Here is a 144,179-nt window from a genome sequence, read left to right on the forward strand (position 1 = left end):
TACAATGCCTTATTTTATCTTCATTCACCTCGAACATGGGTACCACAATTAGGGCCAGATGTAGGTACGTTGCAAATTGCGACTTGCAATTTGCGAGTCCGAGCGACTCGCAAATTGCAACTCGCAATTTGCTATGCAGAAAAGTGTCTCAGACACCTTCTGCGACTCGCAATGGGGTCGCAAAGACCCAGCTCATTAATATTAATGAGGTGGGTCGCAGTTTGCGACCCCATTGCGAGTCTGGGCACTCACGGGGATGGTGGCCTGCTGGAGACAGCAGACCACCATGTCCGTGACTGCTTTTCAATAAAGCAGTTTTTTTTTTCCATCTGCAGCCCGTTTTCCTTAAAGGAAAACGAGCTGCACTTGGAAAAAAATACTGAAACCTTTTGTTTCGGTCTTTTTCAGAGCAGGCAGTGGTACATAGGACCACTACCTGCTCTGATAAAATATTTTTGTGATCATTCACAAAGGGGAAGGGGTCCCATGGGCACCCCTTCCCGTTTGCGAATGAGTTACCATCCACTTCAAGTGGATGGTAACTGCAAGTTGATTTGCGACCGCTTTTGCGGTCGCAAATCAACTTACATCGAGTTGCGTGTCGCAAATAGGAAGGGAACACCCCTTCCTATTTGCGAGTCGGAAACGCATTTTGCGAGTCAGTTCCGACTCGCAAAATGCATTTTTCGCCGTTTGCGAGGCGCAAAAGCCTTGCTACATCTGGCCCTTAATGCACTACTTAGACCAGTTTCAGGAGGTGGGGGCCCTCTGGGTCAACATACTAAAGACCATTCCTTTTCCTCTGGGGAAGCTGGTGCACTCGGAGGCGGACCAGCTACCTGACTTGGGCTTGGGGTAGTAAACTGACTAGTTTCATTATTTAGGCATTCAGGTCATTTTAACAGCAGAGAAACAGTGTGTTTATAATATGGTGGGAGTCATCGAGAGAGTGAAATCATCTGTATGATTCTAGAATGTGTTCCCTCTCTCTATCATGGATAGGGGGAAGATTGCCATATTAGCTTTCGTTCTGCAAAGTCTTTGCAGTATGCAAAATGCTTTGGGGCAGATTTATGAAAAGTGGCGCTGCATCTAGTATAGCACCACCTTTCTTGCACCCTTAGTGCCCACCTAACGCCACTATGTGTGCACCATGTTTAATATACGGTGCACCATGGGGGTAGTTAGAGAACTAGTGGCACAATTTTTGGCGCTAGTTTGGCGCTTTGCAGAATTAGCATAAAAAATATTGATGCTAATCCTTCAAAGCACCCAGAGATCCATTGAAACCAATTGGAGACTCCTTTTAACACCTGCCCTGAGCAGGCGTTAAAAGTGCCGAAATAAATGATGCAAAGAAATCTCTTGGATTTCTTTGGCCCATTTTTGCGCCCCTCCCCCTAATGGGGGAACGTCCCCTTTGCATACATTATGCCTGGCACAGGCACAATGTAGCGCAAAGGGTTATAAAGTGGCACAATGTATGCATTGCCCCAATTTGTAAATATGGCACGGGGAAAAGGCCACCTGAGCGCCGCCTTAGCGTAAAAAAATGACACTAAGGCTGTGCTAAAGTGACGCTAGCCCCTCTCAAATCTGGTCTTTGTCTCTTGAAGCTCGAACTGTTTCAACAACTGAGTGGGCTGCTGCTTCCTCTTATCTGAGTGGGTAAGCATAGTAGAGTCTCCTTGTGGGCCCTGAAACTAGACCAGTAGAAGGGAGTGCTGGGTCTACCAGACATTGATCTTTATTACTATGCAGATTATATTGAAAGTTCTGCAAAGTGGTTCTCATTGGGTGAAAACTGGGGGAAGCTATTACTGAAGGGTACATGTGGCAAGATCTCATTTTCAGAATTGCTCACGACGGGCAGCAGAGTGGCAGCCACATTCTCATATGTAGTGCGGCAAAGAGCCAAAGTTCGTGAATAGTCAGCGGTCTTCAATGACCACCCTTTGTGAGGGATCTAAATTTTGGGATCTGCATCCATTCTGCCGTAACTTGTGGAACATGTTTAGTGGTTTATCCCAGGAAAGAAGTTCATCATGTGTCATGCAGCACAGGACTCACATGGAGTGTGTCCTGGTCACTTTCTGCAGTATGCAAGACTTTCTGGCACAGAGAGAGAGAGATGTTGGCTGCGCTTTCTACATCCATCACACTGGAGGGCATACTGGGACTAAAGGCGGGACAACATCTCATCTCTTTATTTTACAAAACCCTGAAATTGGATAAGACTAAGCCTGCACTAAATTCCAGGGCGGCCTGGTAAAGGGAGCAGATATTGGACAAAAATTGGGGGATCACCTGTGAACTAGTGCAGAAGGTTTTGGGTAATTCCCACTTGAAACTGATTCACCTTAGCTTTATACACCAAACGCACTTCATGCCAATTACTTTGAGTAAAATCTACTCAACCAGGTCTTTGGGATCTGGAGGGCATCATTCTTGCATTTACCCTGGATCTGCATGAAGGTGTCAGACTATTGGACAGAGATCTCAGAGAGAGTGGAGCGACAGGCATATCGGTTTCCCTCATCAAACAACAGTGCCAATTGGGTATCATTGCTTGCTCACATCAAATGAAGATGCAATACAAATTTCTACAACTGGCCCTCCTATTGGCTAGGTGACAGGAGGCTATTGGTTGGAGGGGTAGAAGAAATCCCAGTAAACACCTATGGATTAAGGATAGAGTGGAGGAGGCTCTGGCTGAGGAAGCAAATTTTAAACACACCAGGAGGAATGAAAAGGTGGTGGAGGGCTTGGTGACCTGGCCAGCTGTGATGTCAGAATTATCCAAGGCTTTTGCCTCCCCTTGAACAGGGGGAAGTGGCTCTGATTGATAGACCGTATAGAGACACGTGTACTGTATGAATGTCCCATGTATGGCACAGAGTCCAAAATGAACCAATGGTTTGCGCTCACGGTATGGGGTACACTCATGACATGATTAGCAGACATTAGAAAAATGAAAGAGGTCAACGCTGTGTGACAATGCTTGTAATTTTTCTTTTTGTTATAGTCATAAAGAAATATTGAAAAAAGGTTATAAAAGAAATAATAACACTTAATTCAGCATTTATTGGTAACACTGTTCCTTCCTAGATAATCTTCTGCTGAAGATAAAATGCTTAATTATTAGACAGTGAGTGGTGAATGATATTTTGAAGAGGTGTTTTTGTTGCAGGAGATGTGACAATTCTCTTGGGGTCTTTTGTTTCTCCTGGCAAGTGACCTCAGCCTTCCAGAGCTGTTCCTATTAGGTGCATGAGACAGGTCATTTTGATTGCTGACTATCAAGGTCAGGTCTTTCCTCCTTGGTTCAGGACATAGTGGGGTAGGTGGCTTCTACTTCCAGAGCAGAGGCTCAAAGGATTTGTAGGGTAGTTACCTGACACATCGCGTACACCCACTTTTACTTCTCTCTCTGAGTGGAGGATCCAGCACAGGCTTCAGAATTCTTCATTCACTTCTGGGTTCATTCTTTATCTGATTGGTAATATTGTCATTGGTAAAACAAGTGTTTTGTATATCTGTGTATGTTAGAGTGTTGTACAGACAAATATTATCGGATGTCAACATTATGTCCAAAACATCACTTAGAAAAATATTGTCTCACTGGGTGTAGATTTTCTATTGTTAGGTCGAGTTGGACAACATCTTCACAGCAATATTGACAAACAATATTTAAGATAAATATTATTATAAAACAATATTCTTACAAGATATTATAGTACCATACCACTCTGACTGCCATTACATAGTGGGGTAGGCACTGCCATGTTGACGTTCACCACAGAGATCCTTTGGATGACCTTCATTGTGGTATCTAAGAACTCGCTGACCAAACGTCACTTCCCCCGGATTATCTCACAGGTAGCACAGGCATGTATGATGTGTTGGAGAGCTATCAACAAGTTAGAGCTGAAGAATCCCTCCACCATCCATCCAATCTGTCAGAGCATTTAGGAATCAGCTGGTAGTTAATACCAAGGGATTTTTACATGATGGTTGTTTGGCAGGTCATTGGTGGACATACCACAATACGGTTGACTGTTTTTCTGCCTCCGCCAACACCCAATAATTTGTAGCTAGGAACCAAGAGCCTGTGCATGGTGAAGAGAGGCTTTCCTTTGTCAATGTTTAAATAGGGGTCAAATAGTTAAGAAAAAAGAAGTCAGCGTGGGATAGAGTCACTTATGTGTTATATCTTATTGTGATAATATTGCATACACTTCTTCAACCTACCACTACATCGCAGGGTAAATATAAGGAAGGAAGCTGAAAGTTAGGAAGAGTAAATACATTCAGTTGATGCTCTAATAAAAATAATTAGAGGGTTGATCTGCAGGATCAGGGCTGTCTGTGTCTTAGTAAGACCTAGTGAGTCATTGTCAGACTATGACCTAGTGGCAATTAGGAAAATCTTCATAAGAGAAGAATTAAAGTAAAAACCATAATGCTCTTTTGAAAATCAACGTCATTACAGAAGGCAAAAATATTGTTAGTCAAATCTAGAATTAGCTCAAATCAAATTAGTCATAGTCCTAATCTGCAAGAGGACTGACATAGACTCGATGCCTGAAATAGGCAAACAGTCAGAGCACAAGTGTAGCTTAGCAAGAGGACTGACACAGAGTCTGCCTACAAGGAAAGAGGCAAAAGACTGTCACAATTTGAAAAACATACGCCCTCATTACAACATTGGTGGTAAATGCCGCTTACCGCTGTGTAGAAGACTGCCAACACACCGCCGCGGCCGCAGAATTCCACCACAGCTATTACGACCCACAGCTCAGAATCCGCCAAAATCTAGACACCCACACAAGTCCGCCACACCAAAGGTCAGTGATAAACTGGCGATAACAAAACCTCCACCGTCACGCCAACAGGAATACACCCACACTATTACGACCCGTGAATCCACGCGGTGGTCTTTCAACCGCAGTATTCCATTGGCGGTACACACTGCCGCGCTCAAAATACACACACATTTACAAAACACAACCACATTGGACAAATTGAAGTACACACACCTGATACACATACACACACCACTCCCACACACCCAATACAATATAAAACACACACCCATATTACCAACAAACCCTTACTACCAAAAATTTTGAAGAAGGCCAGGGAGACAGCAAAGTAAGACAACACCTGCATACAGGGGCACACAACACCATCACACATACACATCCACGCACAAAACACCACACACCCCTAAACATCACCCCACACATCACAACACACACCACCTCACACATCACCCACACCACCCCATGGCACCGTAAAGACACCCCAGGTTTTCTGAGGAGGAGCTCAGGGTCATGGTGGAGGAAATCATCCGAGTAGAGCCACAGCTATTCGGATCACAGGTGCAGCACACCACCATAGCTAGGAAGATGGAGCTATGGAGCAGAATCGTGGACATGTTCAACGCAGTGGGACAGCACCCAAGAACACAGGATGACATCAGGAAGAGGTGCAACAGCCTAAGGGGGAAGGTGCGTTCCGGGGTCTCAAGACACCACATTGCGGTTCAGAGGACTGGCGGCGGACCCCCACCTCCTCCCCCAAAACTGACAACATGGGAGGAGCAGGTCTTGGCTATACTGCATTCTGAGGGCCTTGCAGGAGTAGCTGGAGGAATGGACTCTGGTAAGTTAAATCTTAACTATTACATCCCCCACCCTACCTGCATGCTATCACATGCCCCCACCCTCGCCCTCACCCCCATCACTCCAACTCCTCACATATGTCCCACTATCACAAACCACACATCCCAACACCAAGCCCTGCATGCAACAACAAAGCATGGACACCCATCACCAATGCATGTCCACTATACACACCCACACAGACCCCTAAACAATTATCACACAAGGTCCTACACAGGAATGGAAGCACTGGGGTACAGGGTCACCCAACCCATTGCACACCATGGCACACACAGATGCAATAATCGTGCCTTTACACCCCTGCAGGACCCCAACCCAACGTCACCGGACAGGAGGTTCCAGAAATGTCCACTCCACCCACAGAAGAGGCCCACAGTGATGACAGCAGCTCTGTCCAACTGGATCTAGATGACCAGCTCGGCCCATCTGGGACCTCAGGACAGTCGGTTCCCCTGACACAGTCACAGGCCACCACAGAGCCTCCCCCCTCAGCAAACACCAGCACAGCACCCACCCAGCGGGCCCATACCTCTGTCCCCAGGACACTCCAAGCAGCAGTGTGTCCACCACTACAGGGAACCCAGGCTAACCCACCACCCCAAGAACAGCAGGGACCTGGGGGCAGTGGTAGTGGGCACACGGTTCAGGGGACAGAGGCCCAGGAAAACCAGGGAACTGGGAGGGCTGCTGTGCGACAGGGGGAGGACAGGCCCAGGGAACCCCCTCTCCACAAGGCCCTCTCCAACTTCATGGGAGCCTACCATCATTCCCAGGAGACGATGGCAACGGTACTGGCCAAGTTTCAGGAGACCCAGCGGCTGCAGGAGGAACAGTATTTGGGGTTCAGGGAGGAACTCAAATACATCAATACCACCCTGGGCACCATTGCAGGATTTCTGAAGGACCTCGTGAACACCAGGAGGGACTCTGTGGCACAACAAGGGGCCCCTGACACTAGCCTGGACGATGAACTGCCCACCACCTCTGCCGGCCCTAGTGGACAGGAGGCACCGCCACAGGACCACAACTACAGCACCCCACCCCTTGCAGATGGAGAACCACCCGCAAGCAGTCCCTGAGATCCAGGACAAAGACAGAGAACAATGCCAAGACCCCCGCCAAGAAATGAGACCACCCTGAATGTCATACTTCTATCCCACTTTGTCACCCTGTCCATCCTTAAACTGCCCTAGCTCCACTTCCTAAGCCCCTTTGGACAATGCACCTGTGAGACTAATAGACTGGACTCTGACCATTTTACAACCCCCTCCACTATTTAGCACTTAAATAAATCACAAAACAATCTGGAGTCAGTCTGTGCTTTCACAATTGTGTATTTGCAATAACTGAGGGAAATAGCAATGTCCATTGTATTGTCAACATACCTATGTCACACAGCTCTAGTCCATGAGGTAACATAGCAGAGGTCACACAGTGGGAGCCACATCTGTGAAATCGAAAGGGAAAGTGACAAATCTGGGTCCATACACTGGGTGAAAGTGACAGACAGATGAGAGGTCGAACAATTTTATCAGATGTAGGACGCAGTGATGTCTTCTTACCTGTGTCTCACTGGAAGTATTGATGGATCACGGTGTTTCTGTTGTCTATGTCCTCTTCTTCTGCCTCCTCTTCTTCACTGTCCACAGGCTAAACAGCTGCCACAACACCTCCTTCAGGACCATCCTCCTGCAGAAAAGGCACCTGTTGTCGCAAAGCCAAGTTGTGCAGCACACAGCAGGCCACGATGATCTGGCACACTTTCTTTGGTGAGTAGTATAGGGAACCACCTGTCATATGGAGGCACCTGAACCTGGCCTCAGGAGGCTGAAGGTCCTCTCTATAACCCTCCTAGTTCGCCCATGTGCCTCATTGTAGCGTTCCTCTGCCCTTGTCCTGGAATTCCTCACTGGGGTCAGTGGCCATGACAGGTTGGGGTACCCAGAGTCACCTGCAAATGTCGAGGGACAACTGTTAGACACACACTAACCCTAAGGGACAACCCCAGACAACTATTCACACTGTATAGGGTCCATGTCCTCATCTAATAACCACACACGGTGCCTCTGGAGTTGCCCCATCACATAAGGGATGCTGCTATTCCTCAGAATGTAAGCGTCATGCACTGAGCCAGGAAACTTGGCGTTCACATGGGAGATGTACTGGTCGGCCAAACATACCATCTGCACATTCATTGAATGGTAACTCTTCCGGTTTCTGTACACATGTTCGCTCCTGTGGGGGGGACCAAGGCCACATGTGTCCCACCAATGGCACCTATGATGTTGGGGATATGTCCCAGGGCATAGAAGTCACCTTTCACGGTAGGCAAATCCTCCACCTGAGGGAAAATGACGTAGCTGCGCATGTGTTTCAGCAGGGCAGACAAAACTCTGGACAACACATTAGAGAACATTGGCTGGGACATGCCTGATGCAATGGCCCCTGTTGATTGAAAAAACTCACTTGCCAGGAAATGGAGTACTGACAGGACCTGCACTAGAGGGGGGATTCCTGTGGGATGGCGGATAGCTGACATCAGGTCTGGCTCCAACTGGGCACATAGTTCCTGGATTGCGGCACGATCAAGTCTGTAGGTGACTATTACATGTCGCTCTTCCATTGTCGACAGGTCCACCAGCGGTCTGTACACTGGAGAATGCCGCCATCTCCTCACCAGCCCCAGCGGAGGTGCTCTATGGATGAGAACAGCGATCAGAGGGTCAGCCAACATTGAGGTACAAAATAAACAACTTTATTGCACACATTTGTCAATCCGCTATGTGCCTGTCTTAGTGTGTATGCAAGGCCTATATATGTGTGACGCATTTAAAATTAATGCTATGTGGCCCCATGAAATGGCGGCTGCCTGACCTTTAATGTGGGACAAGGGGATATGAGGTAACTGCGCCGGCGTTGTACACTGTCGCGGGAGGCGGTCGAAGACCGCGGCGCAATCCTGCATTGGTTAACATTGGACCCTATGGGTCCCAGGAGCCAATGACGATGTATGCCGGCGGTGACGGTACGCACCGCCGCGGACGTCACCGCCATTTTCTCTCTGTTCACTCACTTGATACCTGATCTTCGACAGGAGAGGACCTACACTGCAAGTGCTGCTGTGACCTCAGTCTGGAAGCGACAATGGCTCAAGTGTCTGGGGAAAGGGCCCCTGCCTTCACATCGTAGGAGTTGGAGAAACTAGTGGATGGGGTCCTCCCCCAGTACACGCTACTCTACGGTCATCAAGACAAACAGGTGAGTACACTGTGAGCATGCTGTATGGGCAATGCCTGTTTGGAGTGGTGTGGATGGGAGATAGGGGGCGGAATGAGGCGTGCATGAAACAACGGTAAGTGGATGTGCGTCAGGGCAAGGGTGGGAACGTGGGCCAATGTCTGTGACGGTCCAGAAGGTTATTGTTTTTCCTTTTCCCCAGTACTATTCCTGTAGGTCAGCACCCACCAGAAGAAGGATATTTGGCGTGCCATCGGCAAGGACGTCCGGGCCCTGGGTGTCCACCACAGACGGAGCACCCACTGCCGGAAAAGATGGGAGGATATTCGCCGCTGGAGCAAGAGGAGGGCGGAGGCCCAGCTGGGGATGGCCTCCCAATGTGGGAGGGGTGCCCGTCGCACCATGACCCCTCTGATGTTCTGGATCCTGGCGGTGGCATATCCGGAGGTGGATGGACGCTTGAGGGCATCACAGCAGCCACAAGGGGGTGAGTACACTCACATCCATCTGATTCAGCGCGCATTGGAGGTGTCTGGGTGGGGGAGGTGGGCTGTGGGTTCCACTTAGGCTAGGGCGAGCCTTGTAGGCATGGACCCTTTGTGAGGCAGGCTCAGTGGCACCCCATCCCCACCAGTGGTAAGAGCCATCTACACCTAGTCAGGCTCCTGTGACTTGCATGTGTGCAGCAATCTGGCATAGGCCTTGTACCCCATGTCCCTGTGATCAATTAGGGAACCCAAAGTGCATGGCGTAGTGCAGAGGGCTGCTGTGTCTGTAGTGTCCGCCAATGGTAGTGGTATTGCATGCACTGAACATGTCTTTCTATTTTCTTTCCCCCCTCTTTGTGGTCTCCCTGTTCTTGTGTGCATTAGCATCATCAGGTGGAGGAGCTGTGCCACCGGAGCAGGAGGGAGCTGCATCCCACATGGCCCTGGAGGGTGAGACTACGGACTCAGAATTCACCAGTGGGACGGAGGGCGAGGGGAGCTCCACGGCGGGGACAGGAGCTGAGACCAGCGACACTGACTCCCCCTCTGATGGGAGCTCCCTTGCGATGGAGGGCCCCTCTGTGCCCACCGCATCTACAGGTACAGCCACCACCCCCCCCTACCAGCACCGCCCTCCCAGCAGCCCCTCAGCGTGTGCCCTGTGGCCGCTCACCCAGGAGGGTGGGCATCTCCTTCGCCCCAGGCACCTCAGGCCCTGCCCCAGTCAGCCCTGCTGCCCTCAATGAGGAGGCCATTGACCTCCTCAGATCCCTCACTGTTGGGCAGTCTACCATTTTGAATGCCATCCAGGGTGTAGAGAGGCAGTTGCAACAGACAAATGCATACCTGGAGGGCATTCATTCTGGCCAGGCAGCCCAACAGAGAGCATTTCAGACTCTGGCCTCAGCACTGATGGCAGCCATTGTCCCTGTGTCCAACCTCCCCCCTCCAACTTCCTTCACCCAGACCCAATCCCCAGTACCTCAGCCTATCCCAAGCACACCATCAGAACAGCATGCACACACCTCTTCCCTTCAGCTACCCCACCCCTTCCATCCCCTAGGGCCCGCCTTTCCAGGTCCCAATCCAGCACCTCAGCCACCACATCACCGGGAACAGTGGTGCCAGCAGTAACCGGCTTCTGGAGTGCGCCAAGCAGCAGGGCAGCCAGTGTCCCAAGGAGCGAGGCCAAGGACATTCCCCCACCTCCAAAACAAAAGAAGTTGCCCACAGCCCGGAGGGAGAAGGCCAAAACACCTGCCACCAAGGGCTCAGCCAGGACAACAGGTGGGAGTGGCAAGACAGCTGTGCCACCATCCACGGTGGAGAAGGGCCAGAGAAATAAAAGTAAGTCGCCGCCAACCTGCCCGGCGGACAAGACCGCCAACGGCACCGCCACATGCACCACCGCCATGGGCACCACAGCCAGCACCCAGGATACTGTGCCCTTCAACTGCACCGCAGACACTGTGCCCTTCAGCAGCAGCAAGCTCAGTGAGCCCCCTACCAGCACCACCGCTCAGGACACCGCCGCCTGCAGCACGCTCAGTGAGCCCCCCCCAGCACTGCCGCCAAGGACACTGCCGCCAGAAGCAAGCTCAGTGAGCCCCCCACCATCACCGCTGCTCAGGACACCGCCGCCAGCAGCACTGAACACCGCCGCCAGCAGCAAGCTCAGTGAGCCCCCCACCAGCACCTCCGCCAAGGACACCGCCACCACAAGCACCGCCGCTCAGAACACCGCCGCCAGCAGCACACTCAGTGAGCCCCCCACCAGCACCGCTGCCCAATGAGCGCCGCAAGCACCGCCGCTACTGAGCCCGCCGCCAGTTCCACCAGCGGCCACACCACATCCTGTGCCAGTGGCACCACCGCAGACATGGCTGCCATCCCCAGTGGTCATTCGTGCGAGGCTGGTGGTCAGTTCCAGGGGCCTGGGCAGCTTCCATGTTGCCCCACCGTCAGTGGAGTGTCAGATTCACTACCTCAGTCCTTGGCAGGATGAAGCACTCTGGGCACAAAGCCCCCTACAGTACCAGTGGAGAAAGGAATCCACTACCTCTGTCCTTGGCAGGATGAAGCACTCTGGGCACAAGGCCCCCTCCAGAACCAGTGGAGACTGTTATCCACTTGAGAGACTGTGGCTTTGCACTCCCCAGGATAAAGCAGTGGGCAAACCACCCACTGGAGAGACTTGAGAGACTGTGGCTTTGCACTCCCCAGGATAAAGCAGTGGGAAAACCACCCACTGGAGAGACTTGTGAGACTGTGGCTTTGCACTCCCCAGGATAAAGCAGTGGGCAAACCACCCACTGGAGAGACTTGTGAGACTGTGGCTTTGCACTCCCCAGGATAAAGTAGTGGGCAAATCACCCACTGTAGAGACTTTTGAGACTGTGGCTTTGCACTCCCTAGGATACATCAATGGGCATGGAGCCCCCTCGTGGGGCTGGCGTCGTGCACTCATCCGGCTGAGGTGCACCCCCTTCCCTTCCCCCTGAGGTGCCTGTTTTATTTCGATCTGATGCCCCTGCAGTGTTCTCTCCGTTTGGATTGGGTATTTTATGTGGGCCTCGCCCATGCATTTTGGGCCCAGTGGTCCACGGACTATGTAGATGCAGTACATGGACTTAAATTCTTGCTGTACATATTTGTTAATAGTGTATATATATTTTTGAGTAATGGATTTGTCATGTTGCAATCGTTCAACTCATTTCCTTTTGTCCTTGCGTTCTTCCAGGGGGGAGAATGTAAAATTTCAGCATGTACTGGTGTGTGTGTTGTGTGTGAGGGTGGGGGTGTTGCGTGTTGCGTGTGTGTGTCACTCTCTTTTCCCTCCCCCCTCCCCTGTGTCGTAGGTGCAGTACTCACCGTGGTCGTCGCCGCCATCGGTCGTGCTCCTGGTAGAGGAGCAGGAAGACTATCGCATGGAGAATTTGGAGTTCCAGCTCCATGACGTCCTGGTTCCTCATGGGGTGTGTAGAGGTGAGAGTTTTCCCTTCCAAGTCCTGTTTCCACCGTGTTTTTGTTTGCATTGAATCCGCCCCGGAAAAGGTGGCGGATTGGCCTCTCATAATGGTGTGGGTGGTACATTGTCTTCCGCCTGTCTGTTGGCAGTGACCGCCATGCTGTTTGTTTGTACCGCTGTGGCTTTTGGAGTGTTAAAGTGGCTGTCTATGTTGGCGGTTTCCACCGCAGTAATAATTCAATTTTTTTTACTGCTGGCCCGTTGGCGGTCATACCGCCACTTTAACACCGACTGCAAGGGTTGTAATGAGGGCCATAATCTTTTATAGGGTTTTAGACAGAAATGCCACACATTCTACATGATGAGATGTGACAAATTAGCGCTGTGCTAACATTGTTACACAGAAAAGCAGCAAATTAAAATGATACCATACATAAGAAACTCATAAGAACCCCTATTTTTCTGCATAGTAATAAAGAAAATATGAATAAAAAGAAAGAGAAGATAACTGCGTATTTCATACTAAATGGATAGAGTAACACGTTCAAGCAATGAAAGGCCCATGCAAGAGTCTCAAGCAAAAGACCTTGAATTGTTACAGAAAGAAGAACGTCCCAGGCATGGCTTCCCCATAAGGAGGCAAATTAATACATTTGTAATTTATTTCACACATTTTCCGAAAACGGAAAAGCAGAGACATCCACATGGTAAGACTTGTTCATGAAAAACTCAAGGTGCACATTTTCCCCTCCAAGCATGAATGGATGTTAATGCAATCTGGTTAAGGCCTAGGTATGCTAAACATGTTTGAATTAAGCATTCATTTCTAATTAATAATTTAATAAAAGCCCTTCAATAATACTAGCATTTTGATGTGGTAGTAGGCAATGGAGTGGATGTGAGATTATTTCAAATTGAGACTGTTGGCCTCAACGTAGTGACTTACAACCATTATAGTTCTCAAAGTGTTTGTTTAAATGTAAAGTATAATTAATTGTGTGTCTTAAGTTATTATTAACCCCTGGAGTGCCCTGGACGAGCTGGTCTCATACTCAGCTACATCGCTGTGCCAAGGGCGAGACCAGCTTCTCCTGAACCCGGCCCACAGGGGTACGCTAGTGGTCCCCCATGGGCTTCCCACCCCACTCCCCTGGTCAGGGATGGCAAGGGAAGTGTTTACCCTGCCACCCCGACCCCCCCCCAGTGATGTCTGAGGATGTCAGCGTGCAATCGCATACTGACCTCTTCAGAGGTCATCCCCATCATGCTGGAAGCTCAGCTTCTAGCACGATCAGAAGAGAAACACTTTTGTTTCTCTTCCTATTGGGAGGTGGTGGAGATCGGAGAGGCATCAAAGGAAAGGAAAGGCTTTTGCCTTGGGCACGGGCCATTCCCCATGGGGGCAAATTACTTTAGGCCATTTCTGTCCTCCTTGTGGGCAGATGGGCCTATTTCTATTAGGCCCATCTGCCCCCAAGGGGGGCCGAAACCACTTAGGCACCAGGGATTGGTGTCTGTGAGTGTTTTGTTTGGGGGGGCAGTCTCTTGGGCAAGGGTAGCTCCCCATGGGGGCACATTACTGTTGACCATTTCTGCCCCCCCTGGGGACAGATCAGCCTATTTTTGTAAGGCCCATCTGCCCCCAAGGGGGGAAGAAAGCCCACTAGACCCCAGGGAAAATGCTTTAAAAAAAAAACAGGGTGGGAGTATGGCCATACCTCCACCCCAAATAAATGGGTCAAAGTTGTTCTGCCCACCGGTGGGCAGATGGGGCAATCACTCCTGAACCACTCCCCGGGAGGGCAGAAATCCTACTAGATTCCAGGGAATTAAAAAAAAAGAAAAAAAAGGTGGGTGGTGGCTACCAACCAGTATGGGCATGGTTATGGCCCCACTCCAACTGAAGGGGGTAACAGTCTTTTAGCTCTCCCCCTGCACACTAAACGATTTGATCCCAACAGCAAGTAAGAGGACATTTGATTATTTTGGGGTTTGATTTTACATTTGGGCCATGAGAGCTTGTCAAACTCTCAAAATCGTCCTGCTTCGAATGGTGAGTGTTGCACTTTTTGGACTTTGGGACGCTGCCATCTAGGAAAATCTATGAGACCTAGACACATCTGAAACCTAAACATCTGGGTGAGTCCAGGGTGGGGTGCTTCACATGCACACCCCGCAGCATTTTCTTACCCACAATGCCCTGCAAACCTCCAACTTTGCTTGATATCACACATTTTCCCCACATTTTTGTGATGGAACTTTCTGAAATCTGCAGGAATCCACAAAATACCTACCACCCAGCATTGTCACATCTATACTGATAAAAATTCTGCCCCACTTCTCTGCCTAACTTTTATTTTTTTTTAAACTGCCCTTTTGGACCTGCTTTGGTTCCCACTCAATTTCAACATGATTTTGGCTATTCCCTGTCACAGGCACTTAGCCTACCTACACAAGTGAGGTATCATTTTTATCAGAAGACTGAGGGGACCATTGGGTGGTAGGTAATTTGTGCTGGTGTGATGATCCCACAGAGAAATGTGGGGAAAATATGATTTTTTTTTAGCTAAATTTGAGGTTGGCTGAGGATTCTGGGTAAGAAAACACTGGGGGATCCACGCAAGTCACCCCTCCCTGGATTCCCTTGGGTATCTAGTTTTCAGAAATATCTGGGTTTGGCAAGTTTCCGTATGCGGCTGCTGAGCCCAGGACCAAAAAGGCAGGTGCCCCACCCTGCAAAAACAGGTAGTTTTGTAATTGATAATTTTGATGTGCCACATAGTTTTTTGGGGCATTTCCTGCTGCGGGCACTAGGCCTACCCACACAAGTGAGGTTCCATTTTTATCGGGAGATGTGGGGGAATGGTGGGTAGAAGGAAGTTTGTGGCTCCCCTCAGATTCCAGAACTTTGCAGCACCAAAATATGAGGAAAAGTGTTTTTTTGCCATATTTTGAGGTTTGCAAAGGATTCTGGGTGAGAGAACCTGGCTAGAGCGCCACAAGTTACCCCATCCTGGGTTCCCCTAGGTGTCTAGTTTTTATAAATGCACAGGTTTGCTAAGCTTCCCTATGTGCCGGATGAGCTAGAGGCCTCAATCCACAGCTAGGCATTTTGCAAAAAACAGGTCTGTTTTTATAAGAAAAATGTGATGTTTCCATGTTGTGTTTTGGACCCTTCCCTGTCGCGGGCTCTATGCCTACCCACACAAATGAGGTACCATTTTTATCGGGAAAATTGGAGGAATGCTGGGTGGAAGGAAATTTGTGGCTCCTCTCAGATTCCAGAAGTTTCTGTCATCGAAATGTGAGGAAAAAGTTGTTTTCTTTGCCAAATTTTGAGGTTTGCAAAGGATTCTGGGCAACAGAACCTGGTGAAAGCACCACAAATTACCCCATCCTGGATTTCCCTAGGTGTCTAGGTTTTAAAAATGCACAGGTTTGCTAGATTTCCCTAGGTGCCGGCTGAACTAGAGACCGAAAATCACAGCTAGGCACTTTCCAAAAAACACGTCAGATTTCAATGTAAAAATGTGATGTGTCCATGTTGCATTTCTTGTTGCGGGCACTAGGGCTACCCACACAAGTGAGGTACCATTTTTATCGGGAGAGTTGGGGGAACACAGAATAGCAGAACAAGTGTTAAGTGCCCCTTGTCTTTCTCTAAATTTTTTCATTCCAAAGGTAAGACAGTGTGTAAAAAAGAAGTCTATTTGAGAAATGCCCTGTAATTCACATGCTAGTATGGGGGCCCTGAAATTCAGAGATGTGCAAATATCCACTGCTTTTTAACACCTTATCTTGTGCCCATTTTGGAAATACAAAGGTTTCCTTGATACCTATTTTTCACTCTTTATATTTCACCAAAATGAATTGTTGTATACCCGGTATACAATGAAAACCCATTTATTTGCTCTGGGTACCTAGGGTTCCTGATGAACCTACAAGCCCTGTATATCCTCACAATCAAAAGAGTCCAGCAGATCTAATGGTATATTGCTTTAAAAAATCTGCCATAGCCGGAAAAAGTTATAGAAGAAAACCTGGACAGAAATGGCTGTTTTTTTTCAACTCAATTTCAATATTTTTTAATTTCAGCTGTTACCTTCTGTAGGAAAACCTTGAAGGATCTACATAAATGACCCCTTGGTGAATTAAGAATGCTGTCTACTTTTCAGAAATACTTAGCTATCCACCATTGGTTTTTTCCACCCATTTCTGTCACTAACTTGAAGGAGGCAGAAAGCACAAAGAATATTAAGAATGGGGTATGTCCCAGTAAAATGCCCTAATTGTGTTGAAAAATTTGTTTTTCTGATTCAAGTCTGCTTGTTCCTGAAAGCTGGAAAGATGGTGATTTTAGCACCGCAAACCCTTTGTTGATGCCATTTTTAGGGAAAAACACATTCTTTCTTCTGCAGGACTTTTTTCGCATTTTTCTGCGAAAAACTAAATTTTAGCTGCATTTTTGATTATTTCTTGGTCTCCTCCAGGGGAACACAAACTCTGGGTACCTTTAGAATCCTTAGGATGTTAGAAAAAAAGGAAGCAATTTTGGCGTGGACAGCTTATGTGGACAAAAAGTTATGAAGGCCTGAGCGCGAGCTACCCCAAGTAGCTTAAAAAAGGCCTGGCACCTGAGGGGGAAAAGGCCTGGCAACAAAGGGATCAAGCAGTGGTCCCAATGGCCTGCACAGTACAAGACTCAACAAGTAGCATGGTACACTTTTCCTGTGGTGGACACATTGCTACCCTACCATACATCCCTCTCTTCCAGTGCTTGTGAAACTGCAGTTGACAACATTTCTTATGTATTATAAAAAAAAGGAGTGAAATTCAGCATGTTTCTACCTGCTGGGCTCCACTGGTTCCTTTGCATTTTCCTGATGGGAAAAAGATGGTGAAAAAAACGATTCCAGTAATACACCGGGTTCTGATTTAAATGTGGTCTCTGTTGAGTCTTGATCACAGATCACCAATGAAGAGATACGAATACAATGCATCCCTGTTCGTGCCACAAGATAAACTTCCCCGCTCTACTTCATGCTCCACAATTTAACATAGAAGCACTTTTTTCCCCTGGAACTGATATTCACACACCTTGAACATCATCCCACTCCCTTTCCCACCTGCTGTGAGTAGATGGTAAATGTATGTAGGGTCCTCTGGGTGGGTGAGGGATTGCAAAAGGAGATTAGGACTAGGGAAGAGAAGGGCAAGGTGATTTCTGGCACAGGGAGCATGCTTCCTGCATGTCATAGTCATTCGGCATCTCACTCGGGTTTCTGTAAATGGGACAGAGGCAGGAAAGGAGTGAGACTATTGGTGTGTGCAATTACAACCCGTGGAAAAATAAGGGCCTGGTTTAGATTTCAGCGGACGGGTTACTCCTTCTTCAAGATCTGAGCAAGAGGAATGTTTGGAGTCTCTGACTTTTGCTGTGCATTATGCATTTATCTCGTCATCCAGGGAGGAAGTCTGAGAGTTTCTTACTTTTGGCTAGTTCAGTAAAGGCAAGAAGTCATCAATATGGCATTAAGCAGTTGGTTTAAGGAACTATTATGTTTGAAAATACAAAGTTTGAAAAGAAAATAAATGACAATCAAGGGTGTATATGCCTTCTCTGCAGAATTGTAAGGTGTGACTTGGTCTTCAGATCTTACCTTTACAAGACATTATCATTCACAAACTGTACACAATGAATAAGGGAATTTTGGGGTAGCTGATCTACATGCAATAGTCTAATCTTTTGTCTTTGATCAAGTTTGCAGAGTTGTCATTATGCAGTTAATATACACTTGTTGAATTTCTTAATCAAATTGTCTTTGTGTGATAATATCTCAAAGGCACTTCCACGATTTGGTATAGCCTGATGTGAGTAAGAATCAATCAATCAATCTATCTTCATGCAATGAATGATGTAATTTTCATTAATCCTAGTTCAACCCTCCCTCATCCCAGGCATCGCAACTCACCTACCCTCTGTGATTCAGGTCTTTGTCGGGGGTTTAAATTTCAGGATTGTACTTAGGGCATGCTGTGATTACACAGCACACAGCTAGGGGTGGACTGGGATTCCTCTAGTGTTTCACTTTTGTTCTCGTCTCCAGAGGTAGGAATTACATTACATGATTACAGGTGGACCATGGATGAGTTGGACTAAGAGTAATAAAGATTATCAGTAAGTTATCAGGCCAGTGGCTCTTCAAGTTCCACAATCCATGGAAGAAAGAAAGAAAGAAAGAAAGAAAGAAAGAAAGAAAGAAAGAAAGAAAGAAAGAAAGAAAGAAAGAAAGGAAGAAAGAAAGACATTTTAAAAAGTGCTACAAATGCTGCAAATTAAACGTGATAAAGAACAGTTTTCTTCCTGGGCCTCCCAGAGCCTCTCGTAATGCTTTGAAGGGCACAGATGGTGCCCTCCTTGCATAATCCAGTCTACACCGGTTCAGGGACACCCAGTCCCTACTCTGGCATGAAACTGGATAAAGGAAAGGGGAGTGACCACTCCCCTGTCCATCACCACCCCAGGGGTGGTGCCCATAGCTCCTCCAGAGTGTTCCTGGGTTTTGCCATCTTGGATTCCAAGGTGGTGGGGGACTCTGGGAGCATCTGAGTGGCCAGTGCCAGCAGGTGACGTCAGAGACCTCTCCTGATAGGTGCCTACCTGTGTAGCTGACCAATCCCCCTTTCAGAGCTATTTAGGGTCTCTCCTCTGGGTGTTTCCTCAGGTTCAGATTGCAAAACTCCTACAGGAATCCTCTGCATCCTCTACTTCACCTTTTACCAAAGAAACTACATCTGGACCCTCCAGGAACTCTATAAATTGCAACAAGGAAGTAAAGACAACTTCTGCAACATTGTATCTTCATCTCCTGCTAGCAACTGCAACTGTTTCCAAGTCGTGCACCCTCAGAGGACTGCCTGTCTTCAGCCTGCACCAGAAGAACAAAGGAATCTCCCTTGAAGTGAAGGAGTCACTTCCCTGCTTCAGCTGGCACCCCTCTGCAGCGATGACTGGTGGCATGGGTCCCCTTTCTGCGGAACTGCGTGGATCCAGAAATACGGGTGGCATATTGAAGTTGCCCGATGGTCCTAAGGTCCAGCTGTCCAACTTTGGTGGAGGTAAGAGCTTGCCTCCCCACGCAAGACAGTACCCCCATGCACCGCATGAGTTGCAGTTGCCAAGGCTTGTGTGCAACCTTCCATTAAGTTCTTCGTGCACAGCACAGCTTCGGCCCCCAGCACTCCTCCCGTGATGCACAGCTTCCAGAGTGGTTCTCCGGCGGCGTGGGATCCCTTTGTGACGTGCTGCATGGGCCTCCATTTGCACCTTCTTTGTGCCCATGCTGTGGGACTCCTGTACACCCTGCCTAGTCTTCTGATGGCTCTCTGAGCCGCTGTGAACCACCTCTGTCTTCCCCTCCTCAGTAGAGGCCACCAGGTCCCTCCTAGTCCCGGGCAGTACCATTTTCCGCTAACTGCGAGCTTTGCGTGTGCCAAGGCTTGTTGGTGGAATCCTGTGATGCAAACCAGACTGCAATCTTCCATCCGGCGTGGGACATCATCTGCACCAACCAGGAACCCGCATCCGTCTTCTTGGGTGCAGGACTGACTGTTCTTCTTCACCGGTGGGTCTTCTTTTGCACCTTCATCCGGGTTAGCAGGGGCTCCTGTTCTCCCTGGACTCTTCAGTGCTTCTTGGACTTGGTCCCCTTCTTCCACAGGTTCTCAGGTCAAGGAATCCATAGTTGGTGTCTTGCAGTCTCTTCTGGTTCTTGCATAACCTTCTATCATGTGTTCCTGTGTATTCTAGGAAGCTTACTGTGATTTACTCCTGCTTTCCTGGGCTCTGGGGTGGGTTCTATCACTTACCTCTGGTGTTTTCTTACACTCCCAGTGCCCCTCTACACACTACACTTGCCTAGGTGGGTAAACGACTTTTGCTTTCCACGATTTTAATGTATGGTTTGTGTTCCCCCAAGGCCCATTGCAACCTATTGTGATTTTCACTATTTGCACTGTTTTCTGTTTTTACAGCTATTGCTGCATTCTAGTGTATATACTGTGTGCATTACTTACCTTCTAAGAGAGTCACTAAAATTAAAGTACCTTCATTTTTGTAACACTGAGTATTTTCTTTCATGTGTGTGAGTACTGTGTGACTACAGTGGTATTGCATGAGCTTTTCATGTCTCCTAGTTCAGCCTTGGCTGCTCAGCTCCAGCTACTCCTAGACAGCCTGGCTTCTAGATACTGACTACATTTCACTAATAAGTGCTAACTGGACCTGGTATAAGGTGCAAGTACTTTTGGTACTCACTACAAACCAGGCCAGCCTCCTACACTTGTGTACCGCGTGCAGAGTAAAAAAGAGGACAACCTGACACAGGACAGTGTCAAATGGACAACAATCTGTTATCATGGGAAAAGTAGCAGTCCGCCAAACAAAGTACACTCCAAAGGGAATTTACAACAGTACTGACAGGACGCAGGAACTGATAAAGATGGAATCTGGCTTGCTTTCACCTTAAACTCTAAAGACAAAGTTAACATTAAAGTTAAAGTAATTATTGAAGTAAAAACAACAACAAAAACGCTGGCTTTAAAGGGAACTCCCTTGAGTGCGGATGTGCTCATTGAGAGAGAGCATAATGAAGGCATTTAAAGTGAAGCTAACCAGTGGCTTTAGAGGGCCGACCCATTGCCCCGTGCTGCATGCAGTAGGGGGCGGGAGCAAAATGCGAATGACAGCAGCAGTCCAATGGATGGAGAGAGGTGGCTGAAAGTCCCTTTAGGTAAGTACATTATACATACAATTTTAGAAAAAATCAAAAGGTTTTGGCTAATGCCAGACCTAAAAAGAGCTGATGAGGATTGATGCTAATGAGAACGTCTTTTTTAATAGCACTTTGACCTCACTTTTGTCGTTTATAGTGACTGTATGTAATACGTCATTCTTACCCAATTTCACAGTAGCCACTTTATTAACCTTGGGAAGATGGGAACTGGGTTAAAATTCCCAGCAAGTCCTATACGAAGCAATGTGATGTTGAATTATGTACAGAAGCTGACCAAATGCGTGGAGAAGGAGTGATGGGGAGATACCAGTGTTCGGAGTAGGAGTAATGTAAAGGATGGTGGTTGCTCTGGGGAAAGGCAGACCCTAGAAGGGAGGGGAAGAGAGCGAGAGGATGCTAATTGGATGTTCTAGCCTACTGGCTGCATTGAGCTAGAAGTGATAACAGGAACCTCGCAGGGCCGCCTCCGTAACCATGGCAACGTTACCCTTTCTCCAGATGTGATAGAACCATGAGGAGCTCAGTTATTTATGCATCAGGAGTGGAGCGAAGCCATCTGATTGGTAATACGGTGGTCCGGCTAAGTATGTACTTAGAGATCATCTTTTGTACACCTACTGGTTATACTTTTTCAACATAGGCTTACAACTGTTTCCATTCATTTAAAATTCCAGTTCCAAACAGTCCTCTTTCCTTCAGTCAGGAAATAAGAAAAGGCTACATCTGCCAAGTTTCCCAGGTCCATGCGTGGTGTTGACGCAGCCCAGGTTTTTCTTTGAAATCTTGGACGTGTATGCGTTTTTATTCCCATATAAAACAGGACTACAAGTCCCAGAATTCAAAGAAAAAAAACACTGGCCTGGTGTTGCACATCAGCATGGACCTGGGAAATTTGGCAGCTATAAAAAGGCGAGGTTGATTTCACTGTGAGCAGCCGAGATCTTCACCTATTGAGCTATGTTTTGATCCGGAAGTGGGGGCTCTGTCACAAAGCCAAGTACAACGGTCTCTGTTTGCACAGTGAGCTATTTTCACGAGTCTTACCTTAGACTGGCCAAGAGGCGCTTGGAGCGGAGGGGCATTTCCTCTCAACTTGGAATCTGCGGGGCACCGGGTCGGGCGAAATGGGCAGACATGGCACAGTGGCCTAACGAAACTTGGGGGCCCCCTTCAAACAACCTCAGGAGGTCTCAGGTCAGGGCACTGTGCTGAGGGGGGGGGGGTCGCAGCCACTGGCATGACAGGCACCCACGTTTTGTTTGTACGTCCGACGCTTGGGGGCAGTAATGTTCCAGACAGTCTTCGCGCGCACTAGTGAAAAACACCCCCTTGGGCACTACAAAAAAGTGTTTCCACCTCGCACATATCGATTAGACTTAGGGGCGCATTGCTGAAGAAGGACAAGCAAATGGGGTTGGAATAAAATTTAAAATAGGTTGTCAAAGTTGACACAAAGTTGAGAAGTGGCCATAATACTGCCCAAGAACATAAACCTGGTAAAGATGGCCTTTGGTGTACATTGGCTGGGGGTCTAGAGCTTAGAGGACGCACTTTGGAGATGTGGCCGTCCTGGGCTGCGGGAGGACAGCCTTGTCAGTGGATTGATGGGTGCAGTCCTGGGTGGTACCACTGGGTCACACAGAAGCGAAGGCTGGAAAAGCGATGCTGGGTACTGAACGACTGAAAAACACTGTTGCTCTGAAATAAAGGCTGTTGAGAAATAATACGCTTGGACCCCTAAGAGTGAGTGCTGGTGGCTCCCACCTGCGAGCACCGGCTCAAAGCAAGCACTTCCTAAGAGTGAGGTCGGTATGCCAGTTCTTGGGAAAGGCGTGCTGCTGATATTATCCGTTTCATCTATCAGTGGCGTAACAAAGGCCCCCGCTGCCCCCGCGGTGAGAGGTGGGCCGAGTCAGCACAGGGCACTGTGCACGGGCGACAGGCCCCTGACTGAGTCCAGGGGGGAGCCCCTCTTCCCCCCACATGCTACTTTGCAGGGGGATCCCCTGAAGTTTCTTTACGCCACTCTTCATCATGGTAATTTCAGAATGCGGAGTGCATAATGGGAGTCTAAAATATTGACCAACGTTTGATGTATTCACATTCCTCCCATCCATTTTAAGATCTGAAGCTCACATGTAACTTGTATTGCTTTTTTGATCCTTTTACCTAGTGATAATATTTTAAAGTGCTGAATTTCACCAGTTTTTAAATAAATTGGAGCGTTTTGGCTTAATATCTTTTGAGAGCAATATACAACAAGCATTTGCAATGCAATGAGTCTTGCAGTTGCTTGAGTTAGAGCTACTAGCGTTGGAAATTCCTAACTGGACTTTTCCACATAAATTGAAAATGAAAAGTAATACAGTTTCACATAAGCGAGCTGATTCAAAGCGCCACGACATCAGCGTGAAGCAGCACACAAAAGGAAAAAGAAGTTCGCTGACAGTCAAACGAATCGCCAAAAGTGCAATTAGCCATTTACCAGGGGCGATGCGCAAGACGGTAACTAAGCCGCCCCAAGGAGGGACAAACATAAAGCATTTCCCAATGATGATGAAGGATTTTTGAAGGGCAAGCCCATGAATGAGTGATAGTGAGGGCGTGCGGTAGGCGTGGTTAAAAGCCCAGATAGATACCAACACGATGGAAAAGCAGCGCTTGTGTGCTGCTATGCTCAACCTAAAAAAAAAATAGGTGCATGTGGGTGGTTCAGCCCACTGATGGGTAATTAATAGGGATTTGCATTATGATGCCTATGTGCCATTTTTCATGGCTAGGTGTATGCGAAATGTGTCACACCATTGTCACTGATGATGCTTTGTGTACAAATAGACCAAACCATTTGCAACAGGAATCGAGTTTAGAATTCTGGACTGCCCTGGAGGTCCCTAAAAGGGCTCATTTAATATATCCCCACAGCCAAAGCACCATGATGTCAGATACTCTGCATAGAAGCCCTCCTTTGTCACCCCAGGTGACATGATACCAAGTCAGTTCCCCCAGGAAAGCTATTGGTGGTAAAACGAGGGACTGACACACAAACCAGATACTTCTTCCAAATTGAGAGGCTCTCACCACACCACTTCTCTTTGCTTCACCATGGACACAAATTCGAAACACGTTCCCTCCTTTTGAGTAATTTGATGGGACTTACTTCTGTAATGGTATGTGGTGTTATGTGATACCACCACTATCTTTCTCTCTAAAAATCCTTCCTTTTACTTCCAAAATTCTGTGCCCACACAACTCCATCCCTCAAAACCTTATTAAACCTCTCTACTTGACCATTCCCTCGAGGGTTATACTATGCTGTAGTAACATGCGTAATACTGCAGTGTTTAAGAAAGCTCTCCATTTCCCATGATTTGAGTTGGGACCGTTATCCGACACTAAAAGCTTTGGAAAAACCTTCTATGGCAAACACCTCCTTAAAAAACTCTATGTCCGCCCTGGTGGTTGCCTGTGGTACAAACTTTACCTCCGGCCACTTGGAGTGGTAAAATTACACCAACACAACCTGGCATCCTGTGGTAATGAATACAATGGGCAAAATATGTCAAAAGCCAACTTCTCCCATGGAAACTCAGGAAAGGGAACAGGTTTTAAAGGCACCACGCCAACATTTTCTCGCCATTAGCACATGCCTCGTACTCCCTAACAGCTCTGTCTGCCATCCTTTTCATATTGGGCCACCAAAAACATTACCCAATTGAGGAGCATCCAGGGTGTCCTACATGTGCCAAATTTAAAATGACTTCCGACTACCAACATGAGGAACACACTTCCCTTCCTTAAACAACAATCTTCCTTCTACCTCTAGTTCTTCAAATACCTTCCAAAAAGACAACTGCTCTGGAGCAACCAACTCTTTCCTTGGCCATCGTCCCATGGCAAATCTACTCACTGTCCTCCACAAATCGTCCTTACTCTCAATCTCCAACCACTTCTCTTCACTTATCCCTTCAAACTTACCAGGCACGATGTCTCTCATCCCCGTTTCCATTTCCTTCCCAAGTGACACTGCACAGTAACCTAGACAAACAGCTTGCTGGGACGTTCCTTTCCCCAGGTACAAACTCCATCTTAAAGCTATATTCCTACAGCCTTGGGGTGAATGTAGCTGTATTTGAAGCAGCATTCAACCCTCCACCAGGTGACAAAATAGTAACTAAAGGCCTGTGATCTATCCTCATGATAAATCGATTTCCCCTCACATAGTTATGGAAATGCTCAAAAGCCCATACACAGGCAACCAACTCCTTTCAATCACTGCATACCTCCTTTCGGTATCATTTAATGTCCTGGCTGCAAATGGCACATCCATTTATTCCTTACCACTCCTCTGTGATAACCCTCCACCTACACCATACTGAGTAGCATCCGCTGTGATGGCACATTGTTGTTCATACAGAAAGGCTTTAGGGTGGCAGCTTCCACAAGATCATTCATTTCTTCAAAAGCCTTCCCTTGTCTTTCAGACCACACACACTCAGTGCTCTTCATTGTTAGCTCCCTTAAAGGTTCCATTTTTGTAGCAACAACCTTAATAAACTGATTGTAATACTAACATAATCCAGCAAAGGAAAGAAGTTTCTCCCTGTTATCTGGAGCTCGTTCTTTAACAATAACATCCGCTAAAGATTTTTTCGGTACCACCCCTCACCAGCCAATATGTGTCCCAGATATTCCACTGAACTACCAAACAATTTACACTTGGATTCCTTTAAGGTCAGACCATGATTCTCCAGTTTCTCATACAACATCCGTAGCTGTTCTAAATGTTCTTCTTTGTTCCTGGAAAATATAAGAATGTCATCCTCAAGGCATTTCTCAAACCTTTCTATATCTTTGAAGATGTGAAACATAGCTCTTTGAAACACAGACGCTGCAGAAGCTAGCTCAAATGGCAACATTTTGAACTGAATCCCTGTGGAGTAACAAGTGCAGTCAAATGCTTCAACTCATCAGATAGTTCATTCTGATGATACACAGATCGTAAGTATAGCCTTGTCAACACATTACCTCCTCTAACACACGTACACCTTTATAAATATTGGGAAGAGGATGAGACTCTAAGACAAAATTAGCATTCAATGCTCTCAAATCAACACATGATCTTAGTTGTCTGCGTTGAGGGCTGAAACTATGGTAGAAACCCACTCTGAGGACTCAATTTCCTCAATTATCCCTTCTTGTACCATTGTATCCAGCATGTCTTTCAATTTCTGCCTTATATTTATCGGCACACCTCTCAAAATTCGTTTCACAGGGACACTGTAGGAAATGCCACTGTTGGCATATACCCTAACGTTTTGCCTTTTGTTGATGGTAGTTATGATTGAAAGTGTGCTGGGACCTTGCTAACTAGGCTCCAGCACCAGTGTTCTTTCCCTAAACTGTACCTTTGTCTCCACAATTGGCACAGCTCTGGCACACAGATTAGTCCCTTGTAGATGGTACCCGTGGTACCAAGGGCCCTGTGGCTAGGGAAGGTCTCTAAGGGCTGCAGCATGTATTATGCCACCCTGGGGACCCCTCATTCAGCGCATGCACACTGCCTCACAGCTTGTGTGTGCCGGTGGGGAGGAAAAAGACTAAGTCGACATGGCACTCCCCTTAGAGTGCCATGCCTATAACCCACTGCCTGTGGCATAGGTAAGTCACCCCTCTAGCAGGCCTGACAGCCCTAAGACAGGGTGCACTATACCACAGGTGAGGGCATAGCTGCATGAGCACTATGCGCCTACAGTGTCCAAGCCAATTCCTAGACATTGTAAGTGCAGGGTAGCCATAAAGAGTATATGGTCTGAAGGGTTGTCAAACACAAACTCCACGGTTCCATAATGGCGACACTGAATACTGGGAAGTTTGGTATCAAATGTCTCAGCACAATAAATCCACACTGATGCCAGTGTGGGATTTATTGAGAAATGCACACAGCTGGCATCGTAGAAATGCCCCCTGTATGCCAGCCCATCTACTAGTGCTAGGCTGACCAGTTTCTGCCAGCCTGCCACATCCAGACGGGTTTCTGGCCACATGGGGTGAGTGCCTTTGTGCACTCTGTGACTAGGAACAAAGCCTGTACTGGGTGGAGGTGCTTCACACCTCCCCCTGCAGGAACTGTAACACCTGGTGGTGAGCCTATAAGGGTCAAGCCTGGTGTAACAGCCACCCAGGGCACGCCAGCTAGTGGAGATGCCCGCCCCCGGACACAGCCCCCACTTTTGGCGGCAAGTCCGGAGGAGATAATGAGAAAAACAAGGAGGAGTCACCCTCCAGTCAGGACAGCCCCTAATTTGTCCTGAGCTGAGGTGAGCCCTGCCTTAGGAAATCCTCCATCTTGTTTTGGAAGATTCCTCCCAATAGGATTAGGGATGCACCCCCCCCCCCCCACACACAGGGAGGAGGCACAAAAGGGTGTAGCCACCCTCAAAGACAGTAGACATTGGCTACTGTCCCCCACACCTAGCAGTGAGCTTCAAAGGCCCAGGCCTGGTGTTACAGTGGCTCATGGTACTCCAGCTAGTGGATATGCCCACCCCCCCCAAGGACACAACCCCTCACTTTTTGTGGCAAGTCCAGAGGAGATAATGAGAAAAACAAGGAGGAGTCACCCTCAAGCCAGCACAGCCCCTAAGGTGTCCTGAGCTGAGGTGACCCCTGCCTTAGAAAATCCTCCATCTTGCTTTGGAGGATTTCCCCCACTAGGATTAGGGATGTGCGCCCTCCCCACAAGGAGGGTGTAGCCACCCTCAGGGACAGTAGCCATTGGCTACTGCCCTCCATCCTGAAACACACCCCTAAATTGAGTATTTAGGGGCAACCCTGAACCAGGAAAACAGATTTGTGATGGCCTGAAACAAGAAGGACTGCTGACCTGAAAGCCCTGCAGAGACGACAGAGACAACAACTGACTTGGCCCCAGACCTTCCGGCCTGTCTCCAGACTCAAAGAACCAGCAACAGCGATAAATCTAGCGGGACCAGCGACCTCTGCCAACTCAGAAGACTGCCCTGCAATCCAAAGGACCAAGAAACTCCAGAGGACAGCGGCTCAGTCCAAAGAACCATGAAGAAACCATGAAGAAACCAACTTTAAAGGGACTCCAGCCTCACTCCGGAATCCCAAACACTATGCACCCGACGCCCCCGGCTCATGTCCAGAAGACCCAACACTGCAAAGAGGACCCCCAGGAGACTCCAATGACGTGGACACCCTGAGACAGCCCCCCTGCACCTCCACAGCGACGCCTGCACAGAGAATCCAGAGACTTCCCCTGACCGCAACTGCCCTGTGACAAAGAACCCGACGCTTAGAAGAAGCACTGCACCCGCAGCCCCCAGGCCCGAGAGAAACCAACTACCAGTGCAGGAGTGACCAGCAGGCAGCCCTCATCATTGCCCAGTTGGTGGCTGGCCCAAGAAGCCCCCCTGTGCCCTGCTTGCATCGCCAGAGTGACCCCCCGGGTCTCTCCATTGTTTCCTATCTAAAACCCAACACCTACTTTGCACACTGCACCCGGCCGTCCCTGTGCCGGTAAGGGTGTATTTTGTGTGCCTGTTTGTGACCTCCCCCCAGTGCTCCACAAGACTTACCTGCTAGCAGACTAGAACCGGAGTGCCCCTTGTCTCCATAGGCGCCTATGTTGTTTGGGCCCTACTTTGACCTCTGAACCTAACCGGCCCTGTGTTGCTGGGTGTTTGGGGTTGACTTGAACCCCCAACGGTGGACTGCCTATGCCAAGAGACTGAACTGGTAAGTGCTATACTTACCTGCTAAACTAACTTGTACTTACCTCCCCAGGAACTGATGATTTTTGCACGGTGTCCACTTTTAAAATAGTTCTTGCCATTTTTGCCAAAACTGTGTACATTACTGTTTTAATTCAAAGTTCCATATTTACCTATGCAAAAGTACCTTACAATTTATGTATTTACTTGAATTCTAAATCTTGGGGTTCTTAAATAAATTAAGAAAATTATATTTTTCTATATAAAAACCTATTGGCCTGGATTTAAATCTTTGAATGTGTATTTCTCATTTATTGCCTGTGTGTGTACAACAAATGCTTAACGTTACCCTCTGATAAGCCTACTGCTGGACCAGACTACCACAAAATAGAGCATTAGTATTATCTAATTTTGCCACTATCAACCTCCAAGGGAAATCCCTGGACTCTGTGCACGCTGTCTCTCACTTTGAGATAGTATATGCAGAGCCAACTTCCTACAGACACCACTCACTTTTATTTTAATCCTGTGCAAATACCTACTCAGTGTGCCCAACTTGTCAGTGAAAACACTTCAAAATTGCTCATTCCCTCTTGTTCCGTCCTGAAGTTGAGCCACCAACAACACATTATTTTTGCTTCTGGGATTTCAAATTATGCCCAGCTCCCACTTGTCTCTCCAACCCAACACATTTACTCCTTTCACTGCCACATAAAATTTAATGAGTACTTTCCATCCCTTGAATTCAAGTTGAACGGTTTCAAATACAATCATATTACTAACCTACCCATCAAAACGTTGTGCTATAATGTCAGTTTCTTTTAATTCATCAAGTTCCAATAAACTTTCAAACTTCTCTATAAAACATTCTCTAGTAATTATTGTCCATGGAGAAACACCAAGTCACCAATAAGTTCTAGTTTCACACAAAAACCACAAATATGCACTTAGGTGGCGCTCTCACTTCCTGTGCTTCTTCAGTCACACCATAATCCCTAACAGACAGAACCACACCCCCACTCTTTCCATTCCTATTGCTACATTTGCATGCATGAAGTTTCGCTGTACCTTCCTTTACACAAAGCATTTTAACTTTAAAAGAAATGTTTTTTTTTTTTAACATCTCTATGTACTTGTGCAAAATGTCCAATGCAACCACACTTTTTGCACTCATTTTCCATAGCAGTGCACTGGAAAAAAGATACAATATTCTCGCCACGTTTTTACCAATGGTAGTTTTACCAAAATGCAAATTTTTCCCACTCACACTACATACATTTTCAGAATTGACACAATTATTATCTTTTCCATACTGACTGCATCAATGTTTCAGATTCCTCTAAAGCTTTTGCATTGCAATAGTAATGGCAGTCTGCAGTGTAGGATCTCCCATGACCCACAACTGTTCTTGAATTTCTTGTTCCTCACATGTACTATAATTAGATCCCTTATCATTACATAAGTAATCGTTCCAAAGTTGCAACTCAGGGAGAGTGCTCCAAACGAAGCTGATAATTCAATAAATGACTCTGCATTTCTATGTGCTCTGGTGCTATATTTAAATATATTTAAGACAATGATCAAAGAAGGTTTAAAGCGATACTCCATCCTCAATAAAGCCTCCTCAAAAACGTTAATTTCTCCCTGCCCATCCTGAGGTACTACTGTGGTAAAGTCCTGAAGTCAACTTGTCCTTCCGATCCTAAGCAATGTAACAGAATGTTTCTCTTCCAATCAACATTCATTCTTCATCCATCAATTACCTTTCTGTACATTATTAATTCTTCCTTCCATCATACCCAGGGAAAGGGAGCTTCTCCTTTACACTGCAAAAATGTCACTGGTGGGTCAAATGGCATTGTGAGGTTAACTGAAAGGAAGGTACAACAAGATGACGTTTCCCTCAAGTAAATAGTTCTGGTTATAACACATACTCACAGAGTTTTATCAAACTATATCATGCTGCTTTCACAGTAGAATTGAACAGAAAATGCACAGAGAAATCCAATGATATAAAGAAGTACTGAAGGTGTCACCCATAACAGCGAGAGTTGATAGGTAACCACACGTAGACACAAAGGGTGAGCGCGCCACGTCAAAGGCGTCCAGTTGCACTGACCATAGAAACCTGAGTAAGCCATGAGAGTATTTTCCACTGCACTTCCCTCTCTGTTCATTCATGCAGAAAATAAATATCTTCAAAGCACGGATTCTTACAAAAGTACCACTCCTTTGCTGCTTCATAGGCAGGTACTTCTTAAATGCTTGTCGCCTCTTGTTGAGATCAGCAATCCAGAAAAGTACAGGTTTAAAATTCTTTAAAGAGCAATACAACACTTACACATCTGCTGTGATTTTGAGCTCAATCCCACCTGACCATAAAGCATTCAACATTCCAAGTCCTAGAATCCTTGTGAAAATTCTACTTATAGAGTTGTCTCTGTGTTGCCTTTTCATTAAACCTCTCTCCCTGTTGGACAAAGGTTTGGTGATTTATGGAAGGATTTATATACATATTTATATTGCCATAAGGTATTGTTACTGTGAAATTTGCACAATTTGCCATGAATTAAAATACCTGTGGGGTACGAGGGGTATCCCGGCACCAAGGCTAAGGGTTAGGGTTAACGTGCTCTGCCCCTTTTTCTTTTTTTCATCTTTTTTGTTTTGAGATTCAGCTGAAGCCGAGGCTGCCAACACTTCCTAGATGAAGTGTTGGTGGCCAATCAGATCTCTGCACGAGATCTGAAGGATTTGCAAAGCCTTCGCACCAATAGATATAGAAATTTGGTTTTCCTTTAATTTCTCTTAAACTACTGAACAGATTTACACCAAAACAAAAATCATAATCTGCGGACTAAAACCTACCTTTCTGACAAATTTGGTGTATTTACGAGCAGAGGTTCAGAATGTAGTCATATTCAAAACGCCTATGGGAATTAACATGGGAAAATATTGGGTTATTAAAGAAAAAAATATAGATGTCTAGGGATGTGGATCCTTCTTGGATCTACCCGCTGGCACCTGAAGATCCTGGCAATAATCAAGGACCTGATTGGCTGGCCACAACCTGGAAGGAAAGTTGCGTCTGCTGTTTTGTTTCTTGGCTGGAACCCCAGAAAGAAAACACAATTAAAAACACACATAAGGGTTTAGGATAGAGATATCCTGACCCCATAGGACAGATGGGGGGGGGTTCTCTGAGGGATTCCCCCATGGGCATAGAATTGCCCTTTTTTTTACTGATCTGTGGTTCTGCGGCCCACCACAACGCAAGAGGGACTCCCAGTGTCAATCCGATTGATCTGCAAATCCAAAGCCCAGTGGAATTAAAACCTCACCCACTCACACACCATACCCCTACCACACATGGCCAAAGGCCGTGATCAGCATACAATTGGATGCATGCAGCCAACGTGCACGGCGGTAGTGGTATCATATTCACTAAAAGCACCAAAGATTACAGTGACGTTATAGTTATAGTTACGTTCAGATTTACAAACACAAAACTGTAGAAATTCAGAAATTCTAGTTATACTAAGCTCAATAAACTTTAACTCAGCCCTAGTTTCAATAAAAATTGCACCCCCACTATCCACAGTTTTTTCATCAATAGTATCACTGCAAATTTTGCAGTGATATTATCAATGATGTCATATAAGCTGCCATGAGTGAAGTAGTATGTGGGTAATTAGCAGTACATGGCGAGAGTTTGAGTTATAGTTTCCTTAGGGCACAAGCTATAGTTCATTAAGATAAGTATAACTACTACGGCTGAATTTCCATGGTTTTGTGTGCATTAAATCTGAACCTAACTATAACGTCCCTGTAACCTTTGTTTTTTTAGTCAACTTCTACGTTTTAAAAAATTATATTTCCTAACTATAATGCACATGTAACCTTTGTGTTTTGGCAGTGAATTTGTGGTTTTTTTTAAACGCAAAGTAATAATTAATTACCATACGTTAATCCAACTACTGCTGCGCATGGCCTTTGGCCATGTGTGCAATTCCCCGCATTCAACCTACTGCACGCCAAGCATAGCCTTTGGCCCTGCGCGGCAGGGATTGCCCTCATGCATCTATCAAAAGTAGGAGTGAGCACTGCTGTGCTGATGCACTCTGGGATGTACATGTGCTCCTGTGTGCTGGGAGTGCTATTAAACCTGAGAACACTGTGAGCAGCAATGGAAGCACCCTCAAATTTCACTGGTTATTTTCTATAGAAGACAACAATGCTGAAGAGAACTGGCTGCACCAGTAATGGTGAATACTGAAGACTTTCAACTGAAGTGAGTGCTATCTTGCATTGTATTTTTCACAGTGCATCTGGGCTAATTGTGTGCCAGGCATTGGAACTCCCAGCTCTGAGATGCCCTGTTGACAGGTGGGTGAAGCCCGAATGGATGCCTAGGCTTCTTGTGGCCGTCTGGCCAATCAACTTCATAAAAACCCAGGAAGAGGTGGGTGAAGCCTGCACAAATGGCTGGGACACTGGTCCCCAGGGCAAGGTACCAGACACCAGCCAGAGCCAGCTGGCCTATCAAGGGCTGTTATGCACTAGACTGGGGAGGAGTCTTGTGCTCCCCTAGGCGAACCATCTCCATGAAGCTCCAATCAGACATGGGTGAAGCTCACGCTTAAGCCTGGTGTGGGACTCTGAGCCAGGGCTCCAGGTATCCAGGCACCACCTAGAGCCATCTTACCTTCCAAGGGTAGGGAAGCACCAGATGACAGATTTACTAAAATTTACTAGCCAAGTTGCTGCAGTCCTCTGCATTGCATGAACCAGAAAGAGCTCAACAGCACAAATTTATAAAAATATAGCATTGTTCAACTCTCTCTGTATTGTGGAAGCCTTGTGGCTACCTGATAACAATGCAGGCATCCTTCCATCATCATTGTGATCAGGATTTTTTATGTGCAGGAAGTGATGCCTTCTGCACAAAAACAATCCTCAGGGGCTAATTCCTCTTTGTATGAGAGGAAAGAGGACATACCAAGGACAAATGAAGATATTTCAACTTCTCTCAGGTATATGCACCAATTTGGGGCAAACCCAGGTTTACTGCCTTTAGTAAATCTGAGTTTGCATCACAATACATGGGTGGGTGCATGGGAAGGCCCATGCTTCACCCATGGAACCCTTTCCTGATGCAGTGCTCTGCAATGTATCTTCAGGTGCTGTGTTGAGTTAACTTTTTGTTTACCATGCCATGCAAGGTACTGCAAATCTGCTCTTGCGTTGCTGTGTAACTCTTGACTAGCATTCTGTTCTGTTGCTGTGCCAAAAAGGTGGTAATCACAACTCAAAATGTTAGTAAATCTGGGCCCATATGAGGGAGGAAGCTTGTGCTTTGCTGGGGTGACCAGATCCAAGCAGACCCTCCAATAGGTTAGTAAACCTTGTTCATATGCCAGGAGCCCAGCCCCTATGCCAGGGCTCCAGACCCCAGGCAAAGCATCCTTCTCTACCCAGGAAGAAACTTGTCTTTCCCACTCATTTGCAAAGTTTAAAGCCATCCGCCTGTGAAAGATTGCAAGCTTTGAAAACAAATTTTGCCCCATAAGCCACCACTGACATTTATTTCTCAAGTCATCCAATAAACAATTATGACCATGCCAACTTTGAGTCCTCCAAATGAAACAAGTGTTCTTTTTGCACACAAAACACCACCATTCAAGCAGATGTAATTAATTTAGCATACCCCTATTCATTATAAGGGTCATACAACTCACTAACTGAGAGAATGACTATGCTCCTATCACATCACACAGTGCTTAGGTTACATAGTCCTTAACAGAAGGTGTCGGTCATTTAAGCTTTCTGGTTAGATGTGGGGCAAATAGTCTTAGGCTTTATTCACAAGAGTTCAGGTATAGTACAGCACAGTAAACCAACCAACAATGAAGTAGCAGTGCCCAGCCAAGTCAGATACATTATATTACTAGAAAGCACACACAATGCAGCACCAAAGCATAACAAATGCAATACTCAACTTAAACTAATGGTACAATGAGCCAGTGATCTTGCTACAAGAAGGTTAATATTTAAGGATGTCAATGAACACAATCAGCGGAAGCAAAATGCAATGTGATAATAAGAACACAAGCACTGGCTGCATACTATAATATGTTTTGAAAGGTTCTAATAATCATGAATCTCTATTGTGCACAAAGATCTGACCATACCTCAAACATTGTCAATTTAAGCAATATAAATATGGCATGAGTGTTCATAGATGGCTACACCTCATGAGGCCTTAACTACAAAAATTGTTACATAAAAATCAGGATTTTCTACCAAATGGAATACTTTGTATCAGTCGGGTTCTATTAAATCATGTTTGCAAGACTAAGGCCCTCACTACAACCCTGGCGATCGGTGTTAAAGCAGCGTTAATACCGCCAACAGGCTGGCGGGAAAAAAATGGAGTCACGACCATGGCAGAAACCGCCAACACAGACAGCCACTTTAACACTCACCGCAGCGGTAACCGTCAACAGACAGGCAGAATACAATGTACCACCCACTGTATTACAAGGCACCAATCCGCCAGCTTTTCCAGGGCGGTACCAATGCCATCAAAAGCACGGCGGAAACAGTACACAGAAGGGAAACCACTGACCTCTCGACACCCAAAGAGGAACCAGGACGCCATGGAGCCCGAGTTACAGGTGTTACCAATGTTGCTTTACCTCCTCTTCTACCAGGAACATCAAAGACGGTGGCGATGATGACCACGGTGAGTACTGCACCTAGCACACGGGGGGAGGAAAAAGAGAGTGACACACACACGCAACACGCAACACTCCCACCCCCACCCTCGCCCACAACACCAGACACACAAATACATACATCAACGTTACATTTACACCTCGTCACCCCCTGGAAGAACGCAAGGACCAAATGAAATGATTGTAATGAGTGTAATAATTGAAAATCCAGATAGGGCAACAGGTCTGTAAAAGATCAAAATATACAAATATGTACAGCAACTCCACAAGTCCGGATAGTGTTCCATTCATTGTCCGTGGACCAGTGGTCCCAAAATGCATGGGCGAAGCTCACACATGATACCTGCCTCAAAACGGAGATAACATTGCAGGGGCATCAGGTCGAAAATAAACAGGCACCTCAGGGGGAAGGGGACGATGCCACTGCTCCACCAGGGGGCTCCATGCCCACTGATTGGTCTTGGGGAGTGCAAAGCCACAGTCTCACAAGTCTTTCAAGTGGGTGGATTGCCCACTGATTGTCCTGGGGAGTGCAAAGCCACCGTCTCTCTAGTGGATGCTGTCCTCCACTGGTGCTTGAGGGGGCATGGTGCCCAGAGTGCTTCATCCTGCCAAGGACTGCGTGAGTGGATGCTTTTCTCCACTGTTTATGGAGGGGGCATGGTGCCCAGAGTGCTTCACCCTGCCAAGGACTGAGTTAGTGGATGCTTTTCTGCACTGGTTCTGGATGGGGCTTTGTGCCCAGAGTGCTTCATCCTGCCAAGGACTGGTTAGTGGATGTGTTTCTCCCCTGGTTCTGGAGGGGGCTTTGTGCCCAGAGTGCTTCATCCTGCAAAGGACTGGGGTAGTGGATGCTTTTCTCCACTGGTTCTGGAGTGGGCATGGTGCCCAGAGTGCTTCATCCTGCCAAGGACTGGGTGAGTGGATGCTTTTCTCCACTGGTTCTGGAGGGGGCATGGTGTCCAGAGTGCTTCATCCTGCCAAGGACTGGGTTAGTGGATGCTTTTCTCCACTGGTTCTGGTAGGGGCATGGTGCCCAGAGTGCTGCACATGGTATGTGGCAGTTCCCATTCCCTCACCTGGCTGTGTGTGCCACAAGATCTTCTGGGAACAGGTAGCATGGTACTCCATTGAGGCAGAGACACACTCCACCCTGCGGCGACTTTGACTGCCAACTGCTGGTACTAACAGTGCTGTTTGTGGTGCCTCATGTAATCTGTGCAGGGTCCAGGACGTCTCCTGCAGCCTTGGATGGCTGCTCACTGGGAATGATGTTCATGTCGGCTATGGTGGCACTGTCTGTACACGTTGCAGGGCAGGTGGCGGTGGTTGCAGTGGTGTCTGTGGCAGAGATGCTGCGGGTGGTGCATGTGTCAGAACCTGTGGAGGGAGACAGCAGGACGTCTCCTGCAGCCTCGGACGGCTGCCCACTGGGGATGATGCTGGGGACTCTTGCAGAGGCAGCAGACGTGCAGGTGGCGGTACAGGTGGCAGTGCAGGTGGCGGTGGTTGCAGCATTGGCCACCGCCGTACAGGTTGCTGTTCTTTTTAGCAGAAGGGGTGACACCAGTCCCTCACTTCGAGGCTCCGTGCCCTGAGCTGACTTCCCTTTAGCCTTGTGTCCCTTCCCCACCTTGAAAGTCGCTGCTGGGAGCTTGGCACTGTCCTCTTTTGTCTTGGGTGAGGCCGTGCTGGGAGTTTGGTGTAGCTTTTCCGTACGGCATGTGGGCCCCTTCTTCACCTTGGCAGGTGGCAGAATAGGGTGATCCTTGGCCACACTAGGTGGCACAATGGCAGCCCTCATGGGTGCCAAGGCGATGTTACTGGACTTGCAGGGACAACACTGCTTGATGATTTCGTGGCTGAGTTGCTGGGCTGGGATCTGGACAACCTGGCCTTAGGGGAAGGACAGGGCGGGGGAGGTGTAAGGAAGAGGTCAATGTTAGCCAGGAAAAGTTTTTTAGACACACTGGGACAGGAAGATGGAGGGGGTTTGGGAGTGGAGGAAGAGGTAGTGGTTGTAGGAGGTGTACGTCTGCTGAGTTTGGGTGAGGGTGCATGGGCTGGAGGCTGTTGTGAGGTGGATGGCTGTTGAGTGGGTGTGTGCCTGTGTTTGTGTAGTTTGGGAGGAGGGCTCACAAACACACTGGGAGAGGATGCAGGGGACGTGTGAATGGTAGTGGGGTGGTGATTGCACGTGAGGGGTGTGTGTTGATGGGCTTGCTGGTGATGGTGGTAGTGGCTGAGGATGTAGTGCATGCAGATGTGAGTGGCGACGAGACTGGGAGGGAGGAGGGGCACGTGGAGGAGGGGGACACAGTGGAGGCAGTGGATGTTGGCATGTCTGCAAGGGGATGGTGCTTGTATGAGTACCTGTGGGATGTGTGGTGCTTATCTTTGCCATGTCCACTCTTGTGTGTTGATGAGTGTGCATGCTGGTCTGATGGTGTGCTTGGAATAGGCTGAAGTAGAGGGGATTGGGTCTGGGTAGTGGAAGTTGGAGGGGGGAGGCTGGACACAGGGACAATGGCTACCATCAGTGCTGAGGCCAGTGCCTGAAATGCTCGCTGTTGGGCTGCCACGCCAGAATGAATGCCCTCCAGGTATGCATTTGTTTGCTGCAAATGCCTCTCGACACCCTGGATGACATTCAAAATGGTTGATTGCCCCACAGTGAGGGATCTCAGGAGGTCAATAGCTTCCTCACTGAGGGCAGAAGGGCAATAGCCTCATCACTGAGGGCAGAAGGGCTGACTGGGGCTGGGCCTGATGTGTCTGGGGTGAAGGAGATGCCCACCCTCCTGGGTGAGCGGGCACAGGAAACACGCTGAGAGGCTGCTGGGAGGGCGGTGCTGGTAGAGGGGGTGGAGGCTGTACCTGTTGATGCAGTGGGCACAGATGTGCCCGCCACTGGAAGGTAGCTCCCATCAGAGGAGGAGTCGCTGACGCTGGTGTCTCCTCCTGTCCCTGTCTTGGACCTCCCCCCACCCTCCGTCCCACTGCTGCCTTCAGACTCCATACATTCACCCTCCTAATCCATGTGGGTTGCAGCTCCCTCCTGCTCCGGTGCCAATGCTCCTCCGCCAGATGATGCTAATGCACACAAGGACAGGGTGACAAAACAAAAAGGGGAGGAAAGACAGAAGAGACACATGGTCAATGCCTGCAACACCACTACCGTTGGTGGACACATCACACAGGGAGCAGCCCTGTGCACTAGCCCATGCACTAACAGTTCAGGGGAAAAGCACATGGCCATATGGGACTGTGCCTAGACCCATTTGTTGCACACCTGGAACCCACAGGAGCCTGACTAGGTGTAGAGGGCTACTACTACTTTTGGGTTTGGAGTGCCACTGAGCCTGCCAAACAATGGATCTACCCTGGCACGTTTGACCTGGCCTAGGGGAACCCACCTCCCACTTCCCCCACCCAGAAACCTCATAAACGGTGCAGAGTGAGCTGAATGAGACTGTACTCACCCCCTTGTGGCTGCTGTGATGCCCTTAAGCACCCATCCAACTCCGGATATGCCACCGCCAGGATCCGGTACATCAGGGGGGTCATGGTGTGATGGGCACCCCTTCCACGTTGAGGACCCCAGCTGGGCCTCCGCCATCTTCTTGCTCCAGCGGCGCAGGTCCTCCCATCTTTTGCGGCAGTGGGTGCTCCGTCTATGGTAGACCTCCAGTGTCTTCACTTCCTTGGCGATGGCACGCAAAATACCCTTCTTCTGGTGGGCTCTGACCTAGAAGAAAAGTGAAGTAAGAATGGATTTTTTTTCACCGTCCGGTTCTTCTCACTCATTGGCCACAAACCTCCCACCCTGGCCCAGAAAAACATACACCGATCATCGTCATATGCTGGCCTCTGCCCCCTGCCCCTGTATCTTCCATCCACACCACTCATACATTCATTTCCCATCCATCATGCTCACATTGTACTCACCTGTTTGTCTGGAGGACCGTAGAGTAGCGTGTACTGGGGGACGACCCCAGCCACCAGGTTGTCCAACTCCTCTGCAGTGAAAGCAGGGGCCCTTTCCCCAGACACTGTAGCCGTTGTCGCTTCCAGACTCAGGTCACAGCAGCATTTGCAGTGTAGGTCCTCTCCTGTTGAAGGTCAGGTATCAAGTGAGTGAACAGATAGAAAATGGTGGTCATGTCCGTGGCGGTGCGTACCGTCACCACCGGCGTACATCGTCATTGGCTCCTGGAACCCATAGGGCCCAATGATAACCAATGCTGATTTGCACCACGGTCTTTGACCACCTACCACGACACAGCACAACGCCAGCACAGTTACCTCATTTCCCCTTGTCCCTCCTTACAGGTCAGGCAGCCACCATTTCAGGGGGGCACATGGCAGGGCAACTAACTGTGTCACAGCACTTTTGGCCAGGAATATGGACAGACAGTGCCACACACTGATTACATCACGATTGTTCTAAACACCCTTGTGAATTCTATGTGGTGTTAGACTCTCTGCTCACCCTTCTCCTCCATAGGGCACGTCCGCTGGGGCAGGTGATGAGATGGCGTCATCCTATGGTATACAGACCCCTGGTGGACCTGGCGACAATGGAAGACAGACACATCATTATCACCTACAGACTTGATCGTGCCACAATCCATGAACTGTGTGCCTAGTTGAAGACAGACCTGATGTCAGCTATCCGCCATCCCACAGGAATCCACCCTGTAGTGCACGTCCTGTCAGTACTCCATTTTCTGGCCAGTGGTTCCTTTCAAACAATAGTGGCCATGGCATCAGGGATGTCTCAGCCAATGTTCTCTAACTTGTTGTCCAGAGTGTTGTCTGCCCTGCTGAAACATGGAGGATTTGCCCACAGTGAAAGGTGACTTCTATGCCCTGGGACATATCCCCAACATCATTGGTGCCATTGGTACATATGTGGCATTTGTCCCCCCTCTGCAGGAATGAACAGGTGTACAGAAACCGCAAAAGCTACCATTCCATGAAGGTGCAGATGGTGTGTTTGGCAGGCCAGTACATCTCCCATGTGAATGCCAAGTATCCTGGCTCAGTGCATGACGCTTACATTTTGAGGAATAGCAGCATCCCTTATGTGATGGGGCAACTCCAGAGGCACCGTGTGTGGCTAATAGGTGAGTCCAAGGTCCCAACACAGTTGACATAGGTGTCTGGGTATGGGTGAGTCCCTAAGGGTTGGTGTATGTCAAACAGCAGTTGTCCCTCTATATTTGCAGGTGACTCTGGTTACCCCAACCTGTCATTGCTACTGACCCCAGTGAGGAATCCCAGGACAAGGGCAGAGGAACGCTACAATGAGGCACATGGGCGAACTAGGAGGATAATTGAGCGGACTTTCGGCCTCCTGAAGGCCAGATTCTGGTGCCTCCATTTGACAGGTGGCTCCCTATACTACTCACCGAAGAAGGTGTGCCAGATCATCGTGGCATGCTGTATGTTGCACAACCTGGCTTTGCGATGCCAGGGTCCTTTTCTGCAGGAGGATGGGCCTGATGTTGGTCTTGTGGCAGCTGTGGAGCCTGTGAACAGTGAAGAAGAGGAGGCAGAAGAAGAAGATATAGACAACCGAAACAACAACATCATGCAATACTTACAGTGAGACACAGGTAAGAGACTGGCACTGCTCCTCTCATATCAGACTACTGTTGGACATTGCATGAATCTGCCTTTTTACCTCTGTGTTTGGACCCTGACTTGTCACTTTGGCTTTCCAGTTCACAGATCTGGGTCCCACTTTCTGCCTTCTGCTATGTTTACTGATGCCCAACAACTCTCAAACATTGGTATATGAACATGAACATTGACATTGCTATTTTTCCGAGAGGTTGCACTTGCACATTTGTGAAAGTACAGACTGACTCCAGATTGATTTGTGATTCAAGGGTGTTTGTTTCTGTGCTAATAAGTGGAGGGGGCTGTGCAATGGGATGGAGAGATGGTGGAGGAATGTCCATGGTAGAGTCCAGTCTCTTGGTATCACAGGTGCATTGTCCAAGGGGGCATAGGAAGTGGAGTAATGGCAGTTCAAAGTTGTAAGGGTGACATAGTGGGACAAAAGGGTGACAATCAGGAGTGTCTTATTTCTTGGCGGGGTCTTGGCAATGTTCTCTGTCTTGTTCCTGGATCTCAGGACCCGTTTCTGGGGTGGTTCTCCTTCTGCAGGGGGTGGGGTGTTGGTGGCCTGTTGGTCCTGTGGCGGGACCTCCTGTCCACTAGCGCCGGCAGAGATGGAGGGCTGTTCATCATTCAGGCTAGTGTCAGGGGCCCGTTTGTGTGCCACTGTGTCCCTCATGGTGTTGGCCATCTGCCAACACCCATGCAATGGTGACCAGGGTGGTGTTGATGGACTTCAAGTCCTCCCTCATCCCCAGGTAGTGTTCCTCCTGCAGCCCCTGTGTCTCCTGAAACTTGGCCAGTACCGTACCCATGGTCTCCTGGGAATGATGGTATGCTCCCATGATGTTGGAGAGTGCCTCGTGGAGAGTGGGTTCCCTGGGCCTGTCCTCCCCCTGTCGCACAGCAGTCCTCCCAGCTTCCCTGTTATCCTGTGCCTCTGTCCCCTGAACCGTCTGCCCACTGCCACTGACCCTAGGTCCCTGATTGTCTTGGGTTGGTGGGTTTGCCTGGGGTCCCTGTAGTATTGGACACACTGCTGATTGACGTGTCCTGGGGACAGAGGGATGGGCCCGCTGGGTGGGTGCTGTGGTGGTGTTTCCTGAGGGGGGAGTTTCAGTGGTGGTTTGTGACTGTGGCAGGGGAACCAACTGTCCAGAGGTCCCTGATGGGCCGGGCTGGTCATCTTGATCCAGGTGTGCAGAGCTGCTGTCGTCACTGTGGGCCTCTTCTGTGGGGGGACTGGATATGCCTGTCCGGTGACGTTGGGTAGGGGTCCTATTGGGGTGTAAATGCATAGTTATTGTATCTGTGTGTGGCATCTTGTGCAATGGGTGAGTTACCCTCTACTCCTGTGCTTGCATTATTGTGTTTGCCCTTGTGTGATTAGTGATTTTGGGGCCTGGGTGGGTGTCTGTTCTGGACCTGCTTTGGTGATGGGGGTCCATGCAGAGGTGTTGCATGCAGGGCTTGGTATTGGGATGGGTGGGTTGTGATGGTGGGGCATTTGTGAGGTGGTGGAGTGATTGGGGTGAGAGTAGGGGTAGGAGTTTGTGATGGCATGCAGGTAGGGTAGGGGAATGTAGTAGTAAAGATTTGACTTACCAGAGTCCAGTCCTCCTGCTAGACTTGCTCCTCCTATGTTGTTAGTTGTGGGGGAGGAGGTGGGGGTCCACCGCCAGTCCTCTGTACTGCTACCTGGTGTCTGGATACCACGGAACGCACCTTCCCCCGTAGGTCATTCCACCTCTTCCTGATGTCATCCCGTGTTCTGGGGTGCTGTCCCACAGTGTTGACCCTGTCGACATTTCTCCACCATAGCTCCATCTTCCTTGCAGTGCTGCACCTGTGATCCGAAAAGGTGTGGCTCTACCCAGATGATTTCCTCCACCATGACCCTGAGCTCCTCCTCAGTAAACCTGGGGTGTCTTTGAGGTACTATAATGTGGTGTGGGTGATGTGATGTTTGTTGTGCCGTGTGATGTGTTGGAGTGTGTCCTGAGGTGCGTTGATGTTGTATGAGTGATGGTGTTGTGTGCCTGTGGATGCTGGTGTTGTGTTTGCTATTCTCTCTCTCTGTGCGTCTGCAAAAAATTCATTGTAAGGGGTTGTGGGTAATGTGGGTGTGTGTTTTATAGTGGCGTGTGTGTATTTTGAGTGCAGCGGTGTGTACCGCCAATGGATTACCGCGGTTGAAAGACTGCTGCGTTGATTCGTGGGTCGTTATAGTGTGGGTGTATTCCTGTTGGCGTGATGGTGTAGATTTTGGTATCGCCAGTTTATCACTGACCTTTGGTGTGTCGGACTTGTGTGGGTGTCTGTATTGTGGTGGATTACGAGATGTGGGTCGTAATACCTGTAGCGGATTTCCGCAGCGGGCACTGTATCTTGACGGCTGTCAGCACGGCGGTAAGCAGGATTTACCGCCAGGGTTGTAATGAGGGCCTAAATGTCCACTCACACTAAATTAAATAAAAATTCCTGCAACCAGCTGCATGAATACCCACCTGGGTGCTGGATCTCCATGCTCAACAAGAGAGCAAGAGAACAGTGATAAAATAATACTAGTGGCTGTAAAGCCAGATGCACCCTCCATGTTTGCAAAGTGCAGTGTTGATCTCTTTAGCAGCATGACTTCTTTGCAGGTGTGAGGTATAATGGTCTCAACAGATGTTTGTCAATGACAGATTAATCAAGAAGTAACCCTGAGGGCATCATTCTGCATCTTGGGGGGGTGCTAGCTACACATTAAGTAAATACAGCAAATTCTGTATAGTATTCATTGAGATTCATGAAGGATTTCAACTGTTTCTTATCCATAGGAGACGGAGGAAAAATGGAAGCTTTGAACAGATCTTGCTTAGGTCTCATTTTATTTGCAGAAATATTGTAAACAGGATATTAAGTCTCTGTGACAAAAAATTGCACCTGTCTTTTCTTAATGTGAGAGACATTTTTGGTAATCTGTCTGTCACAAATTCCTTTCTGCAAGTATTTAAAGAAGTGTTTATCTCATCACCATGTTTGTACCAATAATGTTCCAATGCTTAAAAAACAAAATATGTCTGTTACTGTAATGTCTTTATTATTATCATTTTGTATGCTTTAGCACTCATGCATGTAATAGGCTTTACTTTGTGATCCATTTGTTTTTGCTGACTTTGATGACTCATTTGTTGTCTCCCTTTAGCAGCAGATGTCTGTACTGGAATATGCTCAAATGACCAGCTGACGGTGATGACTTATTTGTCTGTGTTGATCCTGATGACTTAATTGTTGTTTCCCTTTTGCAGCAAGTGGAAGTTCTGAATCGTGTTTGAGGGCATTGGCTTCTGAGACAGCACCTCTATTTAATGAAGTTGTGTCCTTTCAGCTGAACTTACTATTTATGTTTGGCTTTAAAAAGAGCTGTCACATTGAGGTGCCAAGCACTCCAGCAGTTTCACTTCTGAGGAACCAGGCCTGACACTGTCCAATCTCTGTTTCAGTACACAATTGTGTTCTTCTACTGTTTCTCCAAAAATAAGTATATCATCTTCATCTTGGAAATATATGATGGTAAACACTTCAGAATCATACACTGGAAGATGCTAGCTGCCAATGAGAGACCTGACGGAACCTTTTTACATTGAAACATACCTTCTATGGCAATGAAAGCTATCAAGGGCATAGACTCTTCATGCAAACGTATCTGGTGGTATGTGTTCTTTAAATCAAGCATAGAAAAGAAAATTCTCCCTATTCTACAACTGTACTGCAACATTGAAACCAGGCAAAGTGAAAATATCCATGACTATATATTGATTCACACCCTCCAGGTCCACACAAAATCTCAAGGGGCCATCTGTCTTTTTACTTATGAACACTGGAGAGATCAAACTCGAGGTTTCAACTGGCTCAATAAAACATTCACTCATATTTCTTCTGACATTATCTCAATTTTACTCCTAACTACAATAGGGAATGTTTCTCATTATGTGCACTGCCGGCATGGATCCTGGTTTAACTATGATTTTATGAATGTAAACCATTCTACTGGCCTAGTTCTTCGATGAACACATTGTTGGTTCCATTAATGATATCATCACTCATCTGTTACCAACTTCACTTGAACGGGAGCCTGCAAGTTGATGACAATATATTAATCATACTGATGGTTGACCTTTCCTCCTTCACATATATCTTTCCTTTTATCTCCCTGTCCACAAATGTTATATCTGTAAGAAAATAACCCAGAATACCAATTTCTTCTCCTAAATCTATGTAAATCTGGTGTGGGGAAAAGGCCTCCTTGACACCGCCTTAGTATAAAAAGAAAATGATTCTAGGGGAACGACTGACATGACATGACGATCAACTGGTTACGTTTGAGTTCTTCTTTCGTGTGACTGAACTGATACTATACTAAAAATTCATGGAACCTTTCACAACTTAGTCAGTTGACTCTCCTGGTCTATGAGGTTGCATATACAACTTGCATCTTGTCATAACTACATTCATTTCCTTGGCAAACTTATACACCAGCCTTAATTGTGCCTCTGTACATGCATCCGGTATTGCTTAACCACTTTGATCAAGTGCTTCTAACAAAAAATTTAAAACATGCTACCCTTTCCTAAAGCACTAAGAAGCAATGCTTTCATCCTTTGGTACCTAAGGTTTTGTCCATTTAGAGCTGTCAGGTATTTCTCAAAGATATCTATCCAGCCTTTCTATTGGGTAGCTTGTGGACCTCATTATGCCAAGAAGAGAAGATGAACTATAATAGCATTAGATTGCATAATAAGAGCAATTAAATGGCAATATATATTTCATTAGAAAACATAAATTGCACTGTAAGGTAGAAAGTGTTATCAATGTAAGACTAAAATTATTGAGTCTTTTGTTTATGTCTGGGATTCAGACTGAATTTTTGGATGTTTACAGTACTTTCCTCTAAAATTATTTGTAATGTTACAGGGCTAGAAGAGACTTAGGAAAACTGGAAGAGATATGGAAAAGCAGACAAGAGATAGCAGTGAGTGGAGCTTAAAGATAATGGGCCTGGTTTAGATTTCGGCAGACTGGTTACTCCGTCAAAACAGTGACAAATAGCCGGTCCTCCGAAATATAAATCTCATAGATTATATTGGGATTTATATTTCGACAGACGGACTATCCGTCAATAGGCTATTGTTAGTCTTGGCATCATTTGCATGGTCTCCCCTAACTTTTGCTGTTTTTTTTTGCTGTGGACACCTTACCACTACTGACCAGTGCTAAAGTGTAAGCATTCCCTATATAAATTTAATGTGTACATTGGCTTTTCCATGATTGGCATATTTGATTTACTAGTGAGTCCCTAGTAAAGCACACTAGAGGTGCCCAGGGCCTGTAAATCAAATGCTACTAGTGGGCCGGCAGCACTGGTTGTGCCCCCCACATTAGTAGCCCTGTAAACATGGTTCAGACCTGCCACTTCAGTGTCTGTGTGTGCAGTTTTAAACTGCCAATTTGACTTGGCAAGTGTACCCACTCGCCAGGCCTAATCCTTCCCTTTTTATACATGCAAGGCACCCCTAAGGTAGGCCCTAGGTAGCCCCATGGGCAGGGTGGAGTGTATGTTAAAGGTGGGACATGTACTTATGTGTTTTACATGTCCTGACAGTAAAATACTGCCACATTTGTTTTTCACTGTTGCAAGGCCTATCTCTCTCCTAGATTAACATGGGAGCTGCCTTTAACTATTATTAAAGCGGAGATTCCCTTTGGGAGCAGATAGACATGTGGAGTATGGGGTCCCTGAACTCACAATTGAAAAATACATCTTTTGGTGAAGCTGTTTTTTAGATTGTGTGTTTGAAAATGCCACTTTTAGAAAGTAGGCATTTTCTTGCGGAAACCATTCTGTGACTGTTTGTTTGTGGATTCCCTGTCTGGGTCAGTTTGACAGTTGGGCTGTTTGCACCTCTCCTCTAGACAGTGACACAGAGGGAGATGGGGTGTAGCCTGCATATCCTGATGGGCCACCTGGGCCTTTTCCGACGCACACTCATCCGTGCGGCTTTATTTTGATGCTACTTTTGTACACTAACAACTTTCTCACTGTTTTCTAAAGAACTTTAGGCTCTTCTGCTTTTTCAATTCATAACTCGACTTGTGTATGCTGGATTTTTGTCACTTTGATTTTGTTTTGCTTAGATAAATATTACCTATTTTCCTAAACCTGTGTTGTGTCATTTTGTAATGTTTTTTACTGAGTTACTGTGTGTGTTGGTACAAATACTTTACACATTGCTTCTGAAGTTAAGCCTGCCTGCTCGTGCCAAGCTACCAAGGGGGTGAGTGAGGTTTAACTGAGGGTGATTCTCCTTTTCCCTGACTAGAATGAGGGTCCTTGCTTGGACAGGGGATAACCTGACTGCCAACTAAAGACCCCATTTCTAACAGCTATCCAGCGAAATTGAAATCAGGCCCTATGTTCCTTTATTCTTTCAACATGAACTCGCTTTAGAGACGAGACTCGCTCAAGGAAAATCAGAGGCCTTTGAAGTGCACATGCTGATTCACTCAAGAAAATTGGTATTGGAGGCCCTTCTGCACATTCTCATTTCATGCTGTTTCTTCCTGGCAGGAACAAAACTGTAAATAAGATGTGTGCTGGTTCTCACTTGCAGTAGCAACTGCGGTCACCTTTTCTCTGGAATTAAGTTGCACCGGTTGGGGTTGTACTGCTGCAAATTAGTCCTCTGAAAATATTGCTTCATTGTTCAAAGTGCGACACTCAATTTCTAAAGCGCTGGGGCTTCCGATTTCAAATGAGCTGACTGAATTGCTTAAACTTATCTGTGACAAGCCAGAGAGCAGAACACTGAACACAGATGGGTCCTTTGATCATTTTGCAGGCTTCATAAGCATCCAACTAATAACTCGTCACCAAAAGGTGGTGAAGTAAATCCATCATACTCCAGAATAATAAATGCCTGCCAGCTTATTTGTAGAAGCCTGTCTGAGTGTGGTCCCTTCTTACCAGCCAGAAACCAAATGACTTAGCATGCAGCCTTCACACTTTGACATAAACAATAGAATACCTGGAAAGTAGAAATTCTACAGTATGCATAACACACAGCTTGTGGACAACTTTCATCCTTATAGACTAATTGAGAGACTTTGGGGGTAATTATGAGCTTGGAGGATGGAAAAGGCATCTGCCAAACTCCAGCGGTCAGGTTACTGCCAGTGCGGTCCCCTTCCTGCGGGCGCCATTATGAGTTTCCCACTGGGTCAGTGGGCAGAAACAGAGTTCCCGCCCACTGGCCTGGCAGGAAACAGACCACAACATTGATGCCGGATCATAATTGAGCAGGCGGCAATGCTGCGGTGCGTAGCAAAACAAAGCAGACAGTGAAAAGAGCAACGGGGCTGGCCATGGGGGCCCCTACACTGCCCATGCCAAGTGCAGGGGCCGCCATGGGGCCGCCTGCACCCAATCTCCGCCAGTCTTTACATGACAGGACTACCGCCATGTAATTGCCGGCATGGAAGGGACTCGTTATCCCCAGGGCAGCGTGCTTGCATCGCTGTTCTAGTGGATTAGGACTGCCAGCACTACCAGACTGATGTTCAGTTGTAAACTAGTGGTGCTGGCAGTGTGACCATGGCACGACCACCACCGTGACCCGTTGTAATGATGCCCTTAGACCCTGATTTAGAGTTTGGCGGATGGGGTTACTCCGTCACAGATGGGATGGATATCCCGTCTGCCATTATACGATCTCATTGATTCCTTTGGGAATCATAATACGGCGGGCAGGATATCCGCTGTGTTTGTGATGGAGTAACCTGTCAGTCAAACTTTAAATTAGGCCCTTGGTCAGCTATTCCTAATGGTGATGCCAATGTTGAAGCTGTGCTTTCAAGAGTACTTAAAAGAGGTACAACTACTATGTATGAGACCCTGGGAATCAGAAAAGATGCAGGAGGAAGGGAGAAACCCATGAAGCTGACTTATGCTCCAAAACCTGCTGAGGTCCTATTACACACTTAGGCCCTCATTACAACCCTGGTGGTCGGTGATAAAGCGTCAATACCGCTAACAGGCCGGTGGTAAAAAAAAATGGAATTACGACCATGACGGGAACCGCCAACACAGACAGCCACTTTAACACACCGACCACCACTGCAGTAGAAACAAATGCCTCGGTGGTAACCGCCAACAGACAGCTGGAACTCAGTGTACCGCCCACACTAGTAATACGCACCAATCCGCCAGGTTTTCCGGGGTGGTACCAACGCCTTCAAAAGCACAGTAGAAACAGTCTTTGGAAGGGAAACCACTCACCTCTCAACACCCAACGAAGAACCAGGACGCCATGGAGCCCGAACTACAGGTGTTACCAATGTTGGTCTATCTTCTTATCTCCCAGGAGTAGGAAGGACGGCGGCGACGACCACGGTGAGTACTGCAGCTAGCACACAGGGGAGGGGAGGAGGGAAAAGAGAGTGACACACACACGCAAAACACAACACCCCCAACCCCCACCCACAACAACACACACATTACCAATCACATCACAGATACACCCTGTCACCCCCTGGAATACGAATATTCAAACAAACAGATAGCCCAAGAGAAAAGTAATTAATCAGTATATAGAAATATTTACAGCAAGTACACTGTCCCATTAAATGTCCATGGACCAGTGGTCCCAAAAAGCATGGGCGAAGCCCACATGTGACACCTGCCTCAAAACGGAGAGAACATTGCAGGGGCATCAGGTCGGAAAAAAAACAGGCACCTCAGGGGGAAGGGGAGGGGGAGCACCTCAGCCAGATGATGGGATGACACCTGTGCTCCTCGAGGGGGCTCCATGCCCCCTGTCTGCTCTTGGGGAGTGCAAAGCCACAGTCTCTCAAGTGGGTGGTTTGCCCACTGCCTGCTCCTGGGGAGTGCAAAGCCACAGTCTCTCAAGTGGGTGGGTTGCCCACTGCCTGCTCCTGGGGAGTGCAAAGCCACAGTGTCTCAAGTCGGTGACATGCTCCACTGGTTCTGGAGGGAGCTTGGTGCCCAGAGTGCTTCATCCTGCCAAGGACTGGGTTAGTGGATGCTTTTCTCCACTGGTTCTGGAGGGGGTTTGGTGCCCAGAGTGCTTCATCCTCCCAAGGACTGTGTTAATGGATGCTTTTCTCCACTGGTTATGGAGGAGGCTTGGTGCCCAGAGTGCTTCATCCTGCCAAGGACTGTGTTAGTGGATGCTTTTCTCCACTGGTTCTGAAGGGGGCTTGGGGCCCAGAGTGCCTCATCCTGCCAAGGACTGTGTTAGTGGATACTTTTCTCCACTAGTTCTGGCGGGGGCTTGGTGCCCACTGATGCTGCACATGGAGTGTGGCAGTTCCTAGTCCCTCACCTGGGTGTCTGAGCCACGAGATTTTCAGGGAACAGGTAGCATGATACTCCATTGAGGCAGAGCAACACTCCATCCTGCGGCGACTTAGGCTGCAAACTGCTTGTAGTTCCAGTGCTGGTGGTGGTGCCTCATGTATTGTGTGCAGGGTCCAGGACGTCTCCTGCAGCCTCGGACGGCTGCCCACTAGCGATGCTGCTGATGTCTGCTGTAGTGGCACTGGCTGGGCACGTCGCAGGGCAGGTGGCGGTGGCTGTGGCGGTGTCTGCGGCGGAGATGCAGGCGGTGCTGCCCCTGGTGCAGGTGTCTGTAGTAGTGGAGGGAGACACCAGGCTGTCTCCAGCAGCCTCGGATGGCTGCCCACTGGGGATGATGCTGGTGACTGTAGTCTTGGCAGCTGCTATGCAGGTGGAGGTGCAGAGGGCGGTGCAGGTGGCAGTGCAGATGGTACAGGTTGTTGGCCTGTCTTGAGAAATGGGGGTCACCAGTCCCTCACCAGCAGGCTTCGTGCCCTGAGGTGCCTTTCCTTTGATTTTGTGTCCCTTCCCCACCTTGGTAGTCGCTGCTGGAACCCTGGCACTGTACTCTTTGGTTCTGGAGGGGGCCTTGCTGGGTGGGTGGTGCAGCTTTTCCCTTCTGCATGCTGGCACCTTCTTTACCTTGGCAGGTGGTAGAATCGGGTGGTCCTTAGCTTCAGTAGGTGGCACACTGGCAGCCATGATGGGCGCCCCCTTCGATACTCCCAGACTTTCATGGACCACATTGGAAGACGCTTTGGTGGCTGAGGTGCTTGTCTGGGCTCTAGACATCCTGGCCCTAGGGGAAGGACGGGGGAAGGTGTAGGGAAGAGGTCAATGTTGGATATGAAAAGTTTTTTATACACACTAGGACGGGAAGATGGAGGGGGTTTGGGAGTGGAGGAAGAGGTAGTGGTTGTAGGAGGTGTACATCTGCTGAGTTTTGGTGCAGTTGCATGGGCTGGAGGCTGTTGTGAGGTGGATGGCTGTTGAGTGGGTGTGTGCCGGCAATTGTATAATTTGGGAGGAGGGCTCACAGACACACTGGGAGAGGACACAGGGGACGTGTGCATGGTTGTGGGGGTGGTGATTGCACGTGAGTGGTGTGTTGTGATGGGCATGCTGGTGATGGAGATAGTGGCTGAGGATGTAGTGCATGTAGGTGTGAGTGGAGACGAGACTGGGAGGGAGGTGGAGGACGTGGAGGAGGGGGACACAGTGGAGGCAGTGGATGTTGGTGTTTCTGCATGGGTATGGTGCTTGTGTGAGTGCCTGTAGGATGTGTGGTGCTTATGTTTTCCTGAGCCACTTTTGTGTGTTGATGTGTGTGCATGCTGGTCTGATGGTGTGCTAGGGATAGGCTGAGGTAGAGGGGATTGGGTCTGGGTAGTGGAGGCTGGAGTGGGGAGGATGGCCACAGGGACAATGGCTGCCAACAGTGCTGAGGCCCGAGCCTGAAATGCTCTCTGTTGGGCCGCCATGCCAGAATGAATGCCCTCCAGGAATGCCTCTCTACAACCTGGATGGCATTCAGAATGGTTGACTGCCCAACAGTGAGGGATCTCAGGAGGTCAATAGCCTCCTCAGTGAGGGCAGCAGGGCTGACTGGGGCAGGGCCTGAGGGTCCTGGGGCGAAGGAGATGCCCACCCTCCTGGGTGAGCGGGCACGGGAAACACGCTGAGAGGCTGCTGGGAGGGCAGTGCTGGTAGAGGGGGTGGCGGCTGTACCTGTTGTTAAGGTGGGCACAGAGGTGCCTGCCACCGCCATGGAGCTCCCATCAGAGGAGGAGTTGCTGGCGTCCCCTCCTGTTACCGTTGTGGAGCTCCCCTCGCCCTCCATCCCACTGGTGCCTTCAGACTCCATACATTCACCCTCCTGGGCCATGTGGGATGCAGCCCCCACCGTCTACGGTGCCTCTGCTCCTCCGCCAGATGATGCTAATGCACACAAGGACAGGGTGACAAAACAAGATGGAGGAAAGACAGAGGAGACACATAGTCAATGCCTGCAACACCACTACTGTTGGCAGACACAACGCACAGGGATCAGCCCTATGCACTAGGCCATGCACTAGCAGTTATCAGTAAAACACCAGCCCATGTGGGACTATGCCTAACCCCATTTGCTGCACACCTTGAACCCACAGGAGGATGACTAGTTGTAGATGGCCACTAACACTATTGGGGTTGGAGTGCACAGAGTCTGCCTAACAAGGGACCTACCCTACCAAGTTCGCCCTGGCCTAGGGGAATCCACAGCCCACATCCTCAACCCAGAAACCTTGCAAAGCGCGCAGAATCAGCTGAATGAGACTGTACTCACCCCCTTGTGGCTGCTGTGATGCCCTCAAGCGCCCATCCAACTCCAGATATGCCACTGCCAGGATCCAGAACATCAGGGGGGTCATGATGCGATGGGCACCCCTTCCACATTGGGAGACCAGCCCCAGCTGGGCCTCTGCTGTCTTCTTGCTCCAGCAGCATAGGTCCTCCCATCTCTTGTGGCAGTGGGTGCTCCATCTATGATGGACCCCCAGGGTCCGCACTTCCTTGGCGATGGCATGCCAAACATCCTTCTTCTGGTGGGCGCTGACCTAGAGGAAAGGTATAGCATGATGGGAAATTACTTCCCCGTCCAGTTCGGCATACTCATTGTCCACCACTTCCCACCCATGCCCTGACACACATACACTCAACATCCTCTCATGCAGCCCTCTGCTCCCAATCCCACATGTATCTTTCATCCACACCACTCCTTACATTCATAGCCCACGACTCATGCTCACAATGTACTCACCTGTTTGTCTGGAGGACCGTAGAGCAGCGTGTACTTGGGGAGGATCCCATCCACTAGTCTCTCCAACTTCTCCGAAATGAAGGCAGGGGCCCTTTCCCCAGACACTGTAGCCATTGTCGCTTCCAGGCACAGGACACAGCAGCACTTGCAGTGTAGGACTGCTCCTGTTGAAGGTCAGGTATCAAGTGAGTGAACAGATAGAAAATGGCGGTCACGTCCACGGTGGTGCGTACCGTCACCGCCGGCGTACATCGTCAATGGCTCCTGGAACCAATTGGGCCCAATGATAACCAATGCTGAATTCCGCAGCGGTCTTCAACTGTCTACTGCGACACTGCACAATGCCAGCACAGTTACTTCATTTCCCCTTGTCCCTCCTTACAGGTCAGGCAGCTGCCATTTCAGGGTGGCACATGGCATAGCACCTAACTGCGTCACTGCACATTTGGGCAGAAATACAGACAGACAATGCCACACACAGATTTACTCACATTAGAGCAATAACACTTGTGTAACCTATTTGGTATATGACCCTCTGCTCACCATTCTCCTCCATAGGGCATATCTGCTGGGGCAGATGATGAGATGGCGTCATCCTCCGGTGTACAGACCCCTGTTGGACCTGTCAACAATGGAAGACAGACACATTATTATCACCTACAGACTTGATCGTGCCACAATCCAAGAACTGTGTGCCCAATTGGAGCCAGACTTGATGTCAGCTATCTGCCATCCCACAGGTATCCCCCCTCTAGTGCAGGTCCTGTCAGTGATCCATTTCCTGGCAAGTGGTTCCTTTTAAGCAACAGTGGCCATGGCATCAGGGATGTCTCAGCCAATGTTCTCTAACGTGTTGACGAGAATGTTATCTGCCCTGCTGAAACACATGCGCAGCTACAGAGTTTTCCCCCAAGTGGAGGATTTGGCCACAGTGAAAGCGGCCTTCTGTGCCCTGGGACATATCCCCAACATCGTTGGTGCCATTGATGGTACATATTTGGCATTTGTACCCCCCGCAGAAATGAACAGGTGTACAGAAATCGAAAAAAGCTACCATTCAATGAATGTGCAGATGGTGTGCTTGGCAGACCAGTACAATTCTCCTGTGAATGCCAAGTATCCTGGCTCTGTGCGTGACGCATACATTTTGAGGAATAGCAGCATCCCTTATGTAATGGGCCAACTCCAGGGGCACCGGGTGTGGCTAATAGGTGAGCCCAAGGTTCCGACACAGTATGAATAGGTGTCTGGGTATGGGGTAGTCCCTAAGGGTTGGTGTGTGTCTAACAGATATCCCTCGACAGTTGCAGGTGACTCTGGTTACCCCAGCCTCTCATGGCTACTGAGCCCAGTGAGGAATTCCAGGACAAGGGCAGCGGAACACTACAATGAGGCACATCGGTGAACTAGGCGTATTATTGAGCAAGCTTTTGGCCTCCTGAAGGCCAGATTCCGGTGCCTCCATCTAACAGGTGGCTCCCTATACTACTCACCGAAGAAAGTGTGCCAGATAATCGTGGCATGCTGTATGTTGCACAACCTGACTTTGCGACGCCAGGTGCCTTTTCTGCAGGAGGATGGGCCTGATGATGGTCTTGTGGCAGATGTGGAGCCTGTGGACAGTGAGGAAGAGGAGGCAGAGGAAGAAGATATTGACAACCAAAACAACGTCATCATGCAGTACTTCCAGTGAGACACAGGTAAGAGACTGACACTGCTCATCTCAGATCTGACTACTATAGGACATTGTATAAGTCAGCCTTTTAACCTCTGTGAATGGACTTCCCTGTTGTCCTGTGCCTCCGTCTCCTGAACCGTGTGCCGACTGCCACTGACCCCAGGTCCCTGATCCTCCTGTGTAAGTGATGTTGCCTGGGGTTCCTGTTGTGGTAGACACACTGCTGATTGACGTGTCCTGGGGACAGAGGGATGGGCCCGCTGGGTGGGTGCTGTGGTGGTGTTTCCTGAGAGGGGAGGTCCAGTGGTGGTTTGGAACTGTGGCAGGGGAACCGACTGTCCAGAGGTCCCTGGTGGACCGAGCTGGTCATCTTGATCCAGGCGTGCAGAGCTGCTGTCATCACTGTCAGCCTCTTCTGTGGTGGGACTGGATATGGCTGGCATCTCCTGTCCGGTGACGTTGTGTAGGGGTCCTGTTGGAGTGTAAATGCATTGTTATTGTATCTGTGTGTGGCATCTTGTGCATGGGTGTGTTTACCTGCATGGTTGTGATTTTCCTGTCAGCTTGGCCTTGGGTGAGTGCTGAGTTTGTTGGCTGGGTGAGTGTCTCCACTGGGCATGCTGTGGTGATGGGTGTCCACGCAGGTCTGTTTTGGGGGTCAATGCTTTGGTGTTGCATTCAGGGCTTGGTACTGGGATGTGTGGGTTGTGATAGTGGGATATATGTGAGGTGTTGGGGTGATGGGTGTGAGGGTAGGGGTAGGGGTTTGTGATGGCATGCAGGTTGGGTGGGGAGGATATAATAGTAGAGATATGACATACCAGAGTCCAGTCCTCCTGCTACTCCTGCAAGGCCCTCAGGATGCATAATTGCCAAGACTTGGTGACCCCCCTGATGTTCTGGATCCTGCCAGTCGCATATCCGGAGTTGGATGGGCGCTTGAGGCCATCACAGCAGCCACAAGGGGGTGAGTACAGTGTCATTCAGCTGACTCGGCACGCTTTACGAAGTGTCTGGGTGGGGGATGTGGGCAGTGGGTTCTCCTAGGCCAGGGCGAACTTGGTAGGGCAGGTCCCTTGTTGGGCAGGCTCTGAGGCACACCAACCCCAATAGTGTTAGTGGGCATCTACAACTAGGCAGGCTCCTGTGGGTTCCAGGTGTGCAGCAAATGGTGTTAGACATAGTACCCCATGGGCAGGTGATTTTCCTACTAACTGCTAGTGCATGACATAGTGCATAGGGCTGCTCCCTGTGTGTTGTGTCTGCCAACGGTAGTGGTGTTGCTGGCATTGACCATGTGTGTCCTCTGTCTTTCCCCCCTTCTTGTTTTGTCACCCTGTTCTTGTGTGCATTAGCATCATCTGGCAGAGGAGCAGAGGCACCAGCGACGGAGGGAGCTGCATCTCACATGGCCCATGAGGGTGAATCTGCGGAATTTGAAGGCACCAGTGGGATGGAGGGCAAGGGGAGCTCCACAACGGGGACAGGAGGGGACACCAGCAACTCCTCCTCTGATAGAAGCTCCCTTGCTCTGTGTCCACCACAACAACAGGTACAGCCGCGACCCCCCCTACTAGCACCGCCCTCCCAGCAGCCCCTCAGCGTGTTTCTAGTGCCCGCTCGCCCTGGAGGGTGGGCATCTCCTTCGCCCTAGGCACCTCAGGCCCTGCCCCTGTCAGCCCTGCTGCCCTCAGTGAGGAGGCTATTGACCTCCTGAGATCTCTCACTGTTGGGCAGTCAACCATTCTGAATGCCATCCAGGTTGTCGAGAGGCATTTGCAGCAAACAAATGCATACCTGGAGGGCATTCATTCTGGCATGGCGGCCCAACAGAGAGCATTTCAGGCTCTGGCCTCAGCATTGTTGGCAGCCATTGTCCCTGTGTCCAGCTTCCCCACTTCAACATCCACTACCCAGACCCAATCCCCTCTACCTCAGCCTATCCCAAGCATACCATCAGACCAGCATGCATGCACATCAACACACAAAAGTGGCTCAGGAAAACATAAGCACCACACATCCCACAGGCACTCACACAAGCACCATACCCATGCAGACACACCAACATCCACAGCCTCCACTATGTCCCCCTCCTCCACCTCCATCCCAATCTCATCTCCACTCACACCTGCATGCACTACATCCTCAGCCACTAACTCCATCACCAGCACGCCCATCACTACACACCGCTCATGTGCAGTCACCATCCCCACTACCATTCAAACATCCCCTGTGTTCTCTCCCAGTGTGTCTGTAAGCCCTCCTCCCAAAGTACACAAACGCAGGCCCACACCCACTCAACAGCCATCCACCTCACATCAGCCTCCAACTCATGCACCTTCACCCAAACTCAGCAGACGTACACCTCCTACAACCACTACCTCTTCCTCCACTCCCAACCCCCTCCACCTTCCCATCCCAGTGTGTCTAAAAAACCTTTCCTAGCTAACTTTGACCTCTTCCCTACACCCCCCATCCTTCCTCTAGGGCCAGGATGTCTAGATCTCAGCCCGCACCTCAGCCACCAAATCTGCATCTGCTGTGCTCCCTGCTACTCCAATACGGTCTAAGGGGGCACCTGTCAGAGCTGCCAGTGTGCCACTGACAGAAAAGAAGGACCACCCTATTCCACCACCTGCAAAGGTCAAAAAGGGGCCATCTTCCAGCAGGGGACAGTCACACCACCCACCCAGCAAGGCCTTGCCAAAAACACAGAGTGGACAGTACCAAGGTCCCTGCAGCGACTGTCTAGATGGGGAAGGGCCACAAGCCAAAGAGCACATCACCTCTGGGCACGATGTCACCTGGTGAGGGGCTGGTGATCACCAAATCATCAGGGATGGCAGCCACATGCACCACAGTCACCACCGCCGATCCGACCACCACCTGCACTGCCACTGCCACAACGTCAGTCTGCAGCATCCTCCTCAAGGATCAGCCATCTGAGGCTGCCAGAGACGGTATGGTGTCTCTATCTACCTCAACAGTCACTTGCACCACAGCCAGCACTAGCAGCATCTCCGCCGCAGCCACCGCCACCGCCACCTGCACCACCATCAGCACCATCATGTGCACAGCTGATGCCACTCCGTCCGAAGTCAGCCCCATCCCCAGTGTGCAGTCGTCAGAGTCTGCAGGTGACGTCCTGGACCCTAGACACACCACTTGAGACACCACCTCCAGCACTGACACAAGCCAGCACTTGGCAGCCTAAGTCACCGCAGGATGGAGTGTGGGTCTGCCTCCATGGAGTATCATGCTACCTGTTCCAGGTACATCGCGTGGCTGAGACAGCCAGGTGAGACGAAGTCAACTGCCACACCCCAGGTGCAGCATCACTGGGCACAAAGCCCCCTCCAGAACCAGTAGAGAGATACATCTACTAACCCAGTCCTTGGCAGGATGAAGCACTCTGGGCACAAATCCCCCTCCAGAACCAATGGAGAGGTACATCCACTATCCCAGTCCTTGGCAGAATAAAGCACTCTGGGCACCATGCCCCGTCCAGAACCAGTGGAGAAAAGCATCCACTCAACCAGTCCTTGGCAGGATGAAGCACTCCGGGCACAAAGCCCCCTCCAGAATCAGTGGAGAAAAGCATCCACTAACCCAGTCCTTGGCAGAATGAAGCACTCTGGACACCATGCCCCCTCCAGAACCAGTGGAGAAGGCATCCACTAGAAAAACTGTGGCTTTGCACTCCCCAGGTCCAAGCTGTGGGCAAATCACCCACTGGAGAGACTGTGGCCTTGTACCTTGGCAGGATAAAGCACTCTGGATACCCTGCCCCCTCCAGAACCAGTGGAGAAGGCATCCACTAGAGAAACTGTGGCTTTGCACTCCCCAGGACCAAGCAGTGGGCAAACCACCCACTTGAGAGACTTGAGAGACTGTGGCTTTGCACTCCCCAGGACCAAGCAGTGGGCAAAACACACACTTGAGAGACTTGAGAGACTGTGGCTTTGCACTCCTCAGGACCAAGCAGTGGTCATGAAGCCCCTTCGAGGAGCAGTGGCATCGTACCATCATCCGGCTGAGGTTTCCCCCCTTCCTCCTGAGGTGCCTGGTCCATGGACATTTCATGGGACAGTGTACAGAATTGTGTACTTGCTGTAAATATTTGTGTATACTGATTATTTTCTGTTCTCTTGGGCTATCTGATTGTTCTAATATTACACTAATTAAACTACTTTCGTTTTGTCCTTGCATTCTTCCAGGGGGCGGCGGGGTGTATCTGTGATGTTATTGGATATTTGTGTGTATGTGTTGTTGTGGGTGGGGGGTTGGGGGGTTGCGTTTTACGTATGTGTGTCACTCTCTTTTCACTCCTCCCTCCCCTGTGTGCTAGGTGCAGTACTCACCGTTGTCGTCGCCGCCGCCACCTTCTTTCCACTTCGCAGTGTATTCATAGATACAGCAACATGGGCAGGACCTGTAACTCGGGCTCCATGGCTCCCTGGCTCTTCCTTGAGTGTTGGGTGCGTCCGGTTAGTTGGGTGTGTTTCATACTGGGGACTCCTTCCTTGAATAAATAATTTTCATCCTGGACTGCAAGAATTGTTCTTTTTTTTCTCACACACCACAGCAATATTGGCGAGTGGGGTCAAGGGCACTTCAGGGAACTCCACTGATCTCCTGGTCAGCGTCTGCTGCCCAATCCAGCTCCTTTGGCTACTGCTGCTGCTGCATCTGCCTTTTGCCTGGGACAAACTGACAGCCTCCTGACTCTCAGTTCGAGGCCCTCCTCCACCCGCAGGCTCGTCGCTGCACCTCATCCCTGGTGGTCTAGTGGCCATCACAAGTATTTTCTCCCTGTCGCTCTTTCACTCTTGCTTTTTCTGCCTTTCTCACTCATTTTTACTTTTCTTTTCCATCTCTCCTCCTTTCCTCTACCATCTTTCCTTCTTGCTTTTCTGCCTTTTTTCACTAGTTTTTCTTTTTCTTTTCCATCTCCCCTCCTTTCCTCTGCCCCCTCCTGCGCTGCTCTGGCCCCTGTGGCCCCATCCCCTGCAAAGCACCTTTGCTGCCCTCCCGCCTCCCAGGTGATCGCTCCCCTGCCCTCCTCCCCTTCCTAATGGCACAGCGCGCATTGGGCACGCCACTGGTGCACCAGAGGCGTGCCAAAGACAAGCCCATCTACGCCCATCTGCGCCTGGACCGGACCCAGCGCCAGGGACCCTTGATCTCCATTAAACCACCCTCTGGCCTGCTTCCATTACGATGCCAAGACCCTCCTCCTCCCCAACACCGGATGTCTCAGCAACTGCGGCATCATCTCCCCCAAGAACACCCACAGACTTTTCACCTGCTGGAACTGCAACTTCAGCACCAGCCTCAACCAGCTGAAGGTACTCTCCACACACAATGATACCAACAACCTCCACAACCCCATCAACTGCTTGGTCCTGAACATCCGCTCCCTCCACAAACACGCCACTGAACTTTGGGATTTGATCAACACCGCCGACCTGACATCGCCTTCCTTACCGGGACCTGGACCAATCCCAGCTCAGGATCAGACATCGCTATTCCCGATGGATACAGCATCCTAAGGAGGGACGGGCCCTCCCACCCGGTTGGAGGAGTTGCCATTATACACAAGTCCTCACTACCTGTCAAGGCCATCGCAGAAAAACAATGCACCACCATGGATCTCCTTCACTTCCTGGTCCACTCCAACCAAAACTCCTCCATCTGCGGCACCCTTGTGTATAGTTCACCTGGCCCCTGCCCAGCTTTCATACATGACGTAGTAGACAATGCTACCCCCCAGGCCCTGGAGTCAGATGACTCCACCTCGGCGACCTGAATTTCCACCTCAAGGGCCACGCTGATCCAAACACCACCTCTCTACTCAACAAGCTTGCCACCCTCGGCCTCAGATAGGCGGTCCACGCACCCACATACATCACAGGACACATACTGGACCCCATCTTCACCTCAAGCAACCGGATCACTATCAAGACCATCTCCACCCCAGACTGGACCGACCACCGTTGCATACACTTCACAATCACCATACCCAGTAGCCGCACCCGCACCCCCACAACCCCCCACAGGAAATGGAACGAAATCACCAACAAGCAACTCACCTCATCTCTCTCCAAATCCCCCCCTTTGATGATGCCAACACAACAGTTCACAATCTCAACGCATGGATCACCAAATGCGCCGGCACTCTAGCCCCCCTCCAGCTGACATCAGCCAAATGCGTACCTAAGAAAGCCAGCTGGTTCACCACCAAACTCCAAGATTCAAAGCATCCTGCAGACATTTAGAGACAAAATGGAGGAACAGCCAAACCAGCGAAGACCTCACCTCCTTCAGAGCTGCAACCGCCGCCTACTGCCGAGAAATCAAGAATGCAAGGAAGGTCTCACTCCGGGAGTGCATCAACTCCTCCACACACAACTCTAAGGAACTCTTCTCAGTTATCAACAAGCACACAAATCTCCCCTCCGAAGCCACCAGCATCCCCCATCACAGGACCTCTGTGATAAACTCTCCACCTTTTTCCACTGCAAGTTCCAGGACATCTACGACAGCTTCCTCCTGGAAACTATCAATCAATCAATCAAGAAATTTGTATAGCGCGCTACTCACCCGGAGGGTCTCAAGGCGCTGGGGGAGGGTGGACCGCTACTGCTCGAACAGCCAGGTCTTGAGTTGCTTCCTAAAGGAGAGGTGGTCTTGGGTCAGACGGAGGTGGATGGGGAGGGAGTTCCAAGTCTTCCCTGCCAGGTAGGAGAAGTATCTTCCTCCCAGGGTGGCTTTTCTAATGCGTGGAACCGTGGCGAGGGCGTGGCTGGTCGATCGTAGCTGGCGGGTGGGAGTGTAGAAGGTCAGGCGGTTGTTGAGGTACCTGGGGCCCAGGTCGTGGAGGGCCTTGTGTGTGTGGGTGAGGAGGCGGAACGTGATTTTCTTGCTGACGGGGAGCCAGTGCAAGTCTCTCAGGTGTCCGGAGATGTGGCTGTGTCGGGGGATGTCAAGGATGAGGCATGCAGAGGCGTTCTGGATGCGTTGGAGTCTTTTCTGTAGTTTGGCCGTGGTTCCGGTGTAGAGGGTGTTACAGTAGTCCAGTCGGCTGGTGACGAGTGCCTGGGTGACCGTCTTCCTGGTTTCGGTGGGGATCCATCGGAAGATCTTTCGGAGCATGCGTAGGATGTTGAAGCATGATGATGAGACGGCGTTGACTTGTCTGGTCATCGAGAGGGAGGAGTCCAGGATGAAGCCCAGGTTGCGTGTGTTGTCCGTTGGTTTGGGTGCGCTGCCCAGGGCAGGGGGCCACCAGGAGTCGTCCCAGGCAGAGGGTGATGATCCAAGGATGAGGACTTCCATCTTGTCTGAGTTCAGTTTCAGGCGGCTGTTCATCATCCACTCGGCTACGTCTTTCATCCCTTCGTGCAGGTTGGTTCTGGCGGTGGCTGGGTCGTTGGTGAGGGAGAGGATCAGCTGGGTGTCGTCGGCGTAGGAGATGATGTTGAGGTTGTGATGGCGTGCGATGGCTGCGAGGGGGCTCATGTAGATGTTGAAGAGGGTGGGGCTGAGTGATGATCCTTGTGGTACGCCGCAGATGACTTCGGTGGCCTCGGATCTGAACGGGGGGAGGTGGACTCTCTGGGTTCTTCCGGCGAGGAACGAGATGATCCACTCTAGTGCCTTCTCTTGGATTCCGATGTTGCTGAGGCGCTGCACTAGGGTGCGGTGGCAGACAGTGTCGAACGCTGCGGAGAGGTCCAGGAGGATGAGGGCCGCTGTTTCCCCGTTGTCGAGCAGGGCTCGGATGTCGTCAGTGGCTGCGATGAGGGCGGTCTCGGTGCTGTGGTTGGCTCGGAAGCCGGACTGCGAGTGGTCAAGGGATCCATTAGTCTCGAGGAAGGTGGCTAGCTATCTGTTGACGGTCTTCTCGATGACTTTGGCAGGAAACGGGAGGAGCGAGATGGGGCGGTAGTTCTTGAGGTCGGTGGGGTCTGTTGATGGTTTCTTCAGGAGGGCGCTGAGTTCGGCATGCTTCCAGCTCTCCGGGTAGGTGGCGGTGTTGAAGGAGCAATTGATGATGTCCCGGAGATGGGGTGCGATGATGGAGTCGGCCTTGTTGAAGACGTGGTGGGGGCATGGGTCGGTTGGTGATCCGGAATGGATGGTGTTCATCGTATGGATGGTGTCTTTGGTGCTGACCGGGGTCCAGGCGCAGGGTGGTGTTGGGGGGCGTCGGTTTGGTGGTTGGGTGCGTGGTCTGTGCGCCGAAGCTGTTGTGTATGTCGGCGGTGAAAGAACGAGGCGAGTGAGTCGCAGAGGTCTTGTGAGGGGGTGATGTCGTTGTTTCCGGCGCTGGGGTTGGAGAGCTCTTTGACGATGCTGAAGAGTTCCTTGCTGTTGTGTGCATTGTTGTCTAGTCGTTCTTTGAATGCTGTCTTCTTGGTGGTGTGGATCAGCTGGTGGTGTTTGCGGGAGGCGTGCTTGAGGGCGGTCATGTTGTCTGTAGTCGGGTTTTTTTGCCAGGCTTTTTCGAGGGTGCGGCAGTTCTTCTTGGAGTTCTTGAGGTCGTTGTTGAACCAGGAGGCTTTCTTGCTGTTGGGCCTGATGGGATGGGTTCTCAGAGGTGCGAGGTTGTCAGCGCAGTTGGTGATCCACTGTGTGAGGTTGTTGGCTGCTTGGTTGGGGTCTGCTAGGACTACTGGCACCAGAACCTGTGGCTGAGCCCCAGACCCACCCAGACCATCCATAGCTGGTCCATGCTCACCACAGAGGAAACAGTCAGCATCATGAACAGCACCCACTCAGGAGCCCCCAAGGACCCCTGCTTACACTACATATACATCAGAGCCAGAGCACAATGAACTGCTCCATCAACACTGGCACCTACCTTGAGGACTGGAAACACGCTGGAATACGCCCTCTCCTAAAGATACCTTCGGCCGACCCATCAGAACTAAAGAATTTCAGGCCCATCTTGTTGCTACCCTACCCCACCAAAGTACTGAAGAAAGCAATCAACGCACATCTACGGAATTTCAACAATGCCAACAACTCCCTGGACAGCTCCCACTCAGGCTTCCACAGCAACCACAGCACGGAGACAGCCCTCCTAGCAGCCACCAATGACCTCCTATTACACCTAAACCACGGCCACACTGCAGCGCTCATACTCTTCGACCTCTCAGCAGCCCTCGACACGGTCTCCCACAGCAATCTACGCACCAGACTCCACTACATATGAATCTGCGCAACAGCCCTGGAATGGATCCACTCCTTCCTCTCTGGGAGGACGCAGAGGGTCAGTCTCCCGCCCTACACATCCAGACCCACAGGAGTCAACTGCAGAGCCCCCCAAGGATCCTCACTGAGTCCAACACTGTTCAATGTATACATGGTCCCTCTTGCAGCCATTATAGAAGCCACAGTATGAACATCACACAACTCATCATTTCCCTCACCGAAGACCCCAACACGGCCTAAAGTAAGTTCCACTCAGGAATGGAAACCATCACCACCTGGATGAGAAAAATTTGCCTCCAGCTCAACTCTGACAAGACTGAGCTCATCATCTTCGGAAATGGCACTTCAGCTTAGGATGATTCCTGGTGGCCCACAACCCTCAGTGCCCCCTCTACACCGACTGAGCACGCCCTCAACCTTGTCATCATCCTCGACTCCTCCCTATCCATGACCTGCCAGGTAAACTCAGTTGATTCTTCCTGCTGGTACACACTCCGCAAACTTCAGAAGATCTTCAGATGGATCCCAGAAGACTGTCGCCGGGCAATCACCCATGCCTTAGTCACAAACAAGCTCGACTACAGCAACGCCCTCTATGCCGCACCTTGACTAGAAACATCAAGAAACTACAACTCATCCAGAAAGCTGCCGCCAGACTCATTCTGGACCTCCCACACTGAGAACATATTTCTCAACACCGGAGGACCCTTCCCTGGCTCGAGAAACAAATCACCTTCAAGCTACTCACCAACACGTACAAGGCCATACACAACGCAGGACCAGCCTACCTGAACCACTGTGTCACCTTCCACACCCCCACCAGATTCCTTCGCTCCACCCAGATGGCCCTGACCACCATCCCTTGCATTCCTAAAACCACCGTCAGAGGACGATCCTTCACCTACATTGCAGCTGGAACAACTTCCTCCTGGACCTCAGACAAAGCCCATCACTCACCATCTTCAGGCAGAACCTCAAGATGTGGCTCTTCAGATGAGGCCCCTCCCCTCCACCCCAGTACCTTGAGACCCTCACGGGTGAGTAGCCGTGCTTTACAAAAACGGATTGATTGGTTGATTGATTGAGAGTATGCTAGCTTGAGATGCTTTTCCTCCTAGCATTGACAGTCACCTGCTCTCTTATAGAGATTATTAAGTTTTTAATACTGACCTACAAGAATACTGACTCCAGAGTATAAACTATCCCTATATTGTCAGGGTAGATATATACGGGTAAGCATAGATTTACTATCCTTAACTCCTCATATATGTACCTTGATGATACTAGGGGTGGACAGAACTTGCTGAGTTGAACTCCGCGGAATTCTGCTCAGCTATATAAAAACTCTGTGAGATTCTAGGGAGTTCCGCTCATTATATGCTTGTGCTCTCCTAGACGGCAGGCTGATGATTAACGTCGGGATCCGAAACAATGATGAGTCACATAGCACACTCTCCAGCTTTGATGTGCATAACAGTCATAGTTTCTGAGCAATGAGAGAAAGTCTTTTGTTTATCGGTGACTACATACAAATTCCCGCTCTATGCGAGCGCGATGTGAAAGTGGGTTGAATTATCCAACAGTGCACTGCTGCCCCAGGCCCGGGGCACTGTTTACGGAAATGCTCTCCCTTACTCCAAACAAGTTGTTCTTGCCTGTAATAACTAATAACGGAATATAGTGACATTTGAATCACATCTTAGCCTGCAAACATGTGATAACATGTCAAGGTATATCATTGTGGCTTCAGTTTTCCTGTTTCATGCACCTGTGGAATGCAGGCGTTTGCCCTGCATTTCTCAGAAACAGGCCCACAAGCTAATGGCTCAGCATCAAAATTGCTGTTCATTTTGCAGCAACGTGTACAAAAAAGTTCACAAAATCTCTTGAGGTCACTGCTTAGGTCTATCTTATAGGAAGGTCTCGTATAAAGGACAGCATAGTCCATGGGTGTATCAGAAGATGCTGAGACACAGGAGGTATCAGAAGATGCTGAGACGCAGAAGGTATCAGACGGTGCTGAGACTTCAGGAGGAGGTGATGTTGTGTGGGTTTAGAGAGGTACTGAGACTGCAGGAAATTTAAAGGAGTGTCACATTTTCAGGGGGTTCTGAGGGGCATTGATGCTACTGAGGATCTTGCACCCCCAACACAAAAACCAGTAGCTTCCAATGACAAGGCATTCATAGTGGCTACCAGGGGTGGGAAAACTATTTATAGAGCAGTCTACAATGCTTGATAGGTGTGCAGTGTTAGACCTGACAGCCTTAGGGTGGTCACCCCTAACTTTTTGCCTGCCTCCTTCCACTTTTTGGACACTGTTTTTGCTGGTTTTAGGACTGCTAACCAGTGCTAAAGTGTATATGCTCTCTCCCTTAAAACATGGTGACATTGTCTCATACCCTATTGGCTTATTTAATTTACTTATAACTCCCTAGTATAGTGCACTACATGTGCCCAGGGCTTGTGCATTAAATGCTACTTGTGGGCCTGCAGCACTGGTTGTGCCAACCGCATAAGTAGCCCCTTAACCGTGTCTCGGGCCTGCCATTGCAAGGACTGTGTGTGCAGTTTCGCTGCCAATTTGACTTGGCATTTAAAAGTACTTGCCAAGCCTTAAACTTCTCTTTTTATATATATAAGTCACCCGTAAGGTAGGCCCTAGGTAACCCATAGGGCAGGGTGCTGTGTAGGTAAAAGACAGGACATGTACCTGTGTAGTTTATATGTCCTAGTAGTGTAAACCTCCTAAATTTGTTTTACACTGCTGTGAGGCCATCCTTTCACAGGTTAACAGTAGGGCTACCCTCATATACTGTTTGAGTGGTAGATTCTGATCTGAAGGGAGTTACAAGGTCATATTTAGTATGGCCAGAATGGTAATACAAAATCCTTCTGGCTGGTGAAGTTAGATTTAATATTACTATTTTAGAAATGCCACTTTTAGAAAGTGAGCATTTCTCTGCACTTAAATCCTTCTGTGTCTTACAATCCACATCTGGTTGGGTTAGTTGAGAGCTCCCTTGTGTATTCCACTCAGACAACCCCAAACACAGGATGCTCAGTCACACCTGCACACATCTGCATAATGAATGGGTCTTCCTGGACTGGGAGGGTGGAGGGCCTGACACTTACATGTCAAAGGACAGTAGCCTGCCCTCACACAATGGACTGCCAAACCCCTACTGAGGCCCTGGCAGAAAGGATGGAACTGAAAGGGAACCTTGTGCACTTCTAACCCACTCTTTGAAGTCTCCCCTACTTCAAAGGCACATTTGGCTATTGAAACAGGACCTCTGACCCTACCAACTCAGACACTTCTGGACAAGATACCGCTGGGGAAGAAACTCTGAACCAGAACCTGCCAAGAGGAGCTGCCTGGCTACCCAAAGGACTCACCTGACTGCTTTGCTGTAAAGGACTGCTGCCTTGGTGTTGCCCTGCTGCCTTGCTGCCCTCTGGCTCTGCTGAGGAGTGCTCTCTAAGGGCTTGGATTGAGCTAGCCTCCTGTTTTCTGAAGTCTCAGGGCCAAAAAGACTTCATCTCTGTAAAGAACTCCTTGTGCAGCAAAATTTCGATGCACAGCCTGCCAGAAACTATGCACAGCCTGCATCATGGTGAGAAAATCACTGCACGATGAACCGGAAGGACACAGCCTAGCTCCCCGAGTGAAGATCGACACAGCACCAGCGTTGCGACCGGAACTTAGACGCACGGCCCACTAGATCGAGGCATAGCTGAGCCGGAATGATGCAACCTGACTTCCTACAAGAAGAATCAATGCAGTGCCTGCCATGCGACAGAGGTTTCCCTGCAATGTCCACCGAATAGCACCTGTGACTTTGTCCTGCATGCCCTGGATTTCTCTGCATTGTCCCCGGGGTGTCCAAATTCCCTGCAACCCAAAGAGGATCCAAGTCCGCGAGCCGGAAATTGATGCAAGGCCCTGGCTATGTTAAAAATATCAACGCATCGTCTGTGTGCGCCCGGAGAGACCAACGCACACCTCTCTGTTTTCCATGCATCTCCTCCTCTGCAGCCCCTTATGGATAATTTAGACGCAAACCAGGTACTTTCTGCTTGCAAGAGACACATTGCTTTTGAGAACTTAAGACTCTTTTTATCACTCTCTAAAGTGATATTTCAACAATATTTTATATTTTTCTAAACCTGTGTGGTATATTTTTGTGGTGTTTATACTGTGTTATTGCATGACTTATTGCACACATACTTGACACATTGCCTTCTAAGTTAAGCCTGACTGCTCAGTGCCAAGCAACCAGAGGGTGGGCAGAGGATAATTTAGATTGTGTGTGACTTACCCTGACTAGGGAGAGGGTCCTTGCTTGGACAGGGGGTCACCTGACTGCCAACCAAAGACCCTGTAACCGTGTGGGTGTGGAGGAATCACTCTAGACCGTGTTATAGTCTTGGAAAAAGGAATTTTATTGATGATATTGGATGTGGTATAAATCAGGTGAGTTTACTTCAGTCTTGGGTTGCTGGATTTAGGGTGGTGGGATGTTCTTGAGGTTTGGTCTTCACTCTTCTCTTTCTGTCTCCCTTGTTCACAGGTCGTCCCCTGGGAAGCGCATTTGGAGAGAAGAGAAAAATAGCAGTAAGTGAACGTGATACTTGTATCTATTTTGTTTCCTTATGCTTTCTTTGTTATCCCTGTCTTACTGTTCTTGTCAGGGTTACATTTCTCAAACTGGTTCAGGTTAGTATGTGTTTTCTTCCCTCTGTTTCTTAGTGGTATAATTCCTGTCCTTTCTGTCTTTTTATTTTCCTTTCAGCGCTCAACCGTTCCTGCGCGCGGGTCTTGGCTGGTCTATTTGAGGTGACGGTGCTCTACGGTGCCCAGTGGTAAGTACTTTATCTCTCCCTGTAGGTTCTCTCCCTCGTCCTTGTCTGTTCCTCTTTTCCACCCCTCCTTCCCCAGTGCTCGTGCTTTTATGTTTCCCGGTTTTGTCCTTCCCCCTCCCTTCTCCCGTGTTACCCTTTTTCCCATTCCTCTCACTCCACTCTTTTCTCTCTTTCTCATTCACTCATTCAGGGACGTGGTCCCACGCACCTGAATGGCCACGCTTCTCCTGAAGCGTGGCGGGATGCTGCACTTCGTCCTCCCGGTCGCCTGGAACAGGGTTGTCCGTCACTCGTCTTCCGCCTTCTCCTCTGGTACTCAGACGGTACCGCTGTCTCCAGATCTTGAGTGGGCTCCGCTCCTCGTCTTCCTCGTTCGTCTCTCTCTCGCTGGGTTTCTCCTCCTCCGATGGCTGGTTCACGGCTGTTTTCTTGCCTCCCGCTTTCTCCTCCCAACCTCTGAACGCCGCAAGTGCTGGCAGCAACACTTTTGACCTCCCGGCGTCCCGCCACTGATGATCTTCCGACCAATCACGGGCAGAGAGACCAGGAAGCCTCGGAGTAACAGGGGCAGCGTCAGCACAGTGAGAACTATGTGCGGGCTAACTGGTTCCAGCCCGTCACAGACCCCATTTCTAACAAGTGGTCTATGAAGTCAGCTAGGGAAGCAGTCTGGAAAGCTAGCTAGAGGAGCATCAGTAAAAGATGGGTAGTGGAACAGTCTGTGAAGCAAGTCAGGATAGCAATCTATGAAGTTTGCTAGGAGAGCAGTCTCTGAAGTGGCTAGGGGAGCAGTCTACAAAGCTAGCTAGGGGAGCGGTCTACAAAGCCAGCTAGCGGATTGGTCTACGAAACTAGCTAGGGGGGCATCAGTAAAAGCCAAATGGGGGGGAGTCTATGAAGCCAGGTAGGGAAATATTAATAGAAGCCACCTAGGAGAAGCAGCCTTTGAAGCTAGCAAGAAGAGGAGCAGTCGAAGAAGCTAGCTAGGGGAGTATTCATTGAAGACAGATAGGGGAGGCGTCTATTAAGCTAGCCTGGGGAGCATTCAGAGAAGCCAGCTAGGGCAGCAGCCTACACAGTCAGCTAGGAGCCAGCTAGAGGAGCATTCATAGAAGTCAGCTAGGGGAGCAGTTTACGAAGCCAGCTAGGGGAGCAGTCTCAAAAGCTAACTTGGGGAGTATTCATAGAAGCATCTAAGGGAGCAATCTAAGTAGATAGCTATGGGAGCAGTCTATGAAGTTAGCTAGTGGAGCATTTATAGAAGCTAGATAGGAAAGCAGTCTACAAAGGTAGCTAGGGAAGTAGTCTACAAAGGTAGATAGGTGAGCAGTCTATGAAGGTAGCTAGGGGAGCAGTCTATGAAGGTAGCTAGGGGAACAGTGTACAAAGGTCTCTGGGGAATGGTCTATGAAGGCACAGTGTGTGAACCACTATGTTGCTTTACATGCTTTATGTGCTTATATGGAGATGGGTCTCACGGTAAACCAGATAGCCGTATTTCTGTGGAAATGGTTTGATTTGATATTTTGATATTTTGATACTCGTGGACCCTTCTTAAACATGTCTGGGGCTGATTAGACCTCATTCCACCATTCTGTGCAGACAAGGGAGTTCTTCAAGTGGGAACTAGTTTGGATAATGGCACTCCCAGTCCTTATTACATCTCTACATGGGGAACATGCAAATCCAATAGCTCACCACCAAAAGGTCACCCCAACAAGTAAAGTATCCAAGTCAGGTTCAAGTGGAATGTCGTGAGTGCAAAAAGCTACTAGAGAAGTCACTATGGGCTTCACACCAAAATTCCTGGACTACATCAGGGCATATGCATTCAGATACAAAATTGAATGATCACACAAAGACCACAGCCATAACAAGAACCTCATCCCTGTTACTTAGGTTTCTCCGATGCTGCAGCAGCTGAGCTAATGCAGTCACAGGGTTGTATTTGATGCTTTATCCATCTCTTGCAATGAGGCATCTCCAATCAGAGTTACATTTCCTGTTGTAGATCTCTTGCAATGAGGCATTTTCAATCAGGTTTACATTTCCTGTGCTAAGTCTCCCAAGCACCCCACCCCCCCATCCAGAAGAGACATGGCTATCAGTGCACCAGCGGGATGGGACACCAGCCACCTTAAATCACCTCTGAGTAGTTTATTGAGTTACTTACATTGCTATCAGTGCTCTGCTGGGGTTCCTTCCTTCTTGCGTAGTTCCCTATCTTTTTCAGGCAGCTAGGCTGTGGGTCAGTTTTCTAGGTAACCTCTTGCGTGTTTGGCCAAAATATCCAAAACAAAAATATAGTGCAACAAAAATAGTGTTAGGAATATCACGACTTCACAAGTATAGTGGACAGGCATATCAAAGGTAAAAATATTGCTTTTAGTGTTGTTTTTTATATTGTGTTAAATATCCATGTAGAAAATATTGCTCTATATAATATATTTTTTTTACTGTTAATTAGTATGTAATTTATTACAGTTTGTTTGATTCTTTGTGTTTATTCATTTTTTAATTGTGTATTTAGTATGATTTTTTTAGTGATGAAATTGTTTACAATTGTTTTTATAATTGTGTTGATGTTTATAAAAGATTATTGATTTATTTTTGTAGCTGGATGTTGGGTTTTAAGGGGATAAGGGTGGGGAGATTTTAAAACAAATACGTGTTTTAAATCTGAATTTTAAGTAATTAATCTTACAGAAATGCAAATTAATAGTTTTAAATTCTAAAATGTAAAATGTGTTTTATTATAATAATTTTTAATCTTTTTAAATTTGATTTTAATTGAGATATGTTTTATGGTGATAGCTTTTTAAATTAAAAATTAACTACAACAATTTAAAGTTAATTAAAAAAACATATAATAAAGTAGCATTAGGTTACAAATAAAATATTACATTATTTTTAGGGAAGCATTTTAATTGTATAATAACATTATTCTTACAAAAATTCAAATTTATTTTAAATTAAACTTTAGAAAAAAACCTTCAAATATAAAGTTTTAACAATTATTAAAATTATGATTGATAATTTTGAATTCAGAATTTGATCTAATTTTATTTTTAAAATTTTATGAATGGTATTAAATATTGTGAATAATATATTAATGTTTAATAGTGATTAAATTATTCATAGTAAAACTTAAAGTATAAATGTTTGTATACATGACTGTAGTATATTTTAGTGTATGTTACATAGCCTTTTTGTTACCATTATATTTTAAAAGAATGTGGGATTGTGTATGTATTTTTTTATTTTGGAATATATTCCATAAATTTATAATTTTTAAGTGGATATTGTAAATTTGAACTTTTTAGTGTACAACGTCTTCTTTCAAATTGGTATAGATTGGAATTGGAATAGTAAATGTCACCCCTGTTGTGTCCTTCGCCTTCCCCAAGTTGACTTAGATTCGAAAGGGAATGATAAATGTCACCCCTTTAGTGTCCAGCACCTTTCTCAAGCTGGTTTAGTTATGAGTTAGAAAAGTAAATGTCATCCATTTAGGGCGTCATTACGATGTTGGCGATCGGACGGGCCGACCGCCAAACTTGTGGGGAGGAGACCGCTGCAGACTTGGTGATCTCCCCCTTGAGCCCATTATGACACTTCCGCTGAGCTGACCCACGGCAACCTCCATATTTGAAGGCTTTCACTGGTCAGCCCAGCTGAAACAGTGCTGCAGCATTGGCCTCGGCTCCACGTGGAGCCGAGGCAAATGCGGTCGACAGAGGGGGCCTCCAGCACCCTCGGAATGCGCACTGTCTGCAAAGCAAATAGTGCGCATTCCGAGGGTGCTGGGCAGGGGAGTCCCAATGGGACAATGGGCATGGGCAGTGCAGGGGCACCTCTGCGGCCCCCTGCACTATGTTTTCACCAGCCTTTCCATGTCGGGGTCCCTTCTATGGAAAGGCTGATGAAAAATGGACTTGTGATCAGCAAGGCAGCGTTGAACTCAGCGCCGCCATGGCTGACCATGACTACAACCGATGCCATGCCATATTCCTGGCAGGGATGGTGGTCACCTGGTGCCAGGGTCATAATGTGAAGGTTGGACCACCTGGAGTGCGGCGGTCAACTGCCACTGTGAGGCTGGCAGTCTCAAGACCACCAGCCACATAATGAACCCCTTAGTGTCCAACACATTCCTCATGTTGGCTTGGATTGGACTGAGAAGAGTAAATGTCACCCCTTCAGGGTCCAACACCTTCCCCAAGTTGGTTTACACTGGAGTGGAAATAGTAAGGGGCTGATCATGAGTTTGGCGGTTGGAAACATCTATCCTCCAAACTCCTGAGGGGGAGGTCACCACGATGCTGGCAACCTCCCTGATGGCCTCATTATGACTTTCCCACTTTGCTGACAGGTGGAAACTAAGGATCCATGATCCCAGCTTCCTGGCGGAGATCATAATCCACCAGGGCAGTGCTGCATGCAGCTCTGCCCTGCGAATTACGACCTTGTTCTCCACTAGCCTGTTCATGGTGGTAACACCGCCATGAAAAGGCTGGCGGAGAACAGGTGCAGGGGACCATATGGGGGTCCCTGCACTGCACATGCTGTTGGCATGGACATTGCAGGTGCTCTCCTGTCCAGCACCATCGCAATGTTCACTGTTTGCTTTGCAGTGAACATTGATAGGATGCTGGTGCACCCTGCAGGCTACGGCATTGCTGACAGCTCAATTACGAACCGAAGACAATGCTGTAGCCAGTTTCCCGCTATGCCGGTGGGCAGAAACTGAGGTTTCCGTCCGCCGACCTAGCTAGAAATTCTTAATAACTCCAGCGGGGTGGTTGCCACTCTTATTTAGGCTGTTAGTGTAATAAAGAGAAGTCTAACATTTTTTTTATTTTTTTTTATTTCAAATTTATTGTCTAGTTTTACCTTTTGCAAAATATATACTTTATATATACTTTAAATAAAAATATAAAAAAATATAATAAACTTTTAATTTAAATACATTTCTATGTCCACATTTTCAACTGTTATTTTTCATTGTTATTTTATTACCATTTCATAACTTTTCTAAATTATTTTTTCAATATTATTTCAACATTTGTTTACTAGTAAATATTTAAAAATTATATATATTTCATATTATTATTTAATATATACTTTGATTTTTTTTCAACAAATTAAAACATTGTCAGAGGTGTTAAAAATTTTTACAATTTTTTTATTTTTTTTAAAACATTTAGCAAACACTTTTACAATATTTTATATGAACTTCGATAGGGAGATAGTCTTTTTTTCATTTCATTGAGCAGCCATTTTGTTTCTGCTTCCTTCTATTTTGTGGTCTATTTGTGTTATTATGAGTTTTTTTATTTTACAGGTTTTGATCTTCAGATGTTTTCTATGGACATTTGGTACGGGAATTTGGAGTTTACATTTTCTTTTAGGGAAATTATTTTTGATTTATTATAAACCAATGATTTTCACTATGGGGCTGATTATGAGTTTGGTGGATGAAAACCGTCCACCAAACTCCTGATGGGGAGGTCGCCACGGTGCTGGCGACCTCCCTGATGGCCCCATTACAACTTTCCCTCTGGACTGACCGGTGGAAACCAAGGTTTCTGCCAGTCAGCCCAGTGGGAAAGGTCCAGCATCATTGTCACCGTCTCATAATTGATCCGGCAGCAATGCTGCTGCACGCATGGGGCACCAGCACCCTCTAAATGCACACTGTCTGCACACCAGACAGTGCACATTTCGAGGGTGCTGAGCAGTGGGACCCAAAGGCATGGGCAGTGCAGGGGGCCCCCGTGACTCCCCACACTTATTCTTCGCCAGCCTTTTCATGGCAGTCAGACCACCATGAAAAGGCTGGTGGAGAACATGTTTGTAATCAATCAGTTCACCGACGCCCTGGCTGATTACAACCAAGACTGCAGTCAGCCCGTCAGGATCACTGATCCTGGCAGGGACAGTGGTAGGTTGGTTGGTCTGCCCACCATCCTTATAATGTGTCGGTCAGACCACCACAGCTGCGGTGGTCCCACCGCTGCAGCGAGGCTGGCAGTCTTCAGACTGCCAGCCTCGTAATAAAGCCCTTGAATTCCCTTTTTGGGGGGATTTCCTGGAACACTTTTTGAGGTTTTTTTATGGAGCCTAGAAACTTTGGATTGTTTAAAGGGATTTTGATTGTATTTCCTCTATTTTTGCATTTTCCTTTGTGTTTTTTTAAATTAATTTACTACTTTTTAAAATTACTATTTTTTGTTACGTGGAGATGGTGAGATATTTTGGCTGGGTCCAAACTGGAAGGGCATGGGCAGCAAAAAAACGATGGATTTAGGCCCAGATCTCTGTACTGGGGGTGATTGTTTGGCATTGTTCAGCATTCAGTCCATCACTTGTTCTTTTTGCATTCGCGAGATATTTTCAACAACAGAACAGTACGTTTTTTTCTATCTTTTATTTTGGGTGGGAAATGTGATGATATAGTGTTTATGTTTATGTGACCATTATGTGGAACTGTTTGGATTACGTGCTATATTTATTTAATGTGATGTTTTGAGTTTTATATTTAAGTTTTTTGGTTGGTGATTTTTAATTTTTAAAAAATGTGTGATATATATATATATATTTGTATTACATCAGTGTTTAATAACATTGTGATTTTACACAATGTTTTCACTGATAAAATTAAATTATTACATTTATTATTCAAAATAAAATGATTTAATATGGTGGTTAAGAATTTATTGTAGTTGTGGAGGACTTTGGTGGTTTGACGTTTATTTTATAGTATGGTTTTGGCTATCATTTTCAAGTAGTTAACTCCATTGTTATTTGACTTTAACCCCTTTGCTGCCGGGCCTTTTCCCCCTCAGAAGCCAAGCTTTTTTTTGGCTATTTGGGGCAGTTCGCGCTTAGGCCCTCATAACTTTTTGTCCACATAGGCTACCCACGTCAAATTGTTGTCCTTTTTTTCCAACATCCTAGGGATTCTAGAGGTAGCCAGAGTTTGTGGGTTTCCCCAGAGGAGACCAAGAAATTAGCCAAAATGCTGCAAAAATGTAATTAAAAAAAATAAATGGGAAAAGGGCTGCAGAAGAAGGCTTGTGTTTTTTTCCCTAAAAATGGCATCAACAAAGAGTTTGTGGTGCCAAAATCACCATCTTCCCAGTTTTCAGAAACAGGCAGGCCTGAATCAGAAAACCACATTTTTCAACACAATTGGGGCATTTTACTGGAACATACCCCATTTTAACTATTTTTTGTGCTCTTACCTCCTTCCAGTTAGTGACAGAATGGGTATGAAACCAATGCTGGATTCCAGAAAGCTAAACATTTCTGAAAAGTAGACACAATTCTGAATTCAGCAAAGGGTCATTTGTCATACAAGGTTTTCCTACAGAAAATAACAGCTAAAATAAAAATATATTTAAATTGAGGTGAAAAAAAACAGCCATTTCCCTCCAAGTTTAACTTTTTCCTGCCATGTCAGATTTTCAAAAGCAATATATCATTACATCTGCTGGACTCTTATGGGTGCAGGGATTTATAGGGCTTGTAGGTTTATCAAGACCCCTAAGTACCCAGAGCCAATAAAGCAGCTGCACCTTGCAATGGGTTTTCATTGTATACCGGGTATACAGCAATTTATTTTGTGAAATATAAAGAGTGAAAAATAGGTATCAAGGAAACCTTTGTATTTCCCAAATGGGCACAAGATAACGTGTTGAGAAGCAGTGGTTATTTGCCCATCTCTGAATTCCTGGGTCCCCTTACTAGCATGTGAATTACAGGGTATTTCTAAAATAGATGTCTTTTTTACACACAGTCTTACATTTGGAAGGAAAAAATGTAGAGAAAGACATGGGGCAATAACACTTGCTCTTCTATTCTGTGTTCCCCCAAGTCTCCCGATAAAAATGGTACCTCACTTGCCACTTGCTAGCTTCCCCAATTCCTTCTTTTCCCCTCAGCTTCTGATGTAGGCCCCTTTGCCCAGGGCCACCTCCTTTACAGCAGGCACTTCACCCCTAATAGAAACCACAAAATACAGATAAGTACAATTAGCATTTTTCTGCAATTGCCTGGAATGGGCATACAGCCCAGTCTCCAGCAATGGAATGGTACATGCACAAAGTACTTTTGCACGTGTTATGAAATATGTTTATCTTTTGGTCAAAATGTACACAACTTCATTAACACAAATGTAAAAATATACCTTGAATAGCTGACCGCATCCCCGCTGGTCCAACGCCATCAGGTACACCACTGCTGGGCCAGTGGTAACATTGTAATACAGCAGTTGGGAGACCGTCGACTCAGCAGTCTTTTTGGGATCGCCTCCATGGTGGCCTGGTGGTCGGACCGCCAAACTCATAATCGGCCCCTAAGTTTGTGCTCATTTTGTTGAAAGAAAGGGCTTTCTCTTAGTGGGTTATAGCGGTTGGTTACATCTGTGAGAGAGACATAGACTAATGCTATCATTTGTTTGATTTTAAAGGCAAATTGGCCGCTAGTTGAGTATTCTACACTTAGCGGCTCATTTCAAGTTTGGCGGTTGGAAGAGCCAAAAGCCAAACTCGCGGGAAGGAGACTGCTATGGAGCTGGCAGTCTCCCCCCTGGCCCATTATGACTTTTCCGCTGGGTTTAAGTGATAGTAACAGCCTGGTATGACTGTTTGGGGGTACACATTTTGAATTGTTTAAATCACAGCTTGCTCAGAGCCTATGGTTATGTTTTGGGGTAGTACATATTTGTTTGATGTTTTATGTAGTTTAAAAGATCATAATAAATGCTGCTTTGTTTGTTTGGTAGTAAAGCATATATTAAAGGAATACCTGAGTGAACAGTTTGGGACATAGTTTGAAGGTCCCATCCATCACCCAGGTTTGGCATTGGCCACGTTTTATTAAGTTGTTTAATTCTCATTATTTAAACTGTTATGTAAAAAGAACAGTTCTTCATTATAAGTAAATGTTAAATGGTCTAGAATGTGTATGTCTTGGTATCTATAGGGGCAGGTGGGGTATAGATTGAGGATTTCTAGTTCATGCAATTAGATTGTTTATAGGTGGTAGTTGTCCTGTTATGTCTTTGGGGACTTTCAGTAATATATCTTTCTGGATTTTGCTTGTGGGTTCCTAGGAGCTAGTGCTTGCCTCTCTTGTGTCTTGAAAGATTTCCCTAACTTCTATTTCTGCTACATTTGAGGGGTGGTTGTGGCCTTTTACATGAATAACAACATTATCTTTTGTAGTTGCCCTCCTAAAGCATGTATTCCAAAAATATTTAGTATATTTCCATTTTATGCACTTTCATGTTTGTAGGTGTAGCCTGAGTGATTGTAACTGCTTTCCTTTCTGTGAAATGATATATTTGGTGGCTTTGATAATTTAATCTATAAGTTGTTAAGTACTATAAATATATGTTATATTTTAACCTCTGTATGTTTTTTAGTAACGTACAAAAATGCATTCACTTGTGTTTTATTGACTTACTTGAATGCTTTGTTGATATGTTGTGCACAGTTTTGCAGCTTTTCCGTTGAACTTGTTTTAATGTAGAGCAGGCGCTTTCTTCTCTGATGAAAGAGAAAAAAAAGTTAGTTTAATTATAAATGGTACTTTTGTGGTAGCCTGTTGAGGTTTAAGTTGTTAGGTATATTTTTGCTCACTACTTGGGTGAGTTTGTAATTTACCATTTATGTATACTTACTTTAGTATATCTTTTTGAAGCTTTGCCACTTTGGTATAGTTTATATTTTCTGGCAGTTTGTAGTTTGGAAGTAGTTTTCCTTTCTTTAAGGTAGTCTATGTAAAAAGATAAAGTCACAAAACATGTTAATTTTTATTTGTTGATTTACATTTTTAAGTTTATTAAAAGTTACATTTTAGTTTAAATGTGAGTAATAATTACTTACTTGATCATGTAGTTGTTGAAATGTGTATATTTATTTTATAATTGTTTGCTGAGAGAATCCAACACAGTTTCCTTATCGTGCAATGTTTGTAGTTTTTTAAGGGTTTAGTTGTTTAAATTAGTGTGCATTTTATATTGTTGGTTTTATTGTTTGTGTGGTTGTATTGGTTAAGGTTGTTTATTGTTTTATTTTGTTGGCTGGTTTAGCATAGTTTCAATTATTTTATCAGTTGTGTACTGGTATGGTAAACACTAATTTATGTTTTAGTTCTGATGTATAATGTACAGGTTAGTTATTCTCGATATAAATGTATTTTATATATATATTAATTGATATTTAGGTTTGTGTTGAATTGTTTATAGTTAATGTTAATATTTCAATGGTGTTATAGTATGTATTTTAGGTGTATCATTTTTTGGGGGTGAATGTTTAATATAAAGTTGATATAATAAATTTTATTTTATTTAATATGTGTTGATACAGGTTAATTTCAAGTAACTCTTTTAGGTAAAAACTATTTGTTTGTGATTTTAATAATGGTTATTTAGTTATGTTAGGGTTAATATTGTAGTCAATATTGTTTGAAACAATATTATTTATATCTTATATGTTTATTTATAGGTGAAAATATTTTTTCCCAATATTTTTGTTATCCATATATGGTAAAATTGGCATTTTGTACAATGATATTTGTGTATTTGACATTTGTGATTTTTATAGTTAGGTATACAGAGTCAATATTTATGTTCTTGATATTACATTTCTGATATTTGTGAAGTTTGATATTTGTTGGATTAAAATTATATCAGTGATCGGCTCCTCGCTGTAAGGTTTCTTCCAATACTCCACTATCTTCAGTGATAGCTGGTTCCCTCCAGCCTTCCTCCCAGCACTTCTAGAACAACTGTTGCAAGAAATTAAGGACTTTTTCTTATCAGAGTAGAGAGCTTGTGGCTAAAAAAACAACCCAGCTCTTGACGTTCAGTGATAAATGTCTCAAACACCGACTTGGGAAATTCATCCTATATTTATACTTGGCTAGCAGAGTAAAATGTTGATTCAAGAACATATTTCAGAAGCCTGATGTGGGTTATGTCTGGTTTCAGGAGAGTGGGATTCACTTGACTCAAGCTACTCAGCTACCTGCCTCTCTTCTGTTCTGCCAGGTTTGTAGCCCTGTGCACCTTCACAGGGGCTTGTGAGACTTTACCCAATTGGCTAATATGCAGAAACTGTATTTACACACCTCCCGGAAGGAAGGGAGATGGAAGAAAGCTGAGACTGTTCTTACATTTCGAAGGGGTTTGGGGTTTCCTCCTTCCTCCCAAAGGAGGTTAGTACACATCAAAGAGCTTTCATGAATGTCCAAAGAGCTACCTTAAATACACATACCTCTCTAGTACACTCTCTCCTTTATCCATTTTGTGAACAACTCATACACAGAAGATACAAAATGGATTCCTCTTTCCCTTTAGACGCACACTCTTCACGCTTCACTCTCACTCAGCCACTTAAGGAGCAAGCATACATACATCATCCATGGCTCGCATGGACATACTGAAATACCTTAGTGAGACTGGCACACCCTTTTATAATGGAAGAGCCCCTTACTCCCCTTTCTACATTCAGGTAACAGATGATAGGCCTATTCCTACCTTGAGAATGAACTGCTGCCACCACTACCAGGGTTTAGAAGACAGCAATAGCTCTCAATAAAGGGTGTGTGTGTTTGCTGTGCCACTCTACACCACATCACACCTCTGCAGGTTTCAATTCATCTTACAGGTCCACAGCAAACGCACATGGTACTCTTGTACAGTTAGATGAAAAATCAACAAAGCCGTACAGAACCTTGTTTTATTATGTTCCATGTATTTGTATAGTGCACATCTCACCCAGGGAGGCATCCTGGCTCTCAAGCCTTGTGGAGTTCAAGGACTGAGGAGCTCTGATGTGCAGGGGCAGGTCGCCCCAGTCTTTAGGTGTGAAGTCGGAGAAGGCATGATCACCGGATCTGGTTCTGTGTTTGCGTGGGGAGGGGCATGAGCATAGAGGGCAGGGAAGCATGGTCCATCCAGCCATCCAAGGGATATTCATCTACTAACAGAGAACAGAGAAGGTGAAAGGCACATGCGTTTTTTGGAATTTAGAAAACAATCTAGTATGTCTGCTTGCCTAAATGCAAGCGCGCACTCAGGCTATGGTAAGAGATTACCATTGTGTGTAGTCTCAGAACTAAACTGCAGTTTCCATCCACTTAGGGAATTCTTTACATTTAAAATGCGGGACTGATTGGAGACATTATCTCAGTAAAAGCCCCAGCTCAACCTGATGTATCGATGGATAGAAATGTACATATTGATAATTCTCCCACTGCCCCATGACCCCCACATCAGAACCCTCTGGCTCAGTGGGGCAGCACACTTGCTGCGCCCCTTCCAATGGCTCAAGCTCTTGACGCAGCCTTCAAAGTACAGGCCACTCCATCAAGGCTCTTCATATCTCACTGCCAGGCCTCTTTTCACTCTGACAAGGACACACAAGGGTATCACTATCTGATTGGCTGACAGCGTTGTCCTACAGGAAGTCTCTGGAGCACAGACTCATGTCAGAGGCTTTAAATCATGCGTTTGAGCTGTCCGACAAGGACTTTTATCAGATATTTGAGCTGTGAAGCCAGGGGGATGGACGGATGTCTCTACGCGATAGTCCTGGAGGGCCATCAATTCATAGGACAGCTCTTCCTAAAAGGACCTTTAAATCATAAACACAAGCAGCTGCATCCTTGTTGTGATGCCGGAGGGCAGGTGAGACAGATACTTGTCATTCAGAACAGACCTTGTGCTGTAGCAATATATGAGGCCTTTTTGGCTAGGTTTGTGTTATACATACATACATACATACATACATGCATATATACATACATAAAAACATACGTACATACATACATACATTCAAACATACATACACAGGTATGTGCATACATTGTAAACAAGCTGTGCCATAGTACAGACATTCTTAGCCACAATGAGGACAGGGATGCAGTGGGCACCCTAAATTCTATTCTTAATGCCCCAAAGCATTGTGGCTCACAGCACCAAATTTGCTTTGCTTCCTTCTAGTTCTTTAAAAAAAATGTTTCACCTTCCCCCCCACTGAAAATAATCCTCTCTTTAGGCTGTCAGCTATCTTCAGACCCCTTCTCCTTGCTACAGACTGTTACATTCAGAACCCACTTAGCCCAATCAGCAAATGTTAACTAAGTGGTTACAGTTCAAATTAATAATGTCACCCACTAACATATGATTAAGTAATCTAATTTAGCCAATTACCTCTATTCAAACCTTTCACCAAGCAAATCTATCAACTTCAAATTTCAGCTTGCCCAATTAACTTCCTTCAGAATTTTCCTGTTTGCCCAATCAGCCCCTCTCAACACCCTGCCCTAATCACTCTCTTTAAACTTCCTCTCCAATCAAGTCACTCCAAATATTTTTGCATCAGGACTAGGTGAACCTGTTTAAATTTAGAACTGGTAATATATTTTAGTCAAAAGGCCAACATAGAAATAAATAAATAGTTTGTGAAAAAATATACCTTGAAAGGGACTGATCTTTTTTCATTAATGCTTATTTATGCAATCAAATGATTACCATATCTCTGTTAACAGATAAAAGAATTTATGTGTAAATACTCCATATTCAATCTTTTTTGTGCAGAGGACATACAGAGACTTATTATTTTCTAGTGCTCTTTCACATTGGCGTAGGCCAGGGCCGCTAAAAGACTTGTGGCACTGCCCAATGCCAAACCCTTTAAAATATTCCCCAATGTTTGCTTCAATGTTGTCAAAGTTTGGATCCTGTTCCGCCCCCAGTGCCTGATCACATCTTGTCAGGCTACCATCAACGTAACATTGCAGAACAAAAGTGTACACCAATCTAACATTTTCTGCCACCAAACTTGTAGAGTCACCAGCTGTGGTGTGAGCTCTAGGGTGATGTCAATCAGGTGAAGTCAAGGACCTCCGACATCCAGCCACTTACAGCCCTCCAAAAGCCCTGGATCCTGGGGCAGGCCAAGAGCATGTGAAGTAGGGTACTCCTCTGCCAGCAACGTCTTTGGCAGAGGTCATCATCAGCTCGCCCCATACAAACAGCTGGGTCCTAGTTATGCATGCCCTGCAGGGTAATTTTAACTGAAAGAGCTGAAAACCTGCTGATACTGCCACATCCTGGGGGTATTAGCATGACGTCCCAGTCATCATCCTCCAGTCAACCAAGGTCTCGTTCCCATTTGTCCCTGAGTCGGTCAAGTGAGGGGAGACTCTTGTAGAGACGTTTTGAGTATATTTGGGATACTGACTTGAGGTCCCAGCATCCGACACTCCAATAGTGACTCATCTGGGACCTCAGTGAGAATGGCAGAGTGCTTCCACAGCAAGTGTGTTAGTTGTTGGTATCTAAGATACTGACTCCCTATTAACTTTTATTCCCTTTGTGTATGATAAACAGGATCATACCATTGTCCTGCCACACATCCTCCAGCTTGGACATGCCCATTAGTTCCCTTTTTTAGGATTCCTCATTCCCCCTAGCCCTTTCTGGATGTCGAACTTCCAAAGTGGGGTTTCTAAAGTCAACCTCCCAGCCCAGCGAGTTTTACGAGTTGTCCGATGCCACATGTTGATCACTGTTGCTGTTGGGGCTGGTAGCAACCGCAGTCCCCTTTGGCCATAAAGGTATCTTACATAGCTTTCCGGGTCCATAGCTCATCAGCCAGCCAGCAGGGAGTATTCTTGTGCCTAGAGAAGGCTCACCCGTTTATCACTTGCATTTGTGCTGCACAATTGTAGGGCCGCAAGTCCGAGAGGGTGATGCCTCCCTTGAGGGGCTTCCTGGTCAGAGTAGTCATGGCTGTCCTCTGTACCACCACTCCTGTCCCCATCCTGATGGCAGGAGCCCGCCTTTGCCCTTCCTTGCTATCCAGGCCAAAAGCTTCCCCGCCTTGTTGGCAACCTTGTAGAACGTATTTGACTGATCTCGGAAGTGGACCCTCGCTTCTTGACTGAGCAGAGACCTCAGATTTGCCTTTGTCCGCTCAGCTCTTGGGCCAAGCATGTCCACGTGTTCTCCCTCCAAAGGGACAATTTTGATTCCAGTTCCTTACGCTCTCCATCCCTTCCCCTCTTCTTCCCAATCGCATGTGTGATCAGATGTCCTCAGATAACTGTTTTGTATGCCTCCCATAGGCCTGCCTACGAATCCACTGTGCTTGCATTCTTCTTGAAATAATGACCTATCATCTCCACTATCACCCTCCTAGGGTTTCAATTAGACAGCTCACATGGGTCAAGTTTCTACTTGCCCTGTGTCCTCGGTGTAGGAGTCCAGATATGTGTAATCACTGAAGAGTGGTCAGATCTACCCCCCAGCAGGAGGATGGTGTCCCAAAATCTACCTGGCTGGGGGCGTGGTAACAGGAAGTAGTCTAATCTGGATTGTGAGGGTATATTGTTGGTTGCATCTGAATACTGGTGTGTCTTGGGGTGCTCTACCTGCCAGAGGTCTCAATCAAACAATTAATCAATCAGGTGTTTTTTGTGTAGCATAGCTTGTCACCCAAGTGGGTATCCAGGTGCTTGCTGCAGGTGATTATTTGAAAAGCCAGGTTTTTAGTCCTTTTCAGAAGTGGGTCAGTGAAGGTGTGGTGCAGAGGTGGAGAGGGAGGGAGTTCCAGTCTTTGGCAGCAAGGTGGGAGAATAAGCGTCCTCCGGCACTGCAGAAGCAAATGCGTGGTATTTTTATGAGGGAGATGGGTGCTGAGTAGAGGTTCCTGGTCGGTTGGTGGAGGTGAAGCTGGTGGTTCAGGTAGGTGGGTCCTTGCTTATGGAAGGTTTTGTAGGCATGAGTCAGGAGCTTGAAGTGGCATCTTTTGTGGTATGGGAGCCAGTGGAGGTCTTTCAGGTGCTGGGTGATATGGGTTCTCTTTGGCAGGTTGAGGATCAGTCTGGCAGCTGTGTTCTGGATTGACTGGAGTCTTTGCATGACTTTGATGGTGATGTCTGCATTGAGTGCGTTGCTGTATTCCAGTCGGCTAGTGATGAGGGCCTGCATCACTGTCTTCCTCATGCCCATAGAGAGCCACGTAAAGATCTTGTGGAGCATGCAGAGCATGTGGAAGCAGGGTGAGGAAATGGCGTTGACCTGGCATTTCATGGAGAGTTTGCTGTTGAGAATGATGACGAGGTTGTGGTGTGATGTTTCAGTGTGGGGGTGGGTCTGAGCTCTGCTGGCCACTAGGAGGCGTTCCAGAGGATTGAGTGTCTGCAGAAGATCAGAACCTCTGTTTTGTTCATGTTGAGCTTAAGGCAGTTGTCCTTCATCCAGGCGGATACATTCTTCCTATAGTTGTGGAAGTTGGTCTTCGTCTTGGTGGGGTCTGTCAAGAATAAGAGGACAAAATATGTGTCATCAGCTTAGAAAAGAAGGTGTTGATGTTGTGCAATCTCTCAATGTCTGTGAGTGGTGTCATATAGACGTTGAAGAGTGTTGGGCTTAGGGAGGAGCCTTGGAGGATGCCACAGATGGTGTGTTTGACCTGTGAGGTGAAGGGAGGGAGGCAGACTCTCTGGGTGCGGCCCTTGACGAAGGATGCTATCCATCTGAGTGCATCATCTGTGATCCTAATCTGGATAATCATTTGATCAGTGTGTGGTGGGAGAAGGGTGTCGAAGGCAGCGTAGACAGCGAGCAGGATCAGGTTGGCTGTTTCTTCCCTGCCTAGCAGGACATGGATGTCATCTGTTGCTGAGATATGAGCAGTCTCAGTGTTGGGATTGGTTCTGAAGCCTGATTAGGATGGGTCTAGCATGTTGTTTCTCTCCAGGTGTTCGGTGTGTTGAAGGCTGATGGCCTTCTCCAGGAATTTGGCACGGAATGGGAGGAGGGAGATCAGGCGTAATTCTGGAGCTCGCTGAGTTCTGCAGTGGGCTTCTTGAGAAGGTCTGCCATTCCCATGAAGTAGAGGAAAGAGGCCAGTCACAAGTCTGCCCTAGGCCTGTCTCCCAAAGCTGTGATCCTGTCAAGGCCCCCCTGTGATGTTAAATTAAGGTCTCACCCTATGGTCTCCGGGGCCCCCACAATACAGTTACCTAATTTCTGAAGCACCTTATTGCTAGTATCAGGGCCTCCCCTTTTCCATTTACTGCTGCCTGACACCCCAACTCGTCTGTCCATATGCTGCAGTGGGAGAGACCTGCCTGCAACAACTCTTACCTTTCAGACTGCACTGGAAAATCTTGCATGCACCAGAAGTTTGTATCACCGATGGTCCAGGATCTTGCCAATCCACTAATATTGGGTCATGCCTGGCCAGGTACTTCCACATGACCCCCCTCCTCTTTAGTTTGTTACCCAGACTGTTGACATTTCAGGATAATATCCTAATGGATGTCTTAGGGGTTGCTTCCTGTGTTATATGTACTGCCATGGTGTGTGGCCATGTATGCTACATTCTCACCTGCATCCCTCTCTGGTATGCTTGAAAACTCCCCCTTTCAACCTCCCACCCAACAACCTTGTGCAGTGGATGCAAAACTACCCACCTCTCCAAAGCCTGGGGCCTCTGTTTCCCAAATCCCAAAACTTGATAAAGAATCCTTAGCTGTAGAACAGTATTTGCTTACAGTATATAGCAAAGTAAGAGGCATGGCCCACAAAGGTTTCATGGACTGCCATTGGAGTGACTCCACAGTACACCGTTGGCCCACATATAGAGTATGCCTGTGGGAGACTGCACTTAGATCCGTGGGGCTCTTAACCAATTGTGTCTGCAGTTTTCAGGGTGAACACAGGCATCACCATCTCCTCCGAGTCAGTCTTTGAGGCAACAGAATCACTCACCATGTCCTCGAGCTCCACTGTCAGTGCTGTCCATCTGTTGTGCCCATTCAGGGACCTGGACTGTTAAATTTCTGCCACAACCCTGAACCTTTGAGACTTTGCCTGATCTGTCTTCAGGGCAGCCCATGGCACCCCGTTGGTTTCCACCTGGATCCCTGGTGCTGCCACTCAGGGTGTCTGTCTCTTTCCTGGCCTTAGGGAGTGAGTGGCCCTTAGCATCCAACCAGTTCCACACCTCCACTGCCAAGTCAAAGATGTGAGACTCCCTATCATCCACGCCCCATAGCTTAGCTGGAAAAAGCAGACTGTATTTCAGCGCAGTTGGCGCTTGACTGTAACAAAGGTTTCCCTCTGCCTCCGGACCGCCATGCGCCATGTGTAGCCAAAGTAGATGCTCACCTTTCCACCCTCAATTTCTCAAGGACCATGTGCAGATGCTAAATGCAGAATGTGGTCATGGAATTTCAACAGTCTGGCCATAATTGGCCTGGGCGGTGCCTACGGTTTGCCTGTCACCCTATGCACCCTCTCTATGTAAATATCTTGAAGGCCTTTCAATCCAACTACGTTGAAAACAGTCAGTGTTCCAGAAACAACTCTGGGGCCTTCCATGCATTCCAGGATTCCCACAAGCTGCATATTGTTACACCGGGATAGTCTCTGAGCATTCTCCACTCTCTCCAGCAGCTTGTCGATGATCGTCTGCAAGGCACAGATCTGTTTATCATTGTCCTCCACTGTAGGTGCCAATTGAGAAAGTGGGTATTTGGTTTTGACCACCTGCTCTGCCTGTTTTTTGTGGTCAGTGCACAGATCAAGCACCACTGCATCAATTTTGGTCTCCGGGACAGTCTTGGTATCCATTATTGTACCAAGATTATCGCCGTGTGGGTCTCTACTCCTCGCTCAGACTACGTTGCCCCTTGATTGTGCTGGGCATTCCTGTGGTTGTGGGGGCAACGTGAGACCCATCTGCAGGGTCTTAGAGTGCACCATTGCCCGAGGTAGAGGAGGGGCCAGTAGCTAGCCCTCCTGACAATCCGCAGGACCCGTCCTCGTTCAGAGGGCATCCATTGCACTAGAACTGCTTTGCACAAGGGTGCCTCATCACTCTCCCTGGCACAGTGCCCATCACATCCAGCCCCAACTGAGGGGGCCAGCCACCCAGCCCACCACAGCCTGAGCTGAGCAGGGAGACAGCAATTCCAAGCAGGAAGCCACAGCCACAAGCACCCCCAATGCAGATCTCCCTGTGTCCAGGCCCAAGCCACTCTATTCAGCTCCTGAGGCCTCGGGATGTGGCCCAGATCTACAAAAAAAAAAACCAGTGGTCACCAACTGTTCCAGGTGCACGTCCACCCTGCAACCTCTTCAGATGGCTCCCAAAAGGAGCTCGCGGCTTACACAGTACCGCCCACCCACTCCCTCTCGGTGTCAGGCTCCGCCTCTGGACTCCTGGGGGCTGGGTTGTCAGCAATCTACCTTCGGGGGTTGGGCGACCACAATTCAGCCTCTTCAGGCACACAACTCTGCACTGGAAATGGGCTGCCACTGCCTGATTCGTCAAATTGACATCATGAACAGGGGTTTGCCTGATCCTGTCCACTCTCAGGCTCCGGCAGGTGTTGGCAGCATGTAACTCTCAGCGGCACCACTATTGACAATCTCCACTTCAAGGCCAGCCATTAGGGTTTCTCGCACACAGAGGCTGCTTCAATCTTGCCTGCTTCGCATGCCACTGCGTCATGTTGTTAGAGGTTATGCTGCCCCCTCCACAGGCTTGACTCTCCCCTGAACTCTTCCATGAGACTTGGGACCCTGTGGTAGCTGCTTTCCACTGCCGATTTATGGCCTGGTACAAGAAAAAGGGTCCTCCGTGGGCTAGGTTCTGGAGCTCCGGGCTCAAGCATCCATCTCCATTGACTACAGGTCACTATTTATGTAAACATGAAGATCTATGCCAGATGTACGTAGCTTTGGGATTGCGATTTCCTAATAGCAATTTTTTGTGATTAGCTATTAGAAAATCACAAACAGCTATTTAGAACATCGTGTTTTCCACTGTTTGCGATTCCCAATGGGTCGCAATTGACCTACCTCATTAATATTCATGAGGTAGTTTACGATTTGGGAATTGGGAATTTATAAAAACACAGGGATGGTGGCCTGCTGGGGACAGCAGGCCACCATGTCTGTGTTTGCTTTTAAATAAAGACCATGTTTTTTTTAAATGCAGCCCATTTTCCTTAAGGGATAACGGTATGTGTTTCAAAAACAAAATGGAAAGGTTTTCTTGTAATGTTTTAAGAGTAGACAGGGGTTCCTGGGACAACTGCCTGCTCTTAAAAATATTTGCACCCACATTCATAAAGGGGAAGGGGTCCCTTAGGGACGCCTCCCCATTTGTCAATGAGTTACCACCAACTTGAAGTTGGTGGTAAACATCGAATGCTTTGCAACCGCATTTGCAAGTTGTTATGAAGAAGGGATGCCCTTAACACGCCACTTCCTAATACTGAATCGCAAGCCCTCTTTGCGATTTGTTAAGAGATTACTGAATCGCAAAAAATGTGGGTTGTAGATACAAAAAGGGGTTTTTGTGGTCGCTAATGGCCCAATTCTGCAAATTGGGCCATTGTGAGCACAAAAAAGCTATGTACATATGGCCCATATGGTATGAGACTTTTGCACTTGCGCTCTCAGGCACACACAGGGTAGATCTCACGCCTCCTCCTCCTTTTGTTGTATGCCACTTGAAATGGCACAAACTATGTGCAAGATGAAGTCTTGAGAAATGACAGTAAGGCACAAAAAAGATCTGGTGTGACGTGTATCAGGTCCAAGCTGCCCACAGATCACTTTCGCAACCACAGTAGCATTTGGTGGATGCAAAGCAGGTCTGTTGAGCACTGTTCTTGCTTGTGTATGAACATAGTGAGTCCTCACAGTAGCCATGGTGGCACCCTGCACAGAATAGCATGTTCATAAGGTGGCAGGTGTCTCCATTAGAGGGTCAGAACTACATGAAACCACCCACAAAGGAGAAAAACCTTCTTTGCAATCAGTGTAGTTCTTGATTGAAGATGTAGGCCACTTTCATTGAATCAGAAAGGCATCAAGTTCCCCGGACATCAAAAAAGGGGGAAATAGTCAAGCAAGATACAGGCCCAGAGTCAGAAGATCCAATAAGCTGATCCAAGCTGTTTGAGGAAAGTTACAACACTACCAAAATTTGCTAACCAAGACAATTAAATGAAAGATCATTTTAAAGAAAGATTACAATTGTCTAACAAAAATCATAACAGAAAATGTATGAAAGGGGGACAAAAAGCATGACACAGCTTACGTTTTCAAACACCACCTTTTATGTACTTAAACAGAAACTGACCTCATAGGGTTCCAAAACCTTCCAGTGAAGAGATCACCATCTTGGAATGGCATCTGATATGGTTAAACTGATTCCTTACCCGTGAACTCTTACCATCCATGATTGCAGGACGAAGAAGCCCATGTCCGGCATTATGCTTGTTATGCAGTTTTCTGGAGACCTACCATCTACATTCTGTGCCATCCACTATCCCTGTAAGACCCCTGTAGAACCCTGCAGGTGCAGAGGTGCTGGATCCATCACTTCTAATGATTTGAAAACCAATGCTCTCATCATGATGCTGTATGCTGTAATGGGCTGAAAAGCAGAACATGGGAGACTTCTTTTCCTTCCAAAACCGCATGAACATGGGCAAGCTCTGATCTTCCTGTTGTGTTTTGGTGTATGCAAGTTGTGACTGGGTGAGACAAGTGTGTGATGGGGTGTATGTATGAGGGCATTTGGTGTGAGAGAGGAAAAGGCAGTCACTGGGGGTAAGAGATTCAATTATTTAGTTACTTCGAAGTTCGTTATGTACATTAACATGTAATGTTACTGCAAAATGTTTACATTTTAGTTATGAAATAATGTTGTGTATCATGTACGGCTGTTAATTGATAGGTTGTGTAACTGTTATTGGGAGTTGAAAAATAATAAATAATACATTGTTAGAAGAAGAACTGAAGCTTTCATGTATTTACAATTTATTTGGTTTTGGTAAGACCTTGTGCAGTTACCTTGAATATAGAAGCAATAGAGGCCATGTGGGATATGCTTCGAGTGTAGTATGTAGGTTTCCACTGATCCCAGGCCTCAAATATGGAAAAATGGACGGGCAACATCTAAATACGCCGGGCAGACAGTCATGGCGGCAGCAGGTTTTCAAGATATTGAGATCACCGACATCTAAATCTTTCCAGTAATTTGCTTTGTGGGAATAACAGACTGTTTATAAGTGAGTACACATACCAGTACATCACCCACTAGCACATTCTTTGATCCAATGTAACTGGTGATCAAATCATAAGGTACAAAGAAAACTGACCAGCATGGTTGGTGACTGTTCTGGCATTGAATGTTTCTCAAGCATTCCAAATACTGATGGTCAGTCTGAACTTCAATTGTTTTTTAGATGCTATTAAGAAATATCTCCATTCACTGTAAACTGTAAACTGTCTTCACTGTTTTAAGAGCTCTCGCAACCACTAAATAATTCAGTTCAGATTTTTCCTGTTTCTGAAGAAACACTCTTTCAGAAGCATCTTTCGCCACAGGTAACTTTTTTGCAGTATCTAAATAAAGTTAAATAGGGGGTTCTACAAACATCTGTTTCAGTACTCGGAATCCTCTTTCAGGTAGTTCACCCCAACTACAAAAACATTAAAGATAGGAGCAATAAGACAAGAAATATTTTGTGCATATTCTTTATTAAATTGTTGGTAGAAACACATTTGCCCAAGGAAAAGTTGAGTTTCTTGAATATTTTTAGGAGAATGGCATTCAAAAATAACACATACATCTTACACCTGGCACATTTTTGGTGTGGTTTTCCCCTAACATTTTGTCTAAAACCTCCTGTTTTTGCTGACTTCATTTTTTCTGGCCTTATACCCCCTGTAGTTAGGCTGGAGCCAGGGCCCGGAAGACAGGGCACCTGTGCACTTCAAAGGCCTTCCTCTAGAAGCTTCCTCCCACTTCAAAGGCACAACTGGGAATAAATACTAGCCCTCAAACACCAACCCTTTAGCATACATCTGAACATGTGGATGCTCTGGCAGGAAGGACTGCTGAACAGCTGTGAGGACAGCCACCCTGCTGGACTGCTGATCTGAAGGAACTGCTGCGCTGCAGTGCTGACTTGCTGCCCTCTTGCCTGGATGAGAAGGACTGGACCTGCATCTCTTGAATTCAGAACCCAGAGTGACTGCATGGGCTAGTTGGCTGGCCTCCTGATCTTTAGCACTTTGCAGCTGTACCTGGACTCTTCCATCTATGAGTCTACCATGGCAAGTTGCACCACCCCTGTCCTAGACCCATGGAAGTGGGCATAAGATGCTCTGCCAACCTCAGTCGCTCCAGCGAAACCAACGCATCGCTTCTGCTATGCAGCACAACTCAGAGCAGAACTAATGAATCTCTGCAGGTGTGTGGATCGGACCAGTCACAGAGGCCCACAATGAAGCTGCACCCACATTCTGTTTGGAACCACCTCTGTGTGATGCATCCTTGGCGCAGGCTCTCGTATCTCTCATCAACAGCAGCCTTGATGATGATGATGCCGGACTCCTCATCACAGCTCCTTGGAACCAACGCATCACCCAGAGTGCGCGCTGCGTCCTCAATGTCCGACTTCACATCACAAGCCCTGTCAACGGGATTCTCGATGATGATGCTGGCCATCGAATCACAGTCTCGCTACATCTCAGAATTGACATATCAATTCAGCGGCGCGACTCATCTTCAATGCAGATTCTTGCAAGTCTCTGCAAGCCAGGATTTAAGGTAATCTGTTTAGTGGCCCTAAGTGGGTCCCTGTAGCTGGCACATACTCCTTACCAGTTGGCCTGAACTGGTGACTTTGTCCTGGTCTGGTACAACCAGATATCCACATATACATCTTTGTGTTTTTGATTAAATTTTTTCTCAAATCTTTCAAATTGAATATCTTTGGTTCTACAAATCGGATTTTTGTCATTTTGGTCTTGTTTTATTTATTAAATTTAACTCTATTTTTCTACTTTGCTGTGGGATCCATTTTGAGTGGTGTTCTAACTGTGTTACTGTTTGAATTGTTGCCCAAATACTTTACACATTGCCTCGAACATAAACCTGTCTTCTGTGCCAAGCTACCAGAGGGCTGAGCACAGGTTAATATAGTGTTGGTTTGTACCTCACTCTGAGAAGGATTGTGGTTGCTGCTTGACCAGGGCTTACATCCTAGTTAATCAACAGCCCAATTTCTTATAATACTTTCCTGTGATCCGTAGACAAACAGAGGCATTTATTCAAAATGTATCGTATAGAACATCTTCTTTCAAACCACATTTCTCTGATTTACAATACCAATAGTGTTACTGAGGCATAGACAGTACTTCACCCACATGTTCTTGTTATTCCATAAAGATTTTATAATATACCAGAATAACATCGAGGTACATCAGGGAAAATTGATTCAACGTATATACAAATATTAAATCCACAAAGCACTGAAAAATAGTGCAAGCATTGCACAATCTAAACAACATCACACTATTTTCATAATGCAAAAAAAGAAGAGCAGAAAGCTATTTTCTACTCATCGCTTTCTCTAACATGCAGCAATTATTATGCTCCTAGTAAATGTAGCTTGATAAATATTTAGGCCTCATGATCATATTCCAAAATGTCTTTGATAAGGGGCAAAGGATATCTATCCTCATCCTCTATAATCAAGCAAGGTCTTAATCTTGATTTTTTTCTACTGTACAAAAAGTTGTGATGCCCCAGCAGTAGAGGAAGGTGGATTAATCAACCACTATATTAGATTACCCTGTATATAAGTGTTTACATTTCTTTCTAAGTTAGAGAGCAAGTAGGCCCAAAATTAACATGTTTCTATCATTAAGAAGCCCACTTGTGACATGTAGTGCACCATAGAGTTTTCTGGAGGCCTGGCACCACCCCACACTGAGCCATCTGCTAACTCTGTGAGACCCCCCCTTAATCCCACATGCGCAAAATCACTGGAGGGGCTCTGATGAGCAGAAGGCCACAGGCTCAACATGGCCCGGTGTGCTGCAATACCCTGAACATTAAACTTCATGGCCTCCCAAAATTGCATGCACTTGCGCAAGTGATGATCTTTCACACAGTTCTGCTATGCTATTTTTGTAGCACAATATTTAAACTTTCATATTCTGGTAATTTTCTAAAATCAGTGGTGCGAAGCAAAATATGAAATTCTGGAACACAGTACACATTAGTTAAACAGAAGAGTAGTAGACGTGGGGCAGTGAAGGGTACATTTTTGAGTGACTTCACCCATCCCTACTGTCCCTTTAGAGACAGTGATCTGTTGGAAATTCAACAATTTCCTTAATAACCTGTCACCCTGATTTTCAGTTTTTCTGAAGCAGTAGATGCAATAGATGTGGCAGTAAGGCAGCTGGTCATTCCCTGCAGTGCCCAAACCATATCCTGGGTACTGAAGAGAGGTGGCAGTCATAGAAGATGGCAAGAACAGCAGGGCATGCAGGAGCCAGCAGAAAGGAAAGATTCAGTACACCAGAAACCCTAGAACCCAAAAGAAAATGTCTGCAGCTGGTCTCTCTTTCACTACCTGGTGAGTTATTTATCATAAAATAAATAGAGAAGGCAGCCCTCAGACTTTACAACCAGCATTCCCCGAGTGGGTCATGTGAGCATCCATGTGTCATGGACATAGCAAGCAAATAAGAATAAAGAGAATGATGTCAAGTTTTAAATTAATCCTTGCCATGAGGAAGTCGTTGAGTAGCATTCCATTTCTTCATTCTTTTGATCACCTTGCTATCACAGACAGGGAGCAACCATACGCATATTAGCCTCAGACCATCACCAAAGTGACAGCCCAGTTCTGATCCAGTTTTGAACTACTTGGGTGGGTTCTATTTGGCTATTTTGATACTACGACAATAGGCAACAGCCTCTAGACCGTCTGGGGATGCTGATCCCACCAGCCTTGCTTGCTGGAACTACTCATCCCAGGGTTAGAAGTCCAACCAACTCAAGGCGGTGTGTCTGCTGCTATTTAAATTGAATACAACCACAACTAAGGGTAACACTAATTGAATTTTCATACAAAAATGTAAACACAGCACCTGAATAACAATAGGTTTCAATCACTAATGGAACATCTGTGACCTTTTCCTATTACCAGTTGATACTCTGATCAGCACTGACCAAGAGGACTTCATAGTGATGGGATTGAGGCTTCACTGCATCTTTAAATGTCATAGCACTAATGTGAGAGTCCTGAAAAAGTCTAGGTGAATGAAACACATACTGGCTTTCATTTGTGTAGACCTGTAAGAAGAACCTGAATGAAAACTAAAAATGCAAGAAGAAAAAGATGCAAAGTGTAATTTGCATTGGTCAGTAATTCCAGATGGTTTCTATGTGCATACACATACCGTTATGTACAGCTGTTTTTTAACAATTCCTATTTGGGACAACTGATTAGCCCCAGGGAACACCTGGTATCAGCAAAGTGCTGTCAGCATTAAACTCACAAATGGTGTTGTTAATGTGTATTTTAACCCCTTCTGTGCCGAGGATGTAATGGTTACGTCCTGCGGCACAGTGCTCCCTCTGTGGGGTCCCCCCGCCCCTCCTAAGTCAGGGATGGAAGGGGAAGCCCTTCCCCTTCCACCCCTGACCCCCCCCCCACCGTGACGTCAGCGCGTGCGCTGACAATCACAATGCCTCCTCCTTCGTGCTGGAAGCTCAGCTTCCAGCGCGATGATCGAAAGAGAAATGCAAAGCATTTCTCTTCCGATCACGTGGAGGAGGCAGAGAGGCTTCAAAGGGAAGAAAATGTATTACCTTCCCTTCGAAGTCTCTCTCTGCGTTTTGGCAGCCGTATTGTAAAGCAATCCGGCTGTCAAAACGCCCACTAGACACCAGGGATGTCTTTTTTTATTATGTAACTGACAAAAGGGAGCGATCCCTTGGGCAAGGGTCGCTCCCAGGGGGGCATTTTTTTAAGGCCTTTTCTGCCCCTATTATTAGGCCGATCTGCCCCTACGGGGGGCAGAAACCTCTAGGCACCAGGGATAAAAAAATAAAAATTCTTTTTTGTTTAGTTTTTGTTTTTTGAGCTGGGGAGCGACCCCTTAGGCAAGGGTCGCTCCCCTAGGGGGCAAATTATATTTAGGCCATTTCTGCCCCCCTAAGTTTTTTTTGTTTGTTTGTTTTTCACGTAAAGGGAGCGACCCCTAAGGCAAGGGTCGTTCCCCTGGGGGGCAAATTTATTTTAGGCCATTTCTGCCCCCCATGGGGGCAGATCAGCCTATTGTTATTAGGCCGGCGCCAGGGCAATTTATTTTTTTTGTTTGTTTGTTATTTTTAGAAATGGGGAGTGACCCCTTAGGCAAGGGTCGCTCCCCTGGAGGGGCAAATTGTATTTAGGCCATTTCTGCCCGCTTTGGGGGCAGATCGGCCGATTTTAGTAGGCACCAGGGATCTTTTTTTTGCGCCGTCACGCAAGGGGAGCGACCTTGTAGGCAAGGGTCGCTCCCCAGGGGGGTGGGGGGGCAAATTTATTTTAGGCCATTTCTGCCCCCCCTGGGGGCAGATCGGCCTATTGGTATTAGGCCGATCTGCCCCCAGGGGGGGCAGAACTCTAGGCGCCAGGGCAAATTGTTTTTTTGTGTTTTTTTTGTTTGTTTGTTTGTTTTTTTAGAGATGGGGAGCGACCCATTAGGCAAGGGTCGCTCCCCTGGGGGGCAAATTGTATTTAGACCATTTGGCCCATTGTAGGTCAATCTGCCCCCAAGGGGGGCAGAAACCACTAGGCACCAGGGATCTTTTTTTTGTGCCGTCACGCAAGGGGAGTGACCTTGTAGGCGAGGGTCGCTCCCCGGGGCAGGTGGGGGGGGGAAATTTATTTTAGGCCATTTCTGCCCCCCCTGGGGGCAGATCGGCCTATTGGTATTAGGCCTATCTGCCCCCAGGGGGAGCAGAAACCTCTAGACGCCAGGGCAAATTGTTTTTTTGTGTTTTTTTTTTTTTTGAGATGGAGAGCGACCCATTAGGCAAGGGTTGCTCCCCTGGAGGGCAAATTGTATTTAGACCATTTCTGCCCCACTTGGGGGCAGATTGGCCGATTGTAGGTCAATGTCCCCCAAGGGGTCAGAAACCACTAGGCACCGGGGATTTTCTTTTTGGCGCCAATGTCACGCAGGGGGAGCGACCCCCTAGGCAAGGGTCGCTCCCAGGGGGGGGTATGGGGGGTGGGGGTAAAATTTATTTTAGGCCATTTCTGCCCCCCCTGGGGCCGGCTGAGCTAGAGGCCAAAATACACAGGTAGGCACTGTTTTCTATGAAAAAATGTGATGTGTCCACTTTGTGTTTTGGGCCATTTCCTGTCGCGGGCGCTAGGCCTACCCACACAAGTGAGGTATCATTTTTATCGGGCGACTTGGGGGAACACTGGGTGGAAGGAAATTTGTGGCTTCTCTCAGATTCCAGAACTTTCTGTCACCAAAATTTGAGGAAAATGTGTTTTTTTAGCCAAATTTTGAGGTTTGCAAAGGATTCTGGGTAACAGAACCTGGTCAGAGCCACACAAGTCACCCCATCTTGGATTCCCCTAGGTCTCTAGTTTTAAAAAATGCACTGGTTTGGTAGGTTTCCCTAGGTGCTGGCTGAGCTAGAGGCCAAAATCTACAGGTAGGCACTTTGCAAAAAACACCTCTGTTTTCTTTAAAAAAATGTGATGTGTCCACGTTGCGTTTTGGGGCATTTCCTGTCGCGGGCGCTAGGCCTACCCACACAATTGAGGTATCATTTTTATCCGGAGACTTGGGGGAACGCTGGGTGGAAGGAAATTTGTGGCTCCTCTCTGATTCCAGAACTATCTGTCACCAAAATATGAGGAAAATGTGTTTTTTAGCCAAAGTTTGAGGTTTGCAAAGGATTCTGGGTAACAGAACCTGGTCAGAGCCCCACAGGACACCCCATCTTGGATTCCCCCAGGTCTCTAGTTTTTTAAAATGCACAGGTTTGGTAGGTTTCCCTAGGTGCCGGCTGAGCTAGAGGCCAAAATCTACAGGTAGGCACTTTGCAAAAAACACCTCTGTTTTCTTTAAAAAAATGTGATGTGTCCACGTTGCGTTTTGGGGCGTTTCATGTCGTGGGCGCTAGGCCTACCCACACAAGTGAGGTATTATTTTTATCAGGAGACTTGGGAGAACATAGATTATTAAAACAAGTGTTATTGCCCCTTGTCTTTCTCTACATTTTTTCCTTCCAAATATAAGAGAGTGTGTAAAAAAGACATCTATTTGAGAAATGCCCTGTGATTCACATGCTAGTATGGTCACCCCAGAATTCAGAGATGTGCAAATAACCACTGCTCCTCAACACCTTATCTTGTGCCCTTTTTGGAAATACAAAGGTTTTCTTGATAGCTATTTTTCACTCTTTATATTTTAGCAAATGAATTGCTGTATACCCAGTATAGAATGAAAACGCACTGCAGGGTGCAGCTCATTTATTGGGTCTGGGTACCTAGGGTTCTTGATGAACCTACAAGCCCTATATATCCCCGCAACCAGAGGAGTCCAGCAGACGTAACGGTATATTGCTTTCGAAAATCTGACATTGCAGGAAAAAGTTACAGAGTAAAACGTAGAGAAAAATTTATGTTTTTTTCACCTCAATTTCAATATTTTTCTTTTTCAGTTGTTATTTTCTGTAGGAAACCCTTGTAGGATCTACACAAATTACCCCTTGCTGAATTCAGAATTGTGTCTACTTTTCCGAAATGTTGCGGTTTCTGGGATCCAGCATTGGTTTCATGCCCATTTCTGTCACTGACTGGAAGGAGGCTGAAAGCTCAAAAAATTGTGAAAATGGGGTATGTTCCAGTAAAATGCCAGAATTGTGTTGAAAATTTGGGTTTTCTGATTCAAGTCTGCCTGTTCCTGAAAGCTGGGAAGCTGGTGATTTTAGCACCGCAAACCCTTTGTTGATGCCATTTTCAGGGAAAAAACCACAAGCCTTCTTCTGCAGCCCCTTTTCCCCATTGTTTTGAAAAAAACGAAATTTTCACTGTATTTTGGCTAATTTCTTGGCCTCCTTCTGGTGAACCCACAAAGTCTGGGTACCTCTAGAATCCCTAGGATGTTGGAAAAAAAGGACGCAAATTTGGCATGGGTACCTTAAGTGAACAAAAAGTTATGAGGGCCTAAGCGCGAACTGCACCAAATAGCCAAAAAAAGGCTCGGCACAGGAGGGGGAAAAGGCCTGGCAGCGAAGGGGTTAACACTTTATACTCAAGAGGCATGCAAGTAAAGAAACCACTGTTGCCTAATATTTTCTACTTTTTCTCACCTTGTTCTACTCTGGGTTTGTGGACTCTAATGAAGGAGACCTACTGCCCTATTTAGCATTTGGAGGGAATTGAAAACCCTCTAGTTTTTTGAGGAAACACTAGCTTCAGAGTTCAATCCACTAACTTAATTTCCTCCACAATATTACTCCTATGGTGAAGAAATGTCATACAGAAAAATCAATTCAGTATACAGAGCTTACTCCCCAAATCAGAGGATTTTCAATTCCCTCTAAACTCTAGTGGTGAAGCATTTGTTGTCAGTGAGACCGACCATCTGTCCTCAATGTAAGGCTCCTGAACAAGTTTTGAATTTTTTGGGTGTTTGCTGTTGGACTATTTTGGTATGAGGAATCCACCTGAGACCATCGCTGCTGAAGGTCATCTTGACGTGTTAAGGTTAAAGACTGTTTTGCCACATTTCTGTCCATGGCAGAAAGTAAACTTTGTAGTATTTGACCACAAGTCCACGGCCATTGACAAACCTCCATCCCAGCGAATGGTTTGAAACTGCTACATCTTGCCGTTACATCGCTCAGCCTCCTGCAACCCCCCCCCCTCACTATTTTAAGCTGAGTTACGTACCTGGTGAGGTGCAGTCAGTTGACGTGGTACAGTCTGGCCAGACTAAAGAGAATGGGGTACAATGGAAGTCATCTCCAGTGGTTAGTTGTAGTAGTGAACCAGAGAGATTGAGGGCCATATTTATACTTTGTGACGCAAAACTGCGCTAACGCAGTTTTGCGTCAAAAAAATTAGCGCCGGCTAACGCCATTCTGAAGCGCCATGCGGGCGCCGTATTTAATCAATGACGTTAGCCGGCGTTAGCCGCCGGCGCTGCCTGGTGTGCGTGGAAAAAAACGACGTACACCAGGCAGCGCCGGCGTAGGGGGATATGGAGCTTGGGCGCCAAAAAATGGGGCAAGTCAGGCTGAGGCAAATTTTTCGCCTCAACCCGATTTGCGCCATTTTTTTCGACTCCCAACCCCCATAGAAATGACTCCTGTCTTAGCAAAGACAGGAGTCATGCCCCCTTGCCCAATGGCCATGCCCAGGGGACTTCTGTCCCCTGGGCATGGTCATTGGGCATAGTGGCATGTAGGGGGGCACAAATCAGGCCCCCCATGCCACAAAAAAAAATAATATTAATACTTACCGGAACTTACCTTCATGTCCCTGGGATGGGTCCCTCCAGCCTTGGGTGTCCTCCTGGGGTGGGCAAGGGTGACAGGGGATGTCCCTGGGGGCATGGGAGGGCACCTCTGGGCTCCTTCCGAGCCCACAGGTCCCTTAATGCCTGCCTTGTCCAGGTGCTAAAAAACGGCGCAAAAGCGGCCGTGCGTCATTTTTTTTGACCCGCCCACTCCCGGGCGTGAATTTTGCCCGGGAGTGTAAATACGGCGCACATGCCTCGGAGTCAATTTTTTAGACGGGAACGCCTACCTTGCATATCATTAACGCAAAGTAGGTGTCCACGCTAAAAAATGACGCAAACTCCATGGACTTTGGCGCTAGACGCGTCTAACGCCAAAGTATAAATATGGAGTTAGTTTTGCGTCGGAATTGCGTCAAAAAAAACGACGCAATTCCGGCGCAAACAGAGTATAAATATGGCCCTGAATCTTCTGAATGTCAATTTTTAAAATATTTCTTGCCACTTCTAGGGGTGGCTCCCAAGTTGCTGTGTATTGTAACTGTCAAAAGCATTATTTTTGGCGAGTTTAGGGGCTTCTGGAGTTCTGGAGTTGTATCCCAGCCAGGGAGTGGAATTTACAGCTACCTCTCCCTGTACGCACTTACCCCACATTACTTGCAGGTAGGACCACGAGATAGTATGGGAGGCTGCACACTCATAGTTCATAGGTTTCTTACTCCAGCTTCTTGTCTGTAAACTCATACAGCAGGGCTTGCTAGAAGGGACCTTGGGTTCTAGCTGCTTCACTATGTTAGTCGTCTGCCCACACAGGCCAACACCTCCAAAACACAAAGCTTCACATGGAAGTCACAAATTACCATGTGTATGCACTTTCTATGAAATGTATTAGAAGTTACAAAGTGAAATATCCTGTATCATGTGGTCCACCCTTCTGCGGTGCCTGAACTATACCACCTGCAATAGCATAGGCAGACTGCTTTACCAATCACTACTGCAAACTGTGCAGTACTCCTGTGGGCTGGCCCAAACATGACTGACACTGCAAGCAAGCAAGGGCTGCCCTGGGCCTCAACAGAGTGAGCAATGGGCGAAGGGGGCGAGCCTCAGGCCCTCCTTATGCATTTGAGGAGTGCTGTTAAGAAGAGCTCTGGAAACAGCTAAAGCTCTCTGTAGGCAGACCTAAAAGATAGGCTGCCAGGTCGCTGGGCCAAGTAACACCGAGCCCAAAACTGCTGACCACATCACACCCTGCCGATCCTTATTTGCAAACATCCCACGTGCCCCATAAATCTTGAGAAAGCGTTCACTATAAACCCTGGATTTGAAATTCAATTAAAGGGATGCTCCGAGCGGCGACCAGAGATCACTTTAATGTGACTGCCGAATTTATCGACGTCCAGTCAGATCTGACCTTCAGGGGTGGGGGGAGAGGCGTGGGGGCCGCGGTGAAGCAGAATATGACGTCAGCAGCGCATAATGGGTGAAATAGATCGGAAAAATGCGTGCGTGCGTCTTCTAATTCCTAAACGCTTATTTTAAAACATGCGACTGGCACTTTAAATAGACAATTTGTCTCCTTTTAAAGAAACAACCTTGGAGGCGAACTGCCGCAATTTAAAAAACCGGTACCCTATTCGAATCTTTTTGTGATCAGAACTTTGTTTTACCTAATAAGTCACTACTGTGTTTTTTTCCTGGTGACTGTACGCAATTTTATTTTAAAGTAAAATTAAGTAAAAATGATACGATGTATGTGATCAACTTCCAATTTTCTGTGTGATGCACTTTAAACTTATTGTAAAATTGTGTTTGTGGAAAAGAAAGCACAAATGTCTAATGAAATAATATTGCTTTGATCAATTGGCGTGGCCTCTTCATCTACTTACAAATATTATAAAAAACAGAGAACATGTGATGACCCTTTCTTCACTTTTTAAATTGAGCGCGCACGCGCTCTGGCATGTTGTAATCTCTCTGTGGGCTTTTAACCAGGCCCACCGCGCGCCCATCACTATCACTCATTCGTGGACTTGCCTTTCAAAAATATTTTATCATCATTGGTAAATGCTTTACGTTTGTCCCTCCTTTGGGCGATTTTGGTACCGCCTTGGCCATCCACCCTGTTCAGGGCCCACTTTAGGACTGGTGGCACCCTGTGCAACAGTTTATTGTGGCGCTCCCCACCCCATGACCTCCTCGGTTTCACACTCTACCACCATGCAAATGTGCCCCTCATCTCTCCATCGCTCCCCTTTTACGTACATTCATGTGTTTTAAAGCACTTGTAAAGGCTGTCTTTACTAATCCACTCAGCTAGCCACCTAAAATATAGGGGCATTTTAAAGAGCCCCTAGTGCCATTCTAACGCCACATTAGTCTCATTTTTTAACACTAGTATGACGTTAGAGGGCCATAAACGCTGTGCCATATTTACAAAAGGCTCAAAGCATTAATTGTGCCACTTTGTAACCCTTTGCACTACAGTATGCCTGCGCCAGGCATAATTTATGCAACCGGGGCATCCCCCTGTCAGGGGGGCCAAAAAAATGATGCGTCATGTTTTTTCCAGCACTTTTAACGCCTGCTCAGAGCAGGCATTAAAAGGATGCTTCCACTGGTTACAGTGGGCCTCTGGGTACTTTTTAGGATTAGCATCAACATTCTTAATGTTAATCCTGCAAAGCACCGGACTAGCATAAACAGTTCTGATGCTAGTCCCCTAACTTCCGATATGGTGCGCCGTATTTTAAATATGGCGCACACATGGTGGCGTTTAGGGGGCGCTAGGGGGCACAAGAAAAGTGGTGCAGCACTGTATGCAGAGCCACTTTTCTTAAGTATTCCCCATAGTTCTGTTTTTTGCAGCGGGCATATTAGCCGTCTATGCTACTTTATGTTGATTCAAAGCTGCCCAAAACTCCCATGTCTCTCCATAGCAGGAACATTATTCACAGAGGTATCTTTACATTTTAATCGCTTCTTGAAGGCTAAACGCACAAAGAACTTTTCAGCAGGTGCTTTTAAATCTCAAGTTTCGGAAGTTATTGCTAAACACAGCGGCCCCCTGAGGTCATCACCCCGTGCGTTTGCAGCACTCGCACCGCCCAAAAGCCAGCCCTGACCCTGTTACATGGATAATTGCACTTTTGCTGATACGTTTGACTGCGAGCAAACTTCTTTTTCCTTTTGTGTCTCTCCTTCCCCCTCAGGTTCATGGCGACCGTGGCACTTTGAATTGGCTCGCTTATGTGAGCTGTTTTACTTTTCATTTTAAATTTAAGTAGCAAGAAAAGTCCAGTTAGGAATTTACAATGCTAATAGCTCTAACTTGAGTAAATGAGAGACCCATTGCGTTGCAAATGCTCGTTTTACTTGTAGGTAATGTGGTCCAGCTTACCATGTTATTAAGGAACACTTCCTTCCTTCTCTTTTAAGTAGTGATAATTAATCAGCAATACATGAAGCATGTTTGCTGTGATGGGGAAAAAATGAGAGAGTTCGTTTAACAGAGTGATGTGAATCTAAGAACAAGGGTGACCAGCAGACCATAGAGATTGCCTATGTGACATTATAGAGTACCATCCTAGGCGAAGTTTAGCGGTCTAGAGATTGATGTATCAACACTTTCCACCTGTGCAGTCACCAAAATTCATGCAAACTAGCGCAAGATTTTGAACTTACATTTGCTTTCCAGGGGAAAACGAATTTTGTGTTGATAAGTAGTCATCAAGTAACGCAAAGTAGCACTATACATTGCTGCAAGTCAAGGTGGCATATCATGGGTGGTACATCGCCACTCCCATGCTGCCTCCAATGGGTTTTGAGGCAAAGTCCTGTCATTTAACATTTGTAGACAGGGCTCAGTGCCAAAAATTTACACCTTCTTGAGGCAGGAGTAAATTTGGAGAAGAGTTTTTTTGTGCTCCAAAACTTTCATCCAGAAAACCAGAAGGAAAGTTTTTTGTATTTTCAGTGGCTGTCAAAAAGTAGTAATGTTTTAATCCCACTAATCGATACTGGATCCCAACCTCACTGTAATGTCATTTCTTCTCACCAGGGCTGCCAACCCTACATGGGAGTGATGTCAGAGGGAAGATGCCTGGTACAAACTGTGTTTTAGACCATGGGTGAGAACCACTGCCTGTAGGAAATTGGGTTACTGGTTGAAAGAGGTGAAATCCTACTCAAGCAGCAACCACAGTTCTTGGCAGGGTGAACCAATTTAGACAAATAGAGTAAAGCTTAATACATTATTTTTCACCAAAATGGCAAAAATCCAATCAGCAGAAGCGGAAACATGCAAGTTTGAAAATGTAGGTAAAAAATACTGACTAACAGCACAAAGCACCAACTGTGGTTATCTGGTCGCACCAGACTAGGGCTAAGTCAAAAGTCCAGGCTGACTGTGATAGAGCGTGGGTCGAATACAGGGACCAAGTTAGGCTTTTTAAACAAAGTACCTTAAATCCTGGTTGCAGAGCATTGCAAGATCCTGTGTCAAGGATGTGTTGTACAGTGACAGTCCTGAGGAGCTGCAAAGCTGTAATGCGAGGTGCTGCATCAAGGATGCATGGTGCAGTGGTTCCAAAGAGCCATGAGGTCCTGCATCGTGGATGCATTATGCAGCAGCAGTTCTGCTGTGGAGCTGCAAGGAGATGAGTCTTGCTATGTTGGTTCTGCTCAAAGACCACAGTTGGCTGATAGAGCTACTTCAGGCCCATTTCCAACAGTCCAGAACAGGGGAGGCACCACTTCTAGGTAGAGTCCATGTGCAGGGTTATAGGCGGTTGGAGCCTTTTTTGTCCCTAATGCTCTGATCATGTGTGCAGCCAACTAGACCTTGGAGTCCCTCTGGTGGTCCTGGGTTAAAGGTGCTGGTCCAGCCCTTCTCAATTAAGCAGCAGGTCAGCAAGGCATCAGGGCAGCAGAGTAACAGTCCTTCTTGCAGCAGAGCAGCACAGTAGTTCTTCTGAGTCTTCCATCGGTCCAGAGGTATATTGAAAATTTGGGTCTGAGGGTCCAATATTTATACCTGGTGCCCACTTTGAAGGAGAAGAAGCTTCTGACGTTCTTCCCCTACAGAGGTGTCTTGAATTATTTGTCTTCCTGGCCTGGTCCCAATTTGTCTAGGTGCACACAATACCAGTGCGAAACCCTCTGTGAGTGTGCGCAGTCAGAGTCTTTGTTATGTGCAAGTGTCGCAGGTGACAGATTGGCCTCCTACGACGTCAGAGATGGCTCATCCTGCTATCACCTATTCCCTTGGTGTCTCACTGTCTGGGAGTAATGTACACAGACTAACTACAGACACACCTAGACCCTCATTACGAGTTTGGCAGTCCTAGGACCGCCAGACTCGCTGTGGCGGTTGGACCGCTGTCAATGTGGCAGTCCGGTCTCCACATTAGGACAGTGGCAAACGCACGACGATCGGACATCTGGCACCGCCACTTTTTCACCGGCCGATGGCTTGGCGGTGCCGGTGGTCTTAATCCGGCAGGGCAGCACTGCAAGCAGCACTGCCCTGGGGATTATGAGTCCCCTCTGTGCCAGCTTTTACATGGCGGATGCACCAGTGGACACGTAAAATGGCTTCCCCGCACTCACAAAGTCTGGGAAAATGGTCCTGGACGACGTGGGGGCACCTCTGCTAGTGCAGGGGTGCCCTCACACACAGGTACTCTGCACCCAGCCTTCAGGGTTGGAAGGCCTGGTATATTGGTGACCTATAAGTGACCTGGTGCAGTGTAAATGGCTGTGAAAGGGTGCATGCACCATTTCACACAGGGTGCAATGGCAGTCCTGTAGAAGCCTTTGCATTGGCTTCCTATGGGTGACAAAAGTAATGCTGCAGCCCATAGGGATCCCCTGGAACCCCGATGCCCTGGGTACCAAGGTACCATATACTAGGGACATATAAGGGGGCACCAGTATGCCAATTATGAGTGGAATACTCTGTTAGCAGTATCCAACAACCAAATTTAAAGGGGAGAGAGCGTAAGGACTGGGGTCCTGGTTAGCAGGAACCCAGTGACACAGTCAAACACACTGACAAACAGGCCAAAAACAGGGGTAACCATGCTAGAAATAGGCTACTTTCCCACACACTGCACTAGGCCATATGGGCTGTTTGTGGCCTACCTTACGGGTGACTTATACATATTGAAAAGAAAGGTTTAGGACTGGCAAAAGATTTATTTTGCCAGGTCGAAATGGTAGTTTAAAACTGAAAACACAGGCTGCAATGGCAGGCCTGGAATATGTTTCAAGGGCTACTGAAGTAGGTGGCACAATGATTTCTGCAAGTCCGCTACTACCATTTAATCTACAGGCTCCTGGTACAACTTTACTAGAGATTTTCATTGAAGTTAAATGTTCCATTTGGATGTAAGCCATTTTCACCATGTTTAAAGGAGAGGGAACAACTACTTTAGCACTGGTTAGCAATGTTAAAGTGTGCAATGTCCTAAAATCAGCAGAAAAGAGTTCAGCAAAAACAGGGGGAGTAAAGCAAATGTTTGGGGGGAGACCACACTCAGTCTGACAAGTCTAACACTCCCACTTTATAACAACTGGACACTTATTCCTATTAATTCCAAATGCCCATTCTAAATGATGCGTTATGATTGTACATGAATTAAAACTATATTATACAGTACCACTGCAATGCACCAATTCCTCACTCTAAATGAATCCAATATTTCTATTGTAGGGGCTTATATTTAGCAAATGATTTGTGTTAACAAACATATTGCAGGACTTTGAATGAGTGAGTATAACGTAACAGTGAGCCTTTTGAAGCATAGATTATAGAAATCAACTATTCTAATACTTTTATGCAATTATATGTTACATTCGAAAACCCTTTGGTTTAGGTTTAGGGACCAATGTGATTACAAGGTGCCCATCTCACTGATTCTGCACCTTATTTGTTTTACAGCAATGCAAATTTTGATTTTGCTTTTTCTTGTTTTTTTTTTCCCAAGGACTTGCCGCACTTCAGGTGAGTGGCCCTTCATCTTGGAGACCACTGCATGCCAATATGTCTTGTTTGTGTGAAGAGGATCAGCCCATGCGGGACCCTGCGGGACCACTATTGTCGACTCTGTTGCATCTCTCTTGTGTGAGCCTCGGCTGCATGCTTATTGTGTGCGGTGCCCTGTTCATTGGGTGCGACTCTTGGAGGTGAGAGTGGAACCTGAGTTGTGCTGTACTTGGCCTCGTATGGCATGGCTCAACCTGTGCCTCAGTGTGTGACCGGGGATTCTGGTGCGTCTAAAGTCATTTTGCTCAAGACAGTGTGCCTTATTCCAGAGAAGTACAGAAACCAAGTTCTAAGTGTGAATGGAGGGACTAGTGTGACTCAAGTCATTGCATGCTAGACCTTGTGCTTCCAGAGGGGTGCAGGATTTAAATCCTTTGTGGGAGTCCGGGATTGTCTGGTGCACTTCAAGTAATCACTCACCAGACTAGTGCCTCTTGCCGAAGAGGTACCACATTTGGAATTGTCTTGTGAATGATCATACGATCAGGGTGACCCAGGTCATCGGACCCCTGACGTTTTGTCTCCTTTTTGCTGAGGTAAATCACTGAGCACTTTTCACATGAAATGCTAACTGTCTGAGGTCAATGAAGTCTTTGTGCTCCAGACGTGGCATCTTCTGGTATAGGAGGTGCAGGCCTAGTATCTTGTAGTGTGCAACTTGAAGTGTTGAGGATGGCTCATGTCAACAAGCCCCAGTGGTACCGCTCCATTCTCGAGGTGCTGAAATTGACAACTATTTGGTAATATAGAACTGTCTAGCTTGGTGCCTTAGTGTCTAACAGTGGTCCCAGTGACCCTTCACCTCTGTTATGCACACCTCTGTGTGAATCTCCTGTAGTGAGCCCAAATATCTCCTTCTTAATAGTTTACTGGCTGTTGTCTTTCTGTCCCCCATCTTGACCCTGGAACTATGAGACTGGTGACTAGTCGAGAGCAGCACAGTAACCAGGAAAAGGTTGATGCAATCTTTGATTTGTGGAGGTGTGGAATAGCTGAAGCTGGTTGGTGGGTGAGGGGTTGTTTGGGACCCAGGATGCTCTCAAGCACAGTGGCATCCACTATCTCGGTATACAGGCATTGCATTAGGGTGCTTGGAGTGAGTGTTTATGAGTGAGTGTGTGCCCGCGCTGGCTGATGCCAGTGGCACCATACGGTGGTGCAGAGTGGATGTGTGTGAGTGAGGGTGAATGCAAAGGCAGTACCATGGTGCTGCTGGTCATGGTCATTCTGTCAGGAAGTTTGCAGAGTTGCCATTATATCTTACTAGTGCGGCTGAGGCCGCAGTGCCAATGCAGAAGTGGTGTAAACCTTTTATGTACATTTTGCTGCTAACGTTTGGAACTGGGATGCACCCTGAAGTTGTGTGTTACACTGATTGTGGAGCATTCTAGGGTGGGACTTCTGCTTACAACATTAGGCACCTTATGTGGGATCGGGGAGGGAGTGTATCATTTTCCTCATGTGTACTTACAGTAGTAGTTAAATATACAAACACACTGTGTGAAGTCTTCTTTATGCCGCAAAGTGTGGTTGTGGTGGGGATATGGTGTCTCTTTGCTTTACTCATTGCCTCTGTGATAAGGCTGGCTGCTCTGCGCCAAGCTACCCAAGGGGAAGGACAGGTTATACAGTATGACAGGAGTGGCGGATTCTGTGTGGCTAGGGTCCTGCCTCAGCCAACCAGAACCTGCCACCTCTAACAATAGTATATATATATATATATATATATATATATATATATATATATATATATATATATATATATATACATATATATATATATATGTATATATATATATATATATATATATATATATATATATATATATATATATATATATATATATATGTATATACCCATATACCCACTGGAGGGTTAAAAAATATATAGCACAGCATACCACATGTTTCAGCATGTAACAGTAAACCCACAAGTGTGTCCACTAGGGGGCAAAGACTATAAATTGTTGCTAATTTTTGTGGGTCGACATTGATGTGCCAATTCATCACCTGTGATCAAGGTCTATAAAGACCAAAACGCGTTAGGACGCTCATGAGTACATAAAGAATTATCCTGCCACAGCGCAAATGCGCTCTTCCCTCCTGGATAGAGGAAAATTGGGCTTGAGATATATATAGATTCACTGAAAAAGAAAGGTTAGATGGACGGAATAGTTAAGTTCTGAATTTGCATGCACAAAACCATAGAAATTCAGCTGCTATAGTTAGAGTTATTTCAAGTAAATAGCTACATCATTTTTATTTTCATGGCATATGTTTGCAAAAAATATAAATAAATATGTGATCATCACATCAGCTTTCCAATGCCAGATCTATAGGTATGACAATATTACAATGTTTTTTCTGGACTGATGTTTCTTGCACTTAAAGTCCAACGTTCTGCTTACATCTCACACCAAGCAATAACTGTTGGTTTGTTAAAACAATATCTTTGCTTCCAAAGCCTCACGTCGCACACTCTTGGAATCGTGAATGTTACCTTTTGTGGTTAAAAAATCAATCGCACCTTCCTTTTCGCTCAGACACTAATTGCACATTTCTTTCCGCAGACACTCTTTTTTTCAATCAAAAATTAATTTTCTTTGCAAGGATCACTCTCCTGTCTAATGTTACAGGAAGCAAAAATGAAAAGGAGTAACATTTCAAAGTGCAGCTTGGACAGTTTAATGGCCAAATCAATGAATGTAAACACCTCCCAGGGAAAATCAGGACACTGCAACCATATCTCAAAAACAGATGCAGCGCCTGTCATCCTTCTAATGCTTACTCACATACACATCAATGCCTGCCACTCTTGGCTCACTTGCCTTCTAAAACATACCCAACACCTGCCAACCTTCAAGGGTTTAACCCCAAATCCACCCATGCCTGCCACCCTGTCTCACTTACCCTCTAAAACACACCCAGCATCTGTCACCCTTAGGTTGCTTACTCATAAACACAAGCATGCCTACCAACCTTGCCTTACCTGACATCTAAAACGCACTGAATACCTTTCACCGTTATAGTGATAACCATCAGCAACACCCATGCCTGCCGTCCTTGCCTCACCTGCCCTCTAAAACATACCCAACACCTGCCAACCTTCAAGGGTTTAACCCCAAATCCACCCATGCCTGCCACCCTGTCTCACTTGCCCTCTAAAACACACCCAACATCTGTCACCCTTAGGTTGCTTACTCATAAACACAAGCATGCCTACCAACCTTGCCTTACCTGACATCTAAAACACACTGAATACCTTTCACCGTTATAGTGATTACCATCAGCAACACCCATGCCTGCCGTCCTTGCCTCACCTACCCTCTAAAACATACCCAACATTTGTCACCCCTAGAGTGCTTACCCATAAACATATGCAAGCCTGCCATCCATGATTCTCCTGGCCTCTAAGACACACCCAACAGGTGTCCCCCTTATAGTGCATATCCACAGACACACCCATGTTTAACCACATATACACCCATGCCTGCTACCCTTGCCTGCCTCCGAAAAAAAAAAAAAGACCCAACGCCTGCGACCCTTCATGTGTTTAAACACAAATACACCCATGCTTGCCACTTTTGCCTCACCTACCCTCTAAAAACACCCACCACCTGTCACCCTTACAGTACTTACCAACAAACACATAAATACCTTCCTGCACAAAAACAATCCAAAGAGACATATCGTTGTTGTATGTGTGATACACATTGCATCACGCATAGAAAAAATAAGTCAAAAAGGAGAATTAAGCATTTTCTCCTCGTTGTGCGTCCATGTGGTAGGAACAGAGATTTCACACAATTCCAGGTTTACAAACTGTAGTAAAACACGAATTGTGTGAAATCCACTGGTGGATGCACAGGAACAGCCATGCTTCATCCATGTAACGCCTTTCACTAGGGACCACTCTGCGTTTGCAAATGGGTTACCACTAATTTGAAATTGGTGGTAACAGCGATTTTTTTTGCGAATACAATTGCGGTCACAAAACAACCATACATCCCCATGCGACTCGCAATTAGAAAGGGATGCCCTCGGGATGCCCCTTCCTAATTGAGAGTCGTTAGTCCTATTTTGCAAGTCGGTATTTGTATCCCTGCTCGCAAAATAGGGATGTAACATTAGGAAAGGCGATTATGTGGTCGCAAAAGGCGAAATTGCGACCGCATAATGGTGTTATACATTGGGCCCTATGTATCAACCATTTTCGTTCCATGCCTTTTGTCATTAGTTTGCACCACACTTAACTTACATCACGCTGCTTTCCACCTTTGCATGCTCGCCTATTCTCTTTGCACCTTGGTTTGATTCAGCACTACCTTCTCTGCTGCATGTGACTGGCATACTTAGGAACATGTGTGCGTCCACCATTTTTCTTTGTGTCAATTACCTTACTTTCTAGTCCCTAATATGTCATCATGGATGTGTAAATATTGGGTATGCTCATCAGCCTTTACCATCACTCCGCTATCACGATGGGAAGTACGGGCTCACCTCTATTATGAGATATCCATCTTGGTATTATTGATCTAATGAATTCCTTTTATTCCCCTTTTATTTGTTGTGATCATTTTGGTGACTTCATCTTGACTTCAACATATCCCTCACCCCTTTCACCTGCTGGATCTTCTATGTATTTTTCAATTCATGTATTGTATTATACTACTAGACTGATCTCTGATTTGACATGCACAATCATTGGACTCCAGCTATAAAAATGTTTGTGCATGTATATTAATTATTAATAATGCCAATGTCTGTAATATATGTAAAATAAATTTGATTCTCGTTCTGCTCCTAATATACCTTTCCTAATTTACAAATTGAAAATTCCATACTTTGGGTTGGGTCTGTGGGTACGCATATTTCTTTTGGTTGAATTACTCTATGGTTTCCCTACTCGATATGACTGACCATGCACACACTTTGGTGTCCCTCTCTAAATCCTGTATGATTTCCTTACCTTTTAGCATGCTATATCAGCCTTGAGAAAGCCCCAGTCCTGCGCCCCGGGAAGGGGCGAAACACATGTTGGCTTTTTCTTCTCCTTTTGGTTCACCTCTTGGACCCTCGTTTAATTTAATAAAATATACATTTTCGTTAACCAATTCAAGTGAATGAATTAATGAACATATTTGAACTACAAGTCAATGTATGATACGATCACCTAGTTTTGTCCTTCAACTCTATTTTGACTTTTACTTAAATGAGGAAGGGGTTTCCCATTCCTAAGGACAACTGAATCTACCCATTTACCAAGGACAGGCTACCTCTGGGACATTTACCCCTGTTCATTCCTTATCCACAGGGGCAATGTCTGTCCCCCTTGTGCTGCTGAGGGAGGCCGGCGGGGTGGCCTTTGCTACTGGCTGAAAACCTTGGTGTCTCCAGGAAAGTAATCATCAGGTCTGCAGTTTACAGGCCTGGTAAGTCTGGGCCCAGAGACACTTGTAATTGCAGGTGGTGGAACTTCACCTGAAGTTATCGCTTGGGGTGAAATTCTGCCACTGATAATGAGGGCAGTAGTGTCATGCTCTCTTTAGCATATATCACAGGCACCATTTCTTTTTCCAGGTTGGCTTTAGATGTTTTTTGTTTGCAACAGTATATTATGTGAAATTCAGTATCTAAGCAGCCTGTTTCTGTCATTGTAGGAAAGACACAGTGAGGGAGACTTAGGGGATTCTTTGTAGGCTGATGCATAGTATCAAAATAAGACAGACTCAGGTAACCCTTAGAATTGTAGCTTTTACTGTCCACTGTTCCCAATCACAAATAAAGGCAAAGAACTGTCCTGACGATTTTCACCAATGATTGGCAGAAATCTGATTATTCTGTCCAAGGATTGTTCTTTCTATGTGTGTATATCTCTGGCTAGATAGTGACCTCCGCCTCTGCTGAGTAGAAGAGATGGGATGTGATGGGATATGATGGGTTGGATGGGATGGGATGTGAAGGGATATGATGGGTTGGATGGGATGTGATGGGATGTGATGGGATATGATGGGTTGAATGGGATGGGATGGGAAGGAATATGATGGGTTGGATGGGATGGGATGGGATGTGAAGGGATATGATGGGTTGGATGGGATATGATGGGTTGGATTGGATGGAATGTGGTGGGATATGATGGGTTGGATGGGATGAGATGTGATGGGATATGATTGGTTGGATGGGATGGGAAATGGGACAAGACCAGAGAGGCAGTGAGAATAGTATAATGAGAGAGTTGAAGTAGACAGTGGAGGCTCCTCCGCTATGGCAGAGGAGTGTCACCCCCCGCCAGCAGCAGCATCTGCAAAACTTTTACTATAAAACGTTCATTATCATTTTATAGTAAAAGGGGCAGGGCCATAGGGCTGTGATGAGATGAAGGGGGAGTGCAAATGTATGTTTGGCCGACTGTCTGAGGCCAGCCAAACACACATGCGCACTGGGCTCTCTCCAAACCAGCAACGCAGACACTGCATTGCTGTGTTGGAGAGAGCAGGCACAGACTTGCACTTTGCCTTGGAGCGCCCTGGCTGGGCACTCCGTCCAATCGTAATGCTACTTTCATGCTGTCAGCAGCATGAAAGCAGCGTTAGGATTGGATGCCGGCTGGGAGCCTGTGCCTACAGTCGACAAGCAGATCGGAGCGGTGAGGCACAGCACAAAAGATAAAAAATTTTTAATTTTTTTTTTTGGGGGGGCGTTGTGCGCCCCAAACTCCGCCCACCCCTTTTCCCTACCATGGACTGCCACTGTTCAAATGTCACTTTTATGCATTCCTGTTTACAGTTTGGAGACAGAAATGGTTGTCAGCTAACCACATGACTGACGCAACTGCAGCCTATCAGGATACCACCCTGGCCTCTTTGTTTGACGTCATCATTTTCATAAAATTCTGCTCCACCACCATTTTGAAGAAGCTTCTCTGAACTGACTGCTTACTTGGGAACAGGAGAGTAATGTTAGTTTTTCTTTTAGTTAATTCTCAAAAACTAACAGGAACCATTACTATCCTCTTGACAAAACTCTGCTATGCACAATAAACACAACGAAAGGGCCATACACAATCAATGGCTGGAAATTACACATTTGTGCGAAAAGGGTACTGAAAAGTGCTTTAGTAAGCGCTGTCCAAAGGCTGGTATTTTGTATTGCAATTTGGCTTTTTGGTGGCTGCTGTTGCTATGCAGCCAGAATCTCACGCTGTATCTGCATTTCACACCTGGTCATTATCGTATTTGTGCTGAATCAACATCTTGTGATTCGATTCTCTTACAACTCGGTTTCTGCACGGTTGTTTGTCATAATATAGTTTCAGGAATATCCTGCTTCCAAAATATCATGCACAAAATGTCAAGAGGGCCAGAGCATTGAGAACGTAAGTGCACAATGGAAAGCATACATGTGCTATTTGTAACCTCACTTCTTTGCACCTTGAAGACACGTACATCTTCAAGGGATGTGGGTGTGAAGTTAAAGAAATGGAATAAATACCAATAAAAGTGAAAGCTATACTTATCTATATATGCTTACCTTATGTGAGAAAGATATATATTCTTACTTTACCTGTATTTTGGTCGTCGATACATTGTCCATGATGTTTTGGAAGTACAATATTCTGGAATGTGCATTGTGATCCAATACTACTTGTGCACATGGTGCCCCCACCTCCAAATGTATCCGTTGTCTGGCATCCTGCCACTTAACCACCCTACAAAACCCACCTCACACCTTCGCACTCTAAAATACCCTCACCTGACAAACACTGCCCTACTAAAAAACAACTCACCCAGCTACCCCACTTCAAGAGAAGCTCCTAACGCTTATGAAAATACTTGTATCAATACAGAACTCTGCTCATGAGCACCCCTACCTACCTAGAAGACAAACCAACAATCACTTGTGGAAGTAGGGTGCTTTGATGTGAGTCATTCCTTCACCTGGAACCTGTTCACTTCAAAAACAAGTTCACCCTTAATCACTCATTCTCAGGAGACATTCCAGGGATCAGGCTATCTACAACATTTTGACATTTCATTACATTCCCTTTAATCTGCCTGTGACTTAGTTTTCAGATTCCCTCTGTTCCAACTTTCTCCTCGCTCTTATACTCTGAAACAACCTCTTCCCTCCCTACACAACCAGCCCCTCTGTCAATTTTGCAACTCACTCCTCTTGTTTCTTTATCCCTCTTTCTCCTCATACTTCTTCATTAAAAGTAATCCAGAGACCCGTGCTTTTCACAATGACTTTTTGGTTATTTGTCTTCTCATACTCTGTGGAAAGCTCATCGACAACTTGTTTTAACACTTGGCTCTTTCTATCAATATTTACTATCAATTTGTTGTTCTCTCAATTTCCATTGGCTGCTGACCGCTTGAGCTCATCCTTTTATTACCTAGCTGTTGCTAATAATATATAATTTTGTGTTGTTTTGTAATCACTCAGTTTGATGTTCCCTTCTTTCCATTGATCTCATTGTTTTAAAACCCAACTGAATGCTGCAAGATGATTACTAATACATATTTCAGACTCTGCACACAATTTATGTATAATCTGCCCGTCCCTATTTTTTGATAAAGCTCTTGGTCCGGTCTCTCCCCTCTCTAGTTCACACTACAGATAAATCATTTTCGTAAAAAATAAATAACATGGCATCCTGTGACCTTACATGGCATCCTGTGACCCCATACTCCTACACACCCTGCCCCCTATGAATCCACCCACCCCTAAAATCCATTATACATCACATATATGTGTCTTACATCCCCCACCGTCTAAAAGACAGCCCTCTTGGCACCCTGCTTCCCTTACCCTCCTTTTGGTGTTTTGCCCATGTGCCAAGCTTTCAGATTGCTTATTTGTGACATTTCCATGGTTTTAATATGCTGAAAAAAATCTGACAAGCTCAATATGAGAAAGTACCGCCTTTTGTACAATATGAACCTCTAGAAATGACCTTGAAACTGCCACAGGACCCATGGAGTGCTTATTGTTGCGTTAAAGCACTATTGTGCAATTGTCATCATAGCAAGTATTCAGGTACAAGATCTAATTGCAGGTGTGAAGAGCAGACACAGAGGTTGGGGGGAGGGGGAGGTTAAGAAGCCCAGGGCTGATGCTACTGAAGTTACAGGTTCCAAATACCAAGGCTGTGCAGTCTTCATTCCACCACATGCCTCTTTATTCCACCACCAGACACTTCCTGCATCTTTGTCTCACTCCTGTATGTTCTTTTAAATCATTGCTTTCTATCTATGTCTCTGTTTTGCTGCCTTTCTGTTACTCCTTTTCCCCTGTTATGTTTTTCTCTCTTCCTCTGAATTAAAGTCTTATGAGGACAAATAAGTGCTGCTCCACAAAACTGAGTTTCGGAGGGCCGACCTGCAACCAACGGCTCAATTTGAGCACTGTCTGTGATGTGTTGTCTGGCTCATACTCACTGCAGTCAACTGTGCACTAAACTCTGTGGTGTGGACTCCCTCACACTCACCGAGGCCTACTCTGCACTAAACTCTGTGGTGTAGTCTGCCTCACACTCACCCAAGCCTACTGTGCACTATACTCTGTGGTGTGGACTACCTCACACTCACCAAAGCCTACTGTGCACTACACTCTGTGGTGTGGACTGCCTCACACTCACCAAACCTATTGTGAACTAAACTCTGTGGTGTGGACTGCCTCACACTCACCGAAGCCTACTGTGCACTAAACTCTGTGGTGTGATCTGCCTCACACTCACCCAAGCCTACTGTGCACTAAACTCTGTGGTGTGGACTACCTCACACTCACCAAAGCCTATTGTGAACTAAACTCTGTGGTGTGGACTGCCTCACACTCACCGAAGCCTACTCTGCACTAAACTCTGTGGTGTGGACTGCTTCACACTCAACCAAGCCTACTGTGCACTAAACTCTGTGGTGTGGACTGCCTCACACTCACCGAAGCCTACTCTGCACTAAACTCTGTGGTGTGGACTGCTTCACACTCACCCAAGCCTACTGTGCACTAAACTCTGTGGTGTGGACTGCCTCACACTCACCGAAGCCTACTCTGCACTAAACTCTGTGGTGTGGACTGCTTCACACTCACCCAAGCCTACTGTGCACTAAACTCTGTGGTGTTCACTGCCTCACACTCACCGAAGCCTACTGTGCACTTACCTCTGTGGTGTGGTCTGCCTCACACTCACCAAAGCCTACTGTGCACTAAACTCTGTGGTGTGGACTGCCACACACTCACCAATGCCTACTGTGCACTAAACTCTGTGGTGTGGTCTGCCTCACACTCACCAAAGCCTACTGTGCACTAAACTCTGTGGTGTGGACTGCCACACACTCACCAATGATTACTGTGCACTAAAGACTAAGATGTGCTGTCTACCTCACATTCACTGCAGCCTACTGTGCACTAAAATCTGCAGTCTGTGACCTGCCTTACACTCACTGCACCCTACTGTGCACTAACCTCTGTGGTCTGCCTCACACTTACAGCTGCCTACTGTGCACTAAACTCTGTGATGTGGTCTGCCTCACACTCACCGAAGCCTGTTGTGCACTAAACTCTGTAATGTGGACTGCCTCACATGCACCGACGCTTACTGTGAATTAAACTCTTTGGTGTGGACTGCCTCACACTCACTGAAGCCTACTCTGCACTAACCTCTGTGGTGTGGACTGCCTCACATTCACCCAAGCCTACTGTGCACTAAATTCTGTAGTGTGGACTGCCACGTGCTCCCCGAAGCCTACTGTGCACTAAACTCTGTGGTGTGGACTGCCTCACACTCACCGACTAAGTTGTGCTGTCGGCCTCTCATTCACTCTAGCCTACTGTGCACTAAACCCTGTGGTGTGGACTGCCTCACACTCACCGAAGCCTACTGTGCACTAAACTCTGTGGTGTGGACTGCATCACATTCACCGAAGCCTACTGTGCACTAAACTCTGTGGTGTGGACTGCCTCACACTCACTGAAGCCTACTGTGCACTAAACTCTGTGCTGTGGACAGCCTTACACTCACCAAAGCCTATTGTGCACTAATGACTAAGATGTGCTGTCTGTCACACATTCACTGCAGCCTACTGTGCACTAAACTCTGCAGTGTGTGACCCGCCTTACACTCACTGCAGCCTACTTTGCACTAACCTCTGTGGTCTGCCTCACACTTACTGCTGCCTACTGTGCTCTAAACTCTGTGGTGTGGTCTGCCTCATACTCACCGAAGCCTACTGTGCACTAACCTCTGTGGTGTGGACTGCCTCACACGCACCAAAGCTTACTATGCACTAAACTCTGTGGTGTGGACTGCCTCACACTCACCGAAGCCTGCTGTGCACTAAATATTAAGATGTGCTGTCTGCCTAACATTCACTGCAGCCTACTGTGCACTAAAGACTAAGGTGTGCTGTCTGTCTCGCACTCACTGCAGCCTACTGTGCACTAAACTCTGTGCTGTGGTCTGCCTCATGCTCACTGAATTCAACTGTGCACTAAAGACTAAGGTGTGGTGTCTGCTTCACACTCCTGCAACCTATTGTGCACTAAATTATGCAGTGTGTGGTCTGTCTCACACTCACTGCAGCCTACTGTGCACTAACCTCTGTGGTGTGGTGTGGCGTGGTATGTGCCTCACACTCACTGCAGTATAATGTGCTCTAAACTCTACAGTGTGTGGTCTGCCTTACACGTACTGCAGCCTACTGTGCACTAATCTCTGTAGTTTGTGGTCTGCATATCCTCACTGCAGCGTACTGTGCACTAAACTCTGTGGTGTGTGGTCTGCCTCATATTCACTGCACCGTACTGTGCACTAAACTATGCAGTGTGGTTTGCCTCACACTCACTGCAGTCTACTGTGCACTGAATTCTGTGGTGTGTGCTGAGCTTCACACTCACTGCGGACTACTGTGCTCTAAGCTCTGTGCTGTGGTCTGACTCACACTCACCATAGCTTACTGCACACTGAACTCTGCAGTGTGTGGTCTGCCTCACACTCACCACAGCCTACTGTGCACTACACCCTTAGTTGTGCTGCTTGCCGCAAACTCACTCAAATTCTGCGGTGTGTTGTCTGCATCACATTCAATGCTGCTTAATGAGCTCCAGACTCTGTGATGTGTGGTGTGACTAACACTGAACATAGCCTACTGTGCAGTAAACTCTGAGGGGTGTGTTCTGCCTCATTCTGGACATACCCTAGTGTGCAAATGCAGGACTGCCTCAGTGCATTGTGCTGAGAGAGGCTGTCAGTCATTCTAGAGCTATGGATCAGAGCAGAGACTTCCTGGAATAATTGAAGTTGGGGACAGCCCAGGGCACTGTAATCATCAGTGAACCTACCAGGGTATATGCAGCAAAGGGGATAAAAGTGGGCCTAGGAAAAATGGCACCTGGCCTCACAGCCTCTTACCCTGACCAACTGCTAAACACGTAAGTGCCACTTACCTTTTTTCTCATGTTGACTAAAGTGCACTGAGGCTGAGTGCTGGAACAGGACCAGCGTGTTGCCTTCCCACTGCTAACTGCTTGTTTTCGGGCTCTTCTGTTATTCTACATTGGGCCGCACTCTCTGTGCACCTTGTGGGTGGACGTAACTCACCAAATTCGGTGTAGTGTAATCATGCAGAATTATCTAAGAAATTTGCAAGATTATGCTTAAATTGCATGCAAAGAGTAATTCTGTATTTAGCAACAAGAACACAAATGGCGAATATGCTAAATCTGCTCTTTGGGTATAATGTCCCCCCAAATTGCTACCTGCATTTAGCTCTATTTTCTTAGTGCAAAATGCACCCTCTCATTAAAAATTGACACAAGGATGCATTTTGCAAGTAGAACTAAGGCCTATATTAATCAAAAATGACGCACAACTGTGGTAGCGCAGTTGTGCATTATTTTTCTTAATGTGAGCTAACACTATTCCCTAAAGCCATCTATGCGCCATAATTAAAAAAAGACGCACAATGGTGCTAAAGAATGGTTAGCATCTCAAAAAAGACACTAGCTGGTGATGGATGGCGTTAGGAGAAATGGTGCTAGTAGGTAAAAAATGACGGTAGGCTGATTAGCGGAAAAATATCTGCCGCTAGTCAGCCTAGCGACATATTTTGATGCACAAGAAGCTAAAAAATGACACCTAAGTATAGACAGGAGTCATTACCACAACCCCATTGCCCACCACAGGGGACCATTGTCTCCAGGACAAGCCCAACATACCCAGTTCCTGCCAGGATGCCCCATGTAAGGTGCCCCCAGTGGACCACACACATACACTTACCTGTGATGGGCTCCCTCTCCAGTGGTTTTCCTGTTGTGTGGATGGTGGTGATGCTAGGGGTTGGGGAGGGCCTCTATGTGCACATTCCATGGTGATTCCCCGTGAAAATAGCCCTACGAGCCCTTTAACGCCTCGTCTGACCAGGCGTTAAATAATGAACCTAATCGGTCTTAGCACTATTATTTAGGCCTGCCTCCAAGGTGCGTGATGATTCCGCATCAGGAGTTAAATATGGTGCTGGGGGGGCTAGCCTCATTTTTAGGAAGCAAACACCTTCCTTGCATCTCATTGTCATAATGAGATCCAAGGTGGATTGGCACTTCCTGAAAATGGAGCTAACTCCAATATTTTGACGCTAGTTGGGTGTAGCTTCAAAATATAAATATGGAGTTAAGTTAGCACTGCTTTTGCGTAAAAATAAATGATGCCAAGGCGACGCTAACCTTCCATAAATATGGGCCTAAAGCAGCAGGACATGAATAGCAGGGGCTAAATATGCACGCAATTCCACATTAAGGAGTGATGGGAAAATACCAAAATTACTCTGATTACTCCAACATAATCGACATTCTGCCCATACCTAGCTGTTGCATCTACTGCCCCTTGATTTTTCTGGGCTGGAGGGTGAATGAAAGAGGGTCTACGGTAGCAGTTAGGGGTGACAGGCTGGGGGGCAAGCTCTGCAGAGCAGAGGAGTTATAGGCTATCAGACTTCCGGAGTACTGACCTATTGCTTGTGGTGCCATGCTAAGCCACTAAGTTGTTTTTCAATGACTGTCATTGGATTTTAAGTTATCCCCATCCCCAGCAAGCAAATGTGTACGCAGTGTATGCTGCCCCCACGTGTAACCATAGCAACTATCCATCTCTCCTTAACTCCTAATAAATCTGCCAGGTTGCATTCACTGATAGTAGCTAAATGCTGCCATGGACTTTCTCAGCACACTAAAAAATAATTTGTTTACATTGAGTGACACCCAGTGAACAACTGCTGATGAGCTCAAAGGAGCTCACAAAATTGTATGAAAAAATTGTTCCAGTAGCAGGATTGAAGTAAATATTAACAATTTGTTTTATTCTAGACTGTGATGTGTGACACAAATCAGGGCATGCATGCTCTAAAGGACCCCAAATGTTATCTGCTCATCCCACAACCTCCAAAACACACCCAATGCAGACACACATATACTACTGGCGCAGAAGGTGCAGTGGTATCAGGGATCAGAGCCCTGAGGGACCAAAAAACCCTGATAATTGTTGTATTTTGCTCCTCCAACAGCAGCCAAATGAGCCAATTTCCTTGCTTGCCCTAGGGCCCACCTCATCCTTGCTCCATCACCAACACCATTACTTACTGGTAAACTTCCTTATCCTGATATGGCCCCCCTCGTCTCAGTCGATACGTCATAAGGTGGCCCCACCCACAACAAACCTATACCACATAAAGTCTCACTTTTATGCCTTTGACTAGTATGGACGTAAGGCTTGTCCTTCCCCTGCCCATTCTGTATCAAGAAAGCATGAAAAGAGATGCAGAAAAAATACTCAACTGGAAGGGAGGTAAAGGCTCTGACTGAGAAGAAGGGTCACCTAATATGGGTTAAAAACAGTTTGCCAGTAATTAATGGTTTTATTATCCCCTCATTGGTCCCTTTTCGTCCCAGTCAATACATCATGAAGATTTCACAAGCTTTCAAGAAATTAATCTGAACCAACTGTTGATGCTATCTCCATTTATTATAAATCCAACAATGGTCTCATTGCTGCCTTTAAAACGTTCAGACCAAAATTATCCAATGTCTCTTTTAACACATCCAATCTGTAATGTTTGACAGATGTACAATGGGATGCCCAAGTGGCCACTCTGCATATCTCCTGAATGGACACTCCCCCTAAGTCAGCCGCTGAGGATGAGACAGACCTAGTAGATCAACCCTTAATCTGATACGGATGAGATTCCCCAACTGATGTGTAAGTCTGCACAACTGCCTGCCTGATCTACCGACTTAAAGTGGATATCAATTCTTTCTTGTCCTGTGTTAACACTAGAAAACTTAATTTGAAACTCAAAAATCACAGTTATGATTTAAATAATTTATAGAGAGTTCTTTTAACATCTCCAACCCCTAGAAAGATCCATTAGGAGCGCGAAACAAGGGCACCTTGGCCAGAAAGATGCCACCAGTTTTACCAACACTCTCTCCCACTTCCCCGAACCTTCTAATGCACCCACGGGAGCAGCCAAGAAATTGATAGGGCATATCATGCCTAAGTCTGTGGACAATTGACCACTGTACAAAACACTGGAAGCATTTAGTTCCAAGAAGACCCACATATATCTATCCAGGAGCACCCAAACAGTTGGCATGTTTGTTAGAATTGAGGAGTTGCCATATGGAACAACACTGAAGAGGTTTGATCTGGTAAACAGATGTTTTTGCACCAATGATCTCTGGGAGGATTCCAATTTTCAGGGCTTCATCCACAGTATATGTCTTCCTGACATGGCAGACCACAGATTGTTAAATGTCACATCTGAAAGGAGCTCTAAAATTACTTCCATTTGGCTGCAATTGCAGTAGGATCTGCATTCTCCAAGGGTAGGTCGCTCCCCCTGCCGCTGCAGCTCCTCCAGGTTCCTGAGTTCCTGAGACCCACCTCACAGTAAGAACCCCCCACCTCCCAGCCCCTCGCTCTGCCCTGCGCTACTCACCCTCTCTCCTGCTCCTGCTTCTTTTCTTCTTTTCTTCTTCTCTGTTCTTCTGTTCTTCCTCCTCGCTCCTCGTCTGTAATCTTCTTCTGTACTCTTCTTTCCCCCGTCTTCACTCTACTTCTCTTCTTCCTCATCTTCTTCTGTGGTCTTCTGCCCTCTGTTCTTCGTTTTCTGTATCTTCTTCTGTGTTCTTCTGTGTTCTTCTGTGTTCTTCCGGTCTTCCTTTCTTCTCTCCTTCCGGTCTTCTGATCTTCCTTTCTTCTCTCCTTCCGGTCTTCTGTTCTTCTTGTCTTCTGTTCTTCTTGTCTTCTTGTCTTCTGTTCTTCTTGTCTTCTGACTTCGGCTCTTCTGCCTCCTCCGTCCTCTTCTCCCCGCGCCTGCCCTCCTGCTCCTGCCTCATCCCCCTCCCCCACTCGCATCCCCCTCTCTATCTCCCCTATCTAACCCGTTCACTATCTACCTCCCCCACTCCTCATATCTACCTATCTCTCTATCCCACTATCTAACTCCCTCACTCTCCACCTCCTCCTATCTTCCTATCTCTCTATCTATTTCCCTATCTATCGATTTCCCTATCTATTTTCTCTATCTATTTCTCTATCTCTCCCCCCCTCCCTCACCCCCTCTATTACCTATCTTCCTATCCTCTCACTCTACCTCTCACCCTCACCCACCTCTACAACCCCCCTCCCCTATCTTCTCAACCCTACTCCTATCTTTCTCCCCTATCTCCTAAACCTCCTAACACTCACCCCCCTCCACCCTTAAACCCCCCTCCCCCACCTCTTCTCACTCTACCTGTCCCCCCCTCCCTCGCGCTTTCCCGCCGCGACCTCCTGCACGCCCCCGCCCCCCAGCTCCCATTCGCCCCCACCTGACCCCTCCCCCCCTCCTACCTCATATGGCGGCCGCTGCGCGACAGTGGTAGCGACCCTTGACCCAAGGGTAGGTCGCTCCCCCTGCCGCTGCAGCTCCTCCAGGTTCCTGAGTTCCTGAGACCCACCTCACAGTAAGTACCCCCCACCTCCCAGCCCCTTGCTCTGCCCTGCGCTACTCACCCTCTCTCCTGCTCCTGCTTCTTTTTTTCTTTTCTTCTTCTCTGTTCTTCTGTTCTTCCTCCTCGCTCCTCGTCTGTAATCTTCTTCTGTACTCTTCTTCCTCATCTTCTTCTGTGGTCTTCTGCCCTCTGTTCTTCATTTTCTGTATCTTCTTCTGTGTTCTTCTGTGTTCTTCTGTGTTCTTCTGTGTTCTTCCGGTCTTCCTTTCTTCTCTCCTTCCGGTCTTCTGATCTTCCTTTCTTCACTCCTTCCGGTCTTCTGTTCTTCTTGTCTTCTGTTCTTCTGTTCTTCTTGTCTTCTTGTCTTCTGTTCTTCTTGTCTTCTGACTTCGGCTCTTCTGCCTCCTCCGTCCTCTTCTCCCCGCGCCTGCCCTCCTGCTCCTGCCTCATCCCCCTCCCCCACTCACATCCCCCTCTCTATCTCCCCTATCTAACCCGTTCACTATCTACCTCCCCACTCCTCCTATCTACCTATCTCTCTATCTCTCTATCCCACTATCTAACTCCCTCACTCTCCACCTCCTCCTATCTTCCTATCTCTCTATCTATTTCCCTATCTATCGATTTCCCTATCTATTTTCTCTATCTATTTCTCTATCTTTCCCCCCCTCCCTCACCCCCTCTATTACCTATCTTCCTATCCTCTCACTCTACCTCTCACCCTCACCCACCTCTACAACCCCCCCTCCCCTATCTTCTCAACCCTACTCCTATCTTTCTCCCCTATCTCCTAAACCTCCTAACACTCACCCCCCTCCACCCTTAAAACCCCCTCCCCCAGCTCTTCTCACTCTACCTGTCCCCCCCTCCCTTGCGCTTTCCCGCCGCGACCTCCTGCACGCCCCCGCCCCCCAGCTCCCATTCGCCCCCACCTGACCCCTCCCCCCCTCCTACCTCATATGGCGGCCGCTGCGCGACCGCGCCGCTGGAGCGCCGGAGGCGCGCCAGAGGCAAGCCCGTCTGCGCCCGTCCGCGCCTGTCCCGCGCCCAGCGCCATGACCCCTGGACCCCAGCTCTTTTAAGCCCCGCTGACCCGCTACGACCCCACCACCCTCCACGCCCTCAACCCAGGACGCTCCAACACTTGCTTCCAAGCTCACCCCAAACGCACCCATGGACCCTTCGCCTGCAACTCCTGCAAACGCACCTTCCACCACGCAACAACCATGACCACCAGCCCACGCGCCATCAACCACCTCAAGTGCATCCTAGTCAACGCTCGCTCCGTCCACAAACACGCCGTTGAACTCTGGGACCTCCTGGACTCCATAGCACCGGACTTCGCCTTCATCACGGAGACCTGGATGAACGCCTCCTCGGCCCCTGACATCGCCACTGCCATCCCCGAAGGCTACAAGATCTCCAGAAAAGACCGCACCAACCAGGTAGGAGGAGGTATCGCCATCGTCTTCAAAGACTCCATCAGCGTCACCACCTCCACCGAAGACACCCCTCTCGCCGCTGAACACCTGCATTTTCAGATTCGCACTGATCCGAGGACCACCCTCAGAGGATCCCTCATCTACCGTCCTCCCGGGCCACGTGCCCCTTTCAGCGACGCCATCGCCGACTTCATCTCCCCGCACGCCCTCGCCTCGCCGGACTACATCCTCCTAGGTGACCTCAACTTCCATCTGGAACAAAACAACGACCCCAACACCACCACCCTGCTCGACAACCTCGCCAACCTCGGCCTCAAACAACTGGTGAACACCGCCACCCACATCGCCGGACACACGCTTGACCCCATCTTCTCCGCCAGCAAACACGTCTTCTTCAGCCACGCCTCCGCCCTACACTGGACCGACCACAGCTGCGTCCACTTCACATTCCAACGCGAGACCCGCCACCTCCGCACCCAACCCATCCCTCGTCGACAGTGGAACAAGATCCCCGAAGAGCAACTCTTCTCCGCATTCGCCGCCAACCAACCCACCCTCACCACCGACCCCAACGACGCAGCCCTCAACCTCACAAACTGGATCTCCAACTGCGCAGACATCCTTGCTCCCCTCAAACGCACGCATCGACAGACCAACACCAAAAAACCTCTCTGGTTCTCTGACACCCTCAAAGAATCAAAGAAAACTTGTCGCGCCCTTGAGAAAGCCTGGCGCAAGGACCGCACCGCTGACAACATGACCGCCCTCAAGAACGCTACCCGCGAACACCACCACCTGATCCGCGCCGCCAAAAGGAACTTTTTCACCTACAGACTGGACAAAAACAGACACAACAGCAGAGAACTCTTCAGCATCGTCAAGGAGTTCTCCAACCCCAGCGCCAACGCCAACGCCGTCACACCCTCACAGGATCTGTGCGAATCCCTCGCCACTTTCTTCCATCGCAAGATTAGCGACCTCCACGACAGCTTCGGACACCAGACCCAACCAAACACCACCGAACCGGCATCCACGGCCATCACCCTCAACAACTGGTCCCACATCAACACGGAAGAAACCAAATCCATCATGAACTCTATCCACTCCGGCGCCCCTTCGGACCCCTGCCCGCACTTCATCTTTAACAAAGCCAACGACATCATCGCCCCGCACCTCCAGACCGTCATCAACTCTTCTTTTTCTTCTGCTACCTTCCCCGAATGCTGGAAACACGCCGAAGTCAACGCCCTACTAAAGAAACTTACGGCTGACCCGAGCGACCTGAAAAACTTCCGCCCCATCTCTCTTCTGCCTTTCCCAGCCAAAGTAATAGAGAAGACCGTCAACAAACAGCTGACCACCTTCCTGGAAGACAACAACCTGCTTGACCCCTCACAAACCGGATTCCGAACCAACCACAGCACTGAAACCGCCCTCATCTCAGTCACTGATGACATTAGAACCCTGATGGACAACGGTGAAACAGTCGCCCTCATTCTGCTCGACCTCTCGGCTGCCTTTGACACCGTCTGTCACCGCACCCTAATCACCCGCCTCCGCTCCACCGGAATCCAAGGCCAGGCCCTGGACTGGATCGCCTCCTTCCTCTCAAACCGTTCCCTAAGAGTTTACCTCCCTCCGTTTCGCTCAGAACCCACCGAGATCATCTGCGGCGTACCCCAAGGCTCATCACTCAGCCCGACACTCTTCAATGTCTACATGAGCCCCCTCGCCAACATCGTACGCAAGCATGACATCATCATCACCTCCTACGCCGACGACACGCAACTTATACTCTCCCTCACCAAGGACCCCGCCAGCGCCAAGACCAACCTACAAGAGGGTATGAAGGACATCGCAGATTGGATGAGGCTCAGCCGCCTAAAGCTGAACTCTGAAAAAACAGAAGTCCTCATCCTCGGCAACACCCCGTCCGCCTGGGACGACTCCTGGTGGCCCACAGCCCTCGGCACCGCACCGACCCCCACAGACCACGCCCGCAACCTCGGCTTCATCTTGGACCCTCTTCTCACCATGACCAAGCAAGTCAACGCCGTGTCCTCCGCCTGCTTCCTCACCCTCCGCATGCTCCGCAAGATCTTCCGCTGGATCCCCGCCGACACCAGAAAAACCGTGACCCACGCCCTCGTCACGAGCCGCCTGGACTACGGCAACACCCTCTACGCCGGGACCACAGCCAAACTCCAAAATCGCCTGCAACGCATTCAAAACGCCTCGGCCCGCCTCATCCTCGACATACCCTGCAGCAGCCACATCTCCGCACACCTGAGACACCTGCACTGGCTCCCAGTCAGCAAAAGGATCACCTTCCGACTTCTCACCCACGCACACAAAGCCCTCCACGACAAGGGACCGGAATACCTCAACAGACGCCTCAGCTTCTACGTCCCCACCCGCCTCCTCCGCTCCTCTGGCCTCGCACTCGCTGCTGTCCCTCGCATCCGCCGCTCCACGGCGGGTGGGAGATCTTTCTCCTTCCTGGCGGCCAAGACCTGGAACTCCCTCCCGACCAGCCTCAGGACCACCCAGGACCACTCCGCTTTCCGGAGACTCCTAAAGACCTGGCTGTTCGAGAAGCGATAACCCCCCCTTTTTCCCCTAGCGCCTTGAGACCCGCACGGGTGAGTAGCGCGCTTTATAAATGTTAATGATTTGATTTGATGCCGTCAAAGAGTTTTCAAAATCCTTTGAGCTGGACCTGAGACGGATAAGCTGCATTCAAAGTAGCTCAGGCCTCAAATACCATGTGGCATAGGACCGCTTTAAGGAACACTCAGCTTCCTTACCCATAGGATCAGATAATGCGGATTCCTCAGATGACAACGAGGCAGAAGAAGCCATGGAGGAGAGAATTGAGTTGATCTTCATGATCTGGTGGAATTTTTCCTCAAAACCCTGCATTAAACACCTATTATTCAGGAAACGAGGTATGTTCTGTTTGTCAACGTCTATCCAATCATTTAGGATTTTTTTTTAAAGAATATCACGGAAAGGAAGAACATCTACTGAGTATCCACTGTACTGGGAATAAAACTTTTCGTCATCCTAAGTTTTCCTCTCGAACCCCAGCACATCCCTTACATGGGAGAGCCTTAAAGTCTACACCAGACATGGACATAGAAGTAGAACTTTCCCTGGCACGGGCTAGCAGTGGGTTTGGCCACCTCATGACGTATTAACAGAGACGAAGGGTACCAATGAGGTGAGGGGGTAATAGGTCAGTACTCCAGCATCCAGAAGTATGGACAACTATGTTACCGACACCTTTGGGTAAGGGTCTTCTAGTGTGTATCTCATAATCAGGCCTAAACAGAGACTGTGCTTTGCATGAACGGGGCCATGCACCAGTTATTGGGTTTGTTTCTGATGGGAAGAAGGTGCATCGCATGTGTGTGTTTTTAAGGTGATGGTCAAGTCAGGTGAGATTCATTTGGGCTGTGAGATGGAAAGAATACCAAGTATCAGGCCATTCCCTGTTGGTTCATGACATAGTGATAGATCAGCCAGAATCTGTGTTTCCACATCAGTCCCTACATGCTTTTCACCATTTTGAAGCATTTACCAGTTGAAATATCTGGGTGAAAACACACGAGTCATGGTGCAGAGCTTGCAATCTTTAATTGAGCCGCTAACTAATTCCCGTTATACAGAATTTGCTCACCTACCAGCGAAATGCTCATGTTATGAGTCAAACCTATGTTTTTCTGTCTCACCTATTTCATGTTGCACAATATAGCAGTACTAGAGGCTCTGATCCCCTGCCTTAAACATTGTCCTTCCTATAAGATTCAGCTTTCTTCTTTTAGTGTCACGCTTAGGCTCTCATTAAATTCATCAAAATGTCAGGAGTAGCAAAAATGACATCAAGTGAGATCACTGAAGTAAACAGATTGATAAAATCACTAAACAACGATTAAAGCAAACAAATGTCTATGTTAGTTGCCAATGACTGATTATCCATTATGCAACTAGATTAAGGTGGGGCAGCATCTATGATATGCCAGTGCTGAGCCAGCTGGAACCGGTACCAGGATGCCAAACACAATCATGTGCCACAATAGCCTAAAAGACCCAGTCTCAAACATTGTTTGCACAGTCACAGTCTGATATGACTACATGCAGTCTAAAGATTCCAGGAACTGACATAAAGGCACTCACACAGCAACAAGTGTCCTGGTCTACCCATCATTTGCCCAGGTATTTTAAAACACTTCCAAAGGGATGCGTCATATGCTTTAGCACGCTACAGCCCTCAGTATAGTGCAGGAACAGCCTTAATGGTGCAAGCATAGTTATATATGAGAATCGCAGTCTTGTTATGGTCAGGCATAGACTCAAGGCAAACACCAAGTGCAGACTCTCTATGTGATCAAGTTTAGCCTCAGATGCTCAGTGCACAGGTTTAGCTTCAAATGCCTAGAGCAAGACTTGCATTGTGAAGGATTTAAGGGAATTTTGGATCAATGGTAAATTGTAAAGCACAATGGGTCAGCAACATTGATTAACGCCTGGTAGTATTTGACTTTACATGAGGAGTTTGGGTATTGCATGTAGGAAATATGGTTTCAAGTCATGGGAGGGGCTAGCCACAAATCAAGTAAACTGAAGACTCCTAGACCCGGCCCCCGTAATTCTTCTCAATTCTTCAGCATTCAGCACCTACAAGTCATAAACCTTGCAGTGCTTGCCCACATGATAAGCAGACAAACTCCAAACTCTGTTTTGTAAGTAGTAAGATATATGGCTCTTCTCTTCCCCCTGGTGCTGGCTCGATGAAAGCGGCCGAGCCGGCATGAGGCTCCACAGCAGGGGTGACTCAGGACTGAGCACAATGGCTGCTGGGATTGTGCTGATGCCTGGCTTCCTCTTATGGGGGGACTAGGGTGTGGTCTGGGGCAAAATTGCTGGGGCCTGCTGTGGCGTCCAGGTGAGGAGTACTGCAACTGAGCTGCGGGTGCGAGTCATGCTCGGCAAGGTTCCTCCGTGGCATAGTAGGGCTCTGCTGCACCCACCAATTGGTGCCAGCCCTGATGGTGAGGCACCCTATTCTATTGAGCGGAGGGCCCGGGCACATGCCAGACCACAGGCAGCACACCATGGACCCCATTGCACACAGAGGGGACTGACGGTGCCTGGGCCCAGGTGAGGAGTACTGGGGTGGGCTGTGTGTGGAGTACCACTGGGTGAGATGCTGCTGCAGCCTAGTGGGGCTCCTCTGTGCCCACGGACCAGTGTCAGCCCTGACAGTAGGGCCACCCTCTTCTGAGGACAGGGAGCAGAGTACCCCAGGCACATAATGGATGGCCAGCGACACACTACAGAGCCCATTAACAATATCAGTGGCTGGCGGCGCATGTGCCTATGTGACTAGGTGCATAAATTTGACTCTAGGGCCACTGTAGGGGTGTTCCGCCTATTCCCACAGCATGGGTCCAGCTTTTCACCTGATTGCACTGTATAGTGTATTCATTGAGCGCCATCAAGTCCTAGAGCTCAGCTGATGGGCCTGTGGTTGCCCGCTGGACCTGATCAGGGCCTTGACTTGCTCCCCTGGGGCTGCAGAGGTGGCGCAGGATAGAGGTGCTGTCTGGATGCATGGAGGTGACAATTTGCTGCCCCACACTGCTACCCAACAGTGAATGACTCTGCTCAAATCTGCCAATACTCTCCTCACACCAAAGTCTGCAGTTGATGTCCACTCTGGCGTGGTGGGCCGTGAATGTTGTAATGTACTGTGTCACTCTCCTGCCTATGAGTCCCCTGGCATTTCTCTCCTCCATGACACAGTACTGCTGGGAACCCTGCCCCTGTGTAGCCCATGCAGCTCCCTGGTGTGCCTGGAGCCTCCTGGGGTGACAGTGTGTACAGAGCAGTGTGCCTGATTCTTGCACAAGGTGCTATAAGACCACTAGCACTCACAATGGGGAGCACCAGATATAAAACAGATAAGCAGGGTCCTCAGCCCTGCTCCTGATTAACCTCTTACAAGAGCTCCCTTACTCCAACACCAGACGAATATGTTCACCCTACATGGCAGCACCCCAAATAGGCAACTGGATATAATACTCCAGGAGATACGCAACTCACATGTGATGATAGTACAACACCTAGTGGTCATCATAACTGATATCAGCCTTCTCAAAGACAACCAGCGCAAGTTAGCTGAGAGAGTCAAAACAAACAAACTGACCCTTTCTATTCTGTCACCCTGTCAGGTGGATCACTTGTCACAACTCGCCTATCTGTGCCGACAGGTGGATAAACTCCAGGACCGAGTAGAGGATGCAGAAGGGCAAGCTTGTAGAAATAATATTGGCATTGTGGGCATTCTGGAGGGAGCAGATGGGCCCCTAGCCACTCAATTAATAGAGAAATGGCTCTGTGCCATGGTAGCCCCAATGGGCTTGTCTGATTTGTTGATTGTAGAGATAGCTCACCAAGTCCCCTCAAGAAGGCCCTTTCCAGGCATGCCACCGCGATTGATGGTGGCCAAGATTCTCAATTTCAGAGACCGGGATGCATTACTGCATGCTGCACATGAGAAGGCACCAATCCTCATGGAGAATTCCAGGGTCTTTCTGTTCCCAGACTACATGATCGCAGTCCAACACAGGCACACCTCATTTCAAGAGATCAAAAACCACCTGCAGGCTGCTGGCCTCAAGTATGCCTTACGGTTTCTGGCCTGGCTCAAAGTATTACATGATCAACACACTGTCTTTTCTGAAACACCTGAAAGTGCATGGAACTAGCTAGAACAACACTTTCTGAACCCTCAACGAAGCAGGTTGCTGAGGCCCAACCCCCAAAGGCTCAGGAAGCCCCTTGTAGACAGCAATGCGGGGCATCCGGCTGGGGTGGTCCCGGCCTGACCTCCTCCCCCCCCCCGGCAGGTCCAGGAAGGGCAGCTGGAGGCAATCCAGTAAGTAACCACCCTGCAACTAACTAAAAAGCCCATCAGCACCAGCTCTTCACAGGGCAGTGCCTCAGACTCAGTCTGCAGCATGGCATTGTTCCCTTCGATCACCCCGCAGATGACACATGACTTATTGGATTGATGACTGTGAGTAATTACTATGCTGTACTGTTTTGCTTTTCAAGTTGCTGCCTGTGGCTCTGGTATGAGGGAGGTTCATGCATGTTTGTGCACTGAACTGATTACTGCATATTCTTATTAGCGAGGTACATGTTTGTTGCACTGATACCTTGGTGTTGCAGGTACATATGTGCCCTACTTGTTCTCGAGTGTGCTTATCAGGCACCTGATAGTTTGGATCTAGACTTTGCTCACCCCGTAAGTGAAGGCACACCTTTTTCAACAGTTAATATGATACTGGCTGTTTTATTGTTTGGTCGAATGACATCGCTTCTCTGGACCAAGTATTGGGACAATGTGATTCCAGGTATTGGGACAATGTTATTCAGTCACCTTGTCTTTCCAATTGCGGTAGTGTGAGCTGTATTTTGAACACTTTGGTTCCTGTGGGGGGGGGCTACCTCATTTGATATGTTGCCTGCAGAACTAAATGCTCATAACATACTTACTTGGAACATGCAGGGTCTGGGCTCTGTGTATAAAGGGCACAGAGTATTAGCCCAATTGCATAGGCGTATTGCCAATATCACATTTTTGCAGGAGACCTACCTCACAGCCACTGAGGCTCAGAAAGTACTTAAAAAATGGATAGGGCAGTTATTTTACACATCCTACTCTGCATTGCGAGGGACGCTGCAATATGGCTCCTAGATGGGGCCTGTTTACTGATTTTGATAGTCAAATTGACACTGTGGGGCATTATGTGCTGCTCAGAGGCAAGTTGGATGGGCAGCCAATAGTACTGTGGTGCATATATGTGCCCAACATGGAATAGGATGAGCTCTTAGCCCACCTATCAATAGCATTAGTGGACAGGACATTATATCCATGAGTAGAGGGTGGGGATTTAAACGCAGTTCTGAACACGACTCTCGACCGCTCACGTCCCCCATTGCCAGGCATGGCCCCTATTCGACAGGCCAGAGTGTTGCAACAATGGCCAGAGAGTTGGGGCCTTGCAGGCATATGGTAAAACCGCAACTGAGGAATGAGGGAATATTCATTTGATTCATACTCTCACACACTGCGTTGCTACCTTCATAGGTTTCTATCCTCCTCACACCTCCAATCTAGTGTTGCTGCAATCTCTGACCATAACCTGATAGAAATAGCGATGTGGGGGGATGAGTCATGGCTCCGATCCCCACCTGGTGCATACAGCCTGCATTACTTGAAGACATGGTATTTCAGGACACACTTGCTACATGCATTGACACATACTTTTCTGAGAAGACGGGTTTGCCTCCTCTCCGGTAGTGGAGTGGGAGGCGTTTAAGGTGGTGGTCAGAAGCACATCCACCGGGGCAGAGGTAGGGGCAGAAAAAGTGGTTTTTGAAGAGCTTGCAGAGCTGGAGGGCAGGATCTGACCATTGGAACAGGCTGTGGTCAAAGTTGCGTAGGCCTCCAATAGCTTACAGGAAGGGACCACCTATGGAGAACTCCTTGAGCACCTCCGCATCATAGATTATTGGGCATACACCCAGAGAACCTACACTGAGGCTGATAATTCAGGCGCACTCCTGGCCCGCTTGATCTGACCGAACCCCTCACCCACACCTGTTCTGTTAATAAACACAATGACCCAAGGAATGGTCAAGACACAGGTGAACATTAACATGGCTTTCATGACTTTTATATATGGCTATCAATGGCACCAACACATCCTAATCCAACTGATATAGCCTCTTCCTTAAAATAGGGCAGAATTTCCTAGGGTGTCTGTGGACGATCAAGAGACCCTTGGCACCCCTATCTCAGTAGGGAAAATATGCAGGGCTATCAAAGAACTTGGCTGTAGTTAAACTTTAGGCTCAGACGGAATCCCCTTTGAATTCTGCTCCACATACGTCACACAACTGGTACTGCAACTAGAAAAATGGTATAATTTATCCCTGGAAAATGGCTCCCTCCCTCTACTAGGAAGGCATTAGTGACCTTGTTGTTGAACCCCAGTAAGCCTCCCACAGAGCTCAAGTCATATGGGCCGCTCTCATTGCTCAATACTGAATACAAAGTCTTGAGCAAAATCCTTGCGCGCCTGCTGCTCCCTTTGCTCCAGGGGTTATTGCACACCGATAAAAGTGGATTTGTACCCTTCCGTAGTGCCTCCCTAAATATCCACCATCTGTTTCAGATTATGGGTGCCGCACGCTGGTTTTACCCATCGGCTGGCTGTGTACCACTGGAATTTTCACCAGGCCTTTGACACATTGAGACGGGATTTTATGATAGCAGCTCTAGCCAAATATGGAATACCCCCAGCATGTATTTGCAGGGTGATAGTGTTCTATACAACTCCCATGGCCAGGGCCCAAACTGTGTCTTACATCTCTGAATATTACCTAATATCCCGTGGGACTTAGCAATGGTGCTCCTTTTACCATTCCTAAATGTACTGGCAATTGAACCTATCCCCCAAGGGATATGTCAGGAGGTCAGAAGTGGAGGATCCCCTTTGGCCACACGATACACTCAGTATCCTTATAAGCTAACAGTAAGATCCTACACTTAAAAAACCTCCAGGGGGCTCCGGATGGGTGGCATGGCTGTTGACCAAATTCGGTGAACTTTTGGGACTCCAGGTAAATGCTGGTAAATCATGTGCCTTCTCCTTTACCAATACATATGTCGATCCCACGCTGCCGCTTGGGACAACAGTCATACAGGTGATGGACACACATTTCTATACTTGGGTATCTAAATCTATCGCAAAACACAGGATCTCCTGAAGGATAATTTTGCCTGCACAGTCAACTCACTGTGCTCCAATGTCAGGTTTCGACTTACACCACCTTTATCCGTGGCCGGCTGGCTGGCCCGGCATGGGGATTCCAACCCTTTAAACAACCTGCTAGTGGAGCTCGCTTGAGAAGGAGGATGTCAGAGAGTAAGCCTTGCTAACCTACAGCTGCTGACAGATGGTGGACAGATGGTGGAGTTATGAGAGCCCCTGATTTTAAAGCACACTGTCTGGCAGGGCAACTGCAGTGGTTGTCCGACTGTTTGACTGGACTAACCTGAAGGAAATAGGCTATGAGGCGGACCTGATCAGCCAGGGTCACCTCCATCGATTGATGTGCCCTGGTGTGGCTGTGCCCCCAGTAGGCTCCCTGTTACTGCACGTGGCCTTGGCCCATTGGACAACGACACGGAAATACACAGGTGCCATGATGCCATATGGACCAAATATACCATTATACAGCCTCCCTATGTGTTCAGGTACTATGGCAATGCACAGGCTGGTCCTTGGGGATGCGAGGCGGTCCTGACAATGGGATCCCTGTTTTAGGATGACGAGATGCTGTCAAATGCTGATTTTGCTTATACAAATGGGTTACCAGAAGACCTTTCTCAACACATGCTAGCATTCTCCGCTACATCTGACAGTATTGGGCGCCGATTAGAAGGGAGCAGAGACCCATGAGCTGCTGCAGGCATTGCATACAATGGGACAGGTCAGAAACCTAGGCCCATATTTATGTAAAATGGCGCACAACTGTGCTAACGCATTTTTGTGTCATTTTATTTAGTACAAGCTAACGCCCTTCCATAGTGCCAGCCGTGCTCTATATTTAAGTAACGATGCACGAGGGCCCTGAGGAATTGCTAGCATAAAAAAAGACACTAGCTGGGGAATGGGGGGGGGGAGGATGATGGCATTAGGGGGAATGGCGCTAGCGGATCAGAAATGGCATTAGGATGGTTAGCTGCAAAAATTCCGCCGCTAATCAGCCTAGCATCATTTTCTGACGCACAAGCAGCCAAAATTACTCCTGTCTAAGTTTAGACAGGAATCATGCCCACCACCCCAATGGCCACCACAGGGGACCAGTGTCCCCTGGGCAAGCCCAAAATACCCAGTACCAGGCAGAGGGCCTCATGTAAGGGGCCCCCAATGGCACAACATGCACATACACAAACACTTACCTGCAACTTACCTGGGATGGGTTCCCTCCACCTGTAGTGTCCCTGTGGTGTGGGTGGTGGTGTTGCTGGGGATTGGGGTGGGCATCTTTGTGACCATTCCATGGGGTTTAGCCATGGAAATGGGCCTACCTGCACCCTAACACCTGGTCTGACCCAGGCGTTAAATAATGGGCCTAAGCAGGCTTAGCACCATTATTTAGGCCTGCCTCCTCCTTATGTGTTGTTTCTGCGCCGGGGGATAAATATGGCACTAGGGGGTTAGCTCTGTGTTTAAGACTGGAACACCTATCTTGCATCTCATTGACGCAAGGTGGTTTCGCACATCCTAAACATGGTGCTAACTCCAATATTTTGATGCTAGACGGGTCTAGCATCAAAATATAAACATGGAGTTAAGTTAACGCCGTTTTAGCACCAAAGTAAATGGCGCTAAGGCAACACTAACCATCCATAAACATGGCCCTTAGTGCGCTGGCTCTACCAGGGGCTCCTCACTCATCTCATGGTACCCATAGAATCCCTGGGTTCCCTGAAGACCAGGTAGAATGCTGACTTACCCAGGGAGTTCTCGCACAGAGGTTGGGCTTCCCTGTTAGAATACCCCAAGAAGGGCGTCCATAGTTTGAGATTTAAATGTATCCAATTTTTTATATTGCACAAAGCATACCTGACCCCGCACAGGCTTAGCCATATGTTCCAGATGGCCTTTTTGGCATTCCCTCATTGTCATGCAGCTGATGCTGATCTCATGCTCATAATGTGGATATGCCCCTCATTGGCTGCTAATGGAGTGGAGATTTTGACAATCCTGGCAGAACTGACCTGCATTAACCAGTGGGACACACCAGAGCACTTTCTCTTGGGGCTATATCCCAGGCCAAAGGGCTTGAAGGTGACACTGCCAGACACTGGAAATCTCCGCGGATTACACAGGTGGCTCAATGGTGTGAAGAGGTTGCGCAGCTGGGGACTCACAGAAAGTGGGGCACTATGTTGGGAGAAAAATTGGAGAAGCCCATCTTGCTTGAATGGGATGCACTTTTAGAATGATTTAAGATTTAAGGCACAGAATGACATTCAGGAAGAGGAATAATGACTACTGATGTCCTCCTTCTGCCTTCTGCAGACACTAATCCATGATATGGATCTCCCTTCCCTTCTTTATAGATGGGGCAGACACATACCTCATGCCCATATCCATCCCGGCCTATCACGCCCTGCCCTCTTCCCCTTCTCCCCAGCATTACAGCCAGGACCCTTTATCCTCTCTTGTAGCAGTGGATCTCTGCAAGTTTTCACATACACTTCCACCCAGGATGCTTCATATTCATGTGCTTACAGTTAGATGGCAGAGTTCATTGGGGGAGGGACAGGGTGAGAGTTATGAATGCATTAATCAATGACATAGTTCACATCTGTCCACATATACTACTTACTGTTACGTTATGCACTAACATACTGTGTGGACACACCATTATAAAGGTCTTGTGAATGTAAAACGTGAAAATGCAATAAATTTTGGCCTTCATTTCAACCTCAGCAGTCTTTTTCCAAGACTGCTGAGGTACCGCTGCGATGAAGATCGCCAGTGCAGGCAGTTTTCCGAGCAGCGAATCATGACTGCTGGCAGCCCTCTGTCCTTTTTCGGATGGAGGACTGCCAGCAGCCATACTGGCGGTCGGCGGGAAGTGGAGGATGCTCCACCTCCACCGCCCGTCATCAGAACACCGCCCAACTAATCCCAACCCAGGATTTGGTGTGGCGATGTTCTGGTGACAGGGAGCTGGCGGCGGAGCAGCCCCCATGGATCCCGTCCCCTCCCGGTGGATCACCGGACAAGGTAAGGTGAGCGTCCGTTAGGGGAAGGGGGTGGGGGGGTGTTGTGTACATGCATTGGGGTGTGCGTGTGAGTATGTAGAGGGGGTGAGTGAGTGTGTGTATGCATGCAGGGGGTGTGTTCTGTGTCTGGAAAATGTGTGCGGGTTGGTCTGTTTGCATGCCTGTTTGTATGTGTGCGGGTATGTGTTGTTGTAGTGTATGTGTACGTGTAGGGGGTGTGTATCTTGATGTTGGGAGTGGGGGTGGGGAGGGGGGATGTATGTTTTTGTTGGGGGTGGGCTTCGGGGAGGGGTTGTCCTGCCACCTTTGCGGGTGGTAGGGGGAGGACTCGGGGGTGGGGGAGACCCCTATCAGTGCCAGGGATGGAATTCCCTGGCACTGATAGTGCCTACCGCCATGGATTTCGTGGCAGTTCTAAACCACACAAAATCCATGGCGGTATGCATGGTCCTGATACCGCCAGTGGTCTGCCGGGTCCTGATACTGCCGGCGGTCTGGTGATGGCTGCCAGGCTGGAGACCGAAGTCTTCAGCCCAGCGGTCGTCACCGCCCTGGCGGTCGGAGTGGAGTGGCGGATGACATTGGCTGTAACCGCCATGGTCATAATTCCAAGGTTTTTTTCGCTGGCCTGTTGGCGGTATTACCGCCACTTCTCCCCCACCCGCCTGGGTCGTAATGAGGGCCTTTGTGTTAAAAAAACTCAAGTCATGACATTAGTGGAGTGGTAGCCCTGACAGTTTATGGCTGGGCTCCATGCTCCAATGAGTTCTGATTAATGAATAATGGGATCTTTGGTTGGCAGTCAGGTTGCCCCCTGTCCAAGCAAGTACCCTCACTCTAGTCAGGGTAAAGGAGACTCACCCTCAGTTAACCCCCGCACATCCCCTTGGTAGCTTGGCATGAGCAGCCAGGCTTAACTTCAGAAGCAATGTGTAAAGTATTTGTACCAACACACACACTAACTGAATACACTAGAAAATAAACACAACACAGGTTTAGAAAAATAGATAATATTTATCTAAACAAAACAAGACCAAAAAACAAAAATCCAACATACTTAAGTCAAGATATGAATTTGAAAAAAAACAAGAGTCTTAAATTCTTAGAAAACATTGAGAAATGTTGTTAGCGTACAAAGGTACGAGGGTAGGGTCAAAATAAAGCCGCATGGGCGAGTGTGGAAAAGGCCAGCGATTCATCAATGTGTCACTCGCAAGAGAGAGCATGCGTCATTCCTTCTCCGTTCAGGTCGGCGTGCGTTGTTTCTTCTCTCCCGCAAGAGAGCGATGCTTCGATCCGGACTGGCATCTCGGGTCCGGGCAGGCTTTGCTATGATTTTCGGTGCCCAACGATGTTGCGTTAAAATCCGGTTGCACAGTGTCGAGAAATTGCGCTGCGTGGGGGCTTGCGTCGATCTCCCAGCCGCGATGCAGGTTGAGCATCGATTTTAGCTGCGAGGCCGGCGGCGTGATATTTATCAGCTGGGAGGCGGGTGGTGCGTCAAAAGTGTCTGGGCATGACGGTCTTTGCATGGATTTCTGTCCTTTTCCACCAACTTCACCTTTCCAGGGTCCAGAGACAGGTTAGGGCACCACTTGGCAGGCAGGACTCTCAGCAGAAAGCCCAGGTGCTGGCAGAGAGAAGTCTTTGATGTCCCTGAGACAAGCTCAGTTCAGGCCCTTGGAGATTCTTCACCAGTGGGAAGTCATACAAAAGTCAATCTTTGTCCTCTCTCAGGTAGGAGCAGCTACTGCAGGCCAACCCAGCAAAGCACAGTCACAGGCAAAGGGGCAGTACTCCTCCTCCAACTTCCGGCTCTTCTCCTTGGCAAAAGGTTCCTCCTGGTTCCAGAAGTAATTTGATTTTCAGGGGGTTTGGATGCTCTTCTTATACCCCTGTCTGCCTTTGAAGTAGGCCTCCTTTAAAGAGAAGACTCTTGTTTTCAAGATCCTGCCTTGCCCAGGCCAGGCCCCAGACACGCACCAGGGGGTTGGAGACTGCATTGTGTGAGGGCAGGCACAGCTCCCCTCTCCTCAGCCAGATGGCTCATCAGGATATGTTTCCTTTGTATCACTGTCTAGAGGAGAGATGTCAAACTGACCCAGACAGGGAATCCACAAACAAGCAGAGTCACAGAATGGTTTAAGCAACAAAATGCCTCCTTTCTAAAAGTGGCATTTTCAAACACACAATCTAAAAACCAACTTCACTAAAAGATGTGTTTTTAAATTGTAAGTTCAGAGACCTCAAACTGTCTATCTGCTCTCAAAGGGAATCTGTGCTTTAATACAATTTAAAGGCAGCCCCCATGTTAACCTATGAGAGAGAGAGGCCTTGCAACAGTGAAAACCGAATTTGGCAGTATTTCACTGCCAGGACATGTAAGACACATAAGTACATGTCCCACCTTTAACATACACTGCACCCTGCCCATGGGGCTACCTAGGGCCTACCTTAGGGGTGTCTTACATGTATAAAAAGGGAAGGTTTAGGCCTGGCAAGTGGGTACACTTCCCAAGTTGAATTGGCAGTTTAAAACTGCACACACAGACACTGTGGTGGCAGGTCTGAGCCATGTTTACAGGGCTATTAATGTGGGTGGCACAACCAGTGCTGCAGGCCTACTAGTAGCATTTGATTTACACGCCCTGAGCACCTCTAGTGCACTTTACTAGGGACTTACTAGTAACTCAATTATGCCAATCATGGATAAGCCAATGTAAACATACAATTTATACAGGGAACCCTTACACTTTAGCACTGGCCAGCAGTGGTAAAGTGTCCAGAGCAAACAAAAATAACAAAAACAGAGTCCAACACACAGAAGCAACCTGGGAAGTAGAGGCAAAAGGTTAAGGGAGACCATGCCAATGATCCCAAGTCTAACACTAACTTAACAACGAGTCCTCCAAAAAGGTATTTGGTCTTCAGACATATTCCAGGCTTTTTGCACATTGTCCTTGGTGATTGGACAGAATCTACAGACCTGAGACAAAACACCTGCCCCCTTTAGATATAGGGCCAGATGTACAAAGCCTTTTTGCATTTCTTAATGGTCCGAATCAGTATTTGGGCCATTAAGAAATGCAAAATGGTCTTTTTTGTGTACAGAGGCCTTTAAGGAATCACAAATTGTGATTTCTACTCTTGGAATAGGGATTTCCTATTTGCAATTCCTATTCTGATGTACAAAGGATTTCCTAAAGGATTTCCTAAAAGCAACTTGGGCTTTTAGGAGATGCAATTACCACTGACGTGGTTGGTATTAACCATGCGTGTTTTTTTAAATTGCAATAGAGCACATCCATGCTGCTGGTATATGTGTGCTCTACAGGTGCACCCCTATTTTTGGGGTGCACCAAGGGGGGCCTTTTGCCCTTTGCCAGCCCTGGTTTTGCATTTCCGAAATAGTGATCACTATTTAAGACATGCAAAACCAGCCCATTGACTAAAATTCAATGGGATTTCTTAATACCTATTTCCTAATAGTGATTTCTACTTTGTAGGAATTGCTAGGACTTGCTATTAGGAAATCAGTATCTCTGTACATAGCATTTTGCATTTCTTAAATAGCGATTTCTATGAAGTCGCTGTTTAAGAAATGCAGCGTAGCATTTTTGTACATCTGGCCCATAGTTCTGAGTTCTGAGTTATATTCCAGGGTATTCAGACATGGGCCTTAATTATGACATTGGCGGTAAATGCCGCCGCAGAGGCAAACATCCATCTGCCAGATAATGACACACACACACAAAACTGACAGAATACTTCCACAACCACAAATCCGCCAGACCAAAGGAACGTGATAAACTGTTGGTACTAACACCCACATTGTTACGCCAACCAAACAATGCTCTCCAAATTATGACCCATGAATCACCACAGCGGACATTCAACGGTGGTAAACCATGGCTAAAAACCCACACCTGACACTAATACACACACCCCACACACCCACCAACAGCCCTATAAAACACCCACCCACAATCTTTTGCAATAACCTGAAGACCGATACCCTTATCCACGCTACTCATATACAGAACTGCCCATAGACACCACATCTACCTACACATCCCTCACGCATCACACAACACACCCCCCAACATTTCACACATTACCCTCTGCACAACACACTCCAAACAACACCCATGTCCCCACAAACACACCCCCGGTTCACCGATGAGGGGTTGTGTGTCATGTTGGAGGAAATTGTCAGGGTAGAGCCACAGCTGTTTGGTGCACAGGCACGACGGATATCCATTGCCAGGAAGATGGAGCTATGACAGAGTATCGTGGACAGGGTGAATGCCGTGAGACCATATCCACACACAAGGGACGACATCAAAAAGAGGTGGAACAACCTACGGGGGAAGGTGCGTTCCATTGCATCCAGGCACTAGGCCGCCATCATCAGGACTGGTGGTGGACCCCCACCTCCTATCGCACAGCTGACAGCATGGGAGGAGCAAGTATTGGCAATACTGCATCCTGAGGGACTCACTGGAGGAGCCGGAGGAATGGACACTGGTAAGTCAACATTTGCTACCTATCACCCCCATACCTGCATGCCACCACCACCCCTCACCCCATCACCACATACCATCCCACACAGTGCACAACCCCAATTACCAGACCCAAATGGCAACCCCTGCATGCCATACCCACTGCATGCACATTCCTACCAGCCCTGCATGCACACCCACCACCAATGCATGTTCAGTAGGGAGAACTAGCAATCTCACAATCCATTTCCATACACAACCAAAGGTGGGAGGACAACACCAATAACAATGGGAAAGATAGTAATGTGGAATATGTAACAGACATGTAGCATAATTCAACACTTACATCCCCACAGGTACCCCAAGAAATGTCAGAGGCGAGGAGGTGCCACGGCTAGCTAGTCCGCCCCCCCAAGATGCCCCCAGTGATGACAGCAACTCTGGAGCTCTGGATTTGGATCAACTCCCTGGCCCATCTGGGACCACTGGTCAGTCGGCTATCCCATCCCACAGCCAGGCAACCACAGAGCCCCCCCCCTCAGAATCCAAATACCACAGCGGCCAGCCAACGCACCCAGACCACTGTCCCCAGGTCACGTCAATCTGTAGTGTGTCCACCTGTACATGGACCTGAGTCCACACCACACAGGCAAGACACTGAGGGTCCTGGTTTCAGTGGGCACCCCGTTCAG

This window comes from Pleurodeles waltl, chromosome 11, assembly GCF_031143425.1.
Source record: "Pleurodeles waltl isolate 20211129_DDA chromosome 11, aPleWal1.hap1.20221129, whole genome shotgun sequence".
Lineage (NCBI taxonomy): Eukaryota > Metazoa > Chordata > Amphibia > Caudata > Salamandridae > Pleurodeles > Pleurodeles waltl.